Source organism: Notothenia rossii (genome assembly GCF_949606895.1).
Source record: "Notothenia rossii genome assembly, chromosome: 1".
Lineage (NCBI taxonomy): Eukaryota > Metazoa > Chordata > Actinopteri > Perciformes > Nototheniidae > Notothenia > Notothenia rossii.
In genome coordinates, this window is record NC_136912.1 from 23,178,900 (window position 1) to 23,323,078 (window position 144,179).

A 144,179-nucleotide genomic window follows, 5' to 3' on the forward strand; every position below is an offset into this window, starting at 1 on the left:
GGCTTTCTCATATTATCTCCTCTATCCGTCTTGAATTCCCACTAAAATGGTTTAAAGATATCAAATCCCTATTCACTCAGTTCCTTTGGAATAATAAAAAACCCAGAATCGCACATAATAAGTTGATCATTCCAAGATCAATGGGAGGTTTGTGAGTCCCAGATGTATTCCAGTATTATCTGTCCTTCAATGCAAAGTATCCATTATCGTGGGTGTACAAAAGTGCTTCTTCGGTAGGCAGTTGGCAATGGCTGGAGCAATCCATCATGTCTGTAAACCAAAACATATCTCTGGCATCAATGTGGTACTGCCCAAAACAACCACCCTCAATGGATAATACCATCATCGGCTTTTCATGCTCTATTGTAAAGCAACTGCACAGGAGAATCAACATAGAGGGGCTCTCTTTACCATCTTGCCCAATTTGGAGTAACCCCTGTATTTCTGCAGGAGGAGGCACTTTAAGTAATAATATCTGGCAGAAGGCTGGTATTACTACAATTGGACAGATATATAGAGACCAAACCCTTTCATTTCAACAACTCAAAAATCAGTATGGTCTCTCAGGCTCATCTTTTCTATCATATGCACAACTAGCATCTATTATTAGTACAAAATGTAAGGAGGGAGCCATGCCTGCTTCATGTATGGAAGAGGACCAGCGCCTCAAGAAAGCAATCATATCATCAGGTGTGGTCTCTAACATTTATAAATTATTATCTAGGGCTGCCCCGAATACCTATTCTCCTGTCCAACTGTCCTGGGAGCATGTCTTGAATATCTCTCTGTCTGCTTTGCAATGGAACTTCATTTGGAGGTCAGCTATGTTCTCTTCTAAATGTGTAAGATTCAGGATCATACAGTTCAAAATTCTCAATAGAGCTTAAATCACCTCTGTTACAAAATCCAAGATGGACAATAAACACAGAGACTTATGCTGGCAGGAATGTGGCAAGCGAGGTACATTGTTGCACCTACTCTGGGAATGCCCAGCGGTAAAAAAACTTTGGTCAGAAGTAATATCCTTATTGTCTGAATCTTTAAAAGTTAGTTTCCCTACTTTGATCCATTGCATGTCTACTGGGTCTCAAGCCAGATGGCAATCTTGCAAGGACTACCGATCGGCTCTGGACATTGGGCTGTTTAGCCACAAAAAGACTCATCCTATTAAACTGGAAGGAACGCAAACCAGCCTGCTTTACTAGGGACTCATGGCTGAGGGAGTATCTGGACCTACTGAACATGGAGCGTGCAGCTTCTCTGCTGGGGGATTTTGAGGGGAGACAGGAGGATTGCGGTTCACTGTCCGCAGCTCTCCTATCTAACCCTGTCAATATGGCATCTCCTGTGTAATGTATAATGTATTGTGTATGTAATGTACTGTGTATGTCACAATCAGCTGTCTTAGGAAGTCATCCTTGCATCCACCCCCCTCCCCCCTCCCCCGTTATGTTTTGTTTAGTTGTTTGTTGTTACATGTTTTGATGTACGGTTTGTTATCTGGAGAAATGTCTGTTTATTTTATAACAGCAAAAATATATATATATAAAAAAAAAAAAAAAAAAAAAAGTTGTTTTTTGGGTTTGTTGGTTGGATTATGGTCTACAGAGGAAATGATCAATATTCCACAATAAATGTTTTGCAACGTCATGTCTTCTCTTAAAGTAGTTTTGATTAATTTATTTTAAAAAACGCAATTGTTCAGGATTGTGAGAGTGTTGGTTATATCACTAAGAATAAAGTGAGTATACATACTACTGCGTTTATTTCAATGTCATTTAGCTAAAAGGTGACAATAGTATGAATTGCGTGGGGCATACTAATATATGTGTAGTAGATTTAATTAAAACTTCTTAACTTTATTCTATGGCTTTAGATGTTCAGACATTATTATCTAGTTTCTGAAAATATTTAAAGGCACACTGTAAAATGTTTGCCTGTAAAATTACAGTAAATTACTGGCTACAAGTTGCATGGATTTCACAGTAATTTAATATACATATTTCACAGTAATTGACTGTAAATATTTCACAGTAATTTACTGTATATATTTTACAGTAAATTAGAATAAAAGTACAACTAAATACTGTGACTTTACAGTTGCCATGCCCATGGAATTACTGTGATATAGCAGTAAAGAGCTGTGGTATTATGGTACCTTGCTGTACATAGATTACAGTAATTACCTGTATTTTTACACTTTGACTGTAGAAGTAATGCAACACATTAGCCAGTAATTTACTGTAAATATGAAAATGTAAATAATACGATATTATATTGTAAATCAAACTGGGATTTTACCATAACTACACAATTCAATCAGCTCAATCAACAAAGAAAAACAAAGAAAAAGCCCATTTTAACTTTGTATTACTCCATTGAAGCGCAAAGTACATTTCACAGTGTCTTCGACTGTTGGACATGTTACGGCCCCAACCTCTACTCTTCGATAGTGGCTCGTGCTGAGACCCACAACATGAAAAAGTACACGCAATAACCGGTACTTGGTAACGAGCATTTATTGATAATCAACCGTTTGCTCACACAAGCGAAACGGGAAACAAAAAGAGGTCTGGAGGACTAGCCAAAAGGAACAAACAGAAGGAGGGAACCCGAGCCAGCCACACCACGGGCCGTAGGACCCAGAGCTCCCCCCCCCCCCCTAACCAGAAATCAATTATAAACCCTATGGGAAACAAAATAAAGCCGCAAAAACTGGACTACCAGAGGCCTGTACTACGAAGCTGGATTTTCCTAACCTGGATATGTTTGAGTTAGCCGGTTGGCCTAATCCAGTGGTTCTCAAACTTTTTCTGTCAGGCCCCCCCTTTGGAGAAAAAAAAAATTTGGGCCCCCCCAACACAAATAGTTCGGCTCAGTGGCGGCCAGAGATTTCTTTTGGGGGTGCTGTGGGGTAGCTTGACGTTTCATAGAGGGTGCTCAAACATTTAGGGTTTCCCATTAATGTACCGGTCGCTACAGTGGAATTTTTTACTGTTACAATGAAGGCTCGATAATCAGCTCACGGCATATAGGTGTAAGCAGGGGTAAAGTGCTATTTTTATAGGACCTCACATAGGGGGGTCCGGGGGCAAGCTCCCCCCCGGGAAGATTTATTTTTAAATATTGAAGTTAAATGCATCAATCTGGTGCACTTTGAGAGCACAATTAAGAGATCTATGGATACATTTCTCAACACGTAATAGCACTGTACTGCATCATATTATTTTTGAATCAATAATTTGTCAAATTATGATTTTTTTTTTTTTAACCATTTTTCCTCCTGGTCTCTCGCGCCCCCCCTGGCATGCCTCTGCGCCCCCCAGGGGTGGCGCGCCCCCCACTTTGAGAACCACTGGCCTAATCCAAAACATACGCGCTGCCGCTAAACTGTACTACGACGCTGGTTATCAAGTGGATCGCTCAAGCCAGCCGTGCCTTATCTAGTTAGGTGCGCGTTCACATGAAAGGGGTGGTATTTGGAGCATTCGATCAATCACAAACATGGAGAAGCGTACTGACAGCGCAGCGTCATACTTCCTGAATGAAAAGTCAACTATAATATTAGACAAATATGAAGAAGTTAAACTTTAAACATCCATGACTTAAACACTTTATCCAGGATAAAAGCCACATAGTTGCACCTGCAAGGTGAATACAGCTGGTAAAAGAAAAAGTGTTTGAATGCGTAGATTAACAGGTTTATGATATCACTGCCCCGTCTAAGACACGAGTGGATCTGACTTTAATTACATTTGTCTCGAGTGTTTCGTCAACTTAATGTGTTGCTTAAAATAATACTCCTGCATACAGTATGTGCCACTGTGAGTGTTGCACGGCCAGATACGGCTCAGCTGACTCAGATAAGGAAATATATGATAGGCCTACATTATGAGGTGATATGCCGCGGAATGTACTTAATGTTACTTGGATCCGGTGACTTATGTTGTGGCAGATATTTAAGTAAGCTTTCTTTACGCTAATGTTATAATATTCAGATTGCTCTGAAGATGGGAGGTGATATTCTATTAATGTTCACGTTCACACAGTCTGTGGTTTTTGCCGGCCGTCTTTCCTGCAACGGCAGCTTTTCTGTATTTCCTTTCTCCTGTAATATGACTTCATCGCTTTAAACTCCGCACACTGAGCTCTGATTGGTCAGCAGGCAGTGCTTTCACTGAGTTGAGCTCTTAGCCTGCAACCTAAGCTCCGGGGCAGGTTAGCCGCACAGCATAAGTTACCATGGAGATCCTGCTAAAAAGAGAACCAGCTTCGTAGGACCGGAAAGCCCGAGCTTTCCCTGAAGTTAGCCGGCTAAGTGAAAATCCAGCTTCGTAGTACAGGCCTCTGGTCCTCCAGGCTAAACATAAACACATCTGCAAAAATATGGCCTACAGCTCAAAATGGCAAAGAGGTATTCTGAGGAGAGTGTCTCCCGGCGTTAGGATAGGCGAGACATCCTTCTCCTCCAGCTTCTCTTTATATATTCAATTCAATTCAAAACCTTTTTTTATTCAGGTGAAAACCCATTGAGAGCATTGACCTCTTTTTCAATGGTTGCCTGCTGCAAGTAGGTTCCAACATGAATACAAACATGACAGAAAAACAAAGAGGACATCATATGGCATATTTACATTGACTACAGTTTGTATAGCTAGTAGCATTTACAGATACCAACAGTTTCCGATTGGATAGCATCTATCCTTGCTTTAAAAACATGTAATGGAACCAAACTGCTCAACTTCCATTCCTTTTGCAGACTGTTCCAAGTTAGCAGAGCTGCACATGTAAAAGCTGTATTCCCTAAGACAATCCTAGCAGTTGGCACATTTAATACAACCACAGCATTCGATCTCAGGCAGTAGCCATTTACAATACGCCGTGAGATCAGGGAGCAGATGTAGGATGGAAGTTTCCCTAACATTGCTTTGTAAATAAAAAGATACCAGTGATTGAGCCGCCGTACAGTTAGTGAAAGCAAACCTGCCCTTGCATACAGGGTACAATGATCTAACTTGATCAGGTAATTGGCCGGTGCATTCATATAAAACAGATCACCATAGCAGGTAAAAAGGTCACAATGACTAGCCTTTTCCTGGCCTCAAGTGAGAAACAGGACTTGTTTCTGTAAAAGAAACCTAGCCTAACCCTCAGTTTTTTTAGCAGGTTATTGACATGCAGTTTAAAAGACAGACAGTCATCAAGCCAGATACCAAGGTATTTGTAACAGGTTACCACACATATACACGGCTGAGTGGAATTTGGAACACCTGGGCAGAGGCGGAGCCAGGGGCAGACCAGGTGCACCTGGGCAGAGGCGGAGCCAGGGGCAGACCAGGTGAACCTGCACAGCAGGGAGACAGAAAAGAAAACAAGGAGGGGGAGCAAATGTCTACACAGACATCCACTCGAAGTCAACAATTTTCTGAAGAATGTGCTGACATGGGGGTTTAAATTGCCATGCCTCTTTTTGGCTTTCGAGCCTGTCTCAGGGTTAATGCCCAGGAAGCACCTGAAAACAATAAGCCAAGACAACAATTTCAATTTTACATAGATTTATATGTTGCATAGTTTATTTTAAGGCACATGCAGCGGTGCCCCTTTCAATTTAAGTAAAACCTACATAAATTAGTATTTAAAGCCAAGCAAGAGCGATAAAAGCAAGAAAATCACTTAATTTGTTGTGTTATCACAGAGGATGGTCTGAATACAGCATTTTACTGTGAAATAATACAGTAACATGTTGTGAAATTCTGGTAATCATTTATCCTGTACATTCCTGGACTACCTATGTTGCAAATGTATTATCTTTTCAATTTACACACGGCATCTATTGCACGTCTGTCCGTCCTGGGAGAGGGATCCCTCCTCTGTTGATCTCCCTGAGGTTTCTCCCATTTTTCCCTTTAAACTGTGGGTTTTCTCTGGAAGTTTTTCCTTGTACGATGTGAGGGTCTAAGGACAGAGGGTGTCGTATTGTCATACTGATATTCTGTACAAACTGTGAAGTCCACTGAGACAAATGTAACATTTGTGATATTGGGCTATATAAATAAACATTGATTGATTGATTGATTGATTGATTCACAGTAATTAACTGTGCCTGCATTGATTTCACTGTGAAATTCAAAATTACAGTATTATATTGTGAACATTACAGGTAAAGACTGTAAAGTGGTAAAAAAGTAATTTATTGTAAAATATTACAGCTAAATATTGTGAAATCATGGTAATATTTTACAGTGCACTGATGCAATAACTGCTTTGATTCCTAACGCGCAATTGTGGGGGATATAATGAAAACCATACCTTCAAAAATATGTCAGAATTGGCACATTTTTAAGATTAAAGATTAAAGAGACAAACTGCTGCTGTACATATCAGCAGAATCACAGTACAAACTGAATAATTCAAGGTGCAGAAATGTTTTCCAACACCCATGAGACAAGGCTTGCTTTTCTCTTGAAATTATTCATATTTGTCCAAGGGGCAGTAAGCCTGAGTGACAGCAAAGATAATACGATGTCCCAGATATGCCACCTGTGGGACAGACAGCTATTTGTCGGACTGATTGGAGGCCGTACGTTAATCCAATTCTTCAAAATAGTCTGAATATCACAGGAAGGGGAATATGAAAAAGAAAAGCGAAATGCATTATGATTATTCTGATTTGATTTTCTAATGAAAGCAGTGCGAGCACACACCATTCAACTAAAGAGACTCTGAACATGACACACTCTTCTTTGGAGATACTTAAGAAAATTATTTTAAGGGACAACACAAAAAGGGAAGGACAGTTGTTTGATAAATATATCTTATTTTTTACTTTCTTTAGGAGGGGAGATGGCACGCCTCAGCCTTGCAACACTCGGATGTTCCCACTTCCACAAAAATGCAGAGAGCCTCATTGAACTGATTTTATATTATGGAGGAGAACTACTGGGACTCACTCAGCCTTACAATCGGTTTCAAACTATTGTACCTTTCCTTTACTGATGGAGGACCTTAACAAGGTGTGGAAAGATGGATGATACCTAATAGCTTTTCTAAAAGCTTGTGAATCTGAAAGGTCATCCTGAGCAGCAGTGGGTCAATGCGATGCTGTTTAGTGAGCATCACTTTACTTCAGGAGTTGCATATTAACACAGGAAGGATGGAAGTAGCATGATTCAGCATTCATTTGATTCTGCAAACATTGACTTGCCGACAGTGCATTTAGCTATTACTCAAATGCCACAAATAAGTGATTTAACATAACGTTTTAAAAAAGCCCCAATTTTCCCTTATTCCTCCAGACCGGATCTCATATAATGACCTGTATTAACTTCTCACTGACTTCCCGCCTGTAACCAACAGCTTCCCCCAATTTGAAGACAAGACAAGAGAAGAGATTTTAATGCAAGAGTTTCTCTTGATTGGGCTTTTTATAAAGGTTATACTAAGGTTGTGTCTGTCACAAAATGAGATAACTGCGACTTCTCACAGCCTGTCAGCGTGATGAAAGCCTAACTGACTCAAATATTTACGAAATGTTATCTTCTTATTCGGGCAGGACACATATATTCATCAATCAAATTATTATTTTCTTGGGTAGGTACTTTAACTATTTGGGTATTATTTTGTTGACCTTTTATTACAGACATGCATAAAACATGCAAAATCTTTTTGAAAAATGCTATTTCATGATACTTACATTGTTTGTGTTCTCAGGGGAAAACCCATGCGGGTTTTGGGTCAAAAGGACTGAGGCCTCTGGGGGCTTCATTACGCACAGGGTCGAGCCAGGCACTGCCTGTAAGAAGTTGCAAAATGTGCGGAGACATCAGCTTAAATAGAAATGCAGCAAGGGAGGAGAGGGCCGATAAATGATGCAAGTCTGTACACTGGCACACAAAGAGGGAGGAGGATAATAGACACCACAGGAGATTTAAAATCTGGGGCAGAAGAAGCAGGAGAACGAGTAGCCTGCTGCTACCAAAGCTTTTGAGCCCTACAAATGTAACTCTATTAAAAAGGCCAAGTGTTTTCTCCATTAAGCCAGCATGTGGTGTATCAACCATAATAAGATGGGAGTTAGTTTACGTTTGTAACTTGTCTTAACAGCTATGTTAATCTTTGTAGGTAGCATTACAACACTTTAACAGAGGAATGCAACCTTTTTCATTCCTGTACAGAAGCTTTTGTGTTGGCGTGTGAGAAAGAAACCATGACAATGAATGACCATGAGCACTTGCTGTGATAAAGTAAAGAAAAGGAAATTATGGTAACAGCCCCTGAATATCAATGTTCTTAATATGCTTCCTACAATGAGAAAAATTGATTCTACAGAAAGGTGCTGATATCTAAGACTCCATCAGGCTCAATATATGTATGAGACTGAAAGCCTTTCAATAACTTTGAACCAGATGTAGTTTTTCTGCAAAACAGTATTTGGCCTTCTGCAGACTGAGTTAAAATGCTATAGGTCAATTATTTCTCCTTTGCAGCACTTTTCTAACTGTTTGTGTTCATGTTTGCTCCTCCAAAAGCCTGAGATTTCAGCGCAAAGGGGAAGGGCACAGGCCATGCTGAGTTAATCCATCCTTGGGGTCTTTGACCTAATCTTTGCCCAGGAGCCCGGTTCCCTGATGCTTGCCTTTCTCCAGCATCCCGGCAGTGTTTTTTCAGGATTATAAACAAATCTCATAAACAGACTTAATGTCAGTCATTTACTGTAGCAAACCTAATAACCTTCCACAGTTAAACACATTTGTCAAGCACACAGCAAAGGACAATTCTAATTGCCGATATTTCAAGAACTTAAAGTTGTCTTGCCATGACATTATGAAAATACATTTATGGTTTTCAGAAAATGAGTGATCCTTACTTGTTATATAATGTCATTAGCTTGCCATTTTTGTATATCTATCTTTTGACTGACTATAATTTAATTGCAAGACATTGGATAAATACTGTCATGTTATCCTGAGTTTGACATGTATTAACTTTGATTATTCCTTAACTTTTCATCTAACACCATCCTCAGGTGAAAGTCAAATTGTCACACCCCGAGGTTTATGTCACGGGTTTTAATGTTGTCTGTCTAGGTTTGGGTGTTTGCTGTCATGCTTTTCCTCCTGGGTTATTTGTCTGGTCCTTTTCCCTGTGTTTTTCATGTCTGTCGTTAGTCTCCCTGGTGTGTCTAATTTCCTGATTGTTTTCACCTGTCATCCCTTCTGTGTCTCCTGTGCTCGTCAGTGTCAGCCCCGCCCCTGATTGTTTTCACCTGTGTCTCGTTGTTGAGTGTTTAAATTCCCCAGTCTCCAGTGTCAGTTCGTCTTGTCTATTGTCATGTCAGGTCTATGCTTTTGGAACTCTTTGGTTTTTGATTCCTCACTGCGTGAGCGCCTTCATTTTTTGTCCTCTGTTTTTTTTGTCATCTCGACTGGAGTTTTGGTGATTACCTTTTTGTTCATTTTTTGCTAAATCATGGAAAAATAAAGTATCTCACAATACTTTACCTCTGCCTCCCTGTCTGCATTTGGGTCCTACATACTAAGTGCCTGGGATCGTAACAGAACGAACTGACCAAAAATGGACCCAGCAGACCTTTTGATGCTACATGCGGAAAGTCTTGGATGTTCTCTGGAGTATATTTTTTATACGTGGAAAGGCGCCTCATCTAGACGGGGTAGAGAGGCTGCGTTGAAGGAGGCACGTCAGGAGGTTGCTCGCAAGCCCTGGCTCTGGAGCTTGTTGCCCGAGTTGCTTAGGATTTTTTCACGTAGCCCTGAGAGCCAGTCCTCATTTTCTGACCCTTTCTTGGAGTCTGGTCTGGCGTTTGGAGGTCCACGAAGCCTCCACAAAACTCCTAAGAGACGCAAGGCCAGGTTTCCGCGCCCAACAGCCATGGTTCCGGCTCCAGCGCCGGACCCAGCAGCCATGGTTCCGTGCTCCAGTACCATCCCACATTGCCATGGTACCGTGCTCCAGTACCATCCCACACAGCCATGGACCCGTGTTCCGGTTTCTTGCCCAGCAGTCATGGTTCCGGCTCCAGTGCCGGCCTCAGCAGCCATGGTCCCTGCACCAGTACCGGCCCACGCATCCATGCTTCCATACTCCATTACCTGGCTTACACAGCCAGGGTCCAGGCTTCCGCTCCGCGCCCAGCAGCCATGGTTCCGGCTCCAGTGCCGGCCCCAGCAGCCATGGACCCTGCTTCAGCTCCGGGCCTTACAGCCATGTTTCCGGCTCCAGAACCGGACCATACAGCCATGTTTCTGGCTCCAGTGCCGGCCCCAGCAGTCATGTTTCCGGCTCCAGAACCGGACCTTACAGCCATGTTTCCGGCTCCAGAACCGGACCTTACAGCCATGGTCCCGGCTCCAGTGCCGGCCCCAGCAGTCATGTTTCCGGCTCCAGAAACTGACCTTACAGCCATGTTTCTGGCTTCAGTACCGGCCCCAGTACCCATGGTCCCGACTCCAGTTTCGGCTCCAGGACTGGCTTACCGGCCAGCTCCCCGAGTCCTGTCGGCGTTAACTGCATTTTTTCTAATGGCTATATTCTATTATCTTTAACAAACATTTTCTCAATGGGTTTTTGTTTAAATTGATAGTTTAGAGTGTTATTTAAATCCACAGGATTTTAATTCTTTAGATTATGGTGCCATTTCGTTTTCTCGAGTCCCCTCTTGAATTCCCTCTCGAGTCCCCTCTTGAATTCCCTCTCGAGTCCCCTCTTGAATTCCCTCTCGAGTCCCCTCTCGAGTCTCCTCTCGAGTCTCCTCTCGAGTCTCCTCTCGAGTCACTTCTCGAGTCTCCTCTCGAGTTTCCTCTCGAGTTTCCTCTCGAGTTCCCTATCGAGTCCCCGCTCAGATTCCCGCTCAAGATCCCTCTCAAGTCATCTCTCAAGTCAACTCTCAAGTTTCCTCTCGAGTCTCCACTCAAGTCCCCTCTCGAGTCTCCACTCAAGTCCCTACTCTTGTGCCGTTGGAGGTTCCGCTGGGGGTCCTGCCAGCTCCATGTCCAGTCTCGTTGGAAGTCCCGCCGACTACTCTCCTGCCGGGGGTCCTGCCAATCCTATGTCCTGTGCCGTTGGAGGCCCCGCCGACTACTCTCCTGCCGGGGGTCCTGCCGGGGGTCCTGCCGGCCCTGTGTCCTGTGCCACTGGAGGCCCCGCCGACTACTCTCCTGCCGGAGGTCCTTCCAGCCCTATGTCCTGTGCCACTGGAGGGCCCGCCGACTGATCTTCTGCTGGGGGTCCTGCCAGCCCTATGTCCTGTGCCACTGGAGGCCCCGCCGACTACTCTTCTGCCGGTGGTCCTGTCAGCCCTATGTCCTGTGCCGATGGAGACCCCGCCGACTACTCTCCTGCCGGGGGTCCTGCCGGCCCTGTGTCCTGTCCCGTTGGGGTTCCCGCCGACTACTCTTCTACCGGGGGCCCTGCCAACCCCATGTCCTGTTTCGTTGGAGGCCTCGACATCACCTGTATCGCCGGGGGTCCTGCCAACTCCTTGTCCTCTTCCGTGGAGAATCTTGCCAACACCCGTTCCACCGGCTCCGGTTCCTCTCCGGTCAACACCGGCTCCTGCCCGGTCCCCTGAGAGCTGTGGTCTTCGCCCCTCCTCGAACTCTGCCTTGCCCCCGGACCGTCCGCCCGAGTTCCCCTTTTTGAACTCTGCCTTGCCCCCGGGCCGTCCGCCCCAGTTCCCCTTTTTGAACTCTGCCTTGCCCCTGGGCCGTCCGCCCGAGTTCCCCTTGTTGAACTCTGCCTTGCCCCCGGGCCGTCCGCCCGAGACCCCCTTTTTGAACTCTGCCTTGCCCCCGGGCCGTCCGCCCGAGAACCCATCCATGGTCTCTGCCTTGCCCCCGGGCCGTCCGTCCGTCATTTTTTGTCCTCTGTTTTTTTGTCATCTCGACTGGAGTTTTGGTGATTACCTTTTTGTTCATTTTTGCTAAATCATGGAAAAATAAAGTATCTCACAATACTTTACCTCTGCCTCCCTGTCTGCATTTGGGTCCTACATACTAAGTGCCTGGAATCGTAACACAAATACTTGTCAAATACTACCTTTTTATCAATTATACAAACTAGCTAGCTAAATGGGTATGCTGATTTGCCCAGCTGAAAAGCAGGTGTATTGTTTAAAAACAAAACGAAATGGCACCATAATCTACAGAATTTAAATCATGTGGATTTAAATAACACTTGAAACTATCAATTTAAACAAAAACCCATTGAGAAAATGTATGTTAAAGATAATAGAATATAGCCAATAGAAAAAATGCAGTTACCCCTTTGCTCCCGCGCCTCACCTCAGTTGGACGAGTTACATTACATTTCATTTAGCTGACGCTTTTATCCAAAGCGACTTACAATAAGTACATTCGACCAGGAAGATACAACCTTGAAGAAAACAGAATCATATAAGTACATCAGGTTTTATAGAGCCAAACATTTTAAGTGCTACTCAACTGGCTATAGATAAGTCAGTCCTTTATTATTGTTAGCAGTTATTTGTTATTAATTCTATCGCTCGAAGTGAAGTCGAAAAATATGAGTTTTCAGCCTGCGCCAGAAGATGTGCAAGCTATCTGCTGTCCTGATTTCAATAAGGAGTACATTCCACCATTTTGGAGCCAGGATAGCAAACCCACGTGTTTTTGCTGATGGGAACTTGGGTCCCCCTCGCAGTGCGGGTGCAGCGAGCCGTTTGGCTGATGCAGAGCGGAGTGCACGTGCTGGGGTGTACGGTTTAACCATGTCCTGGATGTAGGAAGGGCCAGATCCATTCGCAGCATGGTACGCAAGTATCATTGTCTTGAAGTGGATTCTAGCAGTTACCGGAAGCCAGTGAAGGGAGCGGAGGAGCGGCGTGGTGTGGGAAGATTTAGGAAAGTTGAAGACCAGACGAGCCGCTGCATTCTGGATGAGCTGCAGAGGTCGGATGGCACATGCAGGTAGACCAGCCAGGAGGGAGTTGCAGTTGCAGAGTTACTGGGGTTCCCTCAAGCTGCTTCAATCTATTGAACATTTCTGTCTTTGATGGAGCTCAATTCAGGTTTCAGGATGCATACCAGCCTCTCGTGGCAGTTATAGGGTTGTTTGGTCATTTTTAATAAAATCTGAAAATGTCCACACTCATAACCAATCAAATTGAGAATAAGCTTTACGATTTGAAGCCACAATTTCAAGAACAGCCTTTCATTACCAGGAGTATTTCATTTCAATTGGTTTTATAAAAGTGAGGGCAACCAAAGTGGATCTACTTTAATTTCTAAAATACATTTATAATAATTTGAATTTTCTCTTGTAAAAAAACAACCATTCAGCCTTAGTAGAAATGTATAATGCACTGATTTATTTTTTAACTCAACATCCTCTATTAAGACAGGTAATTCAGTGTGATAGTATGTGATCCTGCTCTATTTCAGGCTTCCCCTTTTTGTATTCATATTTCTTAAAGTTTGACTATGCTACATAGTCTGTGCTGCAACAGACTACGTGAGCCTTTTTACCCCTTAATTTTGCGAATAATATAATCATTTTTAATTCTCATTCTGTTTGGAAACTGGATGATTAAGGCAAACCGGGTCCACAAATCTATGTGTTTACACCAGGGGTCAGCAACCCCTGGCACGCGTGCCAGCATTGGCACGCGGCACCGTAACCAGTGGCACACTAGGAATAAGTGGAATAAATGTGCAATAATATTTAAATAGTATTTTCGGATCCTGAACGAGACCGCCGCCAGAGCGCGTCTACCTGCAGAAGGAAGCCATGCACGCAACGCAGCCCCGCTGACTTTCTGCCGCTTTCCTCCGTGGTGCAGTGCTGATCGTTTCACCACAGAGGAAAGCACTTCACAAATTGCAGTAGGCCTACCCAAAAGGAGCTGTACAAATACCGCAGTTTTTGCGTGGCTGTGTCTTTAGTTGAAAGCCCAGTGGCGATCTGCTCATCGAAATAATATGCTACAAAGGGGCGGATTGGCCATCTGTGTGTTGAACTTTCCTGTCGGCTCCCAGACCGTAGTCGAGGAGGGCAGAAGCAACAAGGTTCAATAATCCACTTTAGCTTAAATGACTGGAGAGAGGCGAGCTCTTCTTGGGAGGCCGTTGCATTTATTTAGCTGTTCTTCTGTTTCACAAAATACATCACAGACCTCTGTTTTTCTGCTGCCTCGTTTCACTTCCAGAAACATACACACGTTCCCTCACTGTCGCTCTGCCATCCACACACACACATGCACAAGCCACACCTCTCTCTCTCTCTCTTAAAGGGACAGCGATCTCATCTCACTCTGCATGACCCTAATATCATAACATGTGTGTTCTGGAGAATCACAGAACGGACGATTGTCCTTATTATTATGCCGTTTAAACCAATTATTTAAATGTGGTAAATGTGTAGGTTTCGTTGACAGGTCCATACACTGCTTCCCCGCAGCGAGGCTCCCCCTGCCCTCCAGCTGATAATTCACAAGCGTCAAGCTCCTCAACCCCTCCCCCCCCGCCGTTGATCATTCTCGATTGTCGGCACGCTGATAAACATTTTTTTTTTAAATGGCACTTCATATAAAAAAGGTTGCCGACCCTTGGTTTACACTGTCCAGATTGGTGTGCTACAAAACTAGCAATATGTGAAAACAATAAAGAACAATAAAGAAGCAGTTAAGTTAATTATTAATAATAATTATACATTATACAATATACAATACAAAAGCTCATTTCAAGGCTCTCAAGGTCGCTGATTATTGTGACCCATAGTTCACAATGATTAATATAAAAAAAAATTTCGACAAAAGAGATACTTTTGGTTTTCCTCATTCACTAATTGGCTTGGATTCTTCTGTCAGCCAAAATAAAAAGCTTATTAGTTGGTTTCACACCATGTTCCAGCTGCGATGGTCTTTCTGCTTCCTAATTGCTTCTGCAGCCTTTTAAATTATCAGGTGAAAATGCTTTTCTGGAATACATTGCTAAATGGCACATTTTAAAACATTTCCTGTGTTTTAGTTTATCCATAAAGATATTGCTTTGCACTCTTCTGTTAAAGTTTTTAAATGTGCTTTTTCCTTTTGTCTGCTTAAGGCCAAACACAGGTCGGAGAAGATGTCCTCGAACGTACTCTCTTTTAAGTGTTTCGAATTCACGGAAATCATGAAGTATGCTTTCATAGTCATTTGATATTTCATGCATTTGCTCTGTTTCTACCTGAAGAAAAAAAAGTATTGTGTGGGCAATGGACCACCCTTCTCAAATATAACTTTTTCAGGCAAGCCATTCCTAAAAGATGCATTACATTGCATTTTTTTTTTTTTTTTTTTTTTTTTTTAATGTTTAGATGCTGCATTTAAACCACCTCTCTATAGTTCAGGGGTGTCAAACTCAAGGCCCGGGGGCCAAATCCGGCCCGCGACTTCATTTTATATGGCCCGCAAGAGCTTGCAAAGAATATAATATGTTTATTATACGGTTGCATGGTACTTTACAGTATATCTATATATGTTCATTTTAATTAATTTCTTATTTTATAGTTATTTCTTATTTTTATCTTTGATTTATCCTTATTTTTATTAATCTGTGTGAATCTCTGCTGTCCTGTTTTTCAATCTTACCCTGTTGCTGTTAAACTACTGAATTTCCCCACGGGGATTAATAAAGGTCCATCTTATCTTATCTTATCTTACAGAAGCATGTTGCCCATAAACTATATGTCCCACAATGCATCTCATTTTGTAACATGAGCACATTCATTTCATTTTATTTTGAACACACACTGTATCTTTTTGTGTTCATGAACTATTCACCTAAAAATGCATTATGCACATTCTCATATTTGTGTAGCTTGTTAAGTTGTAAATTGTGGTGAACTTTTACAACTCTCATGTCAAAGGGCCATTAGCTTGATATCTGCCAACGGTGAGTTATAATGACAACAATTATATAGCTGCACATTACCGGGTTGGTATTCTGGAAATGTTTCTAGTTTTTTCCATGTTATGTTGCATAACTGCTTATTCATTGTCAATAGGTTATAGGTTGTTTCTGCTTACTCTTTCTGTTGTAACTACTCACAATGTTGTGTATGGCAAAGTGTTACCTGAATGTTTCATGTTTTTTTTGTATATTGAAAGCTGCAAAAAAAGTGTGTATGGAAGCCCATTTCCGCCACTTGAAAAAAATAAAATCCCCATGAAATCGAAATTGAGATAAAAAGTCGAAATAATGAGATAAAAAGTCATGAGATAAAAAGTCGAAATAATGAGATAAAAAGTCATGAGATAAAAAGTCGAAATAATGAGATAAAAAGTCATAATTATGAGATAAGAAGTGCGCATGCGCTGCAGTGGCGCTGTCTTCAAAGGTCCCTTCATCACCTTGCTGCTCTCCACCATGCAAACGGCATCTAGTCCTAAATAAGGTAACTATTACAGGTGACTTTTGTAAATGTTAGATGTTACATATAGCCTATATTGCAGCTAAACTACAACAATGCAGTTCATAGCTTTGACATGACCTGTTATGAACTATAATATATATGCCTATAGTTTTGTGGTAACGTTCACGCCACTAATGACAATAGTGTACAGTAGGCATACTGCTGCTGTGAGTTGTAAGCCTAAGACTCTAACCCGTGAACGTTACCACAAAACTATAGGCAATATTATTGTTCATAACAGGTAATGTCAAAGCTATGAACTGTATTGTTGTTTAGCTGCAATATAGGCTATATGTAACATCTAACATTTACAAAAGTCACCTGTAATAGTTACCTTATGTAGCTGACGCTCAAAGGTCCCTTATTATTGTTTTGTCCTTTTTGAAGAGTGTTTAATGTATGCTTGAACTTTGTTTTATTTTGTAAAAATGATAAGAGTTGTCTTTCCGGAAGTCATGTGATCTCTTGCCCTGGATGTTTATATTGTGTTTGTGTGCGGTAAAAGTGTCAACGATGTGATAACGTAATTCTACTGCTGGTCTACTAGGCAAACACGTTTTCACTGTGTTTCATGATTGTGCAAAGAAGAGAATAAACGTGATTGTGGACATCGGTTCGATGCGTACTGTAATGTTCTTTCAAGACCAGAGTAGTTACACCTTATTTAGGACTAGATGCCGTTTGCATTTTGGAGAGCAGCAAGGTGATGAAGGGACCTTTGAAGACAGCGCCACTGCAGCGCATGCGCACTTCTTATCTCATAATTATGACTTTTTATCTCATTATTTCGACTTTTTATCTCATAATTATGAATTTTTATCTCATTATTTCAACTTTTTATTTTTTTCAAGTGGCGGAAATGGGCTTCCATACATAACTGTGGTCTCCAACCTTTTCAAAAAAGAAAAAGAATGCTGGGCTCACTGATGCCTTTGGAGAAGTCGTGAGAATGGGATAGCCGAGGTGTTGGACATCTTTATTTGCTACTGAAAAACAAACCTTCAGGGAGTCTCTAAAGTGGGACACAGCTACTGTCGGTCTTGTTTATTTTTCAGAATCAATCAAGTTTTGCCTTTCCATCAGATGTACCCTTCATGTTTTCCCTCTAGCTACCTGTATGATAGAGAAAGTTTGGTCTTTTTTTTCACCTGTCCTCTAGTTTCATTAAATATATGTTCTGTTTTTATCCTCCTGCTGGCAGATTTATGCCTGCCTGCCAGCATTTGCTTTTTGTTTGCAAAGCCAAAAAAAGCAGGACATACTGTATCAGAGAGAGGCATCACACAGGATGAAGCAGATGTTATAATGCTGCAAGTATTAATGTGGCAGCCAATCAGTGAGAAAATATTACAACTTATTCAAATGTAGGTTTAGCAGACCAATATTTAATGTATTTAATGTTGGAAGTTGCACCACACACACACAGGGGGAGGGGGGGGGGGACAGACAAGGCAACAGCGGTAATCAAAGTTTAAAAGTCTCAAAATGCTACAACTCCTGTCACAAACTGGATGAATGTGAAGTATTTTGTTAAAGGAGGATGAAAGCGTAATTAAGGAGCACTATTGGAGTGACTTTGATGGTTATTGGACTCAGGATTGGACTGATGGATACGGTTAGTCTGGCGGACGACAACCTGGTCCCCGGGGGAGGAAAGCAAGGGACGCCGAAAAAAATGCATATTTGAGATGCATTGTGGGACATGTCGTTTATGGGCAACGTGCTTCTGTAAAGCGGCATGTAACCGTATAATAAACATATTATATTCTTTCAGAGCTCTCGTGGGGCCGCATCAAATGAAGTCACGGGCCGGATTTGGGCCCCGGGCCTTGAGTTTGACACCCCTGTATTAGAGCAAGAGAAGTCTTGCCATAACGGCCCCTACACACGGCGGCGTACATAGGAGTCGTAATGAACAAGGGCTTTCTGGTTAAAATAATGAACATGGTATTGTGACTCATAGCCTATGAGTCACAATACCATGTTCAGGCAATGAACATGGTATGAGTCATAGGTAAACATGTGCCGAGCTGTGTTTCTTATCTGCCACCAGGTCATGGTACGCTGTGGGCTGCTCTTTCAGTCAGAAGATTTTTAGTCGACTTCGAAGCAATTAACAGCAAGCCATTATCTAATTTGAACAACCTTATGATTAGAATTTCGCAAAATATGCATGATTATTCACTCACATGCCTTCGACCACGATATTAACAGCAGAATGATAAAACAACATTCCTCCTGTTTTCCACTTCTGCCCTTTCTCTGATTTGGGTAATTACTTAAACATCGAAATCAATTAATCACTGGGCTGGACATTACTCATGAAAAGGTACAACATTACTATACATATTGCTTAACAGCAAAAGTAATATGTTAATTATCTTACGGGTTATGTTTTTTCTGTCACTTCTAAGGGGTTTTGTCCATGAAAAAGTCCTGATGATATCTGATAAGTAGCCTATGTTTCATAAACGCCCTCTTTAATGGATACTCCTTTCTGAAAATCTTGGTTAAAAAGAAACAAGAACAATACGGCTATTTTGAGGCAAATGAGACTATTATTTGTTCTCTTTTTTCCTTGCCTTTACTACTATTATTTTTCTCCCTACCCAAAGGTAGAGATCAAATTGAATAGAAGGCTTATATCACGGGCACATGTGAGCCACATTTTGGGTCGGATTGCTACTCTCTGTATTCTATGGACCATAGTATCAGCTTAAGGGCTGAAGAGGGCCCCCTTCCATCACTAAGAGGAAGAGACTTTCCCTCCACACTACAACACTCCAAGGCCCAATATGTGGCCTTAAACCTGGAAGTCAATGTCACTTATGTTTGTGGATATTACTTTGTTATACTGTTTTTGGTTATAGTTTGGGATTTTATTAATGTTATATATACAACAGGGGATGCGAGAAATGATTTAAATGTAGGAATTCATGGATTTAAAATAAAGGCAAATAATCACCATGCAAAGTAAAGGGTCAATTAAAGTAATTACATACAATGTGAACGGTCTGGGAAATCCAATTAAAAGGAATAAAGTAATGTCAAAATTAAAAAGAGTTGGAGCAGAAATAGCCCTCCTGCAGGAGACTCATCTAACAGAACAGGAACACCAAAAACTTAAAAAGTGGAACTTCAGTCCATATTCATCCTCTTACAGAAAGGGATCCAGGAGGGGCGTAACAATCTTAATCTCCGGTAAATTACATTTCGAATGCACATATGAAAAAAAGGATCAAGGCGGGAGATATGTACTTATTCGGGGAAATTTGGAGGGTACTTTAGTTACCCTCCTGAATGTATATGCCCCCCGGGATCTGAATGGTCATTTTACAAACACATTTTTGAAATAATAACATTGGAGGCCCAAGGAATTCTAATTTGTGGGGGAGATTTCAATGCTAGACTTAACCCAACTTTAGATACATCAAAACCCCTTTCCTCAGGAGGAAAAAAAATCAGCGTGAACATTAAATTGATCTTGGGAGACCTAGGACTCTCGGATGTATGGCGAGACCTAAATCCGTCTACGAAAGATTTTACCTTTTACTCACACCCACACTCAGTATATTCAAGGCTTGATTATCTGTTTATGTATCAGAAAGATTTGTATAGGGTTCAAAATTGCAGTATAGGGACCATGGACTTATCGGACCATGCTCCGGTCTCCATGGCATTAAATCTAGGACTAGAAAGGAAAAGCACAATCTGGAGACTGAACACAGGAATTCTTAACCAAATTAGGCCTCAAATCAGGACCGATATAAAAGATTATCTGAACGACAATGATAATGGAGAAGTGTCCCCAATACTCCTGTGGGATGCATGCAAAGCTGTCCTAAGAGGAAAAATAATTGGATATTCCTCAAACATAAATAAGCAAAGAAAAGAGAAAACAAATCAGCTTCAAACAGAACTAAAACATCTAGAAAATATACATAAAAAAACTTTAAATACAAAAACTAAAATGGAAATAGATAAAAAAAAGAATGAACTCCATGAAATCCTCTCAAACAACATTAAAAAAAAAAAGATCTTTCTAAAACAAAGTTATTATGAGGTAGGAGGTAAATCAGCAAAACTATTGGCTTATAAACTAAAAAAACAACAGGTAGAAAACACAATTTATAAAATAAAAGACCCTGAAACAAGTATTATACATAGCAATTTAGAAGACATACATCAAACTTTTGTCTGTTTCTATAAAAACCTATACTCACAGCCTAAAATAGATAAAACCAACATCAGGAGTTTCCTTGATTTGATAACTTTTCCTAAAGTGAGGGATGAGCAAAATCATAAATTAATTATAGAAATTACGGGAAAAGAAGTAGAAAAGGCAATCGCTGACTTAAAACCCAATAAAGCCGCAGGCCCAGATGGTTTCCCTTCTGAATGGTACAGGGAAATGAAGGATCTATTGATCCCAACAATGAGGGATGCTTTTAACCACGTGCTTCAGACAGGCATAGCCCCCCCCTCATGGGGGGAAGCAGTAATTTCCCTGATACCGAAGGAAGGGAAAGACAAATGTGACTGTGGAAGCTATCGTCCAATAAGTGTGCTAAACCAGGACTATAAGATCTTTACCCACATTTTGCCAAAAAGACTCGAAGAAATCCTCCCTCAGATAATAAATCTAGATCAGACAGGATTTATCAAACAACGGCAAACTCAAGATAATATCCGCAGAACCCTACATATAGTTGAACATATATCCAAAAACAAACTCCACGCAGTACTTTTGAGCCTCGATGCAGAAAAAGCCTTCGATCGAGTTAATTGGAAATTCCTATACCAAGTCCTTGAAAAGTTTGGCTTTCACAAGATCTTTATTAATACTGTTCAAGCACTGTACGACAACCCTTATGCAAGAATAAAAATAAACGGAGCCATATCAAATTCTTTCTACCTTGAGAGAGGGACACGACGGGGATGTCCCATTAGCACTCTGCTATTCGCAATTTATATCGAAGCTCTGAGTTTGGGGGTTACTCAAAATAACAATATTACCGGTGTAGAAGTATATGGTCAGGAACATAAACTATCATTATTTGCTGATGATATATTAATATACCTGTCAAATCCAGATGAATCATTCTTGAGTTTACTGACTTTTTTGGATACTTATAGTTCTGTCTCAGGGTACAAACTCAATATAACAAAAACCCAAATACTGAGCTTTAATTACAAGCCAAGCCAACATATAAACTCACTCATTGATCTTAATTGGGATCTGAACCACTTAAAATATCTGATTCAGAGGAATTGTATACACTGAACTTCAACCCTCTAAGTCAGAAAATAAAAGAAGACATAAATAGATGGAACTTGATCCCAGTGCTGAGCTTTTAATCTCGAATAGAATCAGTGAAAATGAACATCCTACCTAGACTCTTATACCTTTTCCAGAATCTACCAATTGAAATCACAGACAAGCAGTTTAACGAATGGGATAAAACCATATCAAGATACATTTGGCAAGGGAAGAAACCAAGGATTAGATTCTGTACTCTTCAACTAGCAAAAAACAAGGGAGGAGTAGCGCTCCCCTGCTTGAAGGACTACTATATATCAGCCCCATTAAGAAGCTTGTTCTGCTGGTGCAAGCCAGACTACAGAGCTAGATGGAAAGAAATTGAGAATAATGTATCGGGAGTACCCATCGAGGCAAGGTTAGGGGATAAAAGACATGTCAAAAACTTACTGGAAAAAGATAACCGCTGGATAAACCTCTCCTTAAAGTTATGGTTACGGATCATTACCAGGAGTGACTTGCTGGACGAAATGAAGATATTAAGATGGTGCTCACATGATCTTGATTTCACCCCGAGCAAGCTTGATAAAACATTTAAAGATTGGGCCAAACATGGCCTTACTTCATATTGCACATTTTTCGGCAAAGGAACCATGTTTGATTTTCAAACACTAAAAAAACGATATGAATTGAATAACAGTGATTTTTTTTGATTTCTACAGGTACGCCATTACTTAAATAGTTCCCTACCAGACAGCCAGAAGGCCCTTGAAAACCCTTTATTAATAGTTTTCACCAGTGCATACACATCAGACACAGGGATGAAAGTAATCTCAAAACTTTACCAAGCTCTTCAAGATATTAAAAAGGAAAATACTTTCTATATAAAACACAAATGGGAAAACGAAACCAAAAAAAACATCCCTGACGAAGTCTGGACAAATTACTGTACTTTTCAATGGAAGATCTCGAGCTCAGGCACCTACAGAATGTTTAGTTGGAAGATGCTGAGCAGGTACTTTTTCAGCCCTGCTCAGTCATCACATCACCTAGGGCCCCCCAGCTGCTGGAGGAAATGTGGTTCTCAGCTAGCACATCACTACCATTTGTTTTGGGCTTGTCCTTTAATAGTAACTTTTTGGGAAAAGATTCATATCGAAATTGAAATAATACTACAGGAAAAAATCCCTTTAAACTGGGACGAATTTCTATTTGGGCTCGTACATTCAATCCCCACAAACTCCAAAACAAAACAATTATTTGGAATTCTTACTGTTGCAGCAAAAAAGCAATAACTAGAAAATGGCTCAAAGCGGATATCCCTTCTCTTGACAACTGGTACAACAAAATCCATGAAATCTATGTTATGGAAAGAATCACCTTCTCGATGAGGCTTCAGGAAAACACATTTGAAGAAATATGGAAAAAGTGGAGGATTTACATATCCCAAAGACGACCATCCCTTGTTTGACTGTTTCTATACACCGATTGAATGTATATGTATAGATATGTATGTATGGTCACATATATGTGTATTGAATGTATATATGTATGTTGATATGTATGCATGTACATGTGTAGACATTTGCTATTTCAAACAACCCCTGTGTACTTTTTTGTTTTTATTTTACTTTGATTAATTTTGTTTGCTATTTCATTTGTCACTTTCGGGTCTCTAAAAATATATGATTTGAAAAACTGTACTTGTACTATAATGTGACCCCAAATAAATAAAGAATAAAAAAAAAAAGTCCTGATGAACTGCACATTCTGCTGCAAGGTGATTGTGATGCCTCTTTGGGGAAAGGTCCTTTAAAATGCACCCCCTCCAACGATTGGCAATCATTTATGTGCAAGTTGGATCATAGCTGGAGGTTAGGCGAGCTTCTCTTGCTGACATGTATCTACAAGAGAAGAGAGGGTATGGTTCCTTATGGAGACACTTTCTCGAGGTAACAAATTAGTTATATTGATTTTGTGATAACAATGTTGTTTTGTCATGATAATGGAAAATAATCTTCAAGAAAATAAAATGTGTTCCCATTGTAAGATGGCCTCTACTGTGTTTGATTTTCTTTGTTATCATAAAAAGATGGGGAAAGACTGAAAAATTGCCGGAGAAAACCCCACTTAATGTCTCGAGAATAGGTTTGTCCTTAGAATCATACAGTAAGTCTAATATTTATATCATTCTTATTAAATGGTGTCAGAATTGACTTTATTTTTGGATTTGTCTGCATTTAGGAGAATAATATTTTGAATCAAATGCCTCGCTTGTTCCCTCTCAGGAGGTCGTCATATAGAGGCCTTCTTGATTGTGTTTCTTTGTTTTCTTGCCTTTGAAGAGAGAAGACTCCGATGTGGACTCAGGCTGGGGGAAATCATCAGGGGCAGGGGGGGTGCAGAGAAAAGAGTGACTCAGAGGGAATAGGATAGTTGGAGGAAGAGAATTCAGAAGACAGGATAAGGAAAAAATACTATCATTTTGAAAAGCTACATTTGCGCTTATTTGGGGTTGTGATTCAGTGAGATAAGTGTGTTGCATCTTACAGCTTTATAAAGTCAACCATCTTACTTTCTCATGTCCTTTAAGCAGGACCACAGGCAAGCACTCTCTGGATGTATCCTTGATGGTTTGAATGTGACACTAGGAAAGGTAGAGACGTTTAACAAGAGAGCAGCAATAAACAGCCAGTAGAGGACGAAGGTTGGATTGTGTCAATAAAATAAAACTGGTAGACATTTCACAGAACATGATTCAGATGGTGGAAATGCCCATGTGGTGAATTCTATTATTTGGCTCTTGGCTGAGAGTTTAACAAAAAAATAATTCATCTGAAAAAGGAGCACTCAAAGTCTTCAGTATACTAAAGGTTATGGGATGAATAATATAAGGAAAGACCAGAGGAAAGGCCAGGTAGCGAATGTGTTTAATTGCTGCTAGAACATACTTGTGTACCAATGAGACTAATTGAGGTGTGTTGTTTTGATCGGTTAGAGGGGAAAAAATCACTCCCTAAGGATTTGTGTAGCTGATTTTAACACAACTTAGGTGAAGAAGCTAGTCAATGGAGAGCTTTCTTTAATCATTTGTTATACTGTTAGGTACCGGCGTAATTTGTCGTTTTAACTATCCAAAACCCTTATATCAGGCTCACTTCTGTTGGCTTGGTCTCTTATTTTTTTATGATAAAAAAGATAATGTTACACCAACCTTATCCTTCAGTGCTGTCCTAGACAAAAGATAGAGCAAGCGTAGCAAATTAGATTTATGTTTTTTTTCTTACTCAATTAATAAAGACAGGAAAGGCAAAAATACATTGTTACGTTCCCTTTTTGGGTCTAGGGGTTCCAAAGGGAAGAAACACAACCAGAATAGAATTGGTATAAGTTACAAGTGGTTTATTTGTAACTATAAATGAACAAAAGGATATGCACAAACAGCCTGGCACAAACAAAGGGCCAGACTGTTGTTATTTAACAAAAGGAGAACTCCAAAAGAGAGTTGCACGGTATTATCCCACAACGGGTAATACACAAAAGGAAAGAAACTACCTCACTTCTAAAGTGGACCAAAATAACAAACAAAAGGAGGCTGTGCGAGAACACAGCTGTGGCCGATCTACAGGCGCTAATCGATCCTGGGTCTAAGCGATAGACACACAAATGCTGATCTACAGGCGCTAAGTTAACCTGGGTCTAAGCGATACACACACACTATACTAAACACAGAACACTACGACAGACTGCTAATCAGTGTAACTAGCACAGAAAACCGACTTAACACGCTGTTAAACAGTCTAACAAAGCACAGAATATGGCGGCAACACAACGAGAGGCTGGAGGCGTCTGTCTCACAATACAGAGCCTCTAGAGCACATGTGTCAATAACAAGGCCCGCGGGCCAAACATGGCCCTCTGCAATATTGAATCTGGCCCTTCCTGTCAATCCTGGTCATCAATTTAATGTGGCCCGCGAGCTTGTGTCTGTGACAATGCAACGCTGAAACACAAGAGGGCGCTGTCGCACGTCTCACTACGTCAGTAACGGCCGAGTAACCTTCTCTGAAGGTACGCTTTGCAAAGGAGATTGAAAGCTAGCATAAACAAACGATGGCGAAAAAACAAAAAGTAGACAAAGATTATCGACATTTTCAGGAGAGGTGGGAAGCTGAATACCTGTTTTGTGAATTAAAACAAAAGCCAGTGTGTCTCGTATGTCAAGAGTTGCTGGCAGTGTTCAAAGAGTATAACATCCGCAGACACTTCGAAACGAAACATGGCGAGCAATATGCTAACATGTCCATGGAGCAGCGGCTGCAGAAAGCCAAAGACTTGAAACGCAACCTTCAACATCAGCAAAGCATGTTCACCCGCATCAGTAGTGAAAGTGAGGCTGCTACCAAGGCAAGTTTTATTATTGCAGAGGAAATCGCAGAGGCTAGCAAGCCGTTTAGCGAGGGAGAGTTTATTAAAGACTGCCTTGAAAAAGTGTGCAGCGTTGTATGCCCTGACAAGAAGTAGGCATTTTCAAACATCAGCCTGTCCCGTAATACTGTGGCTAGTCGCGTTGATGAACTGGCCTCCGATGTAGAGAGCCAGCTAAAAACAAAAGCCAAGGACTTTATTTCATATTCACTAGCTGTAGATGAGAGTACAGACAGGACGGACACAGCCCAGCTGTCCATATTCATCCGCGGGGTTGACAGTCAGCTGTCCGTCACTGAGGAACTTTTAGACGTGAAACCGATTCACGGGACAACAACGGGAAAGGATATTTTCACCCAAGTGGAGCAGAGCGTGAACAAGATGGAGCTACCCTGGAGTAAACTTGTTGGACTGACAACGGATGGTGCACCGGCGATGTGCGGGGAAGTTCGGGGTTTGGTCGGTTTGACCCGAAAGGCGATGGGGGACACAGGAGAAAACTTGGTAGTTTACCACTGCATCATCCACCAAGAAGCCCTCTGCGGTAAGGTGTTGGGCATGGAACATGTCATGACTGTTGTGACTAAAACTGTGAACTTTATTCGTGCACGGGGCTTGAATCATCGGCAGTTTAGGGCTCTTTTAGAGGAGGAGAACTCCGTGCAAGAGGATCTGCCCTATCACACAGAGGTGCGCTGGTTGAGTCGGGGGAAAGTGCTGAGGAGGTTTTACGACACCCGCACTGAGATCGCTCGTTTCATGGAAAGCAAACAGAGGCCCGTCCCCGAGCTTGAGGATGAAAAGTGGCTGGGCGACTTGGCGTTTATGTGTGACATTACTGAGCACCTCAATTCACTGAATGTGAAACTCCAGGGAAGAAAGCAGCTGATCACAGAGATGCGGGACTCCGTGAAGGCATTTGAACTGAAACTGCGTCTGTGGGAGGGGCAGATGCGTAGAGGTAATTTGACCCACTTTCCTACCTGTCAAACAATAAGCGCCACCGTCACCATTCCACTCCCGACCCAAGTGTATGCTGACAAACTGAACACACTCAAAGAGGAATTCAGCAGGAGGTTTGCTGATTTTGAATCACAGAAATTCAACATTGACCTGTTCGCAAATCCTTTTGCAATTGATGTCGACACTGCCCCTGAGCACCTGCAATTGGAACTCATTGAACTGCAATGTAACAGCGCTCTGAAGACCCAGTACCAGTCAGTCGGGGCTGCTGAGTTTGCACCTCTCCTCCCTGAATCTGTGCCAGAGTTGCGTCTTCATGCTGCACACATCATGTCCATGTTCGGGAGCACTTACTCGTGCGAACAGATGTTCTCTATAATGAACTTGAATAAGACATCCCACAGATCCCGGATCACTGACCAGCATCTGACGTCGGTATTGAAAGTGGCCACAGCAAAGGACATTAAGCCTAGAATAGATGAGATCATCTGTAAGAAAAGGTGCAGAGTGTCTGGTAAAAGTGAAACTACAATGCATTTCAGATAGGCCTTGTTGCACTGACTATTCTGTGTTATCACAGAAAACATTTGTTGTGTTGAAAGATACAGTAGTAGTCCTAATGGTTTTGTTTAATTGTGAACTATTTTGTTATAAACTGAACCTACTGTAGGCTAGACTGCTAATGTAGTTTGTTTAATTGTGCACTTCTCTTTTTTTTAAAATTATTATTATCTTTAAAAACAGCATTGGTTTTGCACTTGATGCTATTGACAGCACTTTCATCTTATTTTGCTGATATAAAGAATTATCCACAAATATGAAGGGGGAACACACTATTTTTATTTTATTTAATCCACCTGCTAGCCTAGTTCTAAACATATTTGTTATGGTCCTGTCATCCATGTGCCCTCTCCTGGCAGGTTCTCGCCAGTCATGTGTTTGGTTTGATTGTGAATAAACACGCCAGTTTGGCTGCATTGACGTTATCTCTGAGTCATGTATATGAGTTGTAACCATAACAAGAATCACTGTAATGAATGTCATGGCCCCTGATTTTATTCACAACCGTCAGAATGGCCCTCAGTAAGTTTGAATTTGACACCCCTGCTCTAGAGTGTCAGTTGTCCCCAGCCTTAGTACTCCTCCCCAGCAGGTGTGCGCCGTCTGTGCACTTCGATTGGATGACGTCTCATCCAATCACCTCGTCGGATGCCGCGAGGGCGGGACCAGGAGATGACTGATGCAGCTGTAACATACATGGATACAGGAAAGAAAAATCATGTATACTGTATAGTTCAGGTTTTTATCACACTGTCATTTAGAAACTACATTTATTTATTTTAAACACATGATCTCTTAGCTCAGGGGTGTCAAACTCATGGCCCGGGGGCCAAATCCGGCTTGCGACTTCATTTTATGTGGCCCGCAAGAGCTTGCGAAGAATATAATACGTTTATTATACGGTTACATGCTACTTTACAGTATATCTATATATGTTCATTTTAATTAATTTCTTATTTTATAGTTATTTATAATTTTACATTTTTATCTTGGATTTATCCTTAATTGTATTAATCTGTTTGAATCTGTGCTGTGCTGTTTTTCAATCTTACCCTGTAGCTGTTAAACCACAGAATTTCCCCACGGGGATTAATAAAGCTCCATTTTATTTTACAGAAGCATGTTGCCCATAAACTATATGTCCCACAATGCATCTCATTTTGTGACATGCACACTGAAGAGACTTGCAATTATTTGCCCTAGACTTCTGCTTTCAGACGTAGTTAATTATGAAGTTATTAGCCTATCCGATAATAATCCGATCCAGAGGCAATCATATAATATAATACATTATTTCATATATATGATGTATTTATATATGTATATTTATATAGTTACAACCGGCCCTTTGAGCACAACCATAATGCTAATGTGGCCCACGATGAAATTTAGTTTGACACCCCTGCTCTAATACAAAGTGGCTTCTAACTGTCAATAGAACCCTTCAGTGAAGTGAATGAGAGTCATGGCTACATTTGCTTTCAAATCCTGCTAAAAGGTTTTTTTGGGGATTTTCAAGAACAAGTAGGCTACCTGCTGACCAATGATTTTAGCACAGAAACCTTTTGTGCCATTTTGGTATTTTTTTAAGGTTATATTTCTAAAGGCTTATTATGAGATTAAAGGTTTTTCTCGTCAGGGAAATTATACAATCACAGGCGGCGCGTGAGGCTCAGGTTTGGGAAGGCGCAGCGCAGCGCGAGCATAAAAATAATAATAGGCTACTCATAGCAGAAATGTTGCCCTCCTTTTTTTTTTTTTAACAATGACCATAATATCATTATTTTAATAAACCAAATATCAACAATTGCTTTATAGAAATATATAGTAGCTAGTTATAGTGGCTATTTACATATTTTCATATGCTTTTTTGGACGAATGCTCTTGGGCCAGTGTGGTTACTGTCACGATTCATGTCACGGTTTTAGTTTGGTGTGTCTGGTAATGGGTGTTTTGCTGTTCTCCCTGTCATGTTTTCCTCCTTGTGTATTGTCTGGTCCTTCTCCCTGTGTTTTCCTCCCTGTTGTTAGTTTCCCTGGTGTGTCTAATTGTCTGATTGTGTTCACCTGTACCCCTTGTGTGTCTCCTGTGCTCATCATCACCAGCCCCGCCCCTTATTGTTTTCACCTGTTTCTTGTTATCCTGTGTTTAAGTTCCCCAGTCCGCCAGTGTTCAGTGTCAGTTCGTCTTGTCTCTTGCCATGGTCAGGTCTATGCTCTCTTGAAAAGTTTTGTTCCTCACTAAGTGAGCGCTTTCATTTTGTTCTCAATTTTTGTCATCTCAACTTGAGATTTGATAGTGACTTTTTTTTGTTCATCCTGCTGTATTTTGGAAAAATAAAGTATCTTACCAATACTTTACCTCTGTCTCCCGGGTCGTGCGATTGGGTCCTACATCCTAAGTGTCTGAGTTCTTAACAGTTACAATGTGGGGCCATTGATAATTAATATAGATTTTTACCCTTAATGTCTACCCCTGCCCGGTGCCGTAAGCTTTTTATTTTATTGTTTATCAGTAGAGGTTGCTGCTTTATTCCTTGTATCTGTCCATATATTTATTTATTTCTAATTTATTTTATATTTTTTAAACAATAAACAGTGTAAATATCAATACTTGGCAGCTTATAACTTAAACTAATTGTCCTACCTTAATGGAGCAATTTGTGACGCTTCGCCGTGGCATCATAGGCGTCAAAAATGTCCTCTGCTTTGATTTTTTCTGTGAGGTTGCTCTCAATGTGAAGCAGGCTCAGTGTTGAATGGTGATATACACAGTAATAGATGTTATGAACTAACGTTTATAATAAATACATTTGTATTGATGTTAAGATCTTTTCATAGTTCATACAATAATACGTATTGGGATCATTTGTATTAATGTGGACCGGAGGGAGAGGGTGACGAGCATAAGTTTCACTTTCCTTTTTTATTTCAATTCCAACTTTGGTCATGAAGAATATGTTTCTCTGTTGTCCACGTGCATAAAGCAACAGCATCAGATCACGGTGCAGAGTCTCTAGATGAGTTTACAGTAGTCCCTCGTTCTTATTATACATCCATGTTGTAGTCCGCTGTATAGAAAACTGTAGTTTCCATAGTTTCCCCACAGCAGCAGACGCACATTTATGACGTCCGCTGGCGCATCATTAACACGTCGGATAGTGAAAGCACAGTATCTTGTCTTCCTTCCACCTGCTCTATACAGTACAATACAATTGAATACACAGGGCCAATTATTACTGGCCCCGTGTATCTCCTAATCGATATAACCGGCCTGCTCTCGTCTATCCCACATGCTCCACTGCGATCCAACATCTAGGTTCAGGGGGCCTGTGGAACTGCCAGTCAGCTATTCCTAAGGCTGACTTCATCTCTGGCTACGCTTCCCTGCAGTCTCTGGATTTCCTTGCTCTCACTGAGACCTGGATTACTCCATCCAACACATCCACCCCAGCAGCTCTCTCCACAGCATATTCCTTCACCCACACACCCAGACCCACTGGCAGAGGAGGTGGCACTGGTCTCCTGCTCTCTCCCAACTGGAGCTTTTCCCTCTTCAAGCTACCTAACTTCACTCCTTCCACCTTTGAATTCCATGCCGTCACAGTAACCCATCCTATACAATTAACCATTGTTGTTCTCTACCGTCCACCAGGCGCCTTGGGGGACTTCTTGGAGGAATTAGATAATCTCCTCTCACACATCCCTGAAACTGGCCCTCCCGCTGTACTTCTCGGAGACTTCAACCTCCAGACAGGGAAGATAGACAAACTAACATCTCTGTTAACCACCTTTGCTTTCTCACTGTCTCCATCCCCACCAACTCATAACGCTGGCAATGTCCTTGATCTCATATTCTCAAGGAACTGCACTACTTCTAACCTCACTGTAAACCCGCTTCACACATCCGATAACTTTTTCATTTCATTCTCTCTACCCCTTTCCAAACATAACAAACTAATCTCTTCTCATCCTGCACCTGTCCGCCGTAACCTCCGTTCCCTCTCCCCCTCTACCTTTGCCTCATCGGTGCTCTCAGCCCTCCCTTCCTCTGACTCGTTCCAACTCCTGCCTCCAAACTCTGCTGCAGAAACTCTCCTCTCTACTCTCTCATCGTCTCTGGACTCTCTCTGTCCTCTCACATCTCGGCAGGCTCGTCAGTCCCCTCCTGCTCCCTGGCTAAATGACGCACTGCGTGCTAATAGAACCATCCTTCGGGCAGCTGAGCGGAAATGGTGGAAAACCAAACACCACGACAACCTCCTAACCTTTCAGGCTCTCCTCTCCTCTTTCTCTGCTTCCATCTCTCAGGCAAAAAGCACTTTCTTTCAAGATAAGATCCAATCTTCCTATTCCAATCCCCCAAAAAATATTTTCCATCTTCTCCACCCTCTTAGAACCTCCCAAAGCCCCTTCCCCCTCCTCCCTTCTGTCAAGCGACTTTGTTAACTACTTTGAAAAAAAAAAGGTTGATATTCGTTCTTCTTTTTCTGACTCACCTTTACTCACCGCTGGGAGAGAGGGGAAAAGGAGGTTAGTGTGTGGCTGAACGGTGGTTCAGCCACACACTAACCTCCTTTTCCCCTCTCTCTCCAAGTGAGGTTCTTACCCTCATTACCTCTGCCCGCCCTACCACCTGTCCTCTGGACCCTATCCCTCAAACCTCCTTCAGGCTATCGCTCCTGATATTCTACTGTTTCTCACCCATTTCATCAACACTTCTAACTTCTGGTCACTTTCCAAACAGTCTCAAGGAGGCAAGAGGTCTGCAGGTCTCCCTTGAAAAAGAGATCTATGATCTCAAGGGACCAATCTGATTAAATAAAGGTTTTAAATGAAATGAAATGAGAGAGTAAACCCTCTCCTAAAGAAACCCACTCTCAACCCATCTGATGTTATAAACTACAGGCCTGTCTCTCTCCTCCCGTTCCTGTCTAAAACACTTGAACGCGCTGTCTTTAAACAACTCTCCTGTTATCTCCATCAGAACAATCTTCTGGATCCGCACCAGTCTGGTTTCAAGGCAGGTCACTCCACAGAAACTGCTCTCCTTGCTGTCACTGAGGAACTGCACACTGCTAAAGCAGCATCCCTCTACTCTGTCTTCATCCTTTTGGATCTGTCTGCTGCATTCGACACAGTGAACCATCAGATCCTCCTTCGCATTCTCCAAGAACTTGGAGTTTCAGGCTCTGCACTTTCTCTCCTCACCTCATACCTCAAAGACCGCACCTACAGGGTAACTTGGAGAGGGTCCGAGTCCGACCCTTGTCAACTAACTACAGGGGTCCCTCAGGGCTCTGTTCTTGGTCCCCTCCTCTTTTTTCTGTACACAAACTCGCTCGGATCAGTCATTAGCCCGCATGGTTTTTTATACCATTGCTACGCTGACGACACCCAATTAATTCTGTCCTTTCCCCGCTCAGAGGCCCAGGTCTTCGCACGTATCTCTGCTTGTCTAGCAGACATCTCTCAGTGGATGTCTACTCACCACTTCAAGCTCAATCTTGACAAGACTGAGCTGCTTTTCCTTGCGGGAAAAGATTGGTTCAAATTGGTTCAAAATGGTTCAAATCTTCAAATTGGTTCCAATTTACATGTTTTTACTATGTTCCATCTGAATTTACTTTAAAATAAAAACATCTATATTGATTCTGACACCTCTACATCCAACTCACAGATGTAACCTTGCTTTGAGAGAAAAGATGATTAATTTACCCCTTTTTAGAAGTGAAGATATAGTCTTTGCTGTGTTAGTGGCATTTTGGAGCCTGAAACCTGAAAAACAGGCTCAGGGCTTAAGAGGTTAGGGAGAAATTTGTCAGATTGCTTCCCTGCCATGAGTGCAGACTAATTTCCAATTTCAACTGCTCTGGTGAACCAATAATGAATAACCCGCATTATTGAATAAAAGGTGACACAGCTCAAGCTAGTTGAATCCATCTTTTAGCCTAAAAGAAGAAAGATGATCCAATCACTGAGCCATTATTAAACTGTTGAATGAACCAGACGATTCAGACTCTATTTTTAAGTATCAAATATTTGTTATAACATCTATTCCTCTCATTGTGACACATCACAGGTACATCCCAGAAACTTGAAATAATGTAATTCTTAGTCATTGCGATTTTTCAATATTTTAATGGGGACACATCAAGGGTTTCTTCGGCATTGAATGCTCCTTAGGTTTGAGCCAAATACCTGCTTAATTATCCAAATACCCTTTATATATCTGCTTAAAAGCCTATCCATAGCTGATCCTGCTTTTCTCTGTAATCATCCTTAATTATTGTCACTGGCTTTTATTTCTACGCTGATTTGGACTGTAGCTTAGTAACAGACAAGTATGTTGCATCACATTTAAAACTAAATGTCACATCATTTTTTTCAAACCTGTCCAAGTAATGCTCAATAACACAGCAAGAAGGATAGTTATCACACATTTGAGAACCAGGCCTAAAAGACGAATTCCATCATGCCTAAAAACACGAGGTGTTGCATTCAAGTAGACACTTTTCATTCAACCAAAGAACCGGCAAATGTCTAAGACAGGGGTGGGGAACCTTTTTCCTCTCAAGGGCCATTTACATTTTTCCAATATCCTCCGAGGGCCGTACAAATGATTGACCTCTGCTTAAAAATACTAAAATCACAGCCCATTCATTTGGCCTTTCTTTCATGCTGTGCAAAGATAAAGCAACCTCTCAATCCAGATATCTTACCATGACTCGTGCATGCATTCACGTGCACGGTTGTGGCATGGCCACCAAAACAGAAAGATTTGGACACAAGATGCAAATGTATTTAGTTTCCTATCCATGTGGACATGATTTAAGTGTGTGTGTGTGGGGGGGGGACCTAACCTCCTCTAGGGGGGTCTGGGAGGATGCTCCCCCGGGAAGATTATTTTTTAAATGTTGAAGTTAAAAGCATCAATCTGGTGCACTTTGAGAGCAAAATTAGGAGCTCAATGGATACATCTCTCAACACCCAGATGAAACAGAACTGGAAGCAGATTTATTTTTCTTTATGGATATTTTACAAATCACTCCCCTTTCAAACTCTATTCTTGTTTATTAATAACAAGTTTTTTACTGTCATATAGTATTTTATACCTGTTTACCTTATTCTCTTATTTTTTTATAATAACTATAATGATCATATAAAGATGTGCCTTTACCTCACTGGTTGGAGAAAAAGCTTCTTATATTCGTTAGCATAGCTAGCTAACCAGATGCTAATAACAACAAAGTTATTGACTGTATGATCAGTATGACAGAAGAACTGAGGTTACCTACTGTAACCCCAGTTTCTATGAGTAAATGGCCCAGCCCTCTAAGGCTATCGCTATTGGGTAATCCCCCTGCGCCCCCGCGCAGCACTGAAACACTTGTAGTCCACGCCCACCCGCAAGGTGGGCCCCACCCTCGGGCCTCCTTCCGGTATAAATAGGAAGGTGGCCCGGCAATCTGCTCCAATACAACATAACTTTTCTTCAGCTATTCGTAGAGCCAGTGGGGCCCCGCACTTAGAGGGCTGCGCCATTTACTCATAGAAGCTGGGGTTACAGTAGGTCACCTCAGTTCTATTTCGTATATGGCTTCGCCCTCTAAGGCTATCGCTATTGGGTTAAGGGCGAAGCATGATGTAGTCTGCGCCCCACTGGGTCCGCCCGGCACTAGAAGCACAGACATACCTGCTCAATAACACCCCCCTGCCTGATGTGCCATGCGTAATGGCTCATCACCGTACCTGGAACATAGCAAAACATGCCTATCTTCCCGACGGGGTGAAGGCTGGGAACAATACATACCGGCCGCTGTGAGAAAGTAGAGACGAAAGTCCCACCTCGTCCTGCGATCGTAGTGGGGGAACAGCAGCTCTCTGCGTGTCAGACAGGTCGGAGAGCGCCCAGCTGGATCCCTGACGTCACTCACTCTGACCAGGCACTCCGTACAAAGTGTGTCAGAGAAAAAAGGAACATCCCTCCTATGAGGGGAAAAGGGCCGCTCTCCACGTGCCGAGAGGCAGGAGAGAGGCGCACAGCTGGCTCCCTGACGTCACTCACTCCGACAGGACACCCAATACAGGGTGTGTCAGAGAGGAATGGGAGACATCCCTCAATTAAAATTGAATAAACGAACAGGGGGAAGACCAAGATGCAGCCGTGCAAATATCTTCCACTCCACATTCCTCCGTGCAAAGCCGTGGAGGAGGAAATTCCTCTGGTGGAGTGCGCATTGACGTTCTCCGGGAGCTCCACCCCAGAGGAGACATGCCTGTGAAACAGCCTCACACAACCTGTGTGACAGCCGCTGTGCAGACAGAGGTTGCCCGATCGAGCGCTCTCTATAGTGCACAAACAGGCGCTGAGAATGGCGCAAGGCAGCCGTGCGCGCCACTAGCAAGACAGCGCGCGCACAGGACAGAGGAGATTTAGAAAAATAGTGGGGGTAAAAACCGCGCAAGACACTGTTTCTGGGATGACAGGAGTGTTTCTTGTATCCCATGGAACTGCTGGGGGGAGAGGCTTCTCTGTGAAGCGCCGTAATGGTCTTTCATGGTGACGAGCCACGCCATCGCCGCCGCTGCCCGTGAGGCAAAAGGGCTGCGAGGGAGTTTCCACACGTTGCCTTTCACTCCGTCTCTCCTCATGAGGCGCGTACACGCCCAGGGGATGAGAGGTGTGTGCATGCTGTCCACACGAGGCGTTATAACGGTGATCGTGGTTATTATGACCATGTGTAGGAGGCATATCTGGGACAGAGGAATGCCGCGAGTTCTGCAGTTTATAAACCAATAGGTTAAAACAGCAGGCTTCTGCAGCGAATGAACCACCTCTGGAGTGTCCCCCTGTTGGAAGAGACTCAGGGGGATCATCACGTGACCAGCTGACGCCAACGCCGAGCAGCTGCGTCACGGAGAGGGCTGTGTGGGTTGTGACACGCCGGAGGAGAGCTGTCAGTTCCTCCACTCGCTGCCGCGAGAGTCGCGCTCTCATGCTGGCTGAGTTTAACTCCACTCCCAGATAAACGATTGTCTGAGAGGGAAAAGGACAGCTCTTCTTCCAATTTATTATGAAACCCAGGCTTTGACAGATGCGATACGAGATGTATCGTCTGTAAAGCGACTTCCTCCCTGGGGCGAGCCAGCAAATAGCAGGTTGTCCAGAGGAAACACACTTTCATCCCTCCTCTGTGTAGTGGCTCCAGCCTTCTCTACACAAATGCGAGGAGCCAGGAAATATCCGAACGGCAGACGATTGTCTGGTCTGATATTCCCTGAATGGAAAACGCAGGAATTTCCTGTGTTTTGGGATGATGGATACGTGGAAGTATGCATCCTTCAGGTGGAAGTGAACCAGTCGTCCTGGTGAAAACATTCCAGCACCTGTTTGATCGTCAGTATGTGGAATACTGACAGATCGAGGATGTCTCATTCCCCCAGTCTTTTTCGGGATTAGAAAAATAACGGGAGTGAAAACCCCTGATTTTCCTCCCTTTGAGGAACCCTGGAAATATCCTCTTTCAACAGGAGTTCCAGCAGCTCGGATTGGAGCGCAAGACATAGCTTCTGGGATAACAGGAGTGTTTCCTGTATCCCATTGAACTGTGTGGGGGGGGAGAGGCGAACTGCAGGACGTATCCTCTGGTGATCAGCCTGCTCATCCATCTGTCCATCAGACACACGCGCTGCCACTCTGAGAAACACTCTAAGAGCGGGCGCACATGCTCGAGATGTTCTGTGGTCGTCATGGCAACGAGCCACGCCAGGAAGCCTCCACGCGCTGCGTTTCACTCCGACTCTCATCATGAGGCGCGTACACGCTCAGGGGATGGATGGAGGTGTGTGCAGTGCTGCCCACATGAGGCGTTATAACAGCGCACATGGGTTTATTAAGGCCGTGTGTAGGAGGCGTATTCCGGACAGAGGAATGCCGCGAGCTCTGCAGGTTATTAACCGAGGTTAAAACGGGCAGGCTTCTGCAGCGAGCCCTGCTGGTAATCAACAGATTAATGGCAGCCGGCTTAATTAGCGAGCTCTGCAGTTAATTAACCGATAGGTTAAAACCAGCAGGATTCTGCAGCGAGCCCTGGCGCTGCGGGCGCTTCCGCTGGGGGCACTCAGCCTGGAATACTGCTCATTCCCCCGTTCTGGCTTCTCTGTGATGTGCTGTAATGGTCGTCATGGTGACGAGCCACGCCATTGCCCTCGCCGCCGCTGCCCTTGAGGCGAAAGGGCTGCGAGGAAACCTCCACACGCTGCGTTTCACTCCGGCTGTCATCATGAGGCGTGTACACGCTCAGGGGATGAGTGGAGGTGTGTGCAGTGCTGTCCCCATGAGGCGTTAAACCGGCGCTCATGGGTTATGACTGTGTGTAGGAGGCGTATCTCGGACAGAGGAATGCCGCGAGCAGGCTTCTGCAGGGAGCCCTGCTGTCTACTTAATCAACAGATTAGTGGCAGCCGGCTTAATTACCGGCTCCGCTTCCTCGGAGGCTCTCGCGGAGCCGACCAGGAGCGGGGGGGGCTCACTCCCATTTGACTCGCCGCCGGGAGACCCTGTCTCTGGGGTTGCGGGGGAACGGAGACGTGGGACGGAGCCCCTGCAGCGTCTCTCCGCTTGCGGCCTCCTGTGGCCGGCGTGGATGCCGCGGCTGCTGCGGGCGTTGGTGCCGCTGTTGCAGCTCAGCCGACTGGAGCCAGCTGTACATGCTGGCGAATGCCGTCCACCTGTTCAGCGGCCGTCTTCATGGACTCCACCATCGCGTGGAACTGGGGTCCGAACAGCCCGTCCGGGCTGATTGGAGCGTCCAGTAGCACTTTTCTTGCCGTCTCCGTAACAGACGCCGCCGCGCTGTGGTGACGGAGAGGGGGAAAGCATGTTCGGCCGCCAAGCTGGCACCCTGCTCCGACTCTGTCTCCCCCGTCCGGGGGAGAGGAGGGAGGGGAGAACCGAACGGTGAACCGTGGAGGGAGGCGGGGCAGGAGTTGCTTCGGACTCCTGCCCGGCACTCTGCCCCAGGGACACAAGGCCCCGTCCGCGGGCTCGTAAACCTGAACGGGCCAATCGTCCTCCTCGGCCACAGCAGCAAGAGTACCCGCTCTCCGCTTCCTGTCGCCCGAGGGGAGACGAGCGCAGTGCATGCTACCTGCTGGTTTAGAGCCGCGTACGCGTGCTCTGACCCCCGGCAGGATTCGCATACTGCTTTTATCTCTGCAGGTCATAACTCATTATGAACCCAGAGCCAAATGAGGGACAACCACGGACGCAGTTGTTGCTCATGATGATTCTCAATTGCTGTGCTTCAGTAACTGTGCTGGTTTGCTGAAAAAAAGAGGGAGCAGATTGCCGGGCCACCTTCCTATTTATACCGGAAGGAGGCCCGAGGGTGGGGCCCACCTTGCGGGTGGGCGTGGACTACAAGTGTTTCAGTGCTGCGCGGGGGCGCAGGGGGATTACCCAATAGCGATAGCCTTAGAGGGCGAAGCCATATACGAAATAGAACAGATCGCCACTGGGCTTTCAACTAAAGACACAGCCACGCAGAAACTGCGGCATGTGTACGGCTCCTTATGGGTACTGACATTTTTGGAAGTGCCGGAGCGGCGTTATGGTGCTCTCCGTCAGAAATACACCCCTGTCAGACGAGACATATACCACGTGATGACACGTTAGGCTCGTGTTGTGTTCAAGGACCCTGAACTTGGCCAGGAAAAACAGGTACTCGCTTGTTTAATTTTTTTGCGGTCTAGATTTCTTTAATTTTTTTCTTTTTTGCGTGTGTTTATAAATTACCTCGAGGGCCGTACCAAATGGTCTCGCGGGCCGTATACGGCCCGGGGGCCGCAGGTTCCCCACCCCTGGTCTAAGAAATGTCTGTCATCATAACTGGTAATGTGCAAGGGACTGGATAATGCATTATCTCCTTTTTTTTTTAAACCCAGCAGAATTAGCTCATTTACTTTTACGCCCATGGTACCCTTTTGTGTCAAACAGGGTATATTTTTGCACTCTCCTTTTTCTTTTGTTATTGTTCATGTTCTTTCAGCCAGGGAATTTCATTAGATAAAACTCATCTCATTGTACCTGGTGGGAACTGTCAAAAGCACGGCTAGTCCTTTCTTTCCAACACCTGCCCTTCTAGAAAAAGATAAAGTACCGCCATGATCACCTGATGAATATTCATCCATTAAACTAAAGGGGTGGATATGCACCCGGGAGAAGGGCTACACTACATCAGAGCCGTTCAGCTATACCCACCCAGCAAAAAACCGCTCTCCCTCACCTTGTCACATAATGCCTAAAGTGATACATTAGACTAGAAGCGGCAAAGCCTGCTCCAAAAGTCATGTCATAATTGGAGTTGAAGACATCTTTTTAGAGATAGTCTTTGGAGTGAGGGATACAAATGTAGGATACATTAAACACAAATATACCCTTTACGAAAATGCTAGGTTTTTCTCACTGTTTTTATAATCTAAATGAAATGGTTATACTGTATATGAGCTAATGTAACTAGTTGAGCCAAGTTGATTTAGCTAGTTTAGTCAAGTAAAATGGTATTGATAGGAAGACTTTGCAGAGGCAGTTCTCTTTATACATCTATGATGGTAAGTAAACCAGTTCGGCTTCTTTGATACTGTTGTGGCAAAATAAAAAGGCAGATGTTATTTGCACCCAGGTGACTGTAGTGAACAATGCCAGGTGCAAATAGCATTGTTCACTATTTTCACCTGGGTGCATAAAGCATTGTTGCCTATAGTCACCCGGGTGTAAATAGCATTGTTCACTGTATTCACCCACGTTTAAAAAGCATCAAGCCTTAAACTAAACAAGTTATGGTTTAAGAAATGTTCACGTGATATATGTGAAATAATGACACAATAACTGCACACCAGTTAAACTCTTTTATTTCCCCTTTATTCAAGAAAATATCAATGAACAAACAAATCCTACATTTTAAAGAAATAAACATAAGGGGAGAAGCTGAGGCTGAGCAAAGATTTCTACAGGAAGAAGCTGCAGGCCAAGCTCCAACGGAACAATAGCCGGGTGGTTTGGAATGGGATGAAGGCCATGACGGGGTTCAAGGGGAGAGACAGACTAACTGAAGGCACCCTGGAGAGAGAGCTAAAAAACTCAACACCTTTTTCAATAGGTTTAGCTCTCCGCCCTCTGCAGTCTCCTCCAATCAACATTTCACCTCCACCACTCAGCCTGGCTTCAATATCCTCCTCTCTATGCCTTTTACCCACTACTATACTTTTGTCTCCACTGCCCCAGTGCATTCTGGGAGAGGATGTTGTTGTGGTGGAGGATAACAAGTAGTGCACTTAGACAACAGACCGAACTGGAGGATCAACACTGATGCTGTGTACAAGAAGGGGATGAGCAGACTCTATTTTCTGAGGAAGCTGAGATCCTTCAACGTGTGCAGCAAGATGTTGGAGATCTTCTACCAGTCGGTTGTGGCCAGTGCACTCTTCTTTGCTGCGGTCTGCTGGGGGGCAGCATCACCAGCAGACTTAACAAATTGATAAAGAAAGCTGGCTCTGTCTTCGGCATCAAACTGGACCCCTTTGAAGCTGTGGTGGACACTGAACAGGCTGTTGTCCATCATGAATAACCCTCCTTCATCTCCACCTGCAGCTGGACAGACAGCGGAGATCCTTCTCCAACAGACTGCTGCAGCTCCGCTGTCACAAGGACCGATACAGGAAAACATTCCTGCCCACTGCCATAACTCTATATAACAAATCACCTATGGCTGGAAGAGAACTCACTTCTCCACAGTTTGTCCTTGGTTAACTGGACTTATAACATTCACACTGTACATTTTATATTTATGTTCAATCTAATATTTAATAATCCATTCCTTGCACACTTAATGTATATATAATATCCTGCTTATATTTTGTTACTGTAGATTTGTATTTCCACATGTATATTTTTTACTTTTTTAATGCTATTTTAATTCTATTTGAGACGTTTACATCTTTGATTGTTTATTTCTAGTCTTTTAGTTTCTCCAATGTACAATGCCTTGTCTTTTTATGCTGCTGCAACGCAAACATTTCTCAAATTGGGATCAATAAAGTACTTCTTATCTTATCGTTCTACTCTTTTAATTTGTTATTATGTGCAATACCTTGGTTTTTTTTATGCTTCTGCATCACATTTCTTCTCCCAAATTGGGATTAATTAATAAAGTACATCTTATCTTATAACAAAAAAAACAAACAAAAGTGAACATTTCAAGTAAAATATCGATCAAATACAATTTATACTTTATACTTTACAAATTAGTTTTGATTGGCTTCTTATTATGAATATTTTTAATAGTGGTGGCATACTGTTTTAAGTAAAAATCTGCAAATTAGATTTTTAGTCAGTCCATTTCTTATTGTGAATATGACATTTTCCTAAAATTAAAATAAGTTGAATAAAAAAAACAATATTTGTATCAAATCCATCACCTTTAAAGTTTATAAAAAGGAACTAATTTTCATGTTTGGCGCTGTGGTTACTGTACGTGATGACATCTCTGAAACAGACGTCATAGGTAACTCAATCATCCAATCATGTCGCTTTAAAAGTAAAAAAACTGTACTACACTACGCATCACTACTGCGCAGACTCACACACGGGAAGAGCTGTCTTCTCACAGAGGATTTTCAAAGTCTGCTTACAAAGGTGAGGACATTCCCCACGTTTATAGTCTTCTAAATGGTTCCGAGTGTAGATAACCTCTATATCATTCACTGTCTGTATATGAAATATCTACTCTGCATCACGACTATTTTCCTGTGTCCTACTTGTTGTTATGCTAACCGGCGACAGCTAGCCTTAGCTAATCTAGCTAACATTACCTAGTAGTAGTTAGCTCTTCCTCACCTTCCTGAAGCTAACGTCAGCTTTTGTTTCACTCCCCCAACTCTGGTGATCACATCAACATAATCCTCGCTCTGAAAGGTGCCTGAATACATAAAACTGATCAATTTAAATTCATACCAAACTTGTTATCAGATGTGATATTGACCAGATTTGAGTGAGAAGTGAACACTGTCTTAATTGAAGGTACCTTTTATGAGGGATGAACTGTGTCAATCGTTTCGTCTCACATTTACACAGAATATATGTATCTAAAAGATCATCACAATTAACAAACTGTTGCTGTGCAACTCTGTTGTTCACAATACTAACGTATAATAATAATAATAATGATATAATAAAAAATAACCTAATAATAATAAGATAATAATATGTAAAGTCTTGTTTGTTTAAGAGAAGATCATTCGTAGAGCACACTTCAAAGTGCTTTACATAATGTCCAATTAATGTTCAATAAAGCAGAAATGACAACATGAAACACACACTTAAAGAATGCAAACCATATTTAAAGGAAAATGCAGGATTAAACTAAGAAACAGCATAGCCAAAGACATACACTTTGTGCATTGTGATGGTGAGGATTATTTAAGGAGATCATTTTATAAAACAAGCAGTATTTTTTAATTCTCTGGGAACCATTAAGTATGTGATTTTAAAATATGTTTTAGCTGTAAAAGGGAATTTTTTATTACATTTAAAGTAGTTTATTTGGTGCAGTTTACTAGAGCCAACTACTCAGTCAGTATGTCATTATTTGCTATCACGGATTATGATAAATTTCTTGAAAGTTGGTGGTAATGCATGGCAGTCTGATTTTCTAAAGATAAATGCATGCAAAGGACAATGAGCATGAAGCTTGACTCATTCAAAGCTATCCAAGGATCTGCATCTTTCTCTCCTTGTTCATGTCATCTCTTATGATAGCTGTTAAAATGACACGAGAACTCCTACACATTACCAATGAACTTGAAACACAGGCCTTGTAAAGATCTGTGTGAATGAAAACTTCATACATTAACGGCTCATATTTATTGTTCTCGATGTATGAACATATAAGCAAGATCACAAATGTTGACATTATTTTGGCAAAATATTTGCAATACTTTTCCTTTTTAATGTCATAAACTGAGAGATATATCGAGGGTTGGGTTCTGTTTGCTATTGAGCTACCTTGTTATATTTCTGTAGGGTATATCCTAAAAAGCTGTAAACATGCTTAAGAATTCATTTCCACTCCTTTGATATCTGCACACTTGATGAACATACATTTATGTGTTTCTCTGTGTGTTTGTTTTTTCTTTGCATCAGCTCTTAGGAGCTCAAAACCGCCAGTAAAGCTGTATAAGCACCGGGTTGACGGGTCGGAAGGAAGTGGCGCATCGTATGGGGAGCTGCCTCCCGAACTCGCCATGAGCTACAAACCCATTGCTCCGGCGCCCTCTGGATCCAACCTCACACCTCCAGGTTCTAACACAACACAGTTCCCCAAAATCAGATACTTATCTGCCCTCTTGACTGTAGTGCTATCTATTCGTTTAGACTATTTTGGTACCAGTTGCAGAGTGCTGGAGATATCGTAGGAATATAATATGTGCCTTGTTTTGAATATATTGGCACTATCTGGTTCCTGGCTTGTGGTTTCAACCGTATCACCACACAGCTACTCTTGAGTGAGAGGCTCATATGCTAGCAACTGAACACCCTAACGTTTCAGTTCAGCCGAGAAGGACGCTATTAATGTTTACACCTCGCACCATCAGAAACCTTCCTCCAGAGCAGAGGCAACATCCCTTCTGCGCGCCGACACAGTGGGCTGGTGTAGTTCAGTTAAATTGTAATAGTTACTTTCACAAAAACAGCCTTAATTGATCAATTGCACTATTGTTTAAAGGAACTTGTAGTGTGACCATATGTTTTGGATTTGGGGGGGAACTGTCCCTTTTTAATGTTGTACATGAAATATTGACCAGTTGCTTTATCTTAACTCAACACTATTAGTATACTAATAAAGGTATATAGATATAGGTATAAAGTATACCTATATCTATCACTATTATAAATCTGCATTAGCCAAAATTGTAAAGTCAGTAACCATGGCAACGCAACATAATCAACCTCATGCTGTGATTCTAGTTAAACACTCACTAATGTAATGGTAAGACGTGGCCATACACACACAATAAACTACTCGGAGTTCCCGTTAGAATATTTTTTCGCTGGTCAACATGTCCGTTAAAGTTGAAATCTTCCGGACAAAATTTGAAAAGTGCCGGTCAAAGGTCTTCTTTGTTATTTATTGAGTTTTAAAACGAATTGATATGATTCAATATTAAACAAACTAATTATAGTAGATTAACTATTCAAAAGTGTACAGTAATTTACAATAACACAGGAATAATAAACGGAGCACTCTCCCTCTCCTGACAGCCCGTCAGTATCATGCAGCTCGCGGATCAGTAATGAGTGACCCGACAGTAAAACTAGACATATCTATAACTAGTTTAGGTAGTTTGAGAGGTAATTAAAATAGCTACGTGTGATATTCTAACCTGAAGTGTGTATTTTGTTCCGCTCACCGCTGCATGTGATCATGCAGAGCTGCGTGTCGACTCGTCAGCAACAGCTGATCTCTCTCTCCCGTCAGATTAGATTTCACTCGCGTGTATGTCCATATCGATCAGATCTAGCTAGTTCTAGCTAATGATATGACTACCTGCTTATTAAAAGACACTTAAACAATAAGCGTCTCTATGCAACCGGGTGAGGCCACAAAGTATAGCGCAGCATTTGTTTACATCCCCACCGGAACCCCGAGGCATTACCAACAGATCAACGCACAATCAACCCATACAGGACATCGCATTACGTGTTAGACTTTAGAATTGACTATTCTTGTCTGTCACATACTCTTTTGTCTGTCACATAAGTGGCGCAAGTTGCGCAACTGATGCGGTATTGCGCTAAAGTGAAATTATTTTGACCGGACAGTTAGACCAGAGAGATTTAGATTTGCCGGTCTTCAGCATATTTTACCGGTCATAGTCCGATAATTACCGGCTAACGGGAACTCTGAAACTACTCTTAGGTGTCTTCTGTGTATCAGAAAACGGTTAATAAGTTTTGAAACTTTGTTTGTATGATTCTCGAGGCACGCTGCTTCTCATTGTTCTTGTGTTCTAGCTAGTTTGTAACATCTGTTCTCCTCATCTGCCCAGGCTCCTCGGTGCCCTCCCCTTCCCTGCCCTCGTCATCCAACTTTAGGCCGGCTTTTAGTGACTTTGGCCCCCCCTCCATGGGCTTTGTTCAGGTATGTCTGTGCTACAGTTATTCACACAGCACTGTTGTGTTGCACCACACAAATTGATAGCATGGCCTTGAAAGAGACCTCTGTATAGAAAACCTCTCAGAACTTGCATACCTAGTGTTTTATTTGTGAGGAACAGAATGATGAGCTGAATACACCCCCAAACAAAAGCTGATTCATAATTTTTAACATTTCTTTCTATTGGAAATGAACTTGACTTTATAAGAGACGTTTCCTCTATTTGCAGCTTTTGCTAATCCACCTTCTAAAAGCTTTTCTTTCTCCCTTTATTCCTGGTGTAAAGTAAAAACTCTTGAGACAGCTTTGGAAGGTTATTACTCTGAGGCAGCACAGGGCATGTGAATTAGATACAGTAAGAGTGTTGAGATAGAGGGGGTGGCTGATTTTTTTTGTGCATAGTATTACAAAAAAACTAAAATGTTCACATATTGACATGAAACCATGGAGATGTAGAGAGGCTTGTATAGCTTAGGGGATGTGGAGAGACTTAGTATAAAAGCAGTGTGTGGTCTATCTGTTACTATGGACCGTCGCTCTCTTTATCATCACGCTATATCGCACGTCTTTCTTTGAACTTTTTTCTTTCATTGTGATGTGCATTTTCAGCTGAGACCCGTGTTGATAGATATTCTTTTGTCGCATGTTTGTGAAAATGAACAAGCAGCCTGTCAAAGTGTCTCAAGGGTCCACATACAGTGAGCTTCTGTCCGTCATCGAGGAGATGAGCCGTGAGATCAGGCCTACCTACGCTGGGAGCAAGAGTGCTATGGAGAGGCTAAAGAGAGGTATATTTTACTTTACAAAAACATACAGTACCTGTTCTCGCTACAAGTCGTGATTGGCTGTGGTGTGTGTGTGTCATGAATAGTTCATAAGAGTGCTGAAGGGGGGCACAGTGGTTCCCTGCTGGACTTGTTCTGCTTTTATTATGGAAATAAAGGACTCCAAGGAAGAGTGGTGACCCTGGGTCATCTACTGGTGGGAATACAACTAATGTTCTCTTTCACTCAGTGTGAAGACGGGTCTGACACAGGACTCATTCTGCGTAGGGTCGGATTGTTTTTCTAAAACAGTTTTATATTTTGGTATTTAAATGTGAATGTAAATGTATTTGCTTATTTATTTGCTTATGTTAGAGGTCTAATGGGGAATTGAAAAACTCGTTAACATCACTCTAGAGGAAAACTAATTATTTATCTGTAATTGACTTTTGGCAAACAAACAACATAAATGTAATCATGAATAGCCCATAAACATGATTACACATTTAATATAAAGCAATGCCTTGTGTTAATTTCCGTATTTTACCACCAACATTTTGGGCAAAGGGGGAGTATTAACAATTCACTACTTCTATTTTTTTCCCAACATATTGTGTTTAAATAAACTCAGAAGCAAAGATAAATAAACTAAATTAGATAAGGGGGACATTGGTTGCTTTTGCTTTTAATTAAACTAATACAATTAAAACAGTTGGGTATGTGTGAGAAACAATCAAGGTGTTTAGCAATTGTCCACAAAGGTTAAAAGTCTATTTTCTGTGTGAACATTTAAGTCCCTGACTGAGAGTCAGTTCCAACCACAAGGTGTGATCCAAGAAGGAAATGATCATTACGCTACGGCTTTTCTTGGTTCTTATTTTTTAATTCTTATGAATAGTAACGAAAATATATAGAAGTAATTGTCTGGTGTGATTTAAAAAGAAGCACATGCATTAGACAGCAACTGCTGTGGCTGTGGTGTTAATTTAACAGGCGGACAGACGGCTGAACACAATTGTGCCTTTAGCTTGACCTGCACTTGTCTTTCTTTAATACAGCGCTTTTGTTATCTTAGACTGTCATGGATGCATGGGTTTATTATTAGTTGGGGTACGCAGAGAGAAACTGTTACCAATTACTTAATCAATTCCTTTGAAGTCAAACTATTAATTTGTTGCTTCCTTGCTCCTCGTGTCTGTCTCCAGGTATTATCCACGCCCGAGCTCTGGTCAGGGAGTGTCTTGCAGAGACGGAGAGAAGCGCCCGCACATAACCTTTTTTCAAAGCTCCCTTCACTCCTCACTCTTTCCCGTAGAAGCCTGTCCTCAAGATCCCCAACGTCTGTTTTACAACTTTTTTCCATCCTCTGCTTTTTTGCTCTTTCCTCTGCGGCTTTTTATAGTTGCATTTTGTCCTTCTTGGCTCCACTGTTCCCTGCATTCCACAATACCATTTATGTTTATCACAAACGTTCTGTGAACTGTAGGGTGTATGCAAAATGCAGGTTTGTATCTATTTTAAATAGAATTGTGGGGAATTTAAACACATTACTAAGTTGAGCCCTTGGTAAAAACCTTAGTAAGATTGATTGGAATGTTTTAGTTTTATTTATTCAATAATGGCTATTGACCAAGACAGATGGGTTAGTTTTAATGGTGGAATCAAAGTTCCAGCTGCAACCCGTCTCAAGTTTCTATGCTGACCGTCACTCTGCAACCACTGTATATGTTTTGTTAATCTGAGCATCCTTAATATACCCCATTTCCATCCACATTGCATTGTTTTTTTGTAGTGTAAACACACATTAGATGTTTTTCAATCCCAAGAACGCTGTACATCTCAAGTCAATTTGTTAGTATGGAAATTTTGTAAACCAGATTTTTGCAGTTCTGTATGTATATCTTAATTAAATAACTGAAAAAAAACACCTTCAATTTATTTTTCATTTGTGAACCATAATTAATAAGAATGAATGGGTCGTTTTTTGTTTTGGTTACACTGATGTATTGTGCAGACATCTTCAAATCATTTGAGTGAAGTCCTTCAGGGTATTGAGCAATGAATAGACTCCATTAATGAACGCAACAATGTGAGAGCTCCGAAAACTTTTAAATTCTACTTGTGCAAATGTTTTTAACAATTTCTCTAAATATTTTGAACATCTTTTACTGCAGAAAATGCTTGAACACTAAGAGGATACTAAACGAGCACTATTTTCCAAATCATGTGGCACAAAATATAGTAAAAGAAAATACAGAGCCATAGATAAACCCACATTTATTTGTTGTTACATAACCATCTCACTAAAATCTCACTTCAGATTTCAGACGCCATTAGTGCTTCACATGAAGAGTAATGAGTGGCTCTATTAAAGCAAGTAAAGGAGCAGGTGAGGGGAGAGTCGGTATTGACAAAAAAACAATACAATGGCATATTTATTACATAAAGGAAATAAGTACATAAGCGAAAGCAAAGATAACAAGTCCTTGTGTGTTTTATAATTCTCACAGAACTCTGGGTTTCCTAGTTCCATACACCAGGAGATAATGGCCTCCTGCTTATTCCTGTTCTTCTGCTGTGGCCAAGATGGAAGAGCAGGTGTGGCGGGGTAAAGCAGCAGAGTGCATGATGGGTACATGATGTCCCTTGTGCAAGAAAAAAAACTATATTCCTTGTTTCTTTGGAGGGGAGAACATCTGGAATTCCATCGAAATCTCTCCTGGTTGGACTATGGTTATATTAGAAAAATCCAACAGCTCCGCACATATTTCAGAGAAAACAAGACAACAAAATACAATGTAACTACTTGTTTCTAATACTGTGAAAAGTGTGTTTTTCTATATAAATTGCAATATAATGACTTTCCACAAACAGCTGATAAATGCATCATTAAATGAAAAAAACAAAAATCTGCAGCAAATCCTGTGAAAATGTTGCCACGGGTAACATTCTGTAGGTGGTAGCCCATTCCTGTGAGCAAGTGGAAACCAAGAGTGCTAACATTTCTGTTGCTTCAACAGAGGAAAACCATATGCTCTGAAATGACAATGCTGTTGGCCAGTACATACCATATATCGGGTTTCTATGGAATATAAAAGTCAAGTTGGTAATGTCACCATGTCCTCATCAAAGAATGAATTTTACTTCTTTTTTATTTCAGAGAGGGAGTTTAGAAAGAAGTAAGGCAGGAATGCAAATCGCACCTTGGTATATCTACGTGACTGGGTGTGACTCGACAGTGTGTGAGAACATTTCGAGTCTGCCATAGGGGCAGAGGGAAGAGTGTTTGGCTTGGGTTCGTGGATAAAAAGTAAAACACCAGCAGTGTCTACTGTTTCTTCTCCATCTTGAAATTCACAGGAATCCTCTTGTTCCATCCCATTGCGAGATTCAACCCTACGAGGAGGGAAAAGCAAAGAATTACATTTCTACTATATGATGTCATAACAAACAACTTAAATGTAATATCTGAGAACCAGAAGATGGTTGCTTTAAAAAATAAATAAAATAAATGTACTGTAGTAGCAGTGGCTGGTGGTTCGGTGTAGTTGAACAGGCCCTTGTAGCGACCCTTTTCCTCCTTCTCTTTGTTGCGGATCCTGTCCTCCATGGCCTTCAGCTCCTTGGCAACAGACGGTCCCAGAGAGGGGTCCAGCTCCAAAACCTTATTAAAGTCCACCCTGGCCTCCACCTCATTCCACACAGCAGCGTGGGCCTTAGCACGCTTATAGTAGGCCTTCAAATTGTCTGTTATGAATGGGACATAAATAATACAAGAAGACAAATCAAATAAACATACTTGCATACATAGACAAGGATTCATGGTTTTGTTTTTTTACATTGTATACAATGACATACTACACTATGACTTTATTGTTGTGATTTTGTTGGAAGTGGCTGTTTCTTATTTAACAACAACCCTTACCCTCATATTTGAAGACGAGTGCTGAACAGTGTTCGATGACTTCGTAGTACTGGCCCTGGAGCAGCTTGCACTGGCAGAAGTTGAGGAGCAGTGGTGTGATCATATGGTCCAACTTTACCCATACCTCGTCTCCAGGATGTTCCTTGAAGGGGAGAAAAAAGTCACAGAAGAGAAAGAGAATGCATTTTGTTGCAAGAGTTTGTTGTAATGAAATGAAATACTAACAGCTGGATCAGATGTATTTTCTTTGTATTCAACGGTGCCCTTACCTTCATCTGTAGATTTTTTAGGCAGGCAATGCCATTGTAGTACTTCTCTGTAGCTTCTGTAATTTTGCCCTGCTTGAAAAGCGTGTTGCCCTCCTCATGGATCTGAGGCACGAGCTCAAATTTCTCTTCGTCTGTCATAGCCCACACATCAAGCTGGAACGATCCTGGAGCCAGAACCTTAGCAGACAAAGAGATTGAAGATCAGTGGCTGAATCTCCTGTTAGTGGAAGCCTTGCACATTTCAGTTTTTGCTTAACTATTAACAACAATTTGTGTTAGATTCATATTAGACTACATTACAGGACTGTCTCAGAAAATTAGAATATTGTGATAAAGTTCTTTATTTTCTGTAATGCAATTAAAAAAACAAAAATGTCATACATTCTGGATTCATTACAAATCAACTGAAATATTGCAAGCCTTTTATTATTTTAATATTGCTGATTATGGCATACAGCTTAAGAAAACTCAAAAATCCTATCTCAAAAAATTAGAATAGTTCCTCAGACCAAGTAAAAAAAAAAGATTTATAACAGCAAAACACAATCAAACATTTGAAAATGTCCATTAATGCACTCAGTACTTGGTTGGGAATCCTTTTGCACGGATTACTACATCAATGCGGCGTGGCATGGAGGCAATCAGCCTGTGGCATTGCTGAGGTGTTATGGATGCCCAGGATGCTTCAATAGCGGCATTTAGCTCATTAGCATTGTTGGGTCTGGTGTCTTTCAGCTTCTTCTTCACAATACCCCACATATTCTCTATGGGGTTCAGGTCAGGGGAATTTGCAGGCCAATCGAGGACAGTAATGCCATGGTCAGTACACCAGTTACTGGTGGTTTTGGCACTGTGGGCAGGTGCCAGATCATGCTGGAAAATGAATTCCTCATCTCCATAGAGCTTTTCAGCAGACGGAAGCATGTAGTGCTCTAAAATCTCTTGGTACACAGCTGCATTTACTCTGGGCTTGATGAAACACAGTGGACCAACACCAGCAGCTGACATGGCTCCCCAAACCATCGCTGACTGTGGGAACTTCACACTGGATTTCAAGCAACTTGGATTTTGCTCCTCTCCAGCCTTTCTCCAGACTCTGGCGCCTTGACTTCCAAATGAAATACAAAACTTGCTTTCGTCTGAAAAGAGGACTTTGGACCACTGTGCAACTGTCCAGTGCTTCTTTTCCTTAGCCCAAGTCAGACGCCTCTTCCGTTGTCTTGAGTTCAGAAGTGGCTTGACCATGGGAATACGGCTATTGTAGCCCATTTCCCGGACACGTCTGTGAACAGTGACTTTTGATACCTGGACTCCAGCTTCAGTCCACTGTCTTTGAAGCTCCCCCAAATTCTGGAAGCGACTCTTCTTCACAATGCTGTTAAGGCTGCGGTCATCTCTCTTGGTTGTGCAGCGTTTCCTGCCACATTTCCCCCTTCCAACAGACTTTTTGTGGATGTGCTTTGAAACTGCACTCTGTGAACAACTTGCTCTTTGAGAAATTTCTTTTTGTGTCTTACCCTCCTGATGGAGGGTGTCAATGACGGTCCTCTGGACAGCAGTCAGATCAGCAGTCTTCCCCATACTTGTGATTTAGTTTACTGAACCAAGCTGAGTGTTTTTCAAGGCTCAGGAAACCCTTGCAGGTGTTTCGAGTTAATTAGACGATTCAAGTGATTCGTTGAACACCCTACTAGTATACTTTTTCATGATATTCTAATATTTAGAGATAGGATATTTGAGTTTTCTTAAGCTGTATGCCATAATCAGCAATATTAAAATAATAAAAGGCTTGCAATATTTCAGTTGATTTGTAATGAATCCAGAATGTATGACATTTTTTTTTTTTTTTTTAATTGCATTACAGAAAATAAAGAACTTTATCACAATATTCTAATTTTCTGAGACAGTCCTGTATATCCACGTGTTTCCAATACTTAAATGTATGCAATATTCAAAAACATTTTTGATTTCATATTTGAAAAGAAAACTTCTTGTGTCTTTTTTTTGATGAAAAATAAAAAATACTTTAAAAAAGTTACGTAGATATATGTCAAAGTGAGATATAAAAAGGGTGATGGTAGTTGCTAGGTACCACAACCCAGGCTGTGTGTTGGGGCTACAATAGAAAGTAACCCTCAAACAACACTGAATCCTTTAAAAAGCAACCAATGATTTTAAAATCTGTGCTCTGCCCTGCCTGCTCACCTCCAGCAGATCGATGGTGAAGAGAAGAGGCTGCGGATTGGCTTGAAGATTATCCAGGTCGTTGTGCCCCAGAGAGTGGTGGGAGTGAATCTGGGCAATGCCACAGCAATGCCTCTGGCCTTCCAGGGGGTCCTTACCAGCACTGATGTTTCTTAGGGACTGGGACACGAGTGGGTACAGTGATGTGTGCTGAGGGGTAAAGAGAAATGGTCAATGCACGAAAGATAAAAAAAAAAGATTGTCACCCCATAACAAGCAAATAACTAGCTCACTTACCTTATTTTCGCAGTTAAATTCTGCAACTTCGCCTTGTCTCATGGTGATGACCACTCTCTCCCACGCAGCTAGTTTGAACTTCTTGCCTAAAATAAGCTCCATGGGTTTGCTGCGGCCCCCCATGGTCCGGGAGTCATCCAGCACTGTGCCATCACACAGGCTGGTGCGGTAGTGGAAGACCACCTGGTGAACACAGATACGAAGAACACAGACACATTAAACCCTGAAGAACAGAACTATCCGGTTTAAATAATAGTTAAGACATCACCCTTTAAGTAAACTGGATCGATGCAGCTTGTTTACTAGAAACAAAGGAGCAATCTGTACTTCTCTGACAGGCCCGGAGAGCGTATCAGCTCTATCTTATTCTGGCCAATCACAACAATAGCAGTTTGATTGACGTGAGATTTAGACCAATCAGCCTTCATAAACACATACCATCCTGTCCCTCCCCCTATCTTTCCATCAGATGAAAAAATAAGGGAAGAAATGTAAGGTTCCCCGGCTTTAAAAGAGCAAGCTCAACAAATGTTACACTGTATAGCCAAAAACTAAGGCAGCAATGCCCACAACTTTGTCAGCAGTGGCTGTATACACGCGTTATGTGTTTGGTGAAACATTAATCTAACTGACACTGTCTAAAGTGTTAGCTTCCCAGTGATAGCATTAGCTAACGTGCTTCGTCGCTTTTCTTAACCATTTCAGAGGACAAGACCCTACTGGTCCGTCTGCAGACATGCTACAGTTTTACCTTGGTTCCATTGGGAAAGGTCGATAGCTCTCCTTTGCCAGGACTGATCAATTTCTTTACAATTCCTTCCTCGAGAAGCTTACGTGCCTCTTCCTCCATCCTTGACCGAGTCGAGTTTACGACAGATGACGATGTTTGCCGAAGCCAGTCCTTTCGTTATAGCGCCCTCTAGGCTGGGGGCTGCACTGACTGCTTTCTCCGAAACATAATAAAAAAGGTTCACGTTTCGTGTTTTAATTGATGCAGCATGTGTACTTAATGACCAGTGATTGAATGTAACATTGACTTTACATTTTGCCTGAGTATTCTCATGTTAAGCTACACTATGTCATAAGAGTGTCACAACAAAAGTAGGCCACGAAAATATCATAGTAGGCCTATTGTATTTCATAAAATTGAAATAAAATCAGTATGGAATGATAACACTGTCAACAATTTATCTTTTTAAAACATTTAACATTGTCAGGATATTAATGTACAGTCCAATACTTCTTTCTATCATGGTCCTATGCATTCCATCACTTCATAAAGCAATTTTATTACGCTCCGTGATGTTCCTTTAACTTTAAGATTGGACAGGTCTAGAACTCTTGTGTGTAAAGATAAAGACCCCATACCAAAGACAAAGTAAACCGACATGCAGACACAAGACATTAAAAAATAGCAGGAGCAAGCAGTTAAATAGACACTGATATTTTACAAGAGATTAAACTCCCTGAGCAAGCAGAGCTGCAGGTTTGACCCCCCCCCCTTCTCTAGCTCACTTGCAACAACAACAAAAAACACATCTTAAAATGTACAAAAGTTTTATTGTAATTTCACAGTCATTATTCACACAACATAGAGAAACACAGGCAAGACCTATCTCCTTCTTTTTCCTGTACACACACAGCAATATCAGTTCATGTGGAAACAAAGTCGAAGCACTGAGTGGTTGAGTAAGTAGTGGTCATAACAATGACAAGAAAAACAACCATGTATCAACCTTTTTAGTTAAAAGTGAGAAAATACAATTCATTTAAAAAGGTAAAAAGTAAAATGCGTGTCTCATGAAATGTTATTTTTCAAAATAAGGTAGGTAGAACAATTTGAAGCCTCTTCTTCCACGGACAGCACAGCTGATGTATATCACGTGGTACACTGCAGGAAATACAGAGAATACACTAATTATATCTTCCAAACAAAGCACACATTAACTGGTATGGGCGAATGTAAAGTGAAACAAAAAGGCTGGAAACAAAGGATCAATTTACCGCCAGGTATGAAGAGAAGAAATCCAGGTACAAAGAAAATAGCACTTGAAACCCCTGTGAAGACAGTCATTTTAGAATCAAGACACAGTCACACACAATATTCAAAGCAACCACACATTAAAGGGAGAGTTTAACATTTTAGGAAAGCATATTATTTTCTTTATTGCAAGAATACAGATGAAAAGATTGATAGCTGTTGGGACAATATTTTGTTTCTGACTTTGTTTGAAACTACAACTTTGCTGTCTTAGAATTTGCTGACAATTGACAAGTACTATAATTTATTGTAGCATGCAGCTACGGTTTACAATAAATTGTATTCCTTCACACCAGTTGTTAAAGGTCCCATGTCATGGCCATTTCTACTGATCATAATTCCATTGTTGAGGTTGGTTTACATTGTGCAATTTTCCAAACTCACATTGGTTTCTCATACAGCATCTCTGTATAGTATGTGTATTCACTCTGTCCTACACCGCTTGTTGGAGCTCCTTCCCCCCCCCCGCCTCCCTGTGAGCCCACTGTGCTCTGATTGGTCAGCTCGCCCACTCTGTTCTGATGAGTCCACCACCGTTACAGCGGAACATCAATGATTATGTGTTACAATGGCGTTAGCAACCAGAAAATGACACCAGTAATGACAAACAGATGAGAATGCTGCGTGGGGTCAGGGTGCCGTGTTGGCGGGACGTTGCGAGGTTCACTGCTGCGAGGAGCGGACAGTGTGAACTGGCTTACTGGTGTGGTTTCCTGGTTGCTGCGTGGGGTCGGCGAGACAGCGAGACATCACGAATGGACGCGGGAAGGGGGGGGTACTAAGGGGGCTGCAGCACCCCCATCTGCGAGGCTCCACTAGCACCCGCACCCCCAAACGCGGCGCACCTACAGTGTAAGCATGCACAGTCTCGCCGCTGCGAGGCTCCACTTGGGTATGGTCACGTCACTGTACCCAGGAAGAAAAAGAGAAATCTCCAACGAGGCGTTCTGGGGCAGCATAGACAGGTCTTTTCTGTGTTAGAGTTTTACTCGCTACAGGGTGTTCTTTGAGGTTTTGTTACTTTGCAGACCGTTTACATGCATACAAACCTTCAGAACACACAATGGGACGGGTAATAACCAGAAAAACATGACCTGGGACCTTTAAAGTTGAGAAGGACAGATTTGTACTGGATTGAGAAACAGTGTTTTTTTATCATGAAAGGGACTTTGGCCTTAAATGACTGCTGCTTCTTCACCATCGATCCAGCAGAGTGTGTGCGATGGTGTTACAGGAAAAGTATACAGACAGGATGACACACTGAGCTGCCAAGCTTTGTTTGTTGGCTGCCAGAATACACATTCATAGACTCCAACCAAAACATACAGTCCAGCATTTACCATGCAGGTACACAGACACAAAGGAATGTCTTTCTTGTAATGTTTGCGTTAGTTCAATTAAATGGAGATATTTTTGAATTGGTAGTTTCTTTTCCAATGTAGTAATTCGTGTTTAGTATCTGATTTATTATTTAGTTGAACATGATTGGTTTCCGTTTGGTAATTGGTTTCATGAAATGTTTCTTTTGCTGCTTTTTGGCTCTGTATCAGCTGATAACAATCTACAGCTTTTTTATTGCTTTAAGCATTACTCTTCTTCTTTTTTTTATATCCAGCACACACATTTAGCATTTTGTGCTTGTTTATAATGTTTAAATGATCTGTGGTCATATTGCATCTGGGTTAACAGACTAATTATGTTGTTTTTGGACAAAAAAATCATGTAATTAACCAAAAAAAGTTTAATTTCCTTACCGACAACTGGATTCAGCTGGATGACAACACCTGTGAAAATAAGGGCTAAAAGAAAAGATGAAAGTTCATTTGCAGGGTGGGGTGACAATCCAGCATTTATAAAACTATTTTTTTATTCAACTCTAAAAACCTGTTTTACAAATAGTATCAACCAGAGGACAAAGTTCAGGGTTCTCAACATGTCACTGACTTACACAACACTAAGAAAAACAGGAACGGATGACAGAAATAAAATAAAAGCATTTATTTTTAAGGTAAGACATTATTACAACAGGTTTCTTGTTTTTGTTTATATTTGGTAATAAAAAGGTCTGACTGTCTGACTGTAGGGGTGGGTGGGACTGGTCTAATGGGATTCTTTATTTGCTTAAAAAATATTTTGTTGTGTTTTCTTTTTCTTTGCTTTTAAGTCACCTACACTTATACCCTGTATTTTGTCCTGCACATTGTTTTATGTTTTGAAAAATAAATAAAGTGCTCGAAAGTATAAATGAACTGTTCAAGACTTACCAACTCCAGTGATGAGGAGAAGGAAAGAAGCCAGAACAACTCTTCTGTTTTTCTTCACGAGCGGATGGGACACCCACCTGAGCAAAGATTGTTTTCAAAGTGAGTGTTTGTTGTTGTTAGTGTGATAATTTGTGTGTATGTGGTTGTTGAAGTTTGCTTTTGTTGTTTGAACTCACCCACAGCAATGAGCAGAAAGGTGATTGACAGAACTCAAGGTGCTGAAGGACCACTGCGAGCTGCAGTAAGACAGAGTCGCAGGGTCGCTATGGAGAGAGCACAAACAGAGTTTATCTCACATTCAAAGGGTTAAGGTAGAAGGAGGGGTGAAGTTAAATCACATCAATAGTTCTACACAGAAGACTCACCTGATTTTGAAGAAGTTATTGAAAGAGGAATTGCTGACCAAGACGTCTTCATTTTCCAGATTCTACAGAAACAGCAGATGATAAAGAAGGTGCAGTTTCAAGTTCTTCTGAAATGTTTACAAATCCATTAAATCAGTTTTTACAATGTAGTTTGTTAGGTCTCTGTCTGCTGTTGTGTTTGTGTTGCTGTCGTGATGTTCTCTGTCCCTGTTTTTATTTGTATAGAAACCGTTTTGTTCTGCTGCCTCACTTGATCCGAACTCCTTGGCAGAATATATATTGTATCTCAGTGGAACCTTTCTGGTGGAATAAATAATTATTTTTAAAAAAATGTATTTGTACCTGATACTTTAGGTTACTGTGTTCAGGGGAGCCGGGAGCAGCAGCAGGCGAGGGATGAGTCTGAGGTTTGGAGAAAGTTAGAGGACCAAATGTCATCTCTGCTCCTTCCCTGTCCTTGTCTTTGCTCTTCCATCCCTCGGTGTCTCCATCAGACACTGCTTCCTCCTCATCTCCATCCAACACAAAGGCATCATCGATACTAAACTGTGTGGCCATGATTGCCTCTTACACCCTTCAGTTATGTGGCTTGATGTTCACTGTGGATTGAGAGAAAAAACAGTGCTTCTTAGAGGTTTTATACACATCCTATGATCTGTTCAGAGATAACATGCACCGTCTATAATTCCAGTCTAATAGTACAATAATTATAAGCTAAAAAGTACACTTTATTGACTTTTGCATTTTAAGTACGCGCACAAATAACTACACTCACATTAAACTGGTCTGGAGACCGAAATCTTCTAACGAGATTTAAGTATAAACTTGAACAAAGACAATACTGCCTTGAATGGGAACTTGTATTTGAGCAAACAGGACCAAAGTTAACTTAAGTGAACCAGCAGCAGTTTCTTGGCTGTGTTGTTGGCCATTGTTTGGTCTCTTTCCGCTAGTCGATCAGATGACCAGGAGGAAAACTTAACTTACTCTCTTTAGTTGATCTCTTCTCCAGGGAGCCTGAACTCTACTCCAAGTTGTAAAGACACGGGTCACATACTTGTACGCTATTAAATGATCAACAAAGCCTTCTTTCCACTTTTTGTTTTGTTCTTTATAGCGAAAAACGATTAAAAAAAAAAAAGTGTTGAGTCTCTTCGTTTTTTAAAAACCAGGTCTCGATTGCACACGTCTGATTACGCCCTAAGATCACTTCGCGACCAGTTACTCAGTCTGCTTAATCGAGTGTCGGTTTGTCGATCGTCACACGTTTAGTGGTGAAGGAAATCTTCCTACTACTTAACAAGAAAGAGTCCTTTTTCTGCAAATTAGCACATATTCAGCTTGTTTGCCTTCCACTATGTTCTTTTCTGTGTATCTTTCCAAATGTAACCTTTGACAAAATCCAATTACGTAAAACACTTAAAGCAAAAACATGTAATGCAAATTGAAAATGAGTAAAAGTGAAACCGTAACACTTTTGAGCATGTATTGTTGAAGATAAAAAACCTGGACTTAATCACTTATAAGTAATTAAACAATTACTTTGCATTACAAAATGAAATGCAATGAATGCAAAATCAAACGCGCAGTGAATGTTATCCCACATTGTATCTGTTGCCAACATGAAATCATGTGATTTCCAGTAAATCAGAAGACCTGCATTATGCAAACAAACATCTCTAAACCAACAATCATAGATTAATCATTGTTGGTTGCAGTTCAGAGGAGCAGACAGTCAGATGTGTGGATGGAATTAACGGTGATAGGTGTAGCATACAAAGTACTGCTAAAGAATCATTGGTGATTGGATTCGGATTCATTTGGAAATTCGACAAATGTGAGTTGTGATATGTTTCTCCAACTTTTTTGTTTATAATCACTGAACCAAGGTAATGTTATTTATATCTTAAATTACTATCACAAATAACTTTTCTTTATTTTATTCAAATGGAAGCTTTAGCTAAATTATCAAAGTTTTAAAAGATTTGATAGTCGACAACATCACTAGTTTCAGGTATTGCGCCACATTATTGATCTTTTTTTCGGCTTGGTGCTATATTCAGTTGGAAATCCTCACTTGTAAAACATCTACATCGACTTTCCAATTATATTTTGCTACCGTTCATCCATTCTCTGTTTCAGATGAAACAACAGGCTTTACTTTGCCTCTTGCTGCAGCTCGCTTTTGAGGTAGGACCGCCTGAGAATTGCAGCTCACACAGAATGTGTACCAATATGTTACATAGCCATTATAATTCTAACTGAACAAGTGCTTAAACCTTATCATGTTTGTCTGTTGAATATAGCAGCTTTGCCTCAAGATGTTTAACAATTTATTTCTGTCAAGCTTTCTTCAGGGACAAATATTTGGGTGGTACCTGGTTCCAGTCTGGAGCTGCCATGTTTCTCGTTTCAAACTGACTTCCCTGAAGCGGCCATCACCTGGAAATTCAATGGTCTAATTATATTTCATATACATGAAATTGAAAAATCTCCCAGTTATATGTTTGTTTAATTTGATATTTTTCATTATACAGGTAATGAGATAAATGCCAATACTCCGAATGGCTCGCCTAGAGTTAAACAGGGTGGCAGGTATCTTTTTATATCTCCTGTTACTGCTGCCAACGAGGGCGATTACTCATGTTTGATAAAGGACAACGATAGGGAGATGATAACAACATACAAAGTTAGAGTTGATGGTGAGAAACATACACATTTCTCTTTTCATACAAAAAAAAGTGAATTTGGGTAGAATTGATTTCAAATTCAAGTGTTTTTGCCTCTTTCTCCAGCATCCTTTAACTATAGCATCAAGGTTATCAAAGGCTCCACTGCTCACCTCCCGTGCCATTTCCAACCTGCCGGGGAAGTCAAAGCCAATGCACTTTGGTTTAAAGAGACAGGTCTTGACAATGAGCTGTTGAATCCTGAAGGAGATAATAGAGTGGAGCTGCTGTATCCACTGGACCATGATCAGAGCATCATCATCAGAGATGTTGGCATGGAGGATGCTGGGGCTTACCTTTGTCGATCTGCTGAGGGGGCAAAGCTGAGCTCTGTAAATGTCATTGTTGAAGGTAGGTCTGCCACCATGTTACAGCAGAGATAGGGTATCTGTAATGAAAATGACGTTTATTTTTTCAGAAAATCCCTTTGAAAAATAAGTTGATTATCCAACCTGTTTATGTCTGTGCAGTCTATTATTTATAGATTTATAAGGGATGTCAATATCTGACACCATAGTTATGTACCTTGACTGTGGCCTAGAGGAATTGTGGCAAAGTAATTTAGAACTTTTTACCAGACTAGTTATAATGATGTAATCCTCGTCTTCCCTTTTCTTGTATTCCTTTGTTTGCTTTTGTGCATATTGTTCTGTCCTTTGTGTTTTTTATCTGTCCTTTGTGTCTGTCACAAATGTATATAATGTTTGTATTTAACGTATAATGGGTTTGGCAATCTTTTCTGTATACTTATATGTTACAGCACAGTCCGAACGAGATGTTTTCACAAAAAGTAGGTACATGTTAACAGTCTGCTTTACTTTCTTTCAGTTGCTCCTACTGCTCCTCCTCACTCGTGCATCGGCTTCACCACACCATGGGAGCCCTGCCAGGACGAGAACAGTCGCACAGGGGAACCCATGTTGCAGGAATCCATAACAGAGTTTTCCATGAAGTTGTATTCGTACCTCAGAGAATCACAACCCTCCAGCAACCTGCTCTTCTCTCCTATCAGTATCATCGGGGCACTGTCCCATTTGTTGTTGGGTATGACAACATTAAACTGTATAATGTTTGTTATTATTCTTGCAAATTCTAAAGCTAGTCATATTGTCAACTTTTTTATTGAGTTATTGAGTTTGTTCATAGTAAGAACAAAAAATAACACTAACCTTGTCCTTTAAGATGGTCCAAGGGATATTATCCCTTTGTTACCTCTGCACACGAATAAAAGATTATCTTGTATATGACTTACCGGAAGTTAGATAGATTATTATTTTTTTTTAAATGTCACAGGAGTTTTTCTCTACTTATATGAAATGTCAGTCATACTTTGCCAATTTGCTGCTTTCATTATCACTCCAAAGCACAGTTGTATTTCTATCTACATTATGTATTTTCTTCATTCTGATGCATTCAGGTGCAAGGGGGGACACCCGTAAAGCCATTGAGAGGGCTGTCTGTGTGCCACACGACTTCCACTGTGTCCACCTGCAGATGAAGAAGCTGAGAGAGAAGTTGGCCGGCTCCTTGCAGATGGCTTCTCAGATCTACTATAACCCAGGTAAAACTATCACTGTGTGAAGCTCAAAGATTAGCTCCTCTGAAGTCATAGAGGTAGATGCAGAGATTCTTTGTCCCAAAAAAATCTCTATCTCTGCAGCTCATCGTGGTTTTTCTGTTCTCTTCCTCAGAAATCAATCTAAACCAGTCCTTTATTGACCAGTCCATCCAGTTCTATGATGCAAAACCCGTCATGCTACTGGATACCAGCGAGAACAACACAGAGATGATCAACAGCTGGGTGGCAAATAAAACCAACAACAAAATCCAGCATTTGGTCGACTCAGTGTCACCGAGTACACAGCTGATGCTGCTCAACGCTGTCTCCTTTACAGGTCAGTATAGTGTGTGCGCATAAGAGTACGGATGTGCATGTGAAAACTAATAGACTGTCTTTACTTCAGGTCAGTGGAAGGTCAAATATGAAATGAAACCCAGGAAAGGGCTCTTCACAAAATTGGATGGTGATCTGGTGAATGTACAGCTCCTTTATCACCCAAAATACATGGTGGCTATGACGTATGTAGTCCAGCTAAAGGCACAGGTGAGAAAAAAACAACACCCTCCTTAAACCACCCATTCACACACTCTACAACAGACAGCTTCACACGAGGAGAGTTACTAAGGTGTAATGGGAGGCAAAGCCACTGTGTGAGGTGAAAAGTGAAAATATGTACTTCTCCTCATAGTCATAACACATCTGATTACACAGACACAACAGATGTTTGTATTCAGTTTGACTAACAGTTTCTGATTGTATTATTGATATGGTCTATTGAGAATAAAACGGAGAAAGAGGATGCCCTTTATCAATCCAAAACTTGCTTGAGAGTCAACACAATTTTAAGTTTTCTACAGAATCAAAGTATTTAGATAGTTTTGGGCATATTCAAGGTTTCATACTAACATAAACTGCTAATAGCTTTTTCTGCATGCTTTGAATGGTGTCAATTTGCAAAAGGGTTTCAAATATTGGCACAAAAGAGGTCTGAAGTTATAGTGCAGATAAATTGACTCCATGGCAACAGTATGCTTCATATTTACATATCCCGAAGCATTATGGGTCCTGTAGCTCTGACATTTGGAACCTGATTGATGCATTCATATTTTGACATTAGAGTAGGGTGGGGGTCTTGAGGTGCATAGTTGTCTCAATGTGGTCTTTGAGGGCTCCTCAGTGTCAACATCTCGATTTTTTTTTCATTTTACAAACAGGTGGTGAGGCTTGCTCTCACTGGTGACAGCAGTCTTTACATCCTGCTGCCTAGCTCCAGAAAAGTGTCTGACCTGCAGCAGGTGGAAGAGAGTCTGACGGATACAGCTGTGCATGAAATGATACAGGAATTACAAAAAACAACCCCTGAGCATGTGGAGGTCACTCTGCCCAAAATCGAGTTGGATGTCCAGCCAGACATGAACATGCTCATCAAGAAATTGGGTTAGTTTATCTTTCATGGTCTGTCAGACAATATTAATACCTGCCATGCTTTCAGGTTGTGTAGTTGTATTACTTTATCAACCAGCAAGGAGACAGCCATGAAAGTGTCATTATTGAAAATAGCATACACATCATTCTGCTCATCTCCCTGTATCAGATACATTTACTTCACTTATACTCTTCTCTCCATTTCCCCCTAACCAGGACTGTCATCCCTCTTTGAGAGTTCCAACCTGTGTGGTCTCTACTCCGAAGAGAAGGTAGTTCTAGATGATGCCCGACACAGAGCCTTCCTCGCACTGAACGAACAAGGAGTGGAGGCCGGGGCCGTCACCACCGTGTCGTTCTCTCGCTCCTTCCCGTCCTTCTCTGCCCTGCGGCCCTTCATCATGCTGTTGTGGAGTGACACGGCCAATGTGCCTCTCTTTATTGGCAGAGTGACCGAACCATGACAAAGAGAAAAGGGGAGGTGGAGATGTAACAGATAGGGGTAAATAAAGGCCGTCTGGTAGAATGGAAATACATTTAATTATTTTACTCTGCTTTGACATCAAATAAATTCAGTACAGTATCAGTTTTGCTAAAAGTAAAGTAAGTGACCCTCAAAAAAACATATATAGGCCTGCATGTGGTTTGTTTTAAAAGACAATGATGAATAAACATATATTAACACATGGGGTGCCTGTCTAATTTTTTTCAAAAATGAAATGTGTTATTCAAAGGAAGACAGGCGACAACTGAAACGACTTCAATTTATTTTGCGAAGAAGTTACACAAACCCACCACAGGATGGCAGCCTTACTGTGTGATTGACATTGACAGTGAATACACAGGGACTGCAGTAGTGAATTCCCCATCTCATTCGCCCCTGCCCTCCTGCATCATTACCACTGATTTCAATGTAAGGAAGACGAAGTGTCAAAATCTGTGACGGTAAAGGATTTGTTTTTTAAAGCAACAGCTTGCTTCGTAATCACAGCAACTGAGCAAAAATACCCTGAATCATCATATTCACAAACAAACAAATACGCACTGATGGCATTGACTGTAAACACATCAGCATTCAGAATAATCAGCTATGGTTGCACTCTATTATACAAGCTGTTAGTGATTGCTAAACATGCAGATGTATTGCAGATAAAATGATTACATAAGCAAAGCGGGGTCAATAGACAAAAGTCTAACATTTGGTGACTGTAAACAAAACGAACAGATTCAGAGAGGAATAAGCAACCAACCAGCCTGAAATGTGAACTGTATTCGATCACTGTCCCCAGCATAGCTCCAATCAAAGAACTCAGTATTCCCAGAAATGCATCTTTGATGCATGGATAACATAATGTTGATGTTTTGGTTTGATTATCTCACTGCCAACATGCTGGGAAATTCTGATGTGCATAGAGAAAGTACAGAATAAACCCTCGCCCAACCCTCTTGTTAAATTCATTTAAGGTCTAACTGAAAATGTGTTTAAGCTCACTGTTACTTGACATGATCTTCGTTCCAACCTACGATAATGCCCAAGCCCTTTTTTATCTAAACCTAATTCACCACTGAAGGATCAATTTTTTGCAGTCAACAATGAGACATTCACAAGGTTGTTGAAGGACAACAAGAACATGAGCAGCCGGATCGATTCAACAGTTAGAAAAACTCCCAGAGGCCACTGACCGACTGTGGGTGTGCTTTGTGAACCAGTGCATGGCCAGAGCTGTAGTGATAGATGAACCAGGGGAGTACATTTCATATCTTGGCAGGCGTTTAGACGTTTCAGTGAAAGTCTAGCCCAGATACACCATCGACAAGCACAGATGTGCATAGAGACACATAATAGGCATGCAGGTTAAGTGTGCAATCTAGCTTTGTTTTTCAATATCTTGGATCCTGGCCTGCGATTATTCACTGTCCCCTGCTGCCATGCATGCAGGGTGAAATCCCATTTTACCTCCTGAAGTTAAATGTAAGATGAGGAGGGAGGTGGGGGGCATTTCTCCTGCACAGTATTATCTCAGCAGGCAATCACAAGCATGTACACAGTGCTCCCAGTGTCTCCTGTCCAGAGGATAGAATATGCCTCTAAAGAGTAGACCTGCTATTCAATAGGACTGGTCACGGTCTGATGTAATGGAATGAATGCAACATTGATCACTGCAATGACTCCTTCTAATGGCGGATTTAGATTTAATCCAATATCCTCTCGAGATCAGTGTCTGAGGGTGCACAAAGTTGGGGACAATTTCAAGCTTTTAGGCATCCATTTAGCCATGAATTAGATCCCAGGACCAAAGAAAATGCCTGAATCTTCAAATCGACACATTGCTGCTGCTGCTGCTGCTGCTGCTGCTGCTGCTGTGATATTGCAGAGCAGAGAGAAAATGTTGCATCATCTGTGGCTTTGTTGGAGCAGAAATGGAGTCACTGAGGTAAACCTGCTTGGATCCTGTTGAAATCTGGTTCATTACGCCGCAGCAAAGTCAAGGAACACATGGCACCTCCAAAAAGCAACATCCGTTCATCCTTTCATCAGGAAAGTCAAAAAGATCAGTCAGAAGTGACGTATCAAGATGTAATCCATTCTTTAATTTGCTCTATGACCTGTCTGGCAATGGTAGAGAGATGACAAAGGGTCTGGCACACATGATTGACGGGTTGTCAGTGTTCCCCGGCCAGGACCGCTCACACCACTGAGGCCTGTGGTGGTGGCGCTGGCTTCCGAGGATTTCTCTCTTGTATGTGTCTTCTTTGTCCTTTTTTATAATTTCTTCAGACTTCTGTGCTTCTGAAGTTTGGATGGACACATTTTGAATGGGGAGTGACATCAATACAGAGAGACTCACACACTGTACAGACAGAAAATGTAGGCACTCATATTCTCATAGCCCTCATGCACACACACATTCACACAAATAAACTGACACGTTAATGCCTGATATGAAGGTCTATAGAAAGCCACTGTCACTTAAAGACAATGAAAGACATAAGAACAAGAACACTGAAACGGTAAAGGTACAAATCCACAGAATGGATCTTTTTGTGCTTTATAATACTGTGTTGATTTGCATCAGATCAACAACCACTAAAATAGAAACTTCTCAATACACAATCTCTTTCATAACATCTCTGCTCCTGTTACTATACACCACATTATGAGTCACTGTATGGATTTTGAGTACATTACTCTCAAATCTCTTCATTTGGTGTAAATTTGAAGGACAGAATATGAGCGGCTTCCACAATACACTAAGGTCTAGAGCACAATTCTGTTGGTAATGTTTAGTAACGTCAACACTTTAATGAGGACATCGTCACAATTTGGTTCACCTTTAAAAAATAAATTGAGATTACATCTTTTTACCTTTACTAATATTAGTATGAATATCATATACTAATACTTGGTTGGGGTAATATTGGCATATATGATTAGGCTCTGTGTCGGGCATCATCTAGAACTACCCTCTCTTCGGAGTAGATTAGACTTTTTATGACTATTATTATTGCATCTTTTATCCTTTGCTCTTATTACTACTTTACTTGGTCTCAGTAAACAACCACCTCGAGTGAGACAAATGTTGTGTATGTGTGTGTGTGTGTGTGTGTGTGTGTGTGTGTGTGTGTGTGCGTGTCTGTATGTCTGTGTATGTGTGTGTGTGTGTGTGTGTGTGTGTGTGTGTGTGTGTGTGTGTCTGTATGTCTGTGTGTGTGTGTGTGTGTGTGTGTGTGTGTGTGTGTGTGTGTGTGTGTGTGTGTGTGTGTGTGTGTGTGTGTGTGTATGTATGTGTGTGTGTGTGTGTGTGTGTGTGTGTGTGTGTGTGTGTGTGTGTGTCTTGTGTGATCTAGTCCGGTTTGTCACTGCTCGGGGCTCCTTGCTGTGTGAGCGTATGCCAGTACTCCACTTTCTTCCCTTTGTTTTTGAGACAGTCGAACCAGTGTCTGAGTCTCTGTCCGCTTGCATTTATTCCCAGCTCCACTCCACCTGCAAACAGAACGACAGGAACAGAGGAGAAGAGTCAGGAGGTGAAGGGAAATTATTGGTGGGAGAGACATTTGAAGAAATGGGGGATAAGAATCAAAGAAGAAATTAAGAAATTAGAAAGAAGAAGCATTTTAAAACCATTACTGTTTTTTAGGGTAATATAAGATCATTTTGACCCAAAACATGTTCCAGGTGTAAATGTTCTACCTTTTTTAATGTTTTTTTTCAATTGAAGTAGACAAAAGTTGGGAACACAGATATTGAACTGGTTAGCAGCTTGTTTACACATCTAGCTGTTATAATCGATAAGAATTTGTTTCTGGCCATCTGATGAATGTAAATCCAAAATGTTCTCTCTTTATGCTCTGTTTTTGGTCTCCTCCATCTCCTGAGGGAAGTATCTGGCTTTTTAGCTGCTAAATGCTCCGCTATGCTCACCAGCTGGTCACTGTGTGTCTGTCTGCAGAGCAGGTAGTTTACTGTGGGACTATAGAGCTTTTTTCTTTTACTGAAAATAACTGCCTGCCTTGGGCTTAAAACACCATCTGAGAGCAGTGTGAGTAAACCAAATTTGCAATGTTGCCGCAGGACAGTTAAATAATGAGCTAAGCTTGCTATTGAGCTCTGCAAGGGGCGAGCTGCAGATTCAGGTGGTTATTCTGTGTTGGTTCAACAGAGACCCTTCCTCATATTGTCATTTAATACACTGTTACTTTTCAGTGGAACAATCAAACTAGACAAGACTAAATAAAATGCACTGTATTGAGCAAGAGGCCGCTAGTCAAAAATATATTGATTAATCACTCATTAATTACCATTAGATTTATTTAGATTATTATCTTGAAAAGTAAGTGATAACTATAGCTTTCACATAAAAGCAAAATATTTCTCTCATAATTTGCAGTTTGGTAGAAATACAAAGGGGCATAAAATGTAAATTATCAAGTTCAGTAAGTAAGTAAAAAATGTAGGGCAGTACTTGAGTAAAAGTCATTTTTTTCCATGACTGGTGTCATAAGAAAAATAACAACAGACAGACATTTCATTTTTTTCATTAGAATCTAACACTCAATAATGCATTTGAGATTCGGCAATAACGTACATAAAAATTCAGGCCAAAAATATTATTATTCTTTGACTGGGAGGCAGATATGGGAGCAAAGAAAGACATAAACAGATATTAGAGACAATTACCTCCAGGCAGAGAGAAAGATAAATAGTCTGCTAGTAAGGGAATAACAAGACAGAGAGATTCAGATAACGAAGGATTTATTGAAAGAGCATGTGGAGAATAACTATTCAGAGAAGCTGGAAAGGATGCAGGTGAAAGCTAGTGGAGGTGACGGAGGCGTTGGTGGAGAGGCAGACTGTAGAATAGAGGGATGCAGGCAGTTGTCACCGAGGTTATTACAAAGCCATTCCCCTGGCTGTGATTGCAGTTAATGGTGCGCGGAGTTTTAAACATGGTATTTTGGCAATACTACCTTCTAACAGTGCTTCAGAAAATGACAACCAAGAGCATACAAGGCTCTATTGTTGATGTTGACTCATCATTGAACGCAATGATGCTGCTTCTGGAAAAAGAGGAGCAGCCTTCAAATGTTTCCTATCCTGGATCCTTCCTCCCTTTACCTTCACACACAGACACACAACTCAGAGAGCAGGTCAAAACCTGTAGATAATCACAAACAACACTTGGTCACCTCCACAACCATCCCACCACCTCCAAACAGAGATCGATGGAATGTTTTATGAGTCTGTGGGTTGCTAGTGACAAATGGTCAGCCATCCTGACATGCATTGGGAGAAAGAAGAGGGATGGGGAGCCGGCGCAGGAGAAGAGGACAAAGACGAGAGTGAGGATACTCAGACTGGCGAACATGCAACATTCAGGTTCGAAACCGTACTGCTTGCATCAATATGAATGGCTTTTAATAGACATATGCTCAAGTGTGTTAGCCATAATCCACATTTGCATGAATCCTTGTGGATCACTACTAGCTTTTCAAGCCTTGCCAACCTGAACATGTGCAAACACTTTTGCCTGCTCTGGAGAATTAAAATTAGAAACACTCAAGTCTCATCAAACTATCGAGCTTACCTTTACATTTTAATTGTTAGAAGTTGCTAATAGCTAAGTAAATAAAACGTGTTTTTTAACACAGCTTGTGATGGAGACTATCAGCACCAATAATGATCCATTACTAGCCATACTTTAGAGTTGAATTCAACTTGTTTCAATAAACTTGAGACTTGACTTGCGGCAAAATACTTTTGAGTAAATAGTTTTATTGTCTGCAGTGTCTCTATAGAAGTTTCATCATGTTTTCTGAAAGGTTTAAAGGAGGACATAGACATTGTAAATCTACCAAACACGACTCTGATTTAGACTTCAAGGTTTAATTTATGGTGAAGATCCTGATGTCATCCACCTGATGTATTACTATGCCCTACTTTCAGTCCCATATTTAATCTCTCATTGCTCAGTTTTCTCCTTCATTTATCTTTAAGATCTCGCCTTTTACCATGTGACAACCTCTATGTCTTCGGGTAAGCCTATTAGCCCGCTTGTTATTGCTCTCACTCCTATTCAATTGCACTAAGATTATGTTCGATTGGCCTCTTTATCAACTTGTTTTCTCCATCTATCTTTGTCTCAGAATCATTTTTCTCCCAGGCTCAATTAACACAACTGGCGGGTTGATGTCGCTAAACCTGTGGTGATAATGGTCAGGGGAATGGTCGTTATCTGGGGCTGTACGTTAGACTGGTGGCCTTTTCTCCCAGCAGCGCTAATAACTCACTGTGCTTATCTAAACACTGGGTGTCTCCCTCCAACCCACCCACCCTCTGTCTCATTGGCGTGTGCGCACACACACATTAGAGAGAGTAAAAGGCTTTGATCTAAAGGCCTTTGAGCTCACAGGGTGGTAATCCATATTACTGTGCCTCCCCACTACTTCCCCATCACTCCCTAAGCCCCCATGTGCTCAATTGACATGATACATCAGTGCCAAAGCGGTTACAAAGCAGTTTGTCGCAGCAGCAGCAGCGATCTGATGTGCAAAGTCCACGAAGGATGTGAAGTCTTTTCGATTTCTAGAGCATCTCTCTTTCCTTTTCCACTCAAACTCTCCTTGGCTCGTTCAAATCGTTTTCCTCAAGCCTCATAATTACTCCTCAGCTCTCCGCATTCCTTTTTTTTTTTTACATGTCTCTCCGCCCACGTTGGTTTTTTATGTTTTCTACAAGTGCGCTGCTTTCATTCAAACACTCTTTTACAGTCTCATTTCCTCCCCTCACATATTTTTTCTCAGCCTACCTATGAAGTCGTTGCTCATTCCCAAGTCGTAGTCCCACACCGAAATCTCCAGGGTTTTCTTTGCCAGCTGGTCCAAGGTAACTTCATATGAAAACTCCTGTGCAGGTGGTGTACAAAAGAGAGTATTTATATGAATGATTCATTAACATGAGAGTGAAAAGGAACTGAATTGGTTATGTAGTGCTTTTAGAAGAAGCAAAAAGCAGATTGATGCTGAGAACACATACAAAAAGCAATGTCAGATGTAAAAGAAGTTAAAAAAGGTGCAGAACAACATTTTAAATACATTATAGAAAATCATAGGAGTAGTGTATGGTGGTTATTTGTACAGCAGGAGAAAGGGTGCACCTCATTGAATTCGGGGTTGAGAGTCTTTTTCTTCACGGTAGTCTTGTTCTTTGATTTTTTCCCCATATCTGGCTGCAAGGTGCTGAGGTAAAGAGAACAAAATAAAGTTCCTCAAATGTTACCTCTTACACAAGGTCAGAACAATCATTATTGCTGAGATCAAAGAAATTCAACTGTCACTTCCTTCCTTATTTCTTATCTTTTGCCATTTGTGACAGTGAACTTTGCTGAATGGCAGAACCAAATGGAGTCAGCAAGTTATCAAAATCTCTTTCTGAGATAACTCCGACCTGGAAGTATTTCGAACAAAGCCAGGCAAAGTGAGAGATTGAAAGACAAACAGAGAGAGACAGAAGGCCAAAGCAAGATAGTAATCGTGCCAATGTTGTAGGACTGTGCGCTCCGGCGAAGAGGCAACAGAAGGATCGCTAAAGGGCAATGGGAGTCATCATCAGCGTAAATTCCAAGTCAAGATGTTCAGGCGGTGAGATATCTCACTCTTTCAGCGTCCTGCCAGTGACGAGTCCTGGCTTGACAGCTGATGCATTAGATGGGCTTGGGGGTTGTTACTGCGGAGCTGGAATCAGAGCGAGTGAAGGAGAGAGGGATGGAGGAGGAGGAACCGGAGGAGGATTTGATAAAAAAAGCTAGGTGGTGGCACAAAGACTTGAGTCATTTAGTCACTGTCAGTTATATAAAATTACATTTTCATCATATGAAAGGATTGGGCTAAGGTTGTAGATATCGGTGACGGGCGTGAATTCAGTCCTCCGACGTGTTGTTGACAGCTAGGAGATGCAAAAACACACACTGTTTACTATTGGGCTTAACTTATTAACATTTCCTTTTTTTTTTTGTCCGAAGAAGACTCAATATCAGAGTACATCAATATGGTCAAAAAACACGGCCCAGAATCCGCGCCCGCAGTAGGGGAGCCTAAACAGCAAAGAGTTTCAAAGATAAATCTGAGGGATAAAGTGACGGTTAAACAAAATGTATTCGAAACAGTAACATTGCTCTCACACAAATAACGTTTGACTTTTTGCAAGATGGATAAGTAATTTTTTGCAGCAACAGTATAAAAACCTCCAGTTTACGAATGTGATAAATAAGCACATTGGCTATTTGGGGCAAAACAACACAAAATGTCCAGTGGCTAAATCTGTGCCAATTACATGAGAATTTGCATGCAGCTTTTTCTCTCTGCACACATCTAAAAAGATTATACTCAACAGCTGTGAAATGCCCTCTCGAAGGACTTATACAGTGGATAACTTCTAAAATGATTTTGGACATAGCACTATTAATCCTACTGTATATCTATTACACTCCCAATTATAGTGTTGTTTAGCTGACGACATGTTACCAAACTGCTTTTTGTCACTAGTCACAGGCTCTCTTGGGTGTTTATTGTATTTTCAAAAGGTAATTTTCTATATAAGCTATCAACATAAAGATACTTGGTACTAAAGTACACAATGGTCTGACCGCCCTTACAAGAAAAGAAAGGAGAAGGAAAGAAAAAGATCCATTGAGACATGCGGCCAAACAAAGCCTGCATTTGACCAGCAGCATGCGAGAGGGTGAGGTGAGAACCAGGGGACATCTCAGTCTGAGCTGCTGTGCCAAATCACATTTTACAGACGGCTTCGAGGCCGCTCAGAAGAGGGATTCCAATTTCCCGAATAATAAAACATCATTTGACAGCAACATTCACTATAATGATGATAGAAATAAAAATATTCGGCACAGCAGCAACCAAACTATGCTCAAATTACCATCGAAAATTCAATGTGAAGAATAATTCATAGCATGGAAGGCTGGCCCATGGAGATAGGAGGGATTATCCTCTCAGTTTTTGTTGGCTTTTTATTTTTTTAAAACTAGGTTGTTCACAGCAAAATACAGTAACGCAATTTTTGTTCTGTCTTAGTCCCAATTCTCCACTGACTGATGAGGTTAACAACGATTGACAGCTGTTCTTCTCTATAATGATGATGATTTTTAAATACGGTTCCACAAAACCATTTAGTTTTTCTCTGGAGCAATATGGTCATATCAATTCAACTCTTGTTAGAAGAATGACATTTAAGGAGGGGACAGAAATAACACAAATACGCAGACATAAACTCAAATCTACTGCAGCAACCCCATGACAGCATCAAAACAGCCTCCACGGTCTCTCAAAAACCTGAAGCTGGGTGAATTAACCACGAGTATGTTTTGCGGGGCATATTTAATGTGTGAGATTTGCTTGTGTTAATGAATATGTTGTCGCCTTTTGTAGCTGACTAATTACCACCTCATGCGTCATTAGCCCAATTGTATAATATTAAATGCTGGTTATTTTGTCCTAGTATTTAAATCCTTTCCTGATCTTTCTGAATGAGGCATCTTAAAGCTGTGTTTTTTAATAATATAATAACATGATATAAGTATTTTTACATCATTGCACCAGGTCAAATTAAGTTAACATAGCAGTGCATTAAAGTCGGTGTTCCAGATATACAATATTCACATAACTGTATGTACAGGGACAGACTTAATATTCACTGTGTGCGTTTTCGTACTGGCCATAAAGTAAAGGCATTTAAGCGTGCGAAACTGCTCTGCAAAAGATGGGGGATAAAAATCTACCATCCTTGCAAAGTGCCAAAGACAAAGATGATAGGGGCTTTGGATGTCTCAATCAAACAAATCAATATAACAATCCTTTTAGTATGAAAACACAAAAAATAAATGTGTTACTAAATTGTTCACCGCAGCAGAGTATCCTTGATGAATTTTAAGATAAAAAGTATGTAACTTTTGAAAACACTGACTTGATTTATCGACTTGAACTCAGACTGCTGAAGCCTCGTATATCTTTGTCTTGGCTTCAGAATTCCTTGTTGCACTTAACAAGCACTGTGGATTTTGACATCTTGGGTTTGTTTATACCTCAACCGAGATACAATGGTCTTTCACACAGACAGCGGACAAACCGCTTTCTATAAATAAGACAACATACAGGAAACAAGCTTCAAGTTGTCAGCTTATCTGCTGCATTTGAAATTGATGTCACGCCTGGCCATGTGAATCCAGCAAGCATGAATTGGGGTTTACATTCAGCGGTCTTCTTTGCACTCAGTAGAGGAATGATTACAGTGACGAATAAGCCATTCAAAATATGGGAATGTAAGTATTGAAATATGCTAGAAATGAAAAAAGGAAGTATTGTGTTTTTGTATTTGTTATTTTAAACTTGGTAGGGAAGGCCTTCATTATAGAGCTTTGGCTTCTTGACCTTTTATGCTCATGTAACCGGAAACGGATGAACACAGGCTGAAATACTAAAAGTTCTACTTAATATTTGGTGACTACCATTACAACAACTGTACCCTTAAATTCTTTTTTTCATCCCTCGCCTGTCTTTGCCCTTTATGTCATTGGACCCTCATGACTAAACAGCATGACAGCTTGACAACTACCAGGGTCATGTACATTTGGTACCTTAAACCCTTCTGACAGCAAGTTTAGGTCAGGCAAAGACAAGCAGAAGAGCAAAAGTGTCCCTGGGAAATAGAGAATAGAATCAAGAAAAAAACCCAGAAGTGACAGAAAGAGATGAGGGTGAGGGAGCTGTTGTAAAAAACTGAAACCAAAGTAATGTCACGAAGAAATCAACAAAAGAACGTGATAGAAAGATGAGTGACAACTGGAAATTGGAGTTAAAAATACTGTATGCCTGCTGCAGTCATGATTTTCACTTCACACAAGCGTTCAGAAAGAGAGAAAGAACACAACTGTGAAGCAGTGTGCTTGGTCAGCAGGAAATATCTGACATGTTTTGCACTTTTTTCTGCCTTTACATGTCTTTTTTTCTGACAGAATATTGTATTCTTCCAACATATAAGGGAATGTGTGAAGAGCAAGGGAGAGGGATGTGGGTCATTCTGAAGGATGTAAACTCATTTAGTCTTCAAATGCTAATTTGTCCTTTTGAATGGAAGACAAATTAGCTCTGCGATAATTCTGACCTTGTGCCACTTGAATGGCTTCTAAAGGCTGATTGAAAGAAAAGTCATATTGGAAAAGCCAAATGCATGGCCGCACCCACACTCAGACTGACACACACACACACACCTGCACACACACACACACCTGCACACACGCACACCTGCACACCTGCACACCCACACACGCACGCACGCACGCACGCACGCACGCACGCACGCACGCACGCACGCACGCACGCACGCACGCACGCACACACACACACACACACACACACACACACACACACACACACACACACACACACACACACACACACACAGTGACTGGCATCAAGATCAGCTTTAGTTTCAGCTTCCTGAAGAGGATTGCTGGTGTTAAAGCTGCAGGACTCCAGTCTGACAGTGAAATAAGCCAGAAAGCTTGCTAAGCTAATTAATTCTCTAATCTCATGTCGACTCAATTGCTCACTATACTCTGGAGACCTAATTCACCTATGCAGCGTACATTCACCCCCTTTTTTCTGTTAAAAGTTAACCTCACTAAAACTTCAATACACTAATGATGTTGTTTATTTGGTGGAAATCAAAAAAAGACACATTAAACAAGCAGAGTATACTCTGCAGACCAATCACTGAACTGGGGCTAAGTAGGGTCTTTGGGATAGATTCAGAGTCCCCGTTACAAAAGAGAACAAAAGGAAACTTTGGAAGACAGATAAATGAAAAACCCAACTCATTTCAGTGCCAGAAATATGAATCAGATCAGAGTAAAGATTCAATCAAATCACGTAAACTCTAAGAGCCTGCACAAATGAAACATCTGGTGAATGGATGCAGAGATGAAATGGAAAACACAACACATAGGAAGGAAATGCAACATGGTGGGAAAGACTGAGAGAAGGAAGAGGAATAAGAGGATAGAAGAGGAAGAGGATACTCCGGGCTGCTTATGTTTTTTATTTATTTATTTACTCGAAAACATTCTGTATCAAAGTAGACACAAAATGCACGCAGTGTCACTTTATAAAGAGAGGGACAAATCAATACCTCAGAGAGAAAAACTTTTCTTTTAGCTTCCTCTGTTTTTTGAAGAAGGCTTTCAAAATGCCAATACGGTGGGACTGGCTGAATACGTCCCACTTATACATATATCTAAAAGCACTGTTTTCCAACAGTAATTGTTCCACACTTCTATCTACAACCATTTCTCTAAAGCTTCCATCTTTTCGATCCACAACACTTTCTCTTCATCAAACTACCAAATATGTTGTAACAGGACAACACATGGAAACATGTTCTGATCTAACATCGCTACAGACAAATACAACTTGCTTATTGGTTTAGGGACATACAAATAAGTAACTGCTGCATTTAATGAACGATTTTACTAAAGGCATTTCACAAATTTGACCATGGGGAGCAATTTGGTGTTCAGTGTCTCGCCACGGCACACAAGGACATGGAGATAAGAGGGGAATCGAACTGCAGACCCTGAGGAAACATCATGGTTTAAACTGACTGCTTTTTTTCATCATTGCAGCATTAAAGATCTTGTGCTTAAGGATTTGCAACCTTTTGTGTTCAATGTTGACGTTTTCTTGTGCCTCCAGACCACTCTGACCTTCCTCGGGGGTCTTTGTGGTTCTTTAGCAACATCACGCAACAGAGAGCAGCGCTATGAGTGGGTGTACAGTACTGTGGCTTGTAGAGGAGTTAAAGTGCATACTTCTGAGATTTAAATCATGTTTATTGCGTTTGTGAACTGTTGGAAAACAGAACAGAAAATAATACATTTTATTAAATCTCTGAATGACACCTGAGCACATTCACTGAAGGGATGCCGGCAGAAGCTTGCTTCAGCTTTGAACTTTAATTGCATAAGGATTAGGAGTACACTCGGGCTAATCTCTCTTTTTCTGAATCTTTTACAGCCGTCTTCAGGCCATACAGAAACATTTTCTCGGTCAGACGGGTCAAAACCAAGTTAAGAGTAGCTTTTTGAAGCTTCAATGGCTTTATCAAATGAGACCACAATTTCAAGCAGCCTGGAGCTCCTTCCGCCTCAAAGCCTCGCTCTACTGAAGGGGGCCGTGAGGGAGCACTCCCTCTATCTGCTCTGTGGGTGTTTAGGTGCACCAGGCAGATCAGAGATGAGCTGTGTGGGCTTTATCTGTCCCTGCCCGATCCTCACAGGCAGGTGGGCTCAGGTGGGCAGCGGCAGACACTTTGTCTCTCCAAGAGTCCCTTTTCGGAAAGCCTTTCATTGGCTGAAAGAAGCTGCTTAGTCTGACAGAATGTCATTTAACTATGATATGATCATATACAGCTTATAATTATTTTTAATTAACTATAACATAATAGTTATTTATTAGTTAGTATAATAATTTGTTAACGCACCAGTAGGGGCTCAACCTTAGTACGTGCTCTACTAGTTAAGCTATTGTGGCACCAATATATTCTTTTTTTGATAATGGTTAATTATTAAATCTATTAAATGTCAGAAGATTTCCCTGAGCTCCCAGTTGATTTCTTTAAATTGCTTGCTTTATGTGCCAAACTGTCCAAAAGTAATTTCAAAGGTGATTTTGTTATATGACAAAAGAGAAAAGACAAAATCCTCTCATGAATATCTGGTTTCTTTGTTAAATAAAATGACTAAAACGATCATCAAACCAAAATTGACCAATTATTTTTATTAACTGTTTCAGTTTAACATAATCCAGTCCTACCTTTTTCTGGAGTGTGATTGGGACGGATGACATTTGGATATTTAAAAAGGCATTTCATGTAAGTGTCAGGCTGGTTAAAGGGCAAAGTGTATGTGAAGTAGGCACGGAAATTGTTTTATGTTACAGAAGAGAAAGGTTTGAATTTAAAATGGTCCCAAAATGCAATAGACAAAGAAAATGAAGGAGCTTTTCACAACAGAAAGTTGTGGTTGGTGATGAAACACCTCCAGAAATTCCTCAGAAAACAAACCAAAAAGCGTATTATAAAGTATCTGTGGAGAAACATTTTGCTCACTCTCTGTGAAATTAAATTTGCAGTGGCATTCTTCACTCACAGAGTTCCGACTGCGAGCAGCTGCATTGATATGACCTCTCAGTTTGAGGCTTTATTAAGGTCAGAAGTGATGCGAGGTGGGACTTTTACACAGACTTTTTGGACAGATTAAAAATATCATCGCAGATATTTCAAAATTACTGTTGACTATTGGGGCCTTCACAAATTATTTACACAATGACATTTTTGATAAATAATGAGGATATAATGATTAAGTAGGTAAAGTAAACAGATGAAATGTGTGTTTAGTTCATAGAATGAGGGGGTTTGGTGCCTTGCTCAAGGGTAAATCGGCAGTGTCCAGGAGGTGAACTGGCACCTCTCCAGCTACCCGTCCACATCCTTATGTTCTCGTGCCAAGTCCCTACAGACTGAGCTACTGCTGCCCCAGGATTCTGCATCTGACCCATCCTAGTATTAGGAGCATTGGGCAGCCATTATGTACAGCGCCCTGGGAGCAGTATGGGGGTGCCTTGCTCAGGGGCACCTTGGCAAACTTGGATCGTTCTGGGAATTTACTTGGTAGGGGTGTGAAGCTGACCGTTGAGCGGCCCGACCAAGCAAGGAGGCAGAGTCCCAAATACAACCCGGTGTAGCTATGAGGCTATCTCTATCATGCCTCAGGTGAAAATCTAAATACTTTTGCTAGCATAGCACATTTTTGCATGGCATATGAGACAGATCAAAACCCCGAGTCAATTATTTCCCATTTTAAATTGTTCTGGAATCTGATTAAATCCTTCCCAAGTTAATATGCAACACAAAGCTGATAACATGTTTACTGTTTCATGTTTTATTTCAGGTGCCTTGGGAAAAACAATACATACACGAAAGAGACACCCACACACTCAGCCAACCCAAGGATTACCAGTTCCATAATATAAACTTAGAATCAACAACGTCTGCTCTCATGAGACAGGACTTAAAATGAAGATTTCATCGTAAACTATTTTCCATAAACGTGGCCATAGGCGGTGCTGCCTCGCCCCCTCTGTTAGAGACTCAGGCAAACGAGGGCTGAAAGAAAACAACTTCCCAATTTAACCAACGTAGCAGTTTCAGACAGCTACTTTCTGTTTCTTTCAGTTTTTTTGTCAGACTCAGAGATGGAATGATTCATGTAAAAACGTTATCTTCCTCCACAATCTCTAAAACGGAGGTGGCGAGTGCAAAGTTACACAGCGGGAATTTTCGCTGCACTATGAGGACTTCTCACGACTGTGAATATCTCACCACTGTGAGTTCCTAATGCAGGATAGCTGCTGACAGTACGAGCATCATTTGTAGGATACCAGGTTTGTTCATGAATATCAGAATCGACTCACATTTTGACGAAGGGGTCAGAGTAGCCGTTGGAGTCCATGGCGGCCAGGTGGGCACAGCGTATTATCCCAACCAGCAGGCAGCCCTTCTCTGTGTTATAGCACAGTGACACCAGGATGCGGCCACGCTGGGGACACAGAAACAGAAGAACAGTGTCACACACACACACACAAACACAAACACACACAGAGACACAGCACCACCCTGATGTTTTACTCCTCATGATCACACAGTGGGGAATGCTGCATCAGGGTCAATAAAGTATTTGATACACTTTCACTAAAAGCAAAACAAATTAGGCACAAAGAAAAAATGATTGTCTGCAACATTTGCCCTTCCTGTAGGATATCATGTTGTTGTATGTACACCTAACATGCAGTGGTGTAAAGTGACAAAGTACATTTACTAGAGTACAATATATTTTTGACATAATTGTACTTATCTTGAGTATTTACAATTAATGCTACGTTATACTTCGACTACATTGTATAGGCAAATATTGTACTACATTTATTTAACACTCAGTTATATATTAGCTACTACAACATTAACTACATTAAAATGCCGTGACATGTATTTGTCAGTTATAAAAACAGGATAAAATAACATTATATAAAATATAGTATTGTGAAAAGAACCACTCTTCATATTGAGTACATTTAGCTGATATTACTTCTGTTATTCTAAAAGTGCATTCCGGGTTTTTACTTCTGATAGAGTATTTTAAGACCATAGTATTTCTACTTTTACTAAGGTACTTTGGTAAAGAATATGAGTACTTTATCCAATTCTGGCAACAGCGGTTTTCAATGTAAAGCTTGTAATTAAAGGATTTATCTGAACTCTGCACAATGACACTGTTCTTTTCTTCTTTTAATCTCCAGGTTGAACCATAGACTGAGTGTAATCGGAGACCAAAAGCTATTAGCCTCCGTCTCTAACATCATGAAGAGAAATTAGATAACAACCACCAGGGGATGAAAACACTGGACCGGCGCCTCGGTGTAATTTACAACATGTTGTTATATGGAGTCCTGTGAGTCGTTTCCCTTTACATCGGTCCATTAGAGATCATGCCTCAGACACATAAACTGGTTAAAGAAAAACACCGAATTAAACTTTCTTTTCCTTCACAGACGGGGAAAACCGAGGATTAATTACAGTTGCTGAAAAGATAAGAAGGTGTAGGGAGGCGGGTGGCGCAGTGGACAGAGCCTTGGTGTTGGGATCAGGGGGTCACAGGTTCAAACTGTCGTTGTGTCCCTGGGCAAGACACTTCACCCCAAATTGCTCCTTTGGGGATTGCCCATAGTATTGAATATGTTTAATGTGTATCTAACAAGTGACATTTAATGTGTATCAGATAAAGGAGAGTTATAGGAAGCTACACTGAGCCATGTTTTGGTTGAAAGTGGTTATGATAAGATTGTTGATGATAAAGCTGGTGATCATTTTACCTCCTCTTCTGCCACGACCATTCCCGGCTCCACTGGTTGATTGTTAGCTTCTTTATTCTGAAATGGGAACGATAGACATAACGGTTATAGCATAGAGAGCCTCCGGGTGAATATCTATTACATATTATAATGCAGTGTTTAAAATTGATAACCGACAGCCCCCAGGAAAACATGCACAATGGAAATAGGACACATCTTGATGTATATGTCCACAGAAAACCATTTGGTATGTGGAACATATATAATGTACCTACCTGTGTAATTCTCTCCAGGCCCATATTGTAGCGTTTGTTCTCGCCCTCTCTCAGTTTCTTCAGAGCCACTCTCACCTCTCCAATGAATTCATTACGTCCGAGTCTGTCCATGTCACACACACACAGCCTTCGCACGCAAACACGCATACAGATGCAGAGATATAGAGAGGAGAGGCAGGTGAGTCATTGAAAAGTAACAGATGAACCCTCTGTTTTTAATAATGAAGCAAGCAGAGACTGTGCCAAATATATCCAGCATTTTAACAATCTATCATCTCCTCCACAAGACGGGTTCCTGGTGGTTTCACAAGAGCAGTCTCATGAATGTTAAGCTGTGTGCCTGCTCAAGAGAAAAGAGGGTTTCCAAAGGATTTCAATTTCCATCAGACACTAATTTGTTGTATTTAAAACATGTTAGAGGTAAGAGATTGTTTGAAGCAAGTAATCAGTTAAAGGGCATTGATTTTGTGTCGTATACAGGTACAACAAATGAAAAAGGCTTCTTTAAACTTATTTGAATACATTATGTGTGCTTTTCATTATGCTAACGTTTTCTCCTTGCTTCCCTCACTCAAGGCTGTTCCTTGCATCTATGATCGTGCCAGTGAGGATGAGAGAGAGAGAGAGAGAGAGAGAGGGAGAGATAGAGATGCAAGAAAGAGACGCGAGGAGCTGAAGCTGCCAAATGAGAAATCCCTGGTTCCATAGAGTCAGTCATAAAAGGTACAAGTACAAAGTCACGTACACGTCATCAATAAAGATAACTGGCAGACTAAAAAAACATTGGGTAAAAAGAAGGAAACAAAGAACAAAAAACAGACAACAATTTCTGGATATAATGATGTATGTTAGACACACTTTCTCATTTTTGACATGTATTAGAGACTGAATGAAACAAAAAGGAATAACAAATGTATTAAACTGGGGAGTTATCTGGCAAATACAGGATTAGCAATATGCTCAGCAGACCCAGAGCATCACACCTAAATGACGTCAGATATCTATGACGTGCTGCACAGCCCGGCGTCACATGTTAAAGCTTGGCATTTATACGTCAAAGCACTTGATAAAAAATGCAGGCTTAGGGCACTTCCGTGTTCCCTCGCTGTCAGCTCCTCCATAATCCCCCTCACTCATCGTCACCTCAAGTTACATTTAAAGGATAGGAAGACCCATCATAACCAGAGGGGAAGCATTTTTCAGGTCACAGGAGGATAGAGAACGCATATCGTAGTGAACGAAAAGCTCTCTATGTGTTATTTATATATATATATATATATCTATCAGTTAGACATGTCGTGGGATACTCAAATAAAAACAGGACAACAGTAAAAGACTTCAGCCATGCATGTTCTCTTTGGTTGCACTCTAAATTCAAGAAGAGACAACCATATCACTATCTTTGTCTATTTTTGGTCTATCTCCCTCTACAGAGCGCACTTATTCAAACTGATGTTGATGTTCAATGTTCCGTCAGCTACAGTGCAGTCTTCACAGCCCATCACCTGCTACAATATTCCCTCTGTGCACAAGTATTCCAAGATGGATGTCCCTGCTCTTGATTTCTTCCTCGCTCTTCATCGTCTATTCTCAACCCTTTCTCTCTTTACCCACACACAGACACACCTTTTCCCTCTTCCTGTTCTCTTCCTGTCCATTTGACATGCTGGTTCCAGACTTTTAAACATAACGGATGAGTATCCCCAGCAGGAGCTTCAGAATAACTCTGACTCATGACCACTGCTGTCAGATGATTAATGTGCCTTTGCTCCGTCATACATGCAGGGTGTCTGTGGTGGGACGGTGGTTGCGGTGAAATGTGACACCAGTTCCGCCCAAACCTTTGGCTTCCTACTGTATGTGCAAAGACTCAATCCGTTTCCTCACGCTCTCTCCCACACTTTTCCGACTTTATAATTCCTCTAAAAACCCAACAGATGCTGGTGGAATCTGTTCAACCTGTGCTGCCAAATGTTGTGTTAAGTCGCTAAATTGGCCTCATGAGTTACATTGGATGATGAGGTTATTTTATCACTCAAGCGTAGCGTCTGTGCAAGATATAGTATCTCTTTAATGATCTCATGGAAGTAGGAGTGAACCAAAACATGGGGTTGGCTTTCATGACGACAGGGATGTTGTTGTCATGAAAGCCAACAGGGTTGTTGGACATTTGCTGTGTTATTTTAAAAAATGAATTAAAGGGGTCGGGAGCAATATTTATTTTGAAGTGCATTTAAATGACACAGCATTTGCTTATGTAAATATGTAACCTTTCACATGCTAACCCTAAAGCAATTTCAGCTAACAGTTGTAAACCTAATGAAATATAACACATTATTTAATCAAACATTATGAAGTGAAATTGCATGGCTCGTTAAAAGGATGTTGACATAGATTATTTTGGGGAAATCCTGGCATAGCATGTTTGTAATATAATTGGAGACACAAAACTAACTTCATTGTCGAACACTGTTTTTACAGAAGCTTAATACTGAATACTGAGTTTTCTATTAAGGCACACAAGTGTTTTTAGCTAAATGCTAACATGAGCATGTAGTATAGTATTCGTTTATTAGTCCCCGAGGGGAAAATGGGTTGCAGCACATCACAAAGGCATTTAAAAAGATAAGACAATACATCACTGACAACAACATAGACACAGATAAAAACAAACAGACATAAGAAAACCAGATATCGGCAGACATGACAAGGGGCCTATAGGCCCTCATTTGCGAAATAGGGGGGACGGCCAGACCAGCTGGGTAAACAGTGCGTCCTAGCCATCATTTATTCAGGTGTTTGATGGTTTGTGGGACGAAAAACAGCCTAGATCTTTTCTTTTTTAAATAAGGGGCACGATATCTCTGCCCGGATGGCAACAGTTCAAAGTAAGATGTTAACATGCTTGCAATGACAAAGATAACATACTTCAGTGAGGTGGGTATGGAGTTAATTATGTTCACTCCATATTAGCAGTGGCAATTAAGGAAAGTAAGCAGATTACCAAAGTCAGTAGGATTAATCCTAGGGTGACCATAAACATTTGAACAAATTCTAACAGCAATTCATTCCATAGTAGTTTAGCTCAGAAATATGGTGAACTGAGCGACATTGCCTCTAGCAAAGCAAACAAAAGGCAAACCCAACCCAACATGTCATTGTTATCCGGACATCTAACACAGAATCAAATATGTTTTCCTCCCTGACAATATCAGAACTTGACTATACATCTCACCTCAGGCATCCAGTAGCCAATTTCAGCCTCTCCCTCAATCCGATAACAAATCAAGTCTATATTTGTCCCTATCTCCCCACAGCGAGGAATGTGCGAGTCCATTATGAAGGCTGACAGAGGGATGGAGAAATTGAGAGAAAGACTAGACCTGGCACTGACAAGATGTTGTCACACACACACACACACACACACACACACACACACACACACACACACACACACACACACACACACACACACACACGCACACACGCACACGCACACACGCACGCACACACGCACGCACACACACACACACACACACACACACGCACGCACACAGTCTCTTGCCACCCACATTACATCATAACACATCTGCATAAGCACCATCTCTACTCCTTTAAATGGTACCTTGATATTCCTTTTAGTGCCTACAAGCCTATATTTTTTTGTCCATCTTTTAAAAAGGCACAGAGAAATTATAAGAGGTTTTTTTAAATAGGGGGAGGGAGGCAACGTACTATCATGGTGCCCTAACTCATTTGAAATGTGCCCAAAGGCAGAGGAGGCAGTCTGCAGCAACTGATAGAGACATTTGCACATACAGTAATCACAATATCATGCATGTCGGCCCAACTGCAATACAACAATCTTTGGGGCAAGTTAATCTATCACACTTTCAGGCTTCAAAGGAGACCTATTCATCTACTGTTTAGCAGTATCTGTCACAGAGCTCATACAATTAACATTGAATTGACGTTTTTAGTTTCGAACAAGATGTTTACCTCTTAAAAACAGACTATTTAACTCTCACTTTGGTAGATTTTTTAAGCAAGACTTATTGAAGGAATAGCTGAGTCCAACCGGGAAGTCTGGGTTAAGGACATTAGTTATTAATTTACTCAGGAGATTCATTCTTCATTACAATTGGCCCTTAGAGATATAGTCTGCACACTGAAGAATAGGGTTGTTGAATACAGAACATAAAAGAAAGAATAATGAAGCAACTGAGAGACCTTTTTCTCCAAGCCATTTCGTAACCAGCTTCTATTTAACTGTTCCTTTCTATTTAAGTGCTTTTTTTCAGCCTTATATAATCACTGTATCTGCAAATGAGTGAGTTAATGGTAAAATAAATAAATAAATAAATGCAGTGCTCCTTCCACTCTACACACCGCGTAAATCTCTTAACAGCATTTATCCTTCAGCACAAAGAGAGGTGCATCAGAATGGACTTACAGTGCAACACCAAAAGCTTTTTTAATGATTCAAAGGTTTTTAGCTGCACTCCAGCTTTTAACACTTCCTATAATGTGGGCTGAAGTACTAAACAGTAAGACACTTCTTTATAGACATAATCATAAAAGATTTTTACGGCGTCAAACCCTGTTTTGACTATTTATGGTAGGCAGTTTCTGCCATAGCCGGTCAATGCTTTTCCATTATCTGTATGAGGTTTTTTTAGGCAGTGGTGGAGTCCGGTCTGCTCTGGTTGGATTAAGATGGTTTCCCTATAAGCACAAAGGGTTCTTAGGAATTTAGACAGGCGTACAATCCACTACATTTAATTGGATTGACAGCATTGACTTTTACGGTTCACTCTATTTAGGATGCGACGAATGCAAACTGAACATTTTCCACAGTGATTGCTTGATATTGAAAGTGGTCGATTGCTGTATGAGATGATGTAAGCAGTGGTCAGTCTTTCAATGTAACACACTTTACTGAATCCTGCAATGCTGTGGGAAAGTACCTGTAGTGTCTCTAGCCTAAATCTGATTGTAGTTGCAATTATCTTTTGATAAACTTATTTCTTGAAATGTGTTTGTTTGGTTGTACTTTCAAACCGAAACACCAGTTGTTTTTCTATTCTCTTTCTGACATAGTAGCTTTCCAGGAGCAGAGGCTGAAGAATGTGAAAGCACATGGCCACAGTTCAACCAGGAGCGACATTTAAGAGATAACAATTTACAATACTACTGCTTTGATAAAACCCTTGTTCTCACATTGTTTGACTGCAGTATTGACCAGTCCAAATATAAACTGTGCACTGTCTAAGCCTTCAGGCAGGTTGACAGAGAGGCTAAGTCTGGACAGTGTCCTCCTGCTGATCAGTGGAACGAGCGCAGGGATCAAACATTACAGACTGCCTTTGCACCCTGCTGGGACCGACAAATCGGGCAAACCCAGTGAGTAAGCATTTCTCTGGGGATGCCTCTGTGTCTCTCTGTTCTCCGACAGTATGCTGCCTTCTGCGGAGTAATGAGAACAAAGTCTGTCTATTGGCGGAGTTATCGTGCTGGCACTTGAACACATCCACAGAGAGTTTGAGCCTATTTCCTCCCCTCTTTCTATCGTGAGCCTGTTTCTTCGCTCTCTGACAGATTTTCATTCACCGCTGCTCGTTTTCCGCCTCTCGTATTTCTCACTGTCTTCACTCGGTCATATTTTAGCTGTGAGTAAACTCCTCCCCATCCGTTGCTCTTTTTTCTCAGCTAAGTGAATTTCCTCATTCATCACTTTATCCATCGCAGTACCCTCTCTGTGAGCCAATCATTCACTCTCTTTCAACTGTCGTCGTCTTCCTCAAGCTTTGCCTCACTAGTTCCCTTTTCCACACCGACTTATCTGTCACTTGACATCATTCACGCTTTTCCTCCTTCTCTCTTTGTGGGTCTTGGCAGTCATCTCTCCCTCTCTCTTTCTTATCATCTCTTGCTTGACATTGGTCACACTACTCCTCCTCTTCCTCGTTTTAGCATCCCACAGCCACCATGCTGGTTTGTGTCTGTGGGCTGTGTCCTTGAACAGAGGTCAGGTGGGTTTCCTCTAGTCTGAGGGTTGTCTCCTCTCGCCCCTGTGTGTGAGTAAATGAGTGGGAGGGAGAGTAAATGTTATTTCTGAATGTGAGCGGTTGTAAAAGCTCAAGGACGTGTGTTGTTTGCGTACTCATGTGTCCTGCCAGTGATCGCCCTTGACATGCACACGAGGATAAGCACACACCTGACAGCCTGCATTTGTGTGTGCGGCGCAGACGAAATTCATGTGCGTATGTGTGTGTGCATCCGAGCCCGTGTTTCCTCAGGACAAACAATAGCATCCAACCCTATTATGAATCTGCTGAGCAAACTGACACTGATTGTATGCAGCACACACGTACACAAACAAAACACTCGCGCAACTCTGAACCAACTTTCACATGACAGCAGTGTGTCAGACTTATTGGGCCAAGATGGCTACGCTCGACCTCAATCAGTCCATATGGAGAGCACTGCTGGTAGGAGAGTGCAGAGACTCCCCCCACATCTAACACCTAGCAGGTACAGCAGAGACTGCATGTGAGATGATGGGCTGGCGTTGCCTGGCTGAAATAACGAATTGCCTGGAAAAGCCCATTGGGATTCATAGAGCGCTGCAGGCAGTTCACTTGAGAATTGTAAGCATGAATCTTTATCCCCCACATCATAAACTGGTCACTTTGCTGTCTGGGGAATACATCTAATGTCTGACCAGTGTGAGAATCAGAGCGGAGCGCCTACCTGAGCGTTTTGGTGGTCATGTCGGCTGCTGTGATGCCATGATACACCAGCTCCTCGTTCCATATTGGGTTCAGCGTATTCTTCAGGGTTTTTGTGCGTAGCTTGTTTGCCTGAGGAGACAAAGGAGAAGGAATATGAAAAGAGATACATGGAAAGGCAAGGATCAAAGGAAGAAGAGATGAATGTTTTAAGGGTGAAGGAGCAAAGTCATCAGATCAGAATAGGAGAAAGAGAATAAAAGATCATGAAAAAGGAAATGAAACGAGTGATACTAGAAGATCAATAAAGAATGAGAGCGAGAGAAAGAAAGAGTGGAGAAACATCATATATTTCTGTCCCTCAGGAATCGCAGACATCTGCTGCCTACTTAGTAGAGGAGAGGGAGAGGACACAACATTTTCCTCGCCTCGACCGTCTGCCTGTCTTCTCTCCAGCATGATAAAACTATGCATTAACCCAACCAGATCTTTAAAACATGCGCTCTGTCTCAAACTTAACACAACAGCCAATTAGGTTGCACAAGACGTTCACCATGAAAAATTAAAGCTTTCTAAGAAAAGAAGTGCCCAGGAGCACTTCATAAATTCACCCTCCATAAATAAAGTTTTTAGCCACATGCTGCTTCAGGATTTGTTCATCCGAGTGGCTCATTTTGACGTGCTTCTGCTTTTACTGCAACTTTACTTCAGCATAATTAATTCACAGCTATATTTGAATTATAATTAGATTTGAAATACCTACAGTGAGCGTATGGTACGCTATAGGATACATCTGGTGATACCTTATTCCTTGAGCCAAAGATCTCCATTAGTGTCCAAAATACTATACAAAAGGATCCTAAAAATTCGTTTTGGTATATTTTGTAAAAGCTCAGTAAAAAGAGATTTGGTAAAGAATCAGGCAGGCAGAGAAAATTGCTATACAAGGGCAGGGAATGATTAGAAGTGTGCTGGTAGAGTTGCTAGTATGTTGATGGGGAAAGGAGGAGGAGGAGTTGATGCAGAGCATTCAAGCACAAGGATTGGCCATGGGTCGATGCCTGCACGAGGCAGCAACAACCCAATTGGTTCAGGTTCTATGCCCTGTATAACGGGCCAATCTGACCCCGGACCACTCAAGGTCATTGCCTCACCTCAACAGACTAAGCAGGGTGGGTCATGCCAAGAAGAGGGATTCATAATTATAAACTGCAGAGCTGTCTCAGATGAAAAACAGTCAGCAGGTGGGGGAGTCTTACGGGAGTTCTGTCTTCCAGGTGTCCTATTCCACTGAGGAGCCCCAGACACATTAAGCAGTGTGCATGCAAGAATTTGGATGAGGGAAGCCTCAGTCCTGGACCATCGCTGGGAGAGATCCTCTCCTGCGTCCGAAGCGACATCCACCAAAAACTGGCGCTAGATATTAGAAATGGTGACGCAAGCTTTGGTGAAATGATCTAGCTAGCTGAAAGGCATCACAAGATATTTATAGTGGCCGCTTGATTTGGAAAAGGTAGTCTTCTACTTATCAGGGTCATCATTAACATTATTTTACAGATTTTAGAGAGCTCCCATAAAAGACATCTCGGTTTTAGACAACCTGACGTATACTGTTAATTGCGTAATAAATCCACCACTGAAGAAAGTCCACCAGGGAAAACGTACGCCAATAAAATGGGCATCTTTTAAGGAGTTTAAATTTGTTGGAGTATTTGTGAGCCATTTTTGAAGATTTATTCAGCATCTTCAGCCAGAAGAATTTGGCTTGGGCTGAATAACACAGCTTGGCATGGATGAGTCTGAGGGTATTGAGAAAAGGACTAGCATATTGTTGATTTGGTCTTTTTATGGGATTTGTTGACGGTGAGAAAAATATGGAGCATCGTCAGCCTTATCTTTTAAAATGTCCAACGGTATAGAAAGCAGTAAGAAAGATGATGACTGCTTACATTGAAATACTGCATAACATGTAATGCATCAGTAACATATTTGTTTTTAAATAAGACTGAGCATTTCTCCTTAAACATTAAAAACTTGAATGCTTATCATTGGTTTATTTTTGCAGTCAATACTCTCAAAGGTGATATGTTGATGTCATGTCCTTTTTTTGTAATAGATTATTTTGCATTATGCAATTGCGTTTTTTAATAAAGTAAATGATATTCTACCACTAGTGTTTATTCATAACTATAGGCGTACTCTTTAAATGTCCAGCTAGTAGAAAAATGGTCTTGACTTCTCTTTAAAAACTTGCTCATGTCTGAACTTTGCAGATAAACACCTCGTCTCTCTCCCTCTCTTTTTTCCTTTCTCCCACAGTCAGTCTCTTAACGCCTCAGGGCCAGAAGCTGAGCCTCTCTTCCATCTTCTTTCTCATGGTCTGTTTTTGTCCCCACATCTCATTGTTCTGCCTATTCCGCCTTCCCCTCTAACTCCCTTTCTCCCTTCACTGTCCCCTTTTTATTATCCATTTTCTGCTGGAAACTTTTGGCTTATCTTCAGGAGTCAAGGAACAAGCAAAATAGATTTCTGTCATTTGTTTGATTCATTAATGTGCAGGAGGAGACATTTACAGGCACAGTCACGACACAGCGGTGGCGCACAGCTGTATATGTGTCAGCACAGCTCAACAAGACAGCAATTTTATAAACAATCATCACTCCTGATTGAGTGAATTGGGTTGGTTTTCTAAACATATATCTAACCAAATACTACCTCTTTACAAACACTTAATGCACCAGTTCCCTCTCCTTGCCCTGTATAACACCCCGCCTCCATTTTCGCACTACTGGTGCATTTGCATCTGTTTCTAAATGTTTTATCTCCAGCTCTCCATCTGTCCATCACACTCTCCCCTATCTCCATCTGTTTGCATGGATCTTTTTACTTATTTCACTCTCTCTCTCTCTCTCTCTCTCTCTCAATCCCTTCTTCCCAGAGCTCTGGAAGAATCTAGCTGTGAGTGAATCTTCCATTCACCTCCACTAGGAATGGGAAGATGGAAACAGCAATGACCATGACAGAGGTTTCCTGCATTACTGTGTCTGCCCACGTTAATGTGTGAGAATGGGCAAAAGGAGAGATAGAGAAGGAGTTACGGATCAAGGCAGCGTCTCTGTGTGACTGTTACTAAAGACTTAGCATGTGTTTGCACACAGGCAAGGTTATGCGCCGCATGAGTTGCAGTGTGTGTTTCACAGAACACCATGCTGGACTGTATTCTGGATAAAGAGCAGAGGATGAGTGAGAGAGAAAGGAGGAAAACGAGTGGGGCAGAGAAGACAAATGTCTCTGCTATCGGTATTTTGACAAGTGAATTCTTCAGCAGACACCGAAACCTTTTGTGTTCTGGATTACTCACTCACTGCAACGTTTACATGCCTTGTCTGAATGTGGACGATGAGTAGGTGTGTGAGTGTGTGTACTTTCAAGTGATGTGGCCCCCCGTCTGGCGGGTATTTAACAACTGGCTGTTCATGGGTACTTACCTACTCATTGATGCTTTCCCTGCGCCCCCCACCACCGCCACTACTGTAGCTCCACCTCCCCTCTCCCCCATCAACGTTCGTCTGTTGACGTGAGCCGTGTAACAATCCTCCCTGTTTCCATGACAACCACCTGCTGCTGTCCTCCCCTCATCTGTCTCTCCCTCCCTCTCTTTCTCCAGTCCCTCTCTCTCTACTTTTTCTCTCTCAGTTGTCTCCATTCTCTCCACACACTGTTGGTATTTCAAGGTCAAAGAGGGTCACAGCCAGATTGTGAGATATAGACAGAGATAGGGGCGGAAAGTGGGGGAAAGCAGAGCGATAACAACGGGAATGAAGACAGACAGAGGAAGGCTGGAGGAAAAAGAATCCCACAGACATTGTTATTGTTAGCACCTAAGACCTCAGACAGTTGCCCTATGTTACCTCTGCTTCCTCCCGCACTTATCATAACCTCATTTTGTGTCAACCTTGAGCCAAAATGGCCGACAACAGATTGCATTCTGCCTTAGCTGGGGGGTTGCTGTTGTTGCAAGCCTTATCTTTCCTGCCGCTTGAGCAGAAAACAAGACAAAAGCGGTGCAGCAGACCAGAACGTGTTTGTGCTCGATAAAGCAGAGCATTGGACGAGCCACATTGAGCGGCAACGGACGCAAAGGCTCTCCGCTCAACGGCTTGACCGACACATTAAATTAGCCCGCTGCCATGTTATGTTTTAGCATTTTGACCTTTTCACGGCATCTGAATCAAGGGATAATAAGGGAGGTTATTATTCTCAAAATAGTAAATAGTTTGTTTTTTTGTTTTTTTTGTTCTGTTGAACAATGTATGGAGTGTTTTCTATTTTCAGTTTTTTCTTCTGTCAGCATTTCTTGTGGGATGTGGGACTTTCCTGTGGGAGTGTCTCTGTCTGGGGCAGCACCTTGTGGTAGCATGTTACGTTAATTGCCACTGAGGTAAGGTTGGAGCATTGACCTTGCTAGCCCCGGGGAGAAGATGAAGCTTGACGTATGGATCAGCCAGTCCATTGGAGTCCATGGCTTTCAGTCCCTGTGAACACGCACGCACGCACGTACGCACGCACACACACACACACACACACACACACACACACACACACACACACACACACACACACACACACACACACACACACACACACACACACACACACACACACACACACACACACACACACACACACACACACACAAGTGTCAAAGGTAACGTCATCATGCCCTAAAACACTTCATATAACTGACAGGGTGAGAAAAGACAGCGGATATGAAGGACCACTTCTACAGCAGCTACATCTCATTGGTGCTTCTGGGTGTTTTTTTCACTGCCTCTATTTTCTACCAACCTTGACTTTTTTGTGTTGTCCTAAAGGAAAGCAGTCTGTACAATTGACATAATTAACATCATGTGACAGTGCACAATATGTAATACAAAGCGTGTCGTGGTACAATGGCAAAACCAAATTTGTCTGCAACAGCAACACAACCCAGCGATTCATAGTTCAAAAAGGTGATTCAGTACTGACTTGACAAGCTGCTTAGAGAGTGTGTCAAACACGTTATTTTCAAAAGGTTGAGAGAAAGCAGTCCGACATAATGTGCAAACGTGAAAGGATTGCAGCAGTTTTCATTTGGACTTCAACGAGGATTATGCAACCAAACAGAAACAGAAGCGTGTTGACACAAAGAAGATATTGAAATAGTGTGTACCTTTCCCTTGTTAATAGTACAATGTAGACAGTTGTTCTCTTGATCAAAGAGCAGGGTGAACTCCAATGTTCCCAGGTAGGCTGAAAAGAACACAAACCATAGCAATTACAGCCAGGAAAGGAACGGAAACACACAAAAGCTCTGAGTCATATTTGTAGCAGATGGCCTCTTAAAAACATTATGCTGCCTGATATGAATTAATCTGTCCTGTTTGATTACCGTTGCCGAAACTTTCTCTGCTGTTGTCCCACTGTTGCTACATGGTCTAATAAATCCAATAAAGTGGGAGTGACTAATACTTGGAAAAATGCTTGACTCCACAATTATTCTGAAAATATATGTTGTGCTTCTGAGGAAAATGCAAAAACTAATTTAAAAAAAGATGACTGCTCTTCAAGACTGGCCTTTCTACTATATTGCCTTGTAATTTTCACATGAATAAACACAAATACTGTAATATAGTATTGATAACGTCTTTTTCACAATTGAATTTGTTCCCCCTTATCAGAACTCACTGTCTTCATCATCAGAGTCCACTGTCTCCTCCCTGTCTTCATTGTTGTCCAACCTCCTCTCCCCATCCTTGAATCCTACGCCCATATCCCCATTGAAAGTCTCCTCTTTTAGGATCTTTTTCTCCCTCGGAGGCGGTGGCGTGCAGGGGTAGTCGTGGAAACGTGGGAAGAAGTCTGAGATCTGTGGGATGGGGAGGATGGGGCCCGGGCACACGTTGATGGCAAAGTGCTCCTGCATAGAGATCTTTACCGGCGAGGCAGGGGGCGGACCAATGTGGTGGGGTGTCGCTGAGGGGGAGGTGGCAGATGAGGGAGGGGTGGAGGTGGAGGAAGCGGGGAGGGCCAAGTGGGAGGTGGAGGGGGGCGGTGGGGGTTTGGAGACGCTCATGTGCACTGTCGAAGGGGACTGTGAGATGAAAATGAAGATAGAAGGAAAATAATGAGTTGAGAAACACAAAAGGAGTAACAGCAGGGATGTTAGCAGAGGCTCAGAAGAGAGAAACTAAATAACAGTCATTTCCTCCGCCTCCAATGACTGTCCAACTTTCTGAGTCTCCACTTTCTGTGACTTCGCCCAGCAGCCCCAGAGGTCACTTCATTTTCAAGGCAATATTGAAAATCCCAGCACATCCAAAACATCCTAGAGAAAAAAGCGTTTCTATTTCCAACAATTGATGCAAACCTGTCTTCTCAACAGCCAAAATAGAAACTGCCAGAACCTTTAGCACTTCAAGTGTGACTCACACATTGTGTCAGCACACCAAGTCTGTGCTCTGAATTAATTGTCAAATGTAGTGCTGTAAAGTATGAACAAGCGATGTCACTTGTGTATCTGCACTTCACTCTAATCCCTCTCTTATCTCTCTCGTTCACTCCTCTCTCGCTCATCTGCAAGTCCCCTAAGCAATATTTACATAACACTTTTTGAAGCCTTTTTTCAATCCCTAAAATACAGCATTTGTCACTTAATGAAGCATACTAACTGTTGCCAAAGCTCAACTTCGCTAAGTTAAATGTTATCATTTCCTATTTCCCTCCCGGTGATTAGCAGAGACTGAAAACATATTTTCTCTTCCTGCCGTGCTCTTTATTATTTAAAAAGACGGTTTGATTTCAGTGATCACAGAGATAAACTTCCAACTGTTTTCTTTTTGAATACTGACTGACTCAGATTCAACTGTTATAGACCAAAAGCACTAAAGAACAAAACATAATATGGTCTTTATCTAAAACATACTATCACTGCTGTAGGACACAACTACTCATTCAGGTCATTGTATGAATGTCCATTGCCAGCCCCCTATATATTGCATATGTCCATCACGTCACTACTGTTTAGTGTCAACATGTGACCTCTGTGTGGGCATTTTATCTGTGTTTAGCACATTGTCATGATTTTCCAGTTCTTTTCTTCCACCCATAATAAAATAAGGCTGCTCTTTTAGTAGACTGATGCATTTGTTTCGGTTGTGTGAGCACAAATAAAAAGCCTGTTTGAAATGTTTTTCATCCAGTTGCTTTGAAAATGCACATATCAAAATAGGGATTAAAGGGCTACAACTCAAGTAGCATCCTCTGTGTGTAAAACGTGAAGCCAATGCTGAAGGGGCTTAAACTTGCACTCTTTCGAATGGCCAGCAGAGGACGACTCCACTGGTTGTAAAAAGATATCAGATTGAATAGAAGTCTACGAGAAAATGAACCGACTTTTCCATTGATTTTTTAACTCAGTAAACATTTTCCTTATGAGTTGATGAGTTCAATAGCTTGTTTCGAGCCCTCTTCAATATAGCATGATTAAGGGCATAATAAACAATAAAGCAGCATTTGCCTTAGGGCGGGGCTACGTTGTGATTGACAGGCCACCACCACAACATTGTTTCCTCCAGGTGTTGACACTGTTAAGTCTGTCTAAGAGCTTCACGTGTTCAGTTCTATCTCTTTTTTTTTTATATATACAGTAAATTCTCTTCTAGATAATAAAACATTAGCACAACAAAAACAAATCTAGTTCCGAGAGCCAAAGCTGAATGTTTTGAAAATGCTTATTTTGCTGGTTATGCTTGAAAAGCAGCAACTCTTATTTTTGTATATATATTTTGCGGGGAAAATGGCTTTTGCTCATCATAAAGTAAGATGTTCTGCAGATAAACTACTGAATTATTTGTTTCAGCTCTAGTTAACGTCTACCTGGGACATCTACCCTTTCTGGTCATTTGTGTAGATTATCTTCTTTGTCCTGTATGTTGTCATTTACATATGCATGTTGCACATAGGTTAGCATATGCTTTTGCATTGAGATCAGTTGTATGCAGGAACCATGCCAAATTCAAAAACATAACAAGGCAGGTAGTGAGGTGATTCCTCCTTAGTGTGGTCGAAAATACTGAGATGTGTTTGATGTGTTGATGTTTCAGCATTTAACGCACCTCCAGTGCATCACAACACATATTTACTATCTCTTCTAACATGCACTGAAATACATGTTTTCATAGTGAACACACTGAAGCTTTTGTTAATCAAGGCAGCACAACCCTCCACCTTCAAACAGAACAAGATTTACCTCCGTTGTAAACTGCACATCCCTTCTTCCTCAGTATACTTACTTACAGCACTTACGTAGAGTCTCAGACACACGAGTTAAGACCATACACACATGCACTCACACACAGAAACCCCAAAATGCCTGTTCACATCTTCAATACCTACAGTCCCTCATACTGCTTCTTATGTAACAACACCCTAATTCATTGCTCGGGTACCCGCATTCAAATGACTTAAAGCATGTTGCTTACAAACTCCATCGCTCTCAACCTTCTTACATACAGAGACATGCACATGCAAGCACATGTGCACACACACACTCTCACATTCACACTGCTAGCCACAAATACGTACCCAGGGACAGTCTTCATCTGTGCCAGCACTCCATCTTGCCTGCGCTCACGTCCTCTGTCTCTCACACACTGGAGCATGCAGACCCGCTTTGAGCCAATATATCCCTCTGTACTCTCTCTCCCCCCTGTCTCTTCTTCTGCTCTCCTCCTCTCCTCTCCTCTGTCCCTCCCTCTATTTTCCTTCCCCTGTAGTTGTGACGTATCTGGTTAAAAACCCTGTCAGCCCTTTGCGGCATGTGCATATAGTGCTGTCACCTACTTTCTCAGTAGTGGGAAGATTTAAGGAAAGCCTGGGAAGAATGTGGCGTGTGTGTGTTTTGATGGTGTAAGGGGGGTGGGTTGCAAAGAGAGACAAAGTGAAAGACAGTAAAGCAAAGCAAGACAGAGAGACAGATGAGGAGACAAACCGACATCATTCAGACACACAGAGAAACATACAGCAACGCATTAGTAAAAAAACACACAGAAGACATATAGTGCACATATAGTAGAAAGGAAAATGGGAGTGAAATAAATGAATGCACACAAAAGGAAATAGCACCCTGGGATGAAATGAAGAATATCCACCAGCTGAAGGATAGAGATATTAAATGTAACGTGTTGAGTGAGCTGAACAAAATATACTGTCAGATACTTTGTGTTGGCTATGACTATGGCCGATATCAGCCAGGCTGTGTTTGTGTGTGTGTGTGTGTGTGTGTGTGTGTGTGTGTGTGTGTGTGTGTGTGTGTGTGTGTGTGTGTGTGTGTGTGTGTGTGTGTGTGTGTGTGTGTGTGTGTGTGTGTGTGTGTGTGTGTGTGTGTGTGTGTATGTGTGTGCGTGTGTGCGTGTAGTGGTTGACTACCTGCCACAATAAGAAAATGAATCAAAGACGACAATACATCAATAACAGTGGACTTGTGCAGGGTGACACTGCAGTAAATTACTGTGGACACATCATGTGGATGTATTTGATGAACAGGACAAATAAGGGAATGAAAGCATGTGTGTGAGAATGTAAAAGGTACATTTAATTTGTAGACTTCAATACTTATTTTATGTCAAGTGCTTGAGAAGGTATGGAGCTCCACAAGGGAGGAGGATGTCTCATAAAAAAGTCAAATTAAAAAACAAAAACAGATAAACAATTAGGGCAATGCACTTCCTTCAGTTCCACACCACTGGAACAACCAATTTGGACGTTTGGTGGGAACGTTGAGCTCACAATGAGGGGAGAGGTTCATAACATTTAATTAGGGATTGCCTTTAAAAAATAAAAATAATAATAATATTAGTCAAGAATTCACTAGCTAACATATCCCACTGTCTCCTCCCGCAATGTAGACAGTTAGGGTGGGAAAGCATGATGGCTGCCAGTTCGGTTAGCTAGCCAATTCTTGTTTCATTGATTGTCAGACAAACAGTACATTCATCGGCTATTTTTCAGTCTACTGATCATAGGGATCCTCAATGAAAAACGGAATTGAACAAATTTGCAAAAACTTTTTTTTTTTATCAGATCTCGCCAACTTTAAGTTAAATTGCTCTTCAGTTTAAGTTAACTCATATAATGTAAAAATAAATAAAAACAATGCTTGATTTGGTCATGTTCATTAATATATATGTTTTGGAAGGAAATGTGTATTTCAATACTTGCTATTATCAATATTTCACTTCATATATTCCATTATTCTGACCTTATTAACTGTAATCACTTTGTCACATAACAGGACAGCTTCTTTGATTACACCAAATGCCAGAATAGCAACATAACATTTAGATGACGCATCACTGGTTGAAACCCCATCAGAGCCCTAATTGATAACTATGTTATTTTCCATGGTTGATCATTTACAAATGACCAAAGCCTAGTCAATTAAATTAATGGTCGGATGGAGGAAGAAGTTGATGCAATTGCTCGTCCATTTGAAAACACTGATTTACTTTGGGCATCTCATCAGCATCACCTCATCAATATTGCGTTAACAGACCATTAAACTGTATATTCATTAATCTGAAAAAGAACATGAGTTAAAATTAGATAAATGAAAGCTTAGTCTACCGATGCCAAACTATCTATCTATCTATAAATAGGTGCTTTAGATGAAACACATGCTTTAAGTGGCTTGAAATGAATGAAGTGCTCTTGATTCTGATTACGCCTATTGGTCTTCATGCTGTTGGTTTCCAAGGAGCTGCTTTTTCCTCTGGAGAAAACGAAAAAAAGCAAACGTGTGCAACTGTGCATACAGTAGGTGAGGGATTACTCCATCCACATCAGCATCAGTTATCAGACAGCAGCAGAGCGCTCACAGCCGACCTGCTGACCCCCATAACTCTAAAACGCTCTCCAAGAGGGGCACCCTACAGGGCTCTGCACGCTCAACACGTAAGAGTCAAGGGGGATTTACACAGAATTACAGTTTTCTCATGTTCTTTTGCAGGCTTGGTTAAACAAACTTCAACAAATCAAATACTCCTAGTGTCGACTTAACAAGATCAGTGGCAGAGTTATCCCACTTGTTTCTTAGTTATTTTTGCCAGTTTGGCACCATAGAAAAAAAGAGAGCAAAATAAAAATTGTGTAGTTATAGGTTTGGTTTGTTAAAGTTGTTAGTGGGGGCCAATTTCTAGATCTTCAAATAATTATTTAAATAAAACAAACGTAATTATGGAGCTATACCTCGTAAAAAAAAAATCAATAATCAATCAATTATTATTTTAATAATTGTTTGTCCTGCTAAAGCCATGGTTCTACCCATAGGCACCAGGGACAACATACATACTTGGAACTACCTTGTAATAAAAGAAATAATCCTAGACATGTAAAAAACAACATACGAATATCAGTTGATATTTTGGGTGACCTTTTATGAGCGGTGGAGCAGGGACTGTAGGTAAACAAAGTGTTGTGAAAATGTAATCACAGCACATGGGAAAGTAAAGTATGCCAATCAAAAACCCAAGATCAATATTATTGAATCCTTTCCATTCACACACACTGTTTGTGTCTGAATAATTTCAAACCCATACAGCTGCAAGCCACGCTTCTTCATTCGATGAAAATCTTTACACGTTTTTTTTTCATTACATTGAAACCTAACTTACACGCGGTGATGGTGTCCATCAAATGCCACACTCAGTATTAACTGAATGGAACATCACAACCAATAAGTGCGAGAGGTAATGAGTACATTCGACAGGCACAAGGCTTTAATTGACACTGCTTTCTGTTCACAGTGACACCAAACCACATAGATTTGTCTGGTATAGCGTGTCAAGCCCGGTTTGGATGATATAACGCAATCAATTGTGTTTGAAGAATGAAGCCTGGACAATGGCCCGGCAGTATTGATCTTTTCTCAGGGGTAAACATTAAGCAGCCTGTCAGAAGGATTTTTAACACAGTGGCATGGCCCATGAGCTGACAAAAGAGAAAAATAGATGGAAGCGTCTGATGAAAGAAACAGATGTGACATCTGAAACAGTGAATATCTTAACGAAAAATAACAGAAAGTCTAAGAAAAAGCATAATGTAACCGAATAAAACATCCGTACGTTCCTCAGCTTCCGTTTCAGAATGATGAAAGCATTCGTGTGGCTTATGAGTATAACATAAATAATAAACATCTAGAAAGAGAGAGAGAGAGAGAGAGAGAGAGAGAGAGAGAGAGAGAGAGAGAGAGAAGGAGGGAGAGGGAACAGCCAATTTTTGGAGGAGCATTCATCCAGTCCTTCTGCATGGTGAGATAATCTCCTCCCATTACGACAGCACAAAGCAGTGCAGGTTTTCCATTAAGTGTACTACCACAGCCTCCCCAGCCTCTCAGCCAGCCATTAGCTCTGAGATTAAATAAGCCTCTATTTACATACTGTAGCCCTACAGCAACTGCATGGTGAATTCAGCATTTGGCATCACCCGGGATGGGGCAATTGCATAAATATTCTGATAGAGATCAAAGGAACGGTTCATCCTACCCTACACTCGTCCTTGAAAGTATGTGAAGACAGATCTTGAATTCCTGAGTCTTTTACAAAGTGCAGTGCTGAATGTGTGCTGTTCAGAGCATGCTGAAGTGTGACTGAAACTACATCTCATATACAGTGGGGCAAAAGAGTATTTAGTCAGCCACCAATTGTACACCTAGGTACACTTCAACTATGAGAGACGGAATGGGGGGAAAGAATCCAGGAAATCACATTGTAGGATTTTTAATGAATTAATTGGTAAATTCCTCGGTAAAATAAGTATTTGGTCACCTACAAACAAACAAGATTTCTGGCTCTTACAGACCTGTAACTTCTTCTTTAGGAGCCTCCTCTGTCCTCCACTTGTTAACTGTATTAATGGCACCTGTTTGAAGTCGTTATCAGTATAAAAGACACCTGTCCACAACTTCAAACAGTCACACTCCAAACTCCACTATGGCCAAGACCAAAGAGCTGTCAAAGGACACCAGAAACAAAATTGTAGACCTGCACCAGGCTGGGAAGACTGAATCTGCAATAGGTAAGCAGCTTGGTGTGAATAAATCAACTGTGGGAGCAATTATTAGAAAATGGAAGACATACAAGACCACTGATAATCTCCCTCGATCTGGGGCTCCACGCAAGATCTCACCCCGTGGGGTCAAAATGATCACAAGAACGGTGAGGAAAAATCCCAGAACCACACGGGGGGACCTAGTCAATGACCTGCAGAGAGCTGGGACCAAAGTAACAAAGGCTACCATCAGTAACGCACTACGCCGCCAGGGACTCAAATCCTGCAGTGCCAGACGTGTCCCCCTGCTTAAGCCAGTACATGTCCAGGCCCGTCTGAAGTTTGCTAGAGAGCATTTAGATGATCCAGAAGAGGATTGGGAGAATGTCATATGGTCAGATGAAACCAAAATATAACTTTTTGGTAAAAACTCAACTAGACGTGTTTGGAGGAGAAAGAATGCTGAGTTGCATCCAAAGAACACCATACCTACTGTGAAACATGGGGGTGGAAACATCATGCTTCGGGACTGTTTTTCTGCAAAGGGACCAGGACGACTGATCCATGTAAAGGAAAGAATGAATGGGGCCATGTATCGTGAGATTTTGAGTGACAACCTCCTTCCATCAGCAAGGGCATTGAAGATGAAACATGGCTGGGTCTTTCAGCATGACAATGATCCCAAACACACCGCCCGGGCAACGAAGGAGTGGCTTCGTAAGAAGCATTTCAAGGTCCTGGAGTGGCCGAGCCAGTCTCCAGATCTCAACCCCATAGAAAATCTTTGGAGGGAGTTGAAAGTCTGTGTTGCCCAGCGACAGCCCCAACACATCACTGCTCTAGAGAAGATCTGCATGGAGGAATGGGCCAAAATACCAGCAACAGTGTGCGAAGACCTTGTGAAGACTTACAGAAAACGTTTGACCTCTGTCATTGTCATTGCCTTGATGTTTGTTTTGACCTCCAGTATATTGTCAAAATGGTACCAATTGTTAATCTCAACTGGTTATATTTACATAACAGTATTGCGGGGTTTTGTCTAAACCGGGTAACATGGGCCCTGCGCCCTATTACTTTCGGGGTGCGCCCTCATACCAGAATGTTGATTTTCCCCATAAAAGGTTAAAGTGACGCCAGAAAATAAATTTCTGTTATTTCATTATATAAATGCTCCAAACATATGAAAATCTTAGATGGCATAGACATATTTTTACGTAGCTCCGAAGTTGAGTTGATTCACGTCCGTGGCACCATCTTGTATATGGGGGTCATGTTATCGCGAGAATTGATATATCCTATACACAAAATCGACGCCCTCATACTATATTTTTCTAGGAAAACACCTGGTAGTGGATAGGAACAGGCATTTTATTTTCGCAGATTTTGGAAATGTAGCCAACATGTGCAATACATTTACAAAAAAAATTGGACCTAGTCTTTGAATAATCAGCTTGTGTTGAAATAACATTAGTGAAAAATACTTTCAGGTGAGAATCACTGCTGCCATCCACAAGCTAGGCTTATTAGCTTCCCCTTTCCGAGCGGGGTACAAAATTAAACATTCAATGGTTATTCCCAAATGTTCAATACATACTTGCCAACCTTGAGACCTCAGAAATCGGGAGCATTTCAAAACCACCGCGGGGGGGGGTGGGATTTTGGATCACCGGATTTTGGATCACCGGAGCTTTTAGATTAACATTAACATGCTTATTGTAGTTGTAAGTGCACTGCCTTGCGACCTGTAGCACCGTCCTTGATGGAGCATATGTGTGGGCTGGACCTGTATTTTACAGGAAAGGAGTGAGCAGAGAGTAGAGTAGTTGTCGATTCTTGTTCTGTTTTCTGTGAATATCTGCCTCACCCTGTCAGACTTTCAGTTGCGCGCGCTACTAAAGAGACGTGTTACCATGGAAACCAAACAATGGTGTAGCTGTATTAAAGTCAGAGTGGAAACAGTCCTGTGTAAATCTGATTTTGTCAGAAATCGGGAGAAATGCGGGAGAAATATGACCCCGTTAGGAAATCGGGAGAGGGCTATGAAATCGGGAGTCTCCCGCGAAAATCGGGAGGGTTGGCAAGTATGGTTCAATATTGCAAAAGAACAGACTACCTAAACCACAAACAATATGCAAGAAGCTCGCTGAAAAAGGCGAAAAACATCTTGTATCGACAATTATAGAATATAGTTTGACGTACCCTAACGGCCCGTCCACACCCAGGCATGAAAAAAATCGTTCAACGCTTCGCCCATTCACTTGAATGGGGTGACGTAGAAGATTTTTAATCTTCGCCGAACTGCATTGTGGGGAGCGGAGCATGGCTTTGCAAGCATCGTGAACATCAAAAGTTGAGCAATGTTCAACTTGTGATGCTCCCGATGCTTTCGAAGCTGGCATCAGCCAATCAAATCCCGTTTATGCAAATCCCGCCAGTACAAGCGCTAGCCAATCAAACCGCGTGCAAGCTGGGAGAGACAGACCGCAGTTCATTTCCTCATATTCCAAATGAGAAATTACGGTAGCAAATCAACCGGTTCTTTACGACCAGAACTATTTACCGGGATACAAACCGGAGGAACCAGGCATGGAGGGAGGTGGCAGAGACAGTGGGTGAAACTGGTAGGTTTTCGCCTGTTTGGGGAGTATATATCCAGTTTACTTGGTTTTAACATTGCTATTCCTTTGTATGTCGGAGGCGGGAGATTCATGTGATTGGTTGTTGGTCGCAAAAAATTGCCAAGCTTCAGACATGCCCAGCATCAAGATTTTTCAAGATTTTTTTCATGCCTGTGTGTGGACGGGCCGTAAGGCTTTCTCAATGCTAGCTCTAAAAAGACAGTCAGTTGTTGCCACTGGAAACACCTACCCTTAAACTAAGATGCTTAAAAACGATGTCTTATCCTTTAGAAAAAAATTAAAACTAGCTGTAGAACCATTAGCTTACAGCTCATATTCACTTCTACAAAAAAAGCGAAGAAATCAGACTTCACTTTGACTTCAAAGACAGAAATTGTGGCCACAAGTGGTAACTGCAGGATAATTGCACACTGAATCTCCCCTCATGTCCCAATCTTCTCTTGAGTTAGTTGCTTAAAACACATCATTATTATGCCACCTGCCTGATAAAACCATTACAATGTTTACTGTGAAAACAAAGGGTAGCACAAGTAGAGAGGTGACATAAATGTGATGTCAGTAACACGATATCTAGCCACTTTAGGATAATATCAGTACATGTTAAAGTGTAGCATCAAAAGTCCTGAGCAAGGCACATGTGGGGATGTTATTGCTTATGAATTGAGCTTTCCATCTGAGAAAGAACGTGTCATTTCCTCCTTTCTTTTCAAAAGTTAAATGCGTCTTAAGCTGGAGCTATAATATATTTCTCAAGGAGAGCAAGATGTGAATGATGCTAATTTTCCTTGAATGTCTGATAAATTATTTGATTGACATTTCAATTCAAAAGATATCGTTATGAGACATAAGACTCATCTCTTTTCAACATCTCATAGGAAATTGGATAATTTCAATAGACAGTGGGATGCTGTCGAGGTTGTTTGTCACGATTCTCATGTTATGTCACGTTTATAGTTTTGTAGGTTTGGGTGTTTTTGCTATTTTCCATGTCATGTTTTCCTCTGGGTTATTGTCTGGTCCTTTTCCCTGTGTTTTCCTCTTGTCATTAGTTTCCCTGGTGTGTCTAATGGTCTGATTATGTTCACCTGGGCCCCTGTGTTTTCTCCTCCCTCCTCACCTGTGTCTTGTTGTGTGATTGAGTCTTGTGTGTATTTAAGTTCTGGGTTGTCTGTCTGTCTTGGTCGGTTCGTCTTGTTCCCTGACTAGTTCTGCGGTGAGTGTTCTGTTTTTGTCATTGTGTATATATATCATAGCCTTGAAATAAAGGGATTTTCAGTTTATATCTGCATTTGGGTCCTGCTTGTTTCACAAACCGTGACAGTACGAACCGACCAAGAAATGGGCCCAGCAGATCTGTTCGAGTCGGAATTATTAAATGTTTCCTTTTTTTTGGCTAACTGCTCGGATAGATGGAAGAGAGCACCCGGAGTTCAGCAGCGGGAGGCTGTGTTGTCGGAGGCGCGCCAGATGGCTAGAGAGAAACCAGGTATGGTGAAGTTCTTACCTGGTTGGATTTCAAAGATCCTCCCTGTGTGTGATTCCCGGCCTGCTAGCCCCAGGCATGCTAGCTCCCGGCCTCCCAATTCCCAACCTGGCACCATACGCCTCGGTGGGTTCCGTCTGCAGTCAGCCCGTGCTTCTGCCCCAGTTCCTGCTCCTGTCCAGGATTCATATTCTGGAACTCGTCTGGCTTATGGAGGTCCACGGAGTATTCAGGCGGCTGCTAAGAGGAGGAGTCGCAAGGCCAAGCTAGCAGCTCAAGCCCCAAGAGCCATGGTTCCGGCTCAAGAACCGGCCCACACAGCCATGTTTCCGGCTCCAGAGCCGGACCTTACAGCCATGTTTCCGGCTCCAGAACCGGACCTTACAGCCATGTTTCCGGCTCCAGAACCGGACCTTACAGCCATGTTTCCGGCTCCAGTGCCAGCCCACACAGCCATGTTTCCGGCTCCTCGTCACCTGCTGACTCATCGGCCGATGCCAGCTCCTCGAGTCCTGTCGGCGTACCGGCCGACTCCAGCACCTTGTCTCCTGTTGGCTGTCCGTCCGACGCCAGCTCCCCATGTCCTGTCAGCATACCGGCCGACTCCAGCACCTCGTCTCCGGTTGGTTGTCCGTCCGACGCCAGCTCCCCGTGTCCTGATGGCTGTCCGTCCGACGCCAGCTCCCCGTGTCTTGTCGGCATACCGGCCGACTCCAGCACCTCGTCTCCTGTTGGCTGTCCGTCCGACGCCAGCTCCCCGGGTTCTGTTTGCGAACCAACCCACTCAAGTGCCGTTGGAGGTCCCGCAGACTGCGCTTCTGCCGAGGGTCCTGCCAACTCCATGACTTGTCACGTTGGAGGTCCCGCAGACTGCTCTTCTGCCGAGGGTCCTGCCAAACCATGTCCTGTGCCGTTGGAGGTCCCGCAGACTACTCTTCTGCCGGGGGTCCTGGCAACTCCATGTCTTGTCCCGTTGGAGGTCCCGCAGACTGCTCTTCTGCCGCGGGTCCTGCCAACCCCAGGTCCTGTGCCGTTGGAGGTCCCGCAGACTCTTCTGCCGGGGGGCCTGCCAACTCCATGTCGTGTCCCGTTGGAGGTCCCGCAGACTACTCTTCTGCCGTGGGTCCTGCCAACCCCATGTCCTGAGCCGTTGGAGGTCCCGCAGACTGCTCTTCTCCCGGGGGTCCTGCCAACTCCATGTCTTGCCACGTTGGAGGTCCCGCCGACTACTCTTCCGCGGGGGGTCCTGCCAACTCCATGTCCTGTCGCGTTGGGGATTCCGCCGACTGCTCTCCTGCTGGGGGTCCTGCCGGTCCTGTGTCCTCTTCCATGGGGGATCTTGCCGACACCGGCTCCTGACCGGCCTCCGGAGCTGTCTGGTCTTCACCCCTCCTCGGACTCTGCCTTGCCCCCGGGCCGTCCGCCCGAGATTCCCTCCATGGACTCTGCCTTGCCCCCGGGCCGTCTGCCCGAATTCCCCTTTTTTGAACTCTGCCTTGCCCCCGGGCCGTTCGCCCGAGACCCGTCCTCCAGACCCCCTCCACCCACCCTGCTGGATTTTTGTTTTTTTGGGACGTCTGGAATCCGTCGCTTGGGGGGGGGGGTTATGTCACGATTCTCATGTTATGTCACGTTTATAGTTTTGTAGGTTTGGGTGTTTTTGCTGTTTTCCATGTCATGTTTTCCTTTGGGTTATGGTCTTGTCATTAGTTCCCTGGTGTATCTAATGGTCTGATTATGTTCACCTGGGCCCCTGTGTTTTCTCCTCCCTCCTCACCTGTGTCTTGTTGTGTGATTGAGTCTTGTGTGTATTTAAGTTCTGGGTTTTCTGTCTTTCTTGGTCGGTTCGTCTTGTTCCCTGACTAGTTCTGCGGTGAGTGTTCTGTTTTGTCATTGTGTATATATATATCATAGCCTTGAAATAAAGGGATTTTCAGTTTATATCTGCATTTGGGTCCTGCTTGTTTCACAAACCGTGACATTGTTGGTGTTCCCCGGGGTGGAAATGGGTGTCACAGGTGTTGTTTGCGCTCCACGTCACTCTGCTTCGGGGGAGGAATCGGTGGTCGTGTTGGCAGAGAGTGCAGTTCTGTCAAGGTGCATTATTCTTTTCGCCCAGCACAACGTCCCCGTCTCCAGCCGCACAGGTCTTGGTCTCACACGAGAATCTAGCTGTCCTTCTGTCTTTCACCACCACCATCATCAAGCAACAACACCACATTCCCCTCATCTTATCTTCCTCTCTTTCTCCCCCCTCTGATGGCTGATCTGACACAGACATATCCCATTAACCCTACCTGTGATGTGTGCTTAACTCTGACAAGCAGGGGTTGCACACAAAAAGATCAGATGTGGGTTTTAAAATAAAATCCAAATTCAAACACAATGTCGCTGAATACGTTGACTTTTTCTAATACTCTCTGACAGGCCCAAAGAATGACCCCTGTCAAATAAAATGAGGGGGTGACTGAATGATATCCCCTCAGGTTAAATGTGGTATTTTATTCTTTGTTTATATCTCCTCCAGCTCTTTTTTAGGTCATTCTTAGATTTGTCTCGATTCTATTTTCAAATAAAAACGTACCACCTGGGTTTGAGTTAGGAACATACTCGTGATGTCCAGGGTCACCTTATTTTTTGTTTATCTCCCATGAGATTGAATCACCTTCCTTAAGCTGATCTCCAACCAGCCTGCTGTTACATCTCCTAAGCAAAGCTCAGCACTAACACAGCCCCATTATTCGCCACTGACCCAATTAGATCCTGCATGTATCCTGTGATGTATATTTCTCTCTCTCCTCTCTTTCCCCTGTTCACCCTTTCCCTGTTTTTCCACTTTAACTTTTGATGAATGGCTTTGCTTCTTAAGACAAATGACAGCCCTATGATTAATTGCGTGTGCTCTTTCACTATTTTGCCTCGTCACATCTTTTTTTCCATTTAAAATGTTGTTTCTCACACCGTGTTACTAGAAATCTTTACCTAGGTTTGCCCTATCAGCATGTTCCCATAAATAAAAGAAGGGGGGAGCGGAGAGAGGGGTGGAGGGGAGTGTGGCCCAGAGGCAGGGCAGTGGGCATGTGCGAAATTGAGGGGTGAATGGATGGAGAGGAAAGGTGGGAGACGAGCCAACTGCTCCCGATCAGGAGTGTGAAGGTGACTGCAGTGAAGAAAGCAGAAAGAAAATGCAAATGTTAAGAAAAGAAAATAGATGAGGAGGGAGATAATGAATCAAGATAGATACGAGCAGAAAGCAACCATATGAGGATGTCAAAAATGATTCCCACAGCGAAAGAAAAGGACATCCGTAAAGAAACCCTCATATCCCACAGTCCTTTAATCATTTGAAGAAAAAATTATAATATCAAACAATAAAAGGAGCTTAAATGGACTACATGACAGGGAAATAGGGGAACAGCAGAGCAGAAGATGAAGGAATAAAACGTAATGAAATAGCAGTGATTGTAGCGAGGTGCAGCCGCTGCCCTGTGGCAGGTCGCTGGGCCGTGCTTAATGAGGCAACAGTGCAGGCAATTAGTTCCTGATATGGCATTATCAGTCACCAATATGTGAACACATCATTCACCATTAAATCCTCCCTTAGTTTCTCATCTATCATCCCTCCTTTCGTATTTTCTGAACATGCGTTTTTAAACACGGGTCTTTAAATGAATGAACATAAAGCATGCTTTACAAAGTTTAGTTTAATTTTTTAATCAGGCCCCACACATCATTAACTTTAACTGTCTGCAGAAAATAAATGTATATACTGCTTGATTGCAACGGCAAATATGTTTTAAAGAAGAACGCATTGTTATTGTAATCAACATTATTAGGAAACATTGTGCTAAGTCTGGCAATTATCAGCTAAATAGTGAAACAAAAAATGTGCCTAACCAAAAGATCGCTAATCCGACATGTCTGATTGAGTGTGGCCAAGACAGTATTCTTAAATAGTGGCCTGAATAGGTTTCTTTTGAGGGAATTGTGTTGTGGGTCATCCCATTTGTCATCGTATCTTATTTATTGGAGGACATCATGTTCCTTTTTAATAGAAAGTGTATCCTCCTACAGAGTGTTGCATCATGTGTTGTTTTTAGCCTTATTGTTGCTACACTGTTTTGTAGCAACAAAACAAAAAAGTCCTAATTGTTTCTTTTGTCCAGTATAATCTTACCGAAGTTTTTCTGCAGTACTCAGGATGCTAACCCTGTAGCTAAGTCCTGCACTAAGAACAAATTAGTAATAAGTTAATGGAATTTGGAGTCGGCAAAAGGTCCCTTCTGTCGCTGGATATGCAGAACGGCCTTACAAAGCATTTGCAAGATTTAGCCTCATGCTGCTCTAAACAGCACAACTGTTTCCAGCCAATTCAAGCCAGGCTAATTAATTAGTCAAGTTCCACTCAAGTAAAACAATTCTAACGGCCTGTACTCTATTGGGAGCTGACTGGTGCATGAAATGCGACAACATTATTGCACTCCCATGTCTTTTTCTGTGGAGGTAAGGGGTGAAATAAGATTCCCATTCTTCAAAAAAAAAGCAAAGCGCCAAATAAGGGCTTTGATTGGACGTGCTAAGCATATTTGAGCGTGGCGAGGGTCGGGTAGCACAGGGGAATAGGCTCCCAAACAGTTTCCTACTGCAGCTGGGCAAAGAACAGAGAGAGAGAGGGTGGAAGAAACAAAAACAAGCAGAGAGCATGAAGAAAGAGATTATGCCTAACCTGCAGTTTCTTTTGAGCTAAATGTACTGCTATATTTACCGAACCATCATCTACCTTTTTTTAAAATATAACTTTTAGGAGACCTGCAAATCCTCCATATTTTTTCTCACTTAAATGACAAGGCAGAGAAGATTTAGCGTCTTTGATTTTTTTTAACATTTATGAAAAGATGTGATATTTACAACAGTTATAGGTCATGCCGCAGGTTTGTTCAGTGAAGTGAGACAAAGTTCATTGAATGACCACTGCAGAGCAAAGCAAAATGCCAAAGAGAGGAACAACCGCGTTCATAGGCACAGTTGCACCTCTTTGATGGTCAGAGGGACTGAAGTGATCCCCTTTTGTTGCTTATATTGAACGAAACACTGATATCCAGAAAATTCTGACCTTGTTCACATGCAGGTTAAACCCAAGGTGTCTGTTTAGCAACAACACCGAGCATGTTCGAGACATCAATGAAGAGTCTGGCGTTCAATAGGAAATGGCCCCAGGGACATGACATCCCTCTTCATCCTTTTCCTGACCTACCTAACAACAGAAGTCGATCTGTGAGCTCTGTCAGTTTTAAAACGCTCTGCGATGGAAGATACAAAGACGAAAATATTCTCTCACACACACACACACACACACACACACACACACACACACACACACACACACACACACACACACACACACACACACACACACACACACACACACACACACACACACACACACACACACAATATAAGCCTAAAGAAGTGAATCCACTGTCATTATACTGGTGACATTCAACATCTGATGCGTCATTAAGTTGACTTTGCACTTCAGGCTCAAATTGACGTCTACATTTTTCTTCATGTGTTAGTTAATTAACCTCTTGCACCGTTATTAAACCATCATACTTTCTCTCTGGTGGATTACTTATTTTTTCCACCTCGTCTTGTCATATATGCAGTTTATATTCACCATATGCTTTCTCCAACACTTCATTCATATCCAATTACCATCCACAGATGCCATGAATTAATAGCTTCAACATTACTGCATATCATGTGCACATTTTCTGTGTAACAAATGTGTCATTTTTAACACTTTTTTACCATGCTCTGAATGACATTTGTCAATGTGTTGCGGTTTTACACCGTTACATTCAGTGACGCATTGTTCAATATGTCTTACTGACTTTATTTATGAGGGAATTTCTGCCTGGCTGCCCTTGTTTCTGTCCTGTTTGCAACCAGTGAATGATGAGTAAGCTTAGTTTCAAGGTTGGATTCTTAGTTATTTGTAATAAACGTACACATGTCTGATAGTGTCTGCCAAACAATATTCTATAATGATAGACTCCCAGGTCAAAAAAGGTTCAACGATTTTGCATCTTAAATATAATGTAATTTAAACAAAAAAGAGATTGAATTTCAATTTAAATTAATCTACATTCATGTAGTCTTCCTCCTCATTATATATGCAGTAAGCCAACAGCATTGCCCTTTTGTTCTTGAAGACAGAGGCAGCCAGTTACATCTCTAATCCAGCATATTTAGCTGGATAATCACCTTTCATTATATAATCCTCAGGTTAGGTAAGGCTTCCTGCAACAGACACATCCACATCACTCAACCCAGAAAAACAAGGACAACAGAAGGTAAGCTTTTATCAAAAGGTGTATTTTTCTGTACTAATGATAACATTTTAAGTATCAGCTTGTTGAACACTGAAATGTTTAATAATTCAACACATCTGGAACTATAGTTTGTTTGAACTGAGCAAGCCTTGTACAGAGGCATTTCAAGAAAGCCAATAACGCTCCAATTAGACTGACAGACATCTGTTCTGTGCTTTTTAATATTAGATTTTCTGGATCGCGAATAGATTTTGCTTTACAAGCCGACAGATGGCAAGCCCACTGTTTGCATTTGTTTTGGTTCAATATTTGTGCCAATGTTGCTTATTATTACAATGCAATCAAATCAACAGACATCTTTAAACCAGCTCCACTGTGTGATTATCAGGCTGGCCTCCACAAAAACAAGGAGGAAGAGGTTGTAATTAGATTAGAATGATACCAAGCAGTAATAAGATGTAATAAGGAGATTGCTGAAAAATAAGAGACAGGAAAAGATGTCCGTGAATGTGAAAATATCTCATTTCAGAGCCTTGACATGAAATCTGTGCTGGGTAGGGGCCTGAGGGAGGCTGTGTGAGGCGGAGGAAGTGGAGGAGATGAGAGGTGTAAAGATAGGTGAAGATAAGATGGACTGCCATACTCAATTGCATTACCATCGGTTGTTTATGGATCAGAGACGTGCTGCTCTTTGGCCCACTGGGATTGATTGTCTTCTGACTAGACAGCATGCAAATACAAAAATAGAAAATAGATTAACCATGTTTAAAGAAGGGTGAAGCCTCACAACCAATCTGACTAGAGCTGCCGATGCTTCTCTACCTGGGACTTTTTTTAATGTCAAACATGGAGATTCATTTTGTGCCAATTTGCCCACCTGTTCGCCTTTTAATTGGAAAGGTATCTGAAAAACAATGTAGCAGGAATTTAGATCATGTGCCAAGAAACAAGTATACTCTGTATATGTTTAAAAAAAGTTGTAATGTAGTCTTTGATAGTAACCTCGTGAAAAAACAAGAGCCTATGTTTCTCATCTCTTGACAAGTATCACGTCAATCGCTGTGTGTGTTTTATGTCACTACTAGATGCAGAACATTGTTTTCTCTTAGAATAAATAAGGATAAATAAATAAAAATGGTTGGTCCTTGGTGGAGATATCTCTGAGTGCTTTCTATTTCTGTCTGTTGTTTCTCTGTGCGTATTGTATGTGGGCCATACAATGCATCTCACCGCCCTTCACTCTAGTGGCCCTTGTGAAATATATTTAGAAGATCCATTTAGTATTTAACCCCTAATGCTCCAGCCAGGCCCATTCAACGGCGACCGAGTGCAGCCCGCTCTTCATCATCATCTGTGGTAGTTGTTTTGTTTGTTTTAGCCCGGTCCACCTGGCCCTCCATTTCATTACTTCAATTAGCGTGATTAGGATCTAAAATTGCTTGTGTTGGCCCGGTGATTGACAGCAATTGGCCACTTAGGGAGGAAAGCTGCAGACACACAGTGATGCGCAATGGCTTGTGTAGTGAAACGTGCACGGGTACAGTCTGTGCGTGTGTTTGTTTACCCTGATGGGAGTTGTGCTCACTGAAGATGAAAGCAATTCTTCAGGCAAACAGACTACCGCTTTAGAGAGTCCAGATATCTCGCTATACCCACATGTATCAGTGTTTGCGGGAGCGGAAGGGACAGATGTGTGTGTGTGCGTTTGTGAGAGGGTTTGTGTGTGCATACGTAAACATTAAGACGTTTAATGAAAAGCTGAATTTAATATCTGGTCTATGTACATTTATAGAAATAAACAAATGCTACTCTATGGGCAAAAAGTATATGTATGGTACCGAACATGCTATAAATAATGTCCACTTTCAAAGAATTCCACGATTGTAATCATGTCTGACATGACAATTCCTCACTGCTCCACCCGTATAACTTAACATGCTCCAAGTGTGTTGCAATCAGCATGTATCACATGCAGACTGATTGTGTGAAAGTACGACAGACAGCCAGGCAATCACTACTCAGTCATGGCACGTTGTGTTCGGCCCAGTGGGAGATGGGAATGCGTTTCATTTTGGCGGAGGCACATTTAACGGTCGGGCCTAATTTAGAGGACTGGCTGGTCTTTGTGTCTCTTCTCATTAGGGCCCTCGCGGTTTACAAGGCCCTAAGTAGCGACCGCTGGAGCAAATCTTGGTATCTGTCTTGTCTCCGTCTTCACGGCATGCGAGATGGAGGGGTGAGGTGATATGTTTATTGCGCATCAGTGCTGAGTACGGCCGTTTATCATCATGGAGTTGATAGCCATAGCCGCAGCGGTCCATGACAGAACATTAATCTGCCTATCAAACAGACAGCCATACGTCTTTCCTCCTCTTCCTCTGCACATGGGATAGTCATTTATTCTTATTCTCCCTGCTACATCTTCCTCCAACTCACAATCCCACCTTTCCAAACACACCATTCCTCCTCTCCGTACCTTTGATCCATCATTTTAAGATGCCTACGCTCCTTTTACCCTTTGTGTATTTTATTTTATTGCTTGGCACAGTGTGTCCTCATATAATCAATAATCTTTCTCTTGATTGGATTAAAGCCGTTCCTCCTCCCTCTCCCTCAGGACATAGTAGTCATAGTTAACAGAACCCAAGACCCCGGATTTTGTGTAATTCCAACAAATAATGAGAAATATACATTGGTCCAAGATTCAGTAAGCAACGAATTATGCAACCATTGAAATTCCATGGTCATACAAATGTGATAATTTGATATTCCATAAGAAACGTTAAACAATAACTCCCAAGTACTTCAACAGTGCAGTTTTCGTGACCCTCTAAAAGGAAAAGCTGAGATTAGGGGTATTCAATTTGTTTGTTGTCAGATGTCACTCAATCCTAAACACTGGCACTTTAAGTTAATTATTTTACAGCCCAAAAAAACAACAACTATTATGGCTCAATCCCATCAACCTCGTTTTCTACCCCCGCAGGTATTGCTGTTCTTAGCAAAAAGCTCTGATAAAGTCCCTGTAAACAATCCACTCCGCCTCGAATGGCAGATACACAGAAAGCTGGTGAGCTTTGTTGAGGATTTTGTGAATGAAAAAAGCAGGAGCCAGGACCTGGTGGAAACAAAATGTGACTTAAACCCACTTAAATTAATCGGTTTGCGATTACAACAACTGCATGTAAGTGCTAATTAATGTGTCTGATAGGTGATTAAATAGCACAATGTTTGCTGACGCTACCGTATAACAACTGAAGATATTAATGAGGTTTTAATCATGTATAAACTGACATTGCTTTCTAAATGTATCTTTTCTAACATCTAGGATGTCTGGGAAAAGTGCTAATGCAGGACCAGACAGTATACCATCCCCTGCTGCCAGGTCAGTAATATAAATGTGTGGGAGGAATGAATAGGAAATGTATACAAATTAAATTAAATTAGCATTCTAATTACAAATCTAATGAAAAGCCAAGTAAGGAAGTGAGGTTGTGAGATTTAATCCTGTACTTGGTAATATTCATCAATTTATCCATCATTCCAAATCCCAAAGTATGTGTCTCCAACACAAACAAGAGACCTACCCCCTTCATTATTATTATTATTATTATTATTATTATTATTATTATTATTATTATTATTATTATTATTATTATTATTATTATTATTATTATCTCAAATAGTAATTAGTGAGGATTATATAGGAGCAAGCACGACTATGTGAGATGGTCTAACCTTCTTCGAAAGTTGTTTTTAATTTTTCCAGTTTCCCCTGTAAAACAGAATGTGAAACTTCCAAAAATTCAAACAATTGTCTCCCATTGGTGCTGCTGTCCATCAGCCGTCTGAATCCATCTCCACTTCCTCAGCAGGAGGGCCCATGCTTAAAATAAGCCATAAAGTTTAATATTGATCTGTATGGCTGGTTATGTGAATTATTATAATAAGTATTTATATGAATTCTGAGACATTTATTGCGCTTTGAATTGATTATGGCTTCCTTCTCTTTCACCTAGCACCTCCTCTCGAGGGGGGAGGGGGGCAGCCACTGGCAGACCGCCCACGTCTGAGAGATTCAAACGCAAGGCTCTTCAGCTCAGCCTCTCCAAGAAATTCTGGTTATTATCATTGTCTGTTTGTAATCAACATTGATTAGCACAAGGGGAGTGGGCTGTGTAGTTGTGTGCACCCAATTAGGGTCATCGATTGGTACGTCTGCTGCATGACAAGCTTCCGAATTTCAAACTTGACTACCTATGAAACATTTCCTTTCCATTTGAGTGACTGATGTAACTAATGTCAGGGGGTTGGGCTGCAGACGTTTTTCAATTGTTACGGGGATAGACAGTTCTTATGAGGGAAATAGGAATTAATTACTCAAAAAGCACTTAGTGTGTTTATTAAAGTAAGTTAGGAGAAGAATGTATAGACCTGGCTCGGATGATGACATCTTTTACAATTTGGCAGGCATATAAACCTTTCTCATTTCACAGCACAAAGTCAAAGTCCCCCTTTGCCCAAGGGAACAGCTCAGTGGAAGAGGAGGGACGTCGGAACAGTAAAAGAAACCTCAGCAAGAGCTCAGCGGTGGCTGCTGCCTACGTTGCCTTCCTCAATAAACTCTTCGGAGAGGTCAGTTCAGCAGCCCGTTGCCCGATATACTCCAATGCCTTGACTTACTTCTTTGTTTCTGGTCAGGCTACTCCAACAAAAAAGGTCATGGTTGCAGTTTCAAGCTTATGATTTTCTAAAAATCCCAGGAGCTTGTGATGTGTCAAGAAACAGCTTCTGGTAAATAGCAGGGTTAAACTACTCGTAGGACAATTCACGACAACATAATTCCCTGGCCTATCTACCTCTTCCTGAAAGACTCCTAAACCACACACACACAATATGGAATCTAGCCATAAAATATAAAACATGTTTTTGAGATAGTTGAAAGTAACTGGAAAAAAACGTTGATAAAGAATTATAAATTGACCTCTTTTTCTTAAAAGTTACAGCACAATGGAGATACGGTAATTTTCTGACATAGAATAGGTCAGATTTATGGGCAGAGTCTAACCCTTTCCAACCTGTACTAAATCAAATGCGAAACCATCTGATCAGGACTGACGGCTGTTACCTGAAAAAAAACAACAACAACAATCCTTTCCAAGAAGTCACTCCAGTAATTCCACTTCACAGATGATTTACTACCGGCCCTGGGCTGGTTTCCATTAAAGCCTGGCTGGTTCAACTGAGGCTCTGTTCACGTCTGATTCCCTGATCACAGATTGCTGCAGGGCACCACTGATCACTGGAAAACGAGCCAATGCAACGATCCAGTCCAATGTCACCGTACCCAATTCTGTTAAAGGATGGGTTAACTGATTTCAAGAGCACCATTTATATGTGTTTTAAGTGTAATATAAAAGATTTGTGCGGCTTTAATATTTTAATTGTATTTTATTGCTGAATGTTTTCTATTACAAAGAAAAGTAAGAGCATATCTCTGGTAAAGATTTACCAGAGATATGATTTAAAGTGTTGCTTTAGCATTATTCTTTAAGGAAAGTAGATCTGTCAGCAAATCAATTAGTTGACAAATGTCAGACGACACTTATACAAATAAGAATTTCTTTAGTCGAGGACAACCCTTTAGAAAATGGTTTTGAGATACTGTATGTTTAGCCCTGGAGTACAGAATATCATGTCTGCAGGTTTCAGTGTAGTGGAGACAGGGGGCAATTGTAACATATTACATTTCAAAAATAAGATTTAATATAATAATAAACAGATTTTTTGCTAATCATAACAACAACCAAATAAAAAGGTATTTCAAGTTTTGATAAACCTTAAGAACTGGATATGAATAGGAAAAGACAGGGGATAGTTGGCTGCATGGTATGGAGAGAATGGACGTGGATCAGATCCAGGATCTTAATGAAATTGACAAAAAAACGTTTTCCTTTGTCAAGGACAGAAATCAGCATGGCAAATACTAATTGAATAATTGTGGCAATGGACAGCAATCACAAGGGCTTATTCTACAGTAGGTAAAGCTGAAAAGCAAAGACTTCACATGCAGAAGGTCACAATCATTTTTTATAACAGATGATTATTGAGCACATTCGAGATGCATGAAAAAAAGACTTTAAAGCTTTGCCATTAACCCTGTCCAACCTAGAAAATATGTTTTCATAGAATTAAAAATGTATTTCTGAATAACATTGTGGAGACAAAATATAATAGCCAGCATTAATCCAACCAGCAATTTATTTGTATTTATATTAGTTACCATGAAAGCTTTTTTATCAAGAATATTTTGCTCAGTCAGTTTGTTTTTAGTTGTGTGGTTTATATTATATGAATTCACATTATAATGTTATGTTATTTGATTTACAATTATTACTATTATTCTTACATACATTTAAATTAATAAAAGATCCTTTTAATTGTGGCACAATATGGGACCCTGGTTAGACCTCTTTAAAGCAGAGTAAGGCATTTCCATAAATGCTTTCATTATAGAAGAGGGATTTACTGTAAAGATAACATAACAACTTAATTTAAATCTACGCCAAGGGAACTAGAGTGCCGATACTCGTTTTAATTATGTTGCATATCTCAATTTCGTAATAACTAATGGGAGCGTTTTCATTGTTTTAAAGCAATTTGTGGGAAGTGAAAAGCCATTTCCCAGTGACCTTGGGCTACTGAGGAGAGCAAACTGAATCCTCCTCTGAGTTACAGCCTCACCTCACTGATCTGCATTGTTTTCCTGCAGCGGTCCCCGGTTAGAATTTACTAGTAGCCAGGTGGAGAGGTTGGTAGTATTCACAGGAAAGAGGACATACATGTCCTTGACAATGAGGCAGGGAGCCCATCCATCCCTCAGCAGTCCTAATCCCTGCCTCAACACAAGTATTAATAACTCCCTTAGCAAGGTTCACTGTCAGTCCTCATTAGATCTAAGTGAAGAGAGGGCCTTGAGAGAAAATAACTAAAAGAAAAACACTTAATGCATTAACATGACTAAGTGAAGCACAGATGTATGTGAATTAAAATCCAGTGTACCCATCAATGAGCAGTGCGCGCTGTACTGTGCGTTCCACCTGAGGAGGACATGATGTGTTTGTCATGTATACCTCCGATATGTCTTATAACGCAGTAGACTGCTCAGTCGACCATGGACCAAGGCAGATACAATAAAATTAACTGTTAATGGGTTCGTTCTGACGGATGAATCCAGAGTCTGCATGGCATGGTGTCTAATCCTGGATGGAAAAAAAATCCAATTAATGTATTGGCCTTGCTTTCTTAAAATGCCCTTGTAGGCTGGAGGATCCTGGGTAAACAGCGCTGTTGGACTCCGGGAAATGCTGCAGCCTCAAAAATCATATTAAGAGGTTTATATGATGTTTTAGTATTTATGGCAGAGTACAACTTTAGTGAGGTAGCTCTTGGCATGGCATTTGTTTTTCAACTCAGTGGCAATATTTTACAGTGGATAATTATTTGAACGGCTGCCATGCGATGCCCCTTCCAAAAAAACTATGGGGGCTTCTCCTTTTCCTGAAGCTATTGTGCACTTAAGCAGGATGACCTTGTATGATTTATGTATAAGATACACTGAGTGCCAACATGAATTAGGAGAAAATATTGCACTTCTCTTTGCATTTACGTTCCACTTCTGCTCCGCCTTTTTATCTTTCAGTTGCAGTTAAGTAATATAAATGGACACTTGATTAAAGCAGAGGTCCTACATAGAAATATAAATGCACAGAAGTAAGGTGAGCATTAGCATTACATTTAAAACAATGTTTAACATTCAGTTGCCAATCTCCTACAAACTAACAATAACACGTATTTTTCACAGTTTTAATGTAAAACATTTCATGTAATTGCTATAAAGATCAGATGAATGCATTGAGGTAAAGAGTTCAAAACTATACCCTCTGGAATAAATGTGAGTACAGAAACATAACTACTAAATGCTAGTACAGTGCATGGATGCAAATAACGTGGAACTTCCACCTCTGCTAGAGTGTCTTTATCTTATTCAGCTTCAATTATTTCCCTTACTGAATTAAAGTGAGGAAAAAGAAAGCCCAGAGCAAATTTGTGCTGGCAATAATCAGAGCTTTCATAAGCTTGTGTGTGTCGGTCTTGTTTCTTTGAACTTATAGATATCTTCAGGCTGGTGCAGTATTGTGCTTAGCTATATCTCCATATGTCAGGCTCAGCTGCTCTATAAGAGATGAGGGAGTTTACATGTGTCTTGCTTCCCTTGTGGACATGATGATAATGCTTCAGTAGCACATTGTTAGATAGCCCTGGATTCAAGATGTTGTTGGAGCAAGCAAGATTTTTGAAAAGCCATAATTGATTGGAGGATTAATTCCATTTCATAATCTTTTATATTGAAGCTTTACATATTCATACAATTCAAATTAGTACATGTTTACACAAATGCTAATTAGAACATTGGATTGATGCATGTGATGTGTTTTTGACAAAACAAGAGCCCTATGGTCAACTTATTAAAATGTCAAGAGTATTTCTTGCCTGAGGATATTTGTACAGTATTGCGACTTCAAAATGTGTATTTATCAAAACTGTCTGTCAGCCACTGGAATATATTAACATATAGCTATTTAAAGCTTTAATAAATTCCACTGCAATCCATTATTCCTAATGTGGATATTTTGCTCCTAGCTTTGCTTCAACTTCCCTGAACACATGCAAAAAGGGAAAAACACGGAGAGAGAGAGAGAGGGAGAGAGAGAGGGAGAGAACACCCTGAGCAAATGTCAAAACAAGGCAGAGAATACTGAATGTTTCAAACACAAGGATTTATGCAAATGATATGTCTTGTGCTTCTTGTGTGGAGAGTGTGTATGTGTGTATCCATGTCTTGGTTTACATGTATCCTTTTCTTTGCAAGGTTTGTATTACTCACTGTCACATTGTTGTGCGTGGGTGTGTATTTGTGTATGCACAGACTTGAGCATGTGCTGCATGTCCCTCAGGATACTGAAGATGTTGTGCCTGTCTGTGTGTGTGTACACAGGAGTGTGTGGTGTGTCATTTTGCAAATTAGAAAGACATGCGCAGGGTGAAATCCCATTAGAGAATACTGTCAGCATGCGGCAGTGTTGACATGATATGCATGTTATTCTAATTTGGTAGTCAAAAACAGATTATTGCCTGGATATGTCTCAGGAGAATTTGCTGTTTTAAAGCCACCCTGATTGTAAATCCTGTCCTCAGATGTGGCGTTGTAATTATCTCTATGCTTTTTCTCTTTTCTTCCCTGCTCCACAGGATAGAGTGCTGATGCCGGAGGAGTTAGATGGTAAGATGTGGTAAGCTTAATTACGAAGCAAATACATGATAAATTGCAAGTCAATACAAAGCTTTATCAATCGAATTGATTTTTTGCTTCTCTTCGTGATCCACGAAAGAGATTGAATGTTTTTCAGACTGACTTGAAATGTTTGGTACTGACTCAGAGCAGCAAAATCAATTCAAACAACATAACTTGCTGTTCTTGAGAGCTGGCTGGGGTTCTGTCTGCTGGAGTCAACAACTTACAGATAATTGAATACTTTGTTCAAAGTTGAACTATCTGCCCACACACAGTTTGTATGCTCTTGGGGAAAATACTTTACAGTTGTTGCAATTGCTATAATTAGTTTTTTTTTTTTTGTCTGTCAGAGCTACATGTGGCCTTCAAGGAATTTGACTATGATGCGGATGGCTTCATTCATTACAAAGACATTGCAGACTGCATGAGGACCATGGGCTACATGCCGACAGAGATGGAGCTCATCGAGATCATCCAGCAAATTAAGATGAAATGTGCGTATTGATCCATCCGTTTATTTGACTGTGTGTTGTTTTTTATTTTCTTCCTGAGTGGTTAAAGCATTTGTGCATGATTGATGGGTGTTTCTGAAGTGAGTATGTGTGGATGCCTGATTTATGTGTCAGTTGCACAAACATGTGTGCTTGTATACGTGCAGTCTTTCTTATTAGTTGGAGAGGCATTGATGTTTGTCTTGGAAGTAGGGGACATTTTAGCCGACTGATTAATGGCCCTCACACAGCAGTTGCAGGGTGTAGGAGTGCAAGTCTGCATGGTGAAGAGTGTGTTTAGTTTGGATCAAACTTTTCTCTCTCGCTCTTAATGAGGGTGTGTTTGTCTCTACCATCTATACTGAATGATCCAGTATAGATTTGTGTGTGGTGAGTGTTTAAAGTTTAAGGTGAATCATCACTGCATTGATTTCTGCCATGAGCCTGGAGAACAGCTCCTATAACACCTACCAAGTGTCGATCTGATCTGTGAGCATCTGTCAAGGCCTTACATAAACCTCTAGAGGACACAGTTCTTAGACATGTTGAGCAAACCCGTGACGTTTTATAATAATGAAGACTTAGTGTTTTCAGCAGTCCACCTGCATTTATACACAATACAAATTAGGCAGTGATGCAAACACAGGTATGGTGAAAAAAGAGAGAACTATTCGAAGCAGGAAAAAAACAGCGTAATATACCATCTGACAAAGGCCTGTGCTATAATGCTACAATTAACTGGCTATTCTTTATAATATACTCAGATCAATAGGAGACAGAGATGTTAAGTTATAAATCAAGGGTTTTTATTATTATTTACAGCAGGGGTGGGGAACCTTTTTCCTTTCAATTTTTACAACATCCTCCAAGGGCCGTACAAATTATTGAACTCAACCTCTGCTTAAAAAAACTAAAATCACAGCCAATTCATTTGGCCTTTCTTTCATGCTGTGCAAAGAAAAAGCAACCTCTTAATCCAGATATCTTACCATGACTCGCGCATGCATGTGCACGGTGTGGCATGAGCATCAAAAAAAGAAAGATATGGACACAAGATGTGTGCAAATGTATTTAGTATCCATGTGAACATGATTTAAGTGGGGGGGACCTAACCTCCTCTTGGGGGGTTCGGGGGCATGCTCCCCCGGGAAGATTTATTTTTAAATATTGAAGTTAAAAGCATCAATCTGGTGCACTTTGAGAGCAAAATGAGGAGATCTATGAGTACATCTTTCAACACCCATTTGAAACAGAACTGTAAGCAGATTTTTCTTTTTGGATATTTTACAAATCACTCCCCTTTTAAACTCTATTCTTGTTATTTTTAACAACTTTTTTGTTACTGTCATATAGTATTTTATACCTGTTTTTAATTTAGTCTCTAATGTCTCATTAATAATTGGAATGATCATATCAAGGTGTGCCTTAACCTCACTGAGCTGAGGTTATTTGAGCCTCTCAGGAGAGAGCTCTCTTCCGCCTGGTTGTAGAAAAGCTCTTTAAATTCGTTAGCATAGCTAACTAACCAGATGCTAATAACAGATCGCCACTGTGCTCACAACTAAAGACACAGCCACGCAAACACTGCGGCATTTGTACGGCTCCTTATGGGTACTGCAATATTTGAAGAGCTGGAGCGGCGTTCCGGTGCTCTCCGTAAGCACTCTAGTCTAGTCTACACTCCTTTCAGACGAGACATAACCACGTGAAGACACGTTACGCTCGTGTTGTGTTCAAGGAACCTGTCCTTGACCAGGAAAAACAGGCACTCGCTTGTTTAATTATTTTGCGATCTAGATTTCTTCTTCTTTTTTGAAGTGAGAAGTTGTCCGTCAGTCGGACGGACTAACGGACGGACTAACGGACGGATCCCCCCCCCCAAAACGAAAACTCTTCGGTTCTCCACGAATTACACAAGTCACCCAAAGCAGCCTTAAAAAAGCGGGAGGCGCCGAAAAGCGACTAATTTGCATCACTGAGTTGTACACCTACACTGCATCAGAACTACCAATCAGACGGTAAAGATGACTTTAGTCCCAGGCCTTGGGTGGGTCTATGGTGATAAAACTGCATCTTCTCTTTTCTGAGATTGATGTATTTGTATACATGGTCCTTGTTTAAATAAATGCATAATCCATTGTCAACAACAGATGTGTGTTGAGATCAGCAGGAGGGAAGCCAGTTTATGTTATATAAAACGGAGCTACTAAGCGAGTTATCTTTTTAATCAAAAGCAAATACTTCAATAAAAATACAATCATTTATTAAATACAACTTGTTTTATGCAAATAACCACTATGGATGATAATTACAACGTAAAAGGGAATTTCTGAGAGTTATATACTGACTGTGTGACGGTTAAAAGTATTTGTTGTTGAAAAAAGCTTAGAACCGTGGATTAGTGGACGAAGGTACATTTAATCCTTGCCCATTTCAATTCCAACAGCCTCACTTGGCCCGCCGCCATCAACCTAGGTGACTGAATGGTAACAAACTTGACATACTGGTTTTTACTGTTTTGTGAAAGACATTGACTCACTTCACTGACTACTGTTCTTTTTTTTCTGTTTTCACCATATTTTCCATTATCCTGTAACTGTCAATTACATCACTGTTGGGTGGTTACAGGTGAAATAGGAAAAATGACTTTTTACTACAAACAAACACTGCTTTCTGCCTGCACTAAAACGTCATCACTACACTTCACGGATAGGCCTACTTATTGCTCTAAACCAAAATACATCATGTTTATTGTTGTGCTTTGGGAAAACAAAATAACAGCCAGACAGCAACCTGCTACATGTCACTAGACCCAATACTTTAACAACGTTGGCGTTTCTGCTAATTAAAATCCCCTTCAAACTTAACAATATGACGTCTTGTTGTGCACCTTAGCTTAGCTTCGGAGTGACCAAACATATTGCACTGTCAGCCTCAGTTTGCAGGCCAGGTTTCTAATAAGCTGCCCAGCTGCAGCACATTACCTACACACGAAATGTCATTTCGGCCCTTGTGGATGCTGGCGCGGTGGTTACCCCTCAAAACCAAAGCCTAAAAAACACTATCTGTCCATCACTTGCAACCAAAGCGAAACTTGTTTAGTTTAGTCTCTTGTTCCCCTGCTGGGGGAGAGCGTCCTGCCAGCTGTTGTCAATCAAACACAGACGGTACCCGCCCCTCCAGCGGCTCAGATGTAAAGGAGCATTTCAGTTGTTTAAACAACGTTATTTTTGATTATAACAAATAATGACTACATGTCTCTTCAGTTGCACTCAATTTCTAAAGGAATATTTGAATAACATCACCTTATTTTACCTACATTTTATACTAACGAAATAGTAGGCCTATTGACATGTGGGTAATCCAGAGAAATTTGAGATTGTTTTTGAAAGATGTTGCAGTTGAATGATTTGTTTTTATTGAAATGCTGTCAACACCAACATTGTTTAACATAGCAAGATACATTCTCAGAAATTGATAGCTTAAAAAATAAAAGGCAAATAAAAATCAAATGACACCATTAGAGTTCCCCTGTGGGATTGATAACACACATGTTGGTATGTTATAAAAGTTGAAGAATGTCAAAGGCCTGCTTAGAAGTATAGGCTAAACATAAGATCCTTTTACATAAATGTAGCATAGAGCGATGAGTAACACTGATTATGAAACTTTAGACTGGGTCCACAAAGTAATTATTTTACCACATAACATTTACTCCTTGTTAACTGGCTTCTGTCCAGTTTATCAGCTTCATCTGTCCCGGGGGTAAGTCGTTCCTGATCAGATGGCCAGAATGACCACAGCAAGTCATTAAAAACAGAGGAAACCACAGTTAATTTTATATTAAAGTCTGAGGTGCAGTTTTGTTAATAGTAGGCTTGAATAGCCTTGTTTCTAATTATTTTCATGATTCATTTGGAAAAATTGTCTTTTCACACCACTAACACATAAAATTGTCATCTCTCTGGCGTTACACACTTTGCCTTTAATGTATACTGTAAGTGGAAAGAGCATAGAGCACATTATGTGATGCTTCAAACTGTGTAGGAAGTACTTTAAAGCTTTACTTTAAGGGGAAACAAAAAAGAGATTTATTCATAACTTCAGGGCTTTGGTTGTGGTGATTACATTTTGTATTTCCTGCTATGTTGTATACTATGTAATATGAAATATTCATCTATTCATTGATACTTTTATTTGACCCTTACAGTAGAATGAGCTTCAGATATCCCTAGCTTAATCTCTGGAGCGTAATCCCTACAGATCCATTAATGCCATGAAAATCAGTCTTTTTTATGTAACTCTCGATTAAAAAAAATAATAATCTCCACTTCATGATTATAAACGGACCCACTTGAGGCACAACTTTTTTAATTTTTTTAACCTTTATTCAACCAGATAAAAGCATTGAGATAAAATCTCATTTTCAATGCTGACCTGGCCAAGAAGGCAGCAACGTTACACATAACACATATCACAAACATATAAAAGAGAACATAACTAAGAAAACAAAAGACAAAAAAACAGTCACTACATTGTGCACATTTAGGACAGTAAGAAAGGTACACTACTTATTACTGCAAGAGCAGCTGGTTGTAAGGACTTCAGACAAACTTCAATTAAAAACATGCTATTGAGACAAGTGCCGTCAGTTTGAGGCATGATTGAAAGTCATTCCAAGACCAAGGACCATAATAAAAAAGACTCCTTTTTCCAGCCTCAGTCCGCACAGCAGGTACCTGGAACCGCAGGCACTGGCTCTGAGGTTGTAAGAGTCACAAACTGGGGCAAATCTGGCACATATGTACAGTGGAAGCTTACCTAAAATGGCTTTATACATTAATAAAAACCAATGCTGCATCCTACACATAGTATAGTGAGGACCTTCCAGTTAGGCTATACAGTTTGCAATGATGAGTCCTATAGGGCGCATTTGATATATAACGCAGTGCAGCATGGTAGAGTGGGTCAAGTTTGGCCAAAACAGTGGGACAGGCAAATCTATAAATTGTATCACTGTAGTCAAGCTGGGACAGGAATAAGCCAGAGACCAACCTTTTACGGGATGAAATTGAAAAACAACATTTAAGTCTGTAAAGGAAGCCAAGAGTGAATTTCAATTTCTTTGTTAGAAATTCAATGTGATGTTTAAAGTTCAGATTACTGTCCAACCAAAAACCCAGATATTTGTAGGTATCGACAAACTCAACAGAGAAGCCATCAAGGGTGTCAATGGCGAGGCAAGAGGACACTGACTTGGGAGCAAAAAGCATTATATTTAATAGCATACAATATTTTAAGGAGGTGTCAGTAATCCCCCACAGACTGCTCTTCCACAAGGGTAAAGCCAGTCTGCCCACCTCCATGCACGTATTACAATTTCTAACAAAAAAATCATAGAAGAAATTATATTTTAGCAACCTTCAGTTGTTGTTGCAACTATATGGCAATTAAAACCTTTACTTTCATATTCGCCAGCATTAAAAGTATTTTTCCATCCAGACAGTTTGATTTTCATCAGCAACAATCCTGACTCTCTCTGAGCACTGATTAAAATGACAGCATGGCTCTATAGATGAAGTCTTTCACATTAACCCAAGGCCCAGATAATGAAAACCCACCGGCTATATTGGTGTACACACTATCAAATAAGCCTGCCTTTTGTCAAACTAATAACATGAGCCTTCCATTGTGTCCGCCTGTTTTGATAATTACCATGGGGATCAAACAAACAGAACTGGGTGGAAGGAAACATAATGAGCAGGAAGCTGAATGCATTGTTATCGCCTTTATGCACTACGGAAATTCATAAACTTTTCACATAGAAGTATGGTGAGAAGTCAAGGAAAGCTGGAGGCATTGGTAAAAGCTTTTCTTTTGCATTTAAGAAAATATTGACAAACTATTTGTATTTATGCTTTTGTATTACAACACTTTATTTGAGGGAGATGCACTACATGTTACAGCCATGACTATAAGACTTTTTCAATAAACCCAGTGCTTACTTTATGCAGTTTTACCAAAACATATTAGTTTGTACAATATGTTGTCCGACAGAGAAGTCAAAATAATGTATAACCTGGTGCCACAGTGCTCACCTGAAAAGGTTGGCCCTAAAGGCTTTGTCCCTGCTGCTGCAGCCCAGATTTGAATCTGACCTGCGGACCTTTGCTACATGTCATCCTCTCACTCTCCCCCTTTCCTGTCCATTTTCAGTATTTTCAGTGTCTGCTATTTATTAAAGTGTTAAAACCCAAAGAAATATATATTTTTAAAAAAAATCGTGTTTACAGGTTTTCAAAAGGCCACAGTCGCTGTGAGACTGACCGTTGAGCGGCCCGACCAAACAAGGAGGCAGAGGCAGAACGTCCAAAATACAACCCGGTGTGGGCATTTATTACACCATACACATGATATAACACAAACAGCCTCAATCCTGCTGTGGTTTCATTGAGCACAGCCTGCAGGCACCAGGATCTCACACACACACCTCTCCACTGACAGGGAAAACAGAGCCTAAATACACACACTAATCAATCAACAAGACACAGGTGAGGGGGGAAGGGACAACACAGGGCACCAGGTGAACACAATCAACCACAATTAAGCTATACAACCCGTAACGGAGGCCGAGATCTATGGGCCCAGAGATCACCTCCGTGACAGTCGCGCTGAGAAGCCGTACGTCAGGAAGAAGGACATTATATTATTGTTGTGTAAATATGGGGGTAAGGGTCAAACTTTCACAGACTGTTTCCTAAAAAGCCTTTGGACATCAAAAAAGAGAAGTCGTTTTATAAATAATAAAAAAAGAGCTTTAAAAGAGAACCTCAATCCCTGTTTTCCTTTTGGATTGGATTTCATTTCTACATGTGGCCTAATTTGAGAGGGGTAGCTCAGTTTGAACCAAACAAGAGTTATCATCAACACTGCAGTCCCCCTCAGCTCCACTGAGGGTTTAAGCCTCTTTCATCTCATTGTTTTGGTTTTGGTCCATGGTCGCACTTTACAGCTTCCCTAAACATTGTTTGAAGATGCTGCAGGCAACTTTTTAGTGTAGAATCTCATAAAACACTTGTTTGTCCAGCACCAGGCTGAAAAGTGAACAACTACCTGGTGAAAACAGTACAGCATTCAGAAGCCGTAGAACCATATATGTTTCTCCGGAGCTGGTGGAGACCGAAATCAAGCTAAATGGGGATTGAATTTTGGCCACAGGAAACACAACTCCAAATGATGCCTTGACTCTACTGTATGTGTACATAAGCTGTAACTATTGAATTTTTTAAATTGTGTAAATGTTATGTTTAGCTTGTACTTGCCGAATTGGAATAATAACAATTGCATAGGTTCCAGTATAGGATCTGAATTATTCTGTCATAAGCACTCCAGGGAGGCATAAACATGATTACTTGGTAGTCTACACAGTCAAATCTGGAGTGTTAATTTAACACTCATAGATAAGAACCATCTAGAAAATATTCTACGGATAGGCCTACTTATTGCTCTAAACCAAAATAGAGCAATAATTAACACTTAAAGGGAGGGATTAACACTCTTTAAGTGTTAAATTAACACTTAAAGAGTTAATTTGAACACTGAGCCAGTGAACATAATGGTCCTTATCTATGAGTGTTAAATTAACACTCCAGTTTTGACTGTGTACCTGTGCGTGTGTCTTCTGTGTACATTGCTGTGTGTGTCCTCGGCCTCTTGCAGGGGGCGGTCATGTAGACTTTGATGATTTCTGCGAGTTAATGGGGCCAAGGATGCTGGCTGAGACTGCTCATATGGTCGGGCTGAAGGAGCTCCGCTGCGCCTTCAAACAAGTAAGAGGTCCCCAGCCAGGGACTCAAAAGAAGTCTGATTTCAAGCAGGGTACTGTGACATACTTTGAAGTGTGCAACATGACCTTTCCTTAGAGAGTACCAAAACATACGGCTCTTACGGGTAAACAAGTGAGAGGGGGAGAGTGTTAGTGAGCCATTAATTAATGCAGAAGTTACACATTTTGAGGAAGGAAAATATTACAAAATGATGATGTTTTTATAAAGTCTGGATCCTGCCACATACATTGCCACCCTTTATATTCTACATTTGTTTGACTCACCTGTTAATTTGTGGATCAGTAACCTTGAGGAACTATTGAGTTCCTCTCTTTGACGTGAATGCAGTGGTATTACTTACATGTTGAATTGATGACGTAGCCGCCGACCAAGCTAAACAATTGAGATGATTGTGTTTTTTTATTAAAGCTTCACACACCTGGGTTTTTCATTTAGTGCATTATAGCATGATTGGTTTTTAATGGTAACTGCTAAACAGACAAAGGTTATAATGTGCTCCTAATGATTATAACTGAAAACATATTATAGAGTAATTATGGTACTGGGAGTAAATTATGTATATTATTAGTCCTGGGCTTTTTAGTATGACTAAATTCTGGCTCTTAACAAAAGAATGGGGTGAATTATCAGCTGCCATCAATATTATAATTAAAAAGTATATTTATGGAAATATCATAATTTGTGTCAATTATATAACACACCTGATGGCAAGACACCTTCAGCAACATTCATCTGCGTGCGTATGAGAAGAAGAAATGTGCCCTCTATTTTGAGAAGGCAACGCTACATATTCATCTGCTATTATATCTGGAGTTAATTCATCACAAGTGCGTCATCACCAAGGTCCTGAGTAGCGCTGTTTAAAGCTTACACAATCACATGTTCTGATGAGTCGTTCAATTTGTGGGATATGATACAGTAGCTCTCAACTGCCACATCAGAGTATAGTTTATTCCGTGACAAAAAGGAATACACTCTTACCAACTCAGCCCTCACTTTAAAAGTGTTTCTCACTCTAGCACTAACACCTCATGAGTCAGCGTTGTCCCATCTGCACACTCTAGCTGTTTTCAGACTTCCAGGGACCTCATGCTGCCTTCTTGTGACTACACTCTGCATAAAATCATCTTGAAATATGTGTATCTCTTTTGATAACTCTCCTCACTCTGTCTGTCTTCTCCTCCCCTATGCATTACATCATACTGTGATCAATCCCCACCCTCCTCATTAGCTCAGAAACAAGTAATGTTCCTATCTAATCCTTGTGCCATCCCTGATCCTCTTCATGTGAGTGTTTGTCTCTCCTCACGCACATGTCCCCACCTCCTTGCTCTCCACTCACCGAACATGTTGTAGTTTGATTGTGACGGGGATGGAAAGATCACACATGATGAGCTGAAGGAGGGCATGAAGAACCTCCTGGGGGAGAAGTTAAAGAAAGGCGAACTGGAGGAGATCCTCAGCGACATTGACCTCAACAAAGATGGCAGCATTGACTTTGATGGTGAGCGGTTGGGCACTCGGGGGGGGGGGGGGGGGGGGGGGGAGAGTTGGAGGGAAACAATTAGACCCTAGGCAAGGTGTGAGAGGACATTAAAACAATTATTAAACACGGTGATAAAACACTGTGACAAGGGGATGGTTGGTACACAATACAGTGATTATCAACCAAGGGTACTTGTGCCCCATTGGGTATTTGTGCAGTTGCCAGAGGATGCGATTTACTGCAACTACTGTTTAGTTTAATGAAACAAAACGACTTGGGTAGGTTGAGATGCAGAAGATTATAACATAATCGTAGTTTATTATCAATTCATCACACATTTGGAATGTGATGGACGTAGTGTTGATAAAGAAAATACTTGAGGTAATCTGACCTGACGGGAGCACGAGTAAATCAGACAAAAAAGGTCTGTAACTGCTGGTGTTCATGGGGCAAGAGCGGACTAGGAAGGACAAAGCAGAGGAGTAAATGAACATTGTTGGAATGGTTTGAGGATGAAGGTGACAGACGAGAAAATCTGTTACAAATTAGGCGGGAAAATGCTGAGATGGGAAAGCAGGGATGGTTAAATCAAGGTGGGTTAGCTGGAGGGGCCAATCCAATCTAATTAGGAGTGCATTAATACAATCAATACACATGCCTGGACAACTGTCATATATCATAAAGAGAACACACACTTGGGCAGTTCAAGGACTTTGCAAACATGTCATTACCATATTGTACCTCCCAAGCAAATAAACAAAGCACTGGGACACATTCACACACACACACATAGGCACACATTTACGTCAGCACCACATGCACGTCGGTGAGATTATAGGCTGCAGCACACTGGGGGCTTAGAGGTGTGATCCTGTTTGTCTTGTCTCAGCAATCCAATCAATTATAATTATTGGGAACATATGAAAAGGCGTGTCAGTCCCTGAAGGGATCAATAAGCAGGTGCAGTTCATTATCATCAATTAGCCCCTGGGGCAGCGTTGGGGTGTGTCTGTCCAGCTCAACCACATGGGCAGAAAAACCAGCTTCCACAGCCTCCGAGAGAAGACCCTCTCAGTATCCACACGGCAGATCGAACTGAAGTGTTAGGAGCTGCTGTTCCGCTCACTTCACTTCTTTTTTTTACAGAAAATGGTTAGAGGAGCACCTCAAGAGATAAAGCTAGTGGGTTAATCTGGAATTAGGCTTTAGTACTCTGTCAATCAATAGATTCACACCTATAACCAGACGTCTTTCAGAGCAAAGCACTTCAGGGTCACAATGGGAAATGGAAGTCATGATTGACTGGATTGATTTAGCGACCCCTGCCTCAAGCTTGGTTACATTGACAGGACATGGCTATCCTGATTGACACGTGAATCTATAATAGTGAAACAAGTGGTAAGAAAACTGATCACTGATTACGTGAATAGATTTTGAGAGCCTTGAAACTGGCAGTGTTGGAGTTGTCATCCTTTAAATCCAGACTTGTGATTGAAATCTCCCAAGAAAACCAGTCTAATATTTAAAAAAGAGTCATATTTAACTCCCTTATTTTGGTATTAGTCCGTCACTGCATCTATTTCCCATTTACTAATTTCATTACATCACAACATGTGCTGTGTTAGTTTCCGATACATTGGCTAAAAATAATGTGGCTGCATCTCAAGCCCTCTTTTTATGATGTTAGAGTGTCATTAGTCCTTATCGGTGGATCTGCTGTCTCTGTCTCCCTCTGCAGAGTTTGTTATGATGCTTTCTGCACGATGACCCCTGATGGAAGAAGATGGAGGCGTTGGTTCACAAGTACCAACTCTTCCTGCTGTTGCAATGTGTTCCTGTGACATTTCAAGTGTATGCTCGTACAAAAATGTAATTGAGTAAAATAAAACTTATTTTCATTAATGTTGAGTTTGAGTAAGTACAAGAGGGTAAAGGGGAGTTATGAAACATTTGTAACTGTTATGCTGTACTGTCGCCCCCTTGTGGTTAGAACGTGTCCATGCTCTAAGAGCTTTTAAATGAATGTGCATTAACTTTCTATACCCACTGATAACATTTTAACTTTCGTTTCTTTAAGGACTTTAGTATATTTAATATTTGTAGTTATGTTTTCCTCTTCGTTTCTGTGCTTTTTCGGACTGGTTTTGAAGGGGAGGGGCTTTGTTGAAATCATAAAATACAATAATGCAATCAGAGTGACAATTTTGATAGTGGTGGACAGTTTGGTTAAGATCAATCAAATCTAATAAACCCACCCCCAAACCGTCCAGTTAAGAGTTGAAACTTGTGATAAATAAAGTTTTTTTTAAATGTAGTCATGGACATATTTAATGTTATCGAGAAATAAATGCTTTGAAATATTTTTGGGGCTTTTTAAGTGAGGTCCTTGCTTTGAAGTACATCTCCAGTTGTGCAGACAGCTACAGGTCTTCTATTAAAGGGGTCAAACAGTGAACACCGAGGCTGAAAAAGATGTGCATTTATTATGGAAAAATTATAACTTAAACATCTGACCAAAAAGCCTTTTTTATTTTAACAGGTGTCTTATCCATACAACAGCCTTGAATCTTGTGTCTTTAGGATTTGGAATACACAATGTGAACAAATGGTTCCACTGGAAAAAAATGAAAACATACTTCACCCTATGGCAAGAAAAGGAATGGTGACCAAGTCAATGCGTTGTGTTGTTAAAAATCACAATACCAAAATGGTGTAAGGCAATCGCAGCACTGACTGAAGCACCGCAGCTCCTCCTCCCTCCATTTGGACAGAGCAGCTCTGAATGACGGGTCATCTAACCTTATGTTGTATCCATGTTGTCCGGTTTCGATTTGTTATAATATTGCAAGAACCCCTTGAGATATTCTTCACATTAGGATGTACAAATATATTCCTACTTATAAATTAATTCAATTTAAATTAATGAAACGGGTGTCTGAACTTTTTTGTTTAGAAGATTGACGATTTATAGAAAGAACCACTGAATCTTATACATGATATCATCCAACTCAACCACGTTATCCAAATGTGCATAACAAATCAACATTTTCAAAGATAGTGCGTACGATTTAGGGTAACTGTGAGGAGAAGAAAAGCATTAAAAGAAAGCATAGGATACAGATTACATTTAAGGGCCAGGAGTGAGGTTTAGACCTGATAAAGAGGGATAGTATGCCCGATCTTTGCATGACAACTTGGAAGAGAAGAAACATTGTTTTAGTCTTTCAACAGGAGTGTCCTTTCCCCTTACTAAGAGGCACATGCTTATCATGCACAACTTCCACTAAGTGGATTATCTAAACCACATCTTGCTATCAGGTCTTTGGACTTTCAGCATTTAGGATTTGTTCCGCAGAATCACATCACCCCTCCTCAAAATTAACATAAATCTTACAGCCAGCCGGCAAAACAAACAGAAAACCTCCTTTATCAGATCTCCCCAGGGAGGATTCCACACAAACTATACTACTCTCCTCCCTTCAGCCCCGTAAGTAATATCATTAAGGGTTAATCGTTAAAATAGTTGTTGGCTTTAACAGCATCAATGCAATGTCAATCTAGTGTAATAGAAACTGTGCTTTAACAAACTAATTGAGCCACATTCTTATCAGATGAGAAGCTATTAGGATTGAGAGCAGATGAGAATAGTGGCCGTAATATTTGTGTTATTTTCCAAAATATATTTTGACAATCACACGAATAATGTGTGTCAGTGGGAATATCCCTGAGGTGGTTTTGGCCACATCTCTGATTTCAGAGATCCACATTTCAATCAGGTTTCAGCTTGTCTTTTGTTTCGTGTAGGCTTTATACTAGAAGCTGTTAAACTAGGGGTTTTGTTGTAAAGAGAAGTTGAAGTGTAAGATAGCAGTAGAAACAGAAGATTGTGTGATATTGTTGCAAGGTTGCTTGAATGTCATTACAAAGTCCATTGAATATTTGTGGTGATCAGAAGAGGAAGCTCTAGTTGTTGGGGATGCTCTGCAGATATGTGAGGATGTGCTGGATCTTCACAAGGCGTTCTTTGAGGCTGGTCATGGAGAGGACAGAGAGCTGGTAGCGGGGGTCGATGGGCAGAACAGCCAACAGCCACCAGCAGCAGGCCGGACCATTGGGAGTCGCCTGGAAGAGAGGAGGAGAGGAATTAGACATGAGAGTGTTACAGATACTACACAATCGTTAATAAGAGCTACGTTCACAGTCGTATGGTGCTAGATTCTTGTGCATAAAATAAAAGCTATAAATATCATCAGGCCTTTCTCACTGGCACTCATTTGGCATGTAAGTGAAGCACTCATTTTGTATTGATTAAGGATTGCGTATATACTAAGCTACACACTGCCAGAGGAATGCATGTCTGCGGCACAATTACATGGCTGAAATCAATCCCAGGGAACAACAGCCAGATACTAAATGTGCTTTACACTTCAAAGGGTTTGAAGTGAAAATGTTGACTTTGTCTGTGCCCCAATTTCCATTGTCCATTAGGCAAGATACTGTAATCATTTTTAGAATCACATAACTCAAAAAATCGAGTGTTCAGTGTTGGAGAATCTCTTTATGACTGACCTGATGCAAGAAAGCTGCTGGGATTATGTATGAAGCACCCATAAAGCTCTTTAGGCCGTATTGTCAATGAACTCCGCCCTTTGGTGCTGCAAAGAGCGGAGCTGTAATCCCTGTCGGCGCTGCAGCCTACGAGCGGGAGCTCAGCGAACACAACAACTTTGTTCCGGTATTAAAGCCTCTGAGCCAGGTGAATCCGTGGTAATGTGGGTTTCCCCAAAATGCAAGTGTGTCATGAGACAATCCAATTTTAGAATCCGTGGAGTCTCTCTGTGTCATACGAGGTAATGAAAGCTGTACAAACCCTGCAGTATTTCGAAGAAAGGGACTTCTCAAGCCAGCTGATACCAGTTCCCAGAATAATAATAATATAACAATATGTCTTCTATCAACCTTTGTGCGCTATATTTTCTCAGTTTATCTGGTTGTGTAAAAAGTTGGGACTTAATGTTCTTAACAGTCTGCACGAACGTCTGCTTTGCTGCCACAGGCTGCCAACTCACTGCAGAGCATTCTCACTTTCTCATCTGGTGGACGCTTTATTAAACAACACATATTGTTGTTCCCATGTGTTCATATTCTGGTGAGCCCACGCCGCATGAGATGTTTAATTTAGTACAAGATATCATTTTTACAAGTTAACTAGTTTTTCTTTATATTGCTCTTTTTTTACAAGGTCGATCCAATCCCTCATTTTAAACCTCCAATATTCCAGCAAAGTGCAAATGTGCGTAATAACACAGTTAAGTAAACCACTCTGCTAAAGAAGATGAACTTTGTATTGCTTAAAGAAGCTTGAAGTGGGAATACTTTTCTAGGAATAATATGAAGGGAAACAGGCACATCTCTGTAGATGGAAGTGGGGTGCTGGATGTTTACCTGGATGTCAGCTTCTCGCTCTGGCATGGGTCCAAAGTGCTGCAGGATCTGGTCGTGGAAGTGGACCTTGAGGTTTTGGAACCAGTCGCGGGCCTGCTCATACACGGCATCGTGAAGCTCTTGGAGTTTCACAAGCTTCTCGCTGTCCTCCACCTGACGGACAGGAATCATTTGACCTCTTAGTCACTTTTGGATTGTTTAAACTTAAAAAATAACCTAAAGAAATACCCCACTCAAAATAAACCCTGGTAAATACAAATGTAAAACGGATTTTTGAAGACCAGGATTTTACATACTGAACATATTATCCTTAAAAAAGAGTTGTCGTGGTTTTTACCCTGGTGTCGCCCAGATGCTCGATGTTCGCAGTGCTGTAACCATCCATCATCCCTCGTGTCAGGACCCGGAAGCGTTTCCCTCCGATGGTGTCCACTACCGACCGTCCGTCAGGCAGGAAATGGACACTCCTGATGGTCAGCATGCAGCCATGGTCTACAAACCTGCAGGGGAGCACCATTTGGTTTATTGGTATAGACACATTTTTCCGTTCCATATATCTGGTTTGAGGGTCGCTCCATGTTGTATTTCATACAAATGCACTTACCCTTTCTGGGGATCATTAATACACATCCCAAACTTCCGCGTGCCCGTGTCCATGCAGCGGCGGAGCATGAGGCGGTAACGCGGCTCGAAGACATGCAGCGGGCAAGGCACGGTGGGGTAAGCCATGGTACACACAAAGATAGGCACATTCTTCGTCAGACTGCACAGAGGGCGAGAAGGAGAAACATGTTTAGAGCTTCTGAAACATTTAAAATAACTGATCATGATTGTTGGAATAAACCCAGACGAGAGGGGGAAATGCTTACTCAGAAAGTTCTCTGGTCTCCTCCAGATATGTTTTAGTCCTCTCTTCATACTCCTTACTCAAATACTGTTTGATCAGCTTTTCCAAGACAGTTGTCACCATGTACTTTCTACATGCTAGATACTGAAGAGAGCAAGGTAAGAGTTAAGGGTTAAAACAGGAAGCTAGGACCGACATCTTACTTAGTGCAAAAAGTAGAATGTCCAGACTCTATACGTTGTCTCACCTCTTTCAGGCTCTCTTTACAGAGGGGACACTGGGGCGTATGGTCCAAGCAGCGCTCCAAACAGTTTTTACAGAAGGTGTGGCCACATGGAGTCGTCACAGGCTCGTAGAACAACCTGCATTCAACGTCCAACAGTCAGTTTTACATTCTCAGTCATTTAAAAAAGGCAAAATGTGTAAACATCAAGGTAAATGTGTGTGTTCAGCCCACTGTGATCTTACCTCATGCAGAGAGAGCACTCCCAGTCGTTAGGGTCCACCTGATCCTCAGGAACACTTCTGCACGTCTTTGCTTTGGCAGCCTTTTGTTTGGAGCCTTTCACCAAATCTTAATAGAGTAAAAAGCATTTAACATTTAGTTGTTAACTCTGCTAAGATGTCAGTTAATATTTCCCTGGTATATTAGATGTGCTGATTACCAATTTGTATTTGCGAAAAACCTCAAAAGTGTCCACTTCACTTCATGTTCATGTGTAATGTGTTTTAGTTTTTAAATATATTGATGTGAACAGAAGTAGAAGGAATATGACTTGGAAATGAAGTAAAATACATCAGGAAGAAGAGACAGCAGTAACATGGGGGGATTGCCCACAGACCTTGTTTTTTAGACTTGCTACCCCCACTGCCTACAACACAGCGTTCTGTGTCGGACCCCGACAGCTTCCTCTTCAGCAGACTCCCTTTGTCCTCGTCCCCCAGCTGAGGAGCAGACCAGACTCTCTTCAGCCCTTCCTCTCCACAGCTCAGGCCGCACATCCGCATCGAGTGAGCTCGGCTCAGACCGGACCGCTCCAGGCTCTCCCTGCGCCTCTGAATCACAGAAGATCAACAGAAATGATTAAAGAAACCATATATGAAGAACGAACTGAACAATGTGATATTATAATTCGCCTGCTCGTACCTCCTGGCTGTCCTGGTGTTGGTGTGCCGAGGCGGCGCGGGCCGGCGGTTGGTGTTGTCTTTGGACCGGGCTCTGCGGTTGTTCTTGGGCATCGGCCACCAGGGTTTTACTGCGCAGGCGAGGCGACGTGTTCTGAGTGGTTTCCCTCAGGCCAACCTTCACATTCTCACCAGTGGGGGAGAGCAGGTCACACAAGATCTGTGAAAAACACTCAGTTAGTTTGCCTGCAAATACCTTTTCAAAAAGGTGTTTACATGTCAGAGGTAGATACGATGTCTAGGTTAGATCATACTGAATATGAATATATAAGTGGAAAAATCAAGTGTTTTTTGGTTGAACAACACATTTATATTTTATTTTCCAAACATGCAGTGGGGTGTGGTTAGAGCGCCGGCTTCTGGAGTGATGGGAGTGGCTCGGCCGGAGACCAGACAGCTGAGGCCTGTACTGCGAATCCAGTTCAACATCCCTGGATATGTTTGAGTTATTTGGCTTAACTAACCCAAAACAAACGCGATCTCGCTAAGCTGTCCTACGACGCTGGTTATCAACTCGGTAACTCAAGCCAGGGTTTCTCTGTCCGGCTGAGTGCGCGTTCACATGAAAGGGGCGGGGTTAGCAACATTTGACCAATCAAAAACATGGAGAAGCGTACTGACAGCGCAGCGTCATACTTCCTGAATGAAAAGTAAAGTATAATATTAGACATATGAAGAAGTTAAACTTTAAACATCCATGACTTAAACACCTGCAAGGTGAATACAGCTGCTAAAAGAAAAAGTGTTTGAATGCGTACATTAACAGGTTTATGATATCACTGCCCCGTCTAAGACACGAGTGGATCTGACTTTAATTACATTTGTCTCGAGTGTTTCGTCAACTTAATGTGTTGCTTAAAATAATACTTCTGCATACAGTATGTGACACTGTGAGTGTTGCACGGCACGGCTCAGCTGACTCAGATAAGGAAATATATGATACATTATGATATATGAATGATAATGGGACACATCGACGTCTGCACTCACGCAGACTGTACGTAATGTTACTTTGATCTGGATACTTATGTTGTGGCAGATATTTAAGTAAGCTCTCTTAACGCTAATGTTATAATAGTCAGATTGCTCTGAAGATGGGAGGTGATATTCTATTCATTTTCACGTTCACACAGTCAGTTGATTTTTGCCGGCCGTCTTTCCTGCAACGGCAGTTTTTCTGTATTTCCGTTCTCCTGTAATATGACTTGATAGCTTTAAACTCCGCTTGATGAGCTCTGATTGGTCAGCAGGCCAATCACTTCATCATCATCATCATCATCATCATCATCATCATCATCATCATCATCATCATCATCATCATTATTCATCATCGCCATCACAGGCTTTCACTGAGTTGATCTCTTAGCCTGCAACCTAACCTGCTCCGGAGCAGGCTAGCCGTTCAGCATAAGTTACCGTGGAGATCTAGCCCGCTAAGAAGTGAACCAGCGTCGTAGGACCGGAAACCCAGAGTTAACCCTGAAATCCGGCTTCGCAGTACAGGCCTCTGCTCAGAATCATGTAATTAAGCGATCAGTAAAAAGCATGCAGGTAACCTGGTTCAGGTTTCTCTCTGGCAGTAGGCTGGATCCTGAGAGGAGGATCCACGGACCAGAAGTAGCGTCAGGACATAGCAGGGTCGTTGTTTGTTTTTGTGAACTCCCCCTCAGTGGCAATAAACTTTGTTAGATTTTCACAACACACCTTCTCCTTCCTTCATTTTTAACTCTAGCGTGAGCTAGGGCTGGGCGATATGGTCTCTAAATGATATCGCGATATTTACTGACTATATCGCGATATACGATATATATCGCGATATTCTGAAATGTCCTCTGACATTTTTATTTTTTATTTAACCCCTTGATGTTTACAGTCACCCCAGTATGATGATTCTAGTAGTCCCTGCAACATATGTCTGCATTAAAAAAATCAACTAATAATGAAGAAAATTAACACATTTGTTGCAATAGTAATTTATGCACTAACTACATTACTACTTGTACTACAACATTTGAATCATCAGTTCTTCCTCATTTTCCTCAATTGTTCATATTTGGTTTATTAAAATAATTATATTGTGGTCATTGTTCAAAAATGTCTGCTATTATTATGAGTAGTATTATTATTATTATTAGTATAATGCGCTTTCGGTCTTCCTGTCATTATCAGGCGTTAGACATGTAATGGCTATGTATTAGATTAGATTAGAACCTTCATTCTCCTAAACTGCTGGGACATTTCCCTATAGCCAATACCTTTTATATTTTCTACTCTTCACTTACTTGTCAGCATAGGTCGGCATTGATGTACAGAGCCGACACAAAACCTTGTTTATATTGGCATCAGGTGCAGTGACGCGTCCTAAAACCAGGAAGGAAGCTGCTGGTTCCCTCGACAAAAAAGCAATGGGATTTCTCCACAGGGTTTTGGAAAATAGCTGGAAATAAGGTCTGTGGAAAACAAACCTGTTTGATAAATGCACGTCTTGTTCAACCGGATAATCTCCACATGTCTACCCTACTTTTATAATTTTCGAATCATAAATCTAATCGATAGATTATAAAAGGGTTTTAGGACGCGTCACTGCACCACGAGAAAACAACTCCATCGATCAAGCTGGCTGAAACTTTCTCTCCCTCTTCTTCTCATGCTCCCTGTCACTCTCCTTTAACTCCTCCGGTGACTTTCTTTTATTTGAAGATAGTTTTTTGCCCGGCGCTCACGGGCAAACGGGAGCCTGCTCGCGCTGGCTCCGCAGCAAACTGCGGAGCCAGCGCGAGCAGGCTCCCGTTTGCCTTTCACCCAACAACGACAACCGCCTCACGAAACGCTATGTTGTAGCGTTAATAAACGAAACAATTTAACAACATTGCTTGTCAAAGTACCTATACCACTGGACAATTTTATTTTTTTTAAGCAATATTTTTAGTGGCCCGAGCGGGCAAGTGGAAAGTTATGCGTTATGCTGGCCCGGGGTGTCTAAATAGTGCTTCCGAGCCAGCGGGCCATTTATAATGTCGAGCCCTGCTCTCTGTCACTGTGGATGTGTGTAATGTTTGTGTGCAAGTTAGACAGGGCCTGCGTGTGTGCCTGCGTGTGTGACTGTGTCTATGAAGGAGAAAGGAAAGCTCATTTTGGCCGCGGCGGGAAATTGATTTGACAACATAATACTCGATGTTCACCATGTGGTCATTTACGACATCGCGTGGAGTGCAATCCACGATGTATCGTGTAAACTCGATATATCGCCCAGCCCTAGCGTGAGCCACAACACTGGCCCCAAAGAGAAAGCAAACGTTGTTCTGAGTGTTGCCTCATAATTGATGTCAGCATGACCTCAGTGTGCAGATTACCCAGCCAATAATCTTTTCTCTCAGTCTGGATGATGCTGTAGTGCGTCACCACACACTGACTCTTCACACTCTTTCCTCTTTATTTTCATTATTTCCCTGCAAACAGATATCTTGTGATGTCTCTTTTTACAGCTAATGTGTTACCATATGCCCGGCATCAATTGCTAATTTCTCTGTGAGGGCAACACGGTCGGAGCCTGTCAATTTTAATTGCTTTAATTGAATTTTTCTTTATTTAAAGAGCTATACGCGTGACTGCAGGTTCCACAAACTTAATATGACGAGCTCCTGTCCTGTTGCATGCTGTCTGACTCCCACACTGTCTGTGTCTGAGATGAATCTGAACAGCGTCTCTTTCAGCATCAGAAGGATACAGAAGTCAAACCATAACCCTGCAAGCTTTCACATCAATTCCACACACTCATTACCACTGGCATGAGATGACTCATGTGATTATGTAGGTTTACTTATACAATGATGATTCAGAGATGATTACACAAAACTTGCATCAGCATAATCAACTAAATAGTTTTACCACAAAATGGCAACAACTGTTATTCTTAAAATCTAAGTAGCACTGTGAATAATTGAGAGTGGGTGACACTTATGTAATCGCATCGCTGTGGTCAGTCCATTAAATGGTACTAATTTCATTACAGAGTCAGTCATAAGACCTGGCCTGCAGGAAATTCCAGCCTGAAATTGATCCCCAACATAACATGTTTATATTCTTATGATCAAAATATTTTGGATTTGCAGTTTATTTTTATTCTAATCTTAGACTCGTATAGTTACCCCCTTCCTTTTTTGTATTGCAACTTCTGTCCAGCAAAGTCATTTTGGATACATAAAGTTTTGTCTCATGCTACAGATGATCCTAATAGAAAGACTGTACATTCTTAGTGGCTTTTAAAGTGGAAGTAAATATTTTATTTAGAGTATAAACTGTAAAACATGACAAATGCTCAGACTTAATGAAATACATATGGTTGTGCAGAACACTATGACCTTTTAAAGTAACATTTTAATTTTTTTATTGATTATCACCATGATTTCCCTCACCTTTTCCACTTGTCTTTTAGCACAGGGGAAGTCTTCGTCCTCAGACAGGCAGTGGAGGAAGACTTGGAGAGACTCGTCCACTTGGCCCATCTCATGTAGCACCACAGCTTTCCTAAACAAAGCCTGAAAGAACACAAAGAGAGACGTTATACTTATGTATCAGCATTTATGTTCACACTGTGTATTTACTCTCATGCTAAGTCCCTTTAACTTATTTACGCAAAATGTATTCAAAAACACCAGTCCAACTTTAAGCCTCTTACAATGCTGCTCTTTCTGGGAAGTTTAATTGCTCTACATATAAGAAAACCAGATTTAAAAATCATACTGAATTGTTTTAGAACAGCCAGACAGAAGACATACTTCAAACAAAAATGACAAATAAGATTTATCCAAATGCATTGGGATGTCCCGATCACCTTTTTTTGCTCCCGATCCGATTCCGATCATTTGATTTTGACAATTTGCCGATACCGATTTTTCCCGATCCGATCTTTATGCAATGCATTAAGAGAAAAAAAAGCATTCAAGTTGTCCCTTAAGGTTATTTTTTTAATTTAAATTGGATATTCTATCCAACATGGATATAGCTTCTTTCTTTCACAGCAGCATTGGATCAGTTCAGTTGTGCAGCATTGGATCCAGGGCTCTCGACTAAATTTTTTCACCATCCTCCCGGAACCGTCCCGAAATACAATCTAAACCGTCCCGAAATTAATGTGGACCGTCCCGAATTTAAAATATTAGTTTTTCTACTACTTATCATGAGTTAAAATCATTCAAAGTGACCTTTAACATAAATAAAACATCATACAAATCATTAGATGATAATTCATCAACCTTTTTATTTGAGTAAATCAGTCAATCACATGACAAAGGCCAAATATATTTAAACAAACACACAAACGAGAAAATTACTAATATTGAATCAAATCAAGTCCCATCCAATTATCAAAAAAAATCCAACACTCTGTCCTGAAGACAGAACCCAGAGTAACCACTAACCAGGAGGACAGTCTGTAACACAGTCAGGAGACCTATACAAACTGCCCCGCTCCCTCGCACACAGACGGGAGAGAGATATCTCGTCTGGATTGGAAAGCTCGAAAATACATCATAGACGCATGTTGTAGTCTTATTACATATTAGAAACGGAGTTGGATAAACTAAAACTGCGATATAATGTTTATGTAGCAATACTACTTATGACATATATTTTTTAAATGTCTCCAATACCGATAAAAAGTCAGATAACGTCGGAGCTTAACGTTACCACTGTCTTTAATAATTCCGGCCCGGGCGGAGCCCGTTTAATACCGGGGCTCGGTACCCATCCATACATGGGGAGAGGCGCAGCATATTGCTAAGGACTAAATACGATGGAGGGTTCTCATCTCAGCCTT

General features: G+C 41.4%; 7 protein-coding genes across 7 annotated transcripts in view; 3 read left to right on the forward strand and 4 right to left on the reverse strand.

The window, feature by feature from the left end:
• Window positions 1-42,248: 42,248 nt before the first annotated feature.
• cdk2ap2 (cyclin dependent kinase 2 associated protein 2) lies at window positions 42,249-49,917 on the forward strand. Its single transcript, XM_079685988.1, has 5 exons — window positions 42,249-42,337; window positions 43,844-43,999; window positions 45,751-45,842; window positions 46,525-46,645; window positions 47,827-49,917. The coding sequence occupies exons 2-5, from the start codon at window positions 43,945-43,947 to the stop codon at window positions 47,892-47,894; spliced, it is 336 nt and encodes a 111-aa protein (XP_079542114.1). The 5' UTR covers window positions 42,249-42,337; window positions 43,844-43,944; the 3' UTR covers window positions 47,895-49,917.
• On the reverse strand, window positions 48,882-54,205 carry aip (aryl hydrocarbon receptor interacting protein). The gene is made up of 7 exons (XM_079685977.1): window positions 54,048-54,205; window positions 53,297-53,479; window positions 53,021-53,209; window positions 50,816-50,992; window positions 50,547-50,688; window positions 50,139-50,368; window positions 48,882-50,017 (listed from the first exon to the last, which is right to left on the reverse strand). Exons 1-7 carry the CDS (start codon window positions 54,144-54,146, stop codon window positions 50,012-50,014), a joined length of 1,026 nt encoding a protein of 341 aa, XP_079542103.1. The 5' UTR covers window positions 54,147-54,205; the 3' UTR covers window positions 48,882-50,011.
• Window positions 54,206-54,836: 631 nt separating this feature from the next.
• Window positions 54,837-59,504, reverse strand: tmem134 (transmembrane protein 134). The gene is made up of 8 exons (XM_079685794.1): window positions 58,954-59,504; window positions 58,309-58,565; window positions 57,967-58,028; window positions 57,778-57,864; window positions 57,602-57,678; window positions 57,092-57,136; window positions 55,301-55,354; window positions 54,837-55,187 (listed from the first exon to the last, which is right to left on the reverse strand). Exons 2-8 carry the CDS (start codon window positions 58,522-58,524, stop codon window positions 55,105-55,107), a joined length of 624 nt encoding a protein of 207 aa, XP_079541920.1. The 5' UTR covers window positions 58,525-58,565; window positions 58,954-59,504; the 3' UTR covers window positions 54,837-55,104.
• A 149-nt stretch (window positions 59,505-59,653) lies between these two features.
• On the forward strand, window positions 59,654-64,367 carry serping1 (serpin peptidase inhibitor, clade G (C1 inhibitor), member 1). Its single transcript, XM_079685777.1, has 11 exons — window positions 59,654-59,803; window positions 60,109-60,156; window positions 60,314-60,422; window positions 60,504-60,668; window positions 60,762-61,046; window positions 61,524-61,739; window positions 62,113-62,256; window positions 62,387-62,590; window positions 62,660-62,799; window positions 63,471-63,693; window positions 63,898-64,367. The coding sequence occupies exons 2-11, from the start codon at window positions 60,109-60,111 to the stop codon at window positions 64,143-64,145; spliced, it is 1,782 nt and encodes a 593-aa protein (XP_079541903.1). The 5' UTR covers window positions 59,654-59,803; the 3' UTR covers window positions 64,146-64,367.
• Window positions 64,368-64,431: 64 nt separating this feature from the next.
• On the reverse strand, window positions 64,432-96,922 carry doc2g (double C2-like domains, gamma). Its single transcript, XM_079685784.1, has 11 exons — window positions 96,788-96,922; window positions 93,890-94,295; window positions 93,375-93,454; window positions 92,623-92,697; window positions 88,185-88,294; window positions 81,432-81,558; window positions 81,178-81,234; window positions 79,723-79,847; window positions 71,337-71,418; window positions 70,989-71,085; window positions 64,432-67,666 (listed from the first exon to the last, which is right to left on the reverse strand). The coding sequence occupies exons 2-11, from the start codon at window positions 94,275-94,277 to the stop codon at window positions 67,527-67,529; spliced, it is 1,281 nt and encodes a 426-aa protein (XP_079541910.1). The 5' UTR covers window positions 94,278-94,295; window positions 96,788-96,922; the 3' UTR covers window positions 64,432-67,526.
• A 16,973-nt stretch (window positions 96,923-113,895) lies between these two features.
• On the forward strand, window positions 113,896-134,249 carry cabp4 (calcium binding protein 4). Its single transcript, XM_079678875.1, has 9 exons — window positions 113,896-113,946; window positions 115,034-115,090; window positions 115,725-115,826; window positions 116,202-116,340; window positions 121,018-121,048; window positions 121,411-121,554; window positions 129,271-129,380; window positions 130,755-130,902; window positions 132,623-134,249. Exons 1-9 carry the CDS (start codon window positions 113,927-113,929, stop codon window positions 132,649-132,651), a joined length of 780 nt encoding a protein of 259 aa, XP_079535001.1. The 5' UTR covers window positions 113,896-113,926; the 3' UTR covers window positions 132,652-134,249.
• The window catches only part of lonrf1 (LON peptidase N-terminal domain and ring finger 1), a 25,638-nt gene continuing 14,807 nt past the window's right edge, over window positions 133,349-144,179 (reverse strand). Inside the window, exons 3-12 of the mRNA XM_079678859.1 lie at window positions 142,777-142,899; window positions 138,324-138,521; window positions 138,019-138,232; window positions 137,645-137,750; window positions 137,424-137,538; window positions 137,199-137,320; window positions 136,934-137,092; window positions 136,667-136,829; window positions 136,330-136,482; window positions 133,349-135,006 (exon numbers count right to left, since the gene is read on the reverse strand). Coding sequence (XP_079534985.1) covers window positions 134,848-135,006; window positions 136,330-136,482; window positions 136,667-136,829; window positions 136,934-137,092; window positions 137,199-137,320; window positions 137,424-137,538; window positions 137,645-137,750; window positions 138,019-138,232; window positions 138,324-138,521; window positions 142,777-142,899 — 1,512 coding nt within the window. The 3' untranslated portion in view covers window positions 133,349-134,847. The remainder of the gene's footprint in view (window positions 135,007-136,329; window positions 136,483-136,666; window positions 136,830-136,933; window positions 137,093-137,198; window positions 137,321-137,423; window positions 137,539-137,644; window positions 137,751-138,018; window positions 138,233-138,323; window positions 138,522-142,776; window positions 142,900-144,179) is intronic.

Coding starts and splice junctions, on each gene's coding strand:
- serping1 (XM_079685777.1), top strand. CDS start 60,109: ATGAAACAACAGGCTTTACTTTGCCTCTTGCTGCAGCTCGCTTTTGAG. Junction 60,669..60,761: donor ATACAAAGTTAGAGTTGATG/GTGAGAAACATA, acceptor CTCTTTCTCCAG/CATCCTTTAACTATAGCATC. Junction 62,591..62,659: donor CAACGCTGTCTCCTTTACAG/GTCAGTATAGTG, acceptor TCTTTACTTCAG/GTCAGTGGAAGGTCAAATAT.
- tmem134 (XM_079685794.1), bottom strand. CDS start 58,524: ATGGCCACACAGTTTAGTATCGATGATGCCTTTGTGTTGGATGGAGAT. Junction 58,029..58,308: donor ACAGTAACCTAAAGTATCAG/GTACAAATACAT, acceptor CTGTTTCTGTAG/AATCTGGAAAATGAAGACGT. Junction 57,865..57,966: donor AATAACTTCTTCAAAATCAG/GTGAGTCTTCTG, acceptor CTCTCTCCATAG/CGACCCTGCGACTCTGTCTT.
- cdk2ap2 (XM_079685988.1), top strand. CDS start 43,945: ATGAGCTACAAACCCATTGCTCCGGCGCCCTCTGGATCCAACCTCACA. Junction 44,000..45,750: donor ATCCAACCTCACACCTCCAG/GTTCTAACACAA, acceptor TCATCTGCCCAG/GCTCCTCGGTGCCCTCCCCT. Junction 46,646..47,826: donor TATGGAGAGGCTAAAGAGAG/GTATATTTTACT, acceptor GTCTGTCTCCAG/GTATTATCCACGCCCGAGCT.
- cabp4 (XM_079678875.1), top strand. CDS start 113,927: ATGCGAGATGGAGGGGTGAG. Junction 115,091..115,724: donor ATACCATCCCCTGCTGCCAG/GTCAGTAATATA, acceptor TCTTTCACCTAG/CACCTCCTCTCGAGGGGGGA. Junction 121,049..121,410: donor GATGCCGGAGGAGTTAGATG/GTAAGATGTGGT, acceptor TTTGTCTGTCAG/AGCTACATGTGGCCTTCAAG.
- doc2g (XM_079685784.1), bottom strand. CDS start 94,277: ATGAGCGTCTCCAAACCCCCACCGCCCCCCTCCACCTCCCACTTGGCC. Junction 93,455..93,889: donor GGACTCTGATGATGAAGACA/GTGAGTTCTGAT, acceptor TGTTCTTTTCAG/CCTACCTGGGAACATTGGAG. Junction 79,848..81,177: donor TGGTCGTGGCAGAAGAGGAG/GTAAAATGATCA, acceptor CTGTGTCCCCAG/CGTGGCCGCATCCTGGTGTC.
- aip (XM_079685977.1), bottom strand. CDS start 54,146: ATGGAGGAAGAGGCACGTAAGCTTCTCGAGGAAGGAATTGTAAAGAAA. Junction 53,480..54,047: donor CCTTTCCCAATGGAACCAAG/GTAAAACTGTAG, acceptor TGTGTTCACCAG/GTGGTCTTCCACTACCGCAC. Junction 50,993..53,020: donor TCACCATCGATCTGCTGGAG/GTGAGCAGGCAG, acceptor TTGTCTGCTAAG/GTTCTGGCTCCAGGATCGTT.